Source organism: Betta splendens, chromosome 7, assembly GCF_900634795.4.
Source record: "Betta splendens chromosome 7, fBetSpl5.4, whole genome shotgun sequence".
Classification (NCBI taxonomy): Eukaryota; Metazoa; Chordata; class Actinopteri; order Anabantiformes; family Osphronemidae; genus Betta; species Betta splendens.
The window spans coordinates 11,766,311-11,877,961 of NC_040887.2; the positions used below are offsets into that span (position 1 = coordinate 11,766,311).

A 111,651-nucleotide genomic window follows, 5' to 3' on the forward strand; every position below is an offset into this window, starting at 1 on the left:
ACTGCTCCTTGTGTTGCAACGTAGATGTCGCATCATCATGCCTTTATTTTATGTTTTTTTAACAAATACAGTTGATTTCCCACATGCAATCAAAACTCGGAATAAATGAATAGCAAGAACTGCGATGACTGAACACTGGATGTCTAATAATTAAATCTGCAAAGGTCGAGGACGAGGCGGCGGCGAACAAGCGCGGGGCTGAGCAGAGGTTAAATAGAACAGGTGCGGACTCACGCAGCGTGACGCCGTATAAAAGGCGCATCCTGTGACGCCGGCGTGTGCGCCGTGAATGCTCCGTCATGTCGGACACCTAATACACCAGCTAAACAGCCTCCCAGCAGCCCCAGCGGTTGATGGCCTGTAAATTGTTGATCAGCGCCTTGGCACGGGGAGGGTAAATTGATTCCAGCACAATCCTCCAGGAGCAGAGCCGCCTCAACAAAGGCCAGATGTACAGCCGCGCATGAGAATAAGACAGACGGGGAGAAAAGGGGCGAGAATGTCAGCGCCTCCGCGAGCGTGGGAGGACGAGAGACACGGGTAGAATGGGAGCGGGTGACTGGGCCTGTGTCTGATTTTACCCCCATTACCTGTGAGGAGCGGACCCAGGCCTTTCGGCGGCAGAGCCTTCGCTCAGACCCGCCCTCCAGATCCGCTGCAGTTTACTGTAGCGCCGATGCTGAGCTCTGTCTAAAGGGAGATTCCACACATGCACAGGGGAGATGGAAGAAGATGGGATCTGAGAGCCCCGGCGCTCTCTGAGACATCTGTGCGTCTGATAACGCTTGGGTTCATCTGTCTCTATTAAAAACTGGTTTGTGCTGACAAATCATGGACCCCCGGCTGTAAACGGACCGGTGGAGAGGAGAACGGAGGGACCCTCGGTCCTGCGTCTACAGCCGCAGCAGCACGTGAAGACATATTTGTGCTAAAGCAATGAGACCTGTTGCTGTTTTAGCGGCGAAGGGTTGGTTCTGAGAAATGTATCTGCATTTAGAAGACGACGGAGCAAAGCTGAGAGGGATGGAGATTGCCACCTTCAGTTCTGGGTCCGGGGATAAAGAGGTGGCCCCGCCTCCATTTTACACGGCGGTCCCTGATGAGCTGCTTTAGTCGCTTCTGCTTAGAGGTGGGCCAGCCACAATTACTGGCAATCCACTTAAGTCGTGACAGCTTCCCTAAACGAGATAAATTACACCGGCGGCGCACAAATAACATTCTGAACTTTTGTTTGACAAATTTGGTCTCTGTTTTGTTCCAAACTTTGCGAGGTAATGAGCAAAGTCCCTCAACTCCCAGGGATTTAATTGGTGCGTTTCATTGGGTTTGGTTTTGTAAGAGACAGACCTGTGTGTGTGTGTGTGTGTGTGTGTGTGTGTGTGTGTGTGTGTGTGTGTGTGTGTGTGTGTGTGTGTGTGTGTGTGTGTGTGTGTGTGTGTGTGTGTGTGTGAGCAGGCACTGAGGGCATCAATCTGCTGCGACGTGTGGAGGAGAGAGAACGGGAGCGTGATTTGAAGCCGTGCCGTCAATTTGAATCTCAGTGTTTGTCGGCTTTCGGGAACGCGACGCTGATACCTGACTGCAGCTCTCCAGAGCCATTAGATTCCCCCCATGTCATTACGTCGGCTTCAAGCGCTGATTTGCTTCGTAGCGCTTTGTTCTCGTTCAGAGCCGTTTGTTCGTCAGCGCCTTCGCAGCCAGAATCTCGTGTTTTCCTTCACTTTAAATGCATTCTGTGCGTGTCTGTTTGTGGGTTGGAGTTTGCTGACAGACTTGTACCACGTCCAGGTCTGGGCAGGCTGAGAGAGGAGAAACTGGGTTTGTACCTTTAAATCCATTAAGGCTACATCTTGCAGCTACGGTGGCAGATGGAGTTTGGCTCTCTGTTATGTTCTAAATTATTTCTTGCTCTGAAATCAATAGAAAGAGAGGCATAAATTGGAAAATGATTATAATTTAGGCTTCACATAAACCTCCCAATGCATTTACCACTGAAAAGTAGGTTAGATATGTACATATATAGCCCTGATCACGCTGATAAAGAGAAGTGGTTGACTTTCAGTGGGCCCAATATGGTTTGATTTACTTGTGGCATTTTGAAAGGGGGAGCACAATATTCCCCTTAATGCGAATTGAAAAGCACTGGAGGAGAAAATCATTTCATCACTCTATCTGTGATGGTGTCAGTAGAGGTAGTGAGACCTGGCCAGTGTGTGTGTGTGTGTGTGTGTGTGTGTGTGTGTGTGTGTGTGTGTGTGTGTGTGTGTGTGTGTGTGTGTGTGTAGTTTCAGCGAATTCCAGGTGGATAAAATAAATACCTCTGTTAAGATGGAGCTTTGAGGAGTCTGTGAGATTTGGGTTGAGTGGGACGCAAAGTCAATAATAACTTTGATTTTATTATTTATTGCCAAACTAGAGCTTGCATCATCACACTCTCGGGCAGATGCGGGAGAATTCTTTAGTCTGTCTTATCGCTCCTCTGAAAACGTACCTCGACAGCGACCGCGTCGAAGGGTCAGTGACCAAACAAGATGCTCCGTGTAACTCGCTCTCCAACCAGCGTCACCATAGCAACCCAGTCCCCTGCAGATCGTGAGCACATACCTATATCCCCGTAGTGCTGTGGGTTTTTTACCAGTGTGGAGGAGGAACCACTTCATAAATGCCACTTATTCTGCTCTGTTTTTTGTTAGTGTTGCATCACTGATTCAGTTCACATTAATCACCAGTGCTATTTTAATTTAAATGCTCCATCCACCTTTTTTATTGTTTATTTAACTATTTAAAATGGATTTTGGTACAATGCAAACGCATGTGCGTGTTTCTTCACGCTGGACCTGGTGTCATTGCACATGTTATATTCCAGTTTTAATGGCACTGTTGGCTCGGTTCTGGCGGTGCTGATGGCCCAAGTGTCGTCTATAGAGGGGAATGTAACTGCCATCACGTACCGCTTCAGTTTTAATCCCCTCTTTCATATTATTGCATCAGTATTGTGGCACGAACCGCTTGCTGCAAATTGCATATGAGTGGCTTTAATTATTTAAAAACTCTCTAAAATATCATCTGAGCTTCACGTCACGTAGACACTGTGCTAAGGTGAAGGTGGAGCTGCATGTTTGAGATGACGACTCCATATGTTTTAATGTAGCTTTATATTTTGAACCTGTTGATATTTAATAATACGTATAGTTCACAGCAAACGTGGGGCTTGAGGCCCTGCTGCGGTTCAGTGCAGTGCCCTCAGGCTCATCACCACCTCGCTGGATCGAACGGAGCCACTTCCTCCAATGAGGTTAATGACACGCGGTTAGAGTGACTTGACCTGCACGTGCGGCGCAGGAGATCAACCCCCGCGGCGCTGCATGTTGCTGTGCACATGTGCTGCCCCCGACGCGGCGCCGCCGCCCGTGTCGCCGGCTGCTCAGAGGAGGAGCGGAGGGATGAGCCAAAGAAGCCCATCTCCACGGTGACGGCCATCGGCGTGACCCTGTGTATTGACCTTTGACCTTTTACACAGTAGCAGCATGAGGACGCCGCTGTAGCTCAGCAGCCTGATGTCGTATTTCTCCGATACTGTACATAAATAGAAGCATTTGTTGGCAGGATGCAGTAAAGCAGGCGGGAGCTGAGCTGCTGAGCACAGACAGACCTTGGACAGAGCTGGAGAGAGCACCTACGTAGACCTGTGCTATTTTTAGACGCATTGAGGACGGCAGGGGTTTTCAAGACAAACCACAACCCCCTCGATGCTAACTATGGATTTTAGTAAACTTAATATATTAAATTATTATTAACTTTGAGGCTAGTGACAATTCCTTGAAGGGCTGGATTTATTTATTGAAGGGCTGGAAACTGGAAACTTGAATAAATGGAACTCTAATGAATGTAACAGTTGCCTAATATTGTATTGCTTCATCTTGACTTATCATCGTCTACTGCCTTTTCAGGCTTGTGCTTCTCTTTCCAGCGGTTCTGGAGCCACAGGGATCCTCTCCCCAGAGAGCACCGCACACTCACCTTTCCTCTCGCTGCCATTATACTTGAAGTGTGTCCAAATGTCAACGCGTTTCCGCCAACCGGGCCCCGCCGCCGCCGCCATGTTCTCTTCCTGTCAGTGTACAGCGCGATGCCGGAGCCCCTGCAGCCACGCCGCTGCAGTCCACGCAGGAGCCAGAATTAGGCTCAGGGAGTGTGTTCACGGGTGCGCGGAGGGTTTGGACCGGCACAAAATGTGCAGAGCAGCGACGTTCGCTTCACTGTTCTCTGTTTAAGCGGCCCCATTACTTTAAGGCAGCACAGCATCCAACAGTCTCCGTGCTCCCAACCTTCCTTTGACTCCACCCTCAAAATAAAGTCCTTTAAGGCCACTGCAGCGTTCGCATGAATCTAAAGGCAAAGATCGAACGCTGAACGACATATTTCTAAAGCTAACTTCCAATCTACACAACCTTCCTTTTATCATGTTTTCCCTCTCTCCCTCCTTTGTTTGTTAGTGTATCAACCTCAATTCTCTATGGTATGCTGGCTTTTAGCAGAAAATTAGACTTCATATTTTCTCTCTCGGTCCTATTTGTCTCTCTCCCCCCGTTCTTCCCTCTTTCTGCCTTTCGTGCTAGTATCGAAATGCGTGCAGCGTGAAATTAAAGCCAATGCATTTCTGCCTGTGAAATAAATTTGCCCCTCTGATGAGGTTGGAGTTGGTCCAAGGCCCTGCGATGGAAACACGTTCAACACTTATTTCCCTTCATGGTGGAATTATCCACTGCATATTATTGTTCAGCCTACATGACTCTGTCCTCTGGGACCGCGGCCGCCGCGCTCAAAGGAGCTCGCTGGTTTCCCTCACAATTAGTGTCTCTGGCAGATTTTTTTTTTTCCTCTGCACGTTGGCCGTGAGTTTAACGTAGAATAATAGGCGGATTTTGATTCTTCGCACTAAAGGGGGTGCACGGCGCTTTCAAGTTACTGTGCCATAACTTTCCATATTTCTCCGGCTGCCAAACTGCTGCTGCCGCTGTCTGTTACTCACACATCCCAAAGGCAAAACTATTTAAAAACATTTTGTAACTCTGTAATATTCACATTGTAATGACCTACTTGGACAATTAAAATGGCTTCACATTTATTTTACAGTCTCACCATCGTACCTTTAGCTGCCTGCATGCTAATGTCTTCTCTTCTCTGGACCTCTGTGCCGGGAGCTTAGTTCAGCTAACGGAGTTACAGCAGAGTTCCTCAAGACCGAAAATTATGACGGTAATTGCTCTGTTTCAACCTGATCATCATAATATGTGGTAACAGCAGAGCCGCAGAATAAAATATATCCTTAAATTGGACTATGGTTAATCTAATAGTGCCTAAAGCAGCAGCTCACTGCTAATACATCAGTGTTACTATATTTTTTATAGAATTTAAATGAGAATAGAATTTTAAATGTTAGGTGAATCATTAATATTGATTATCAAAACATATATTAGGCTTCTTGGACATAAAAAACTCAGCCCGTCCTGTTTTAGTGATGGCTTTGCTCCTATCGCCCCCAGAGGTGTGGTTATTGTTGAAGTGGCAAATGGCTGCCACTGCCACGGAACCTTTTTCCTTCTCCACTCATTCATATGAATTGCCCATTGATTATCACCGCGAGAAGCCGTGGCCGCGTTTCAAAATTGAGCTTATTTCCCCTTTTAATGCTCGATGATTATAACTCATGCAGCCGCGCTGCAGCTCTACGCCGGTGATTATTCATCCACCGGCCCATTTCTCTCTTGGCTGAGGTTGCTCCCAGTCCAGTCATATTAATCAACTGCTGCTCTAATTGACTGATTAAGTCATGTCTCCAGAAGCCAAAATGGCTGACTGACTCATTAAACTATGACACATATTCTGCTTGCAAAATGGCTGACTGCAGTCCACGTTCCCTGACTTTTATGGTCACTATAATGGCTTTTTTCTCATTTTATGTTAAGCACTAAAGAAGACAGGTTCTTCTGACCTGTTTGGAAATTCAGACTTGAACTTGGTTTAAATGAAATAACTGGCTACTCTAACAGCTACACACACATAAAAAAGGATGCTTGACCGACAGGCAGGTCACAGTCAGTCTTTTATTCATTCTCACTTAGCTTCTAACATGTGTTGACTGGGTTCACCCACTATTCAAAGCACACCTCACTCCCCCTAAAGACGCCAGATGACACCTTCTGTTTGTGTCATCTCCATAGTTATCATCAAGCAAACTGACTTTTTCTGCAATGCAGTATATAAAACACGCAATCAAATTTAACGACGTATGTGCTTTTATGGGAAAATCAGCTAAATGTTTTATGAGCTCCCAAAATGAGGATGAATTTGTCAGATGGGTCCCTGGAAAGTCGGGCTCGCTTTGGAGAGGAACGGTGCCATCGGTGAGCTGGCGAGCCGGTGCGGGAACCTGCTGGGCCCAATTCATTTATATTAGAAAGCCCTATAGGCAGCGATGCTAAGAGTTTGTCGGGTGGCATCCATCTGCACTGAGCTAATGAGGCAGAGCTTGGCCGGCGAGTATTGGTCATCGTGGACAACACACACTTATTGGAGCCCATGCACACATGAATATATGCAAATAATACAGGAAATCATATAAAGAAGGCCAGAGCACCTCAGTCCTGTTCATGCTCCACCAATGGCTGAACACAAACAGGTGCATTGTGAGATCCTGAAACCTTTACACTGCATCCAGCAACCACAGGTACGCACAATGCATTTCCCCTCAGAGGTAATGAAACCCACACTGATCAATGCTGAAAGCGGACCGCGGTGCAGCCGCTCTGGAGCAGACAAACAGCCCGGCCGACCGAGGCGCCTCCGGCAGCTGTGGGCTGCGTCGCAGAGCGGCGTTAGCTAGCGTTGCTAATGAGCTATTACAGCAGTGACCTTCAGGACAAACTCATTACCAGGCGACAATAGGCGGCGGACAGAAGCTGGCTTCATTATCATAATTATTGGCGCCACCTTCGGCGCAGCTCGCTGGTGATGCTGGTCGAGGCGCGAGCTGGTGTGAGGGTGAGTGAATGGAAAACACAAAGCGCACTACAAATCATTAAAGGCCCATTAGGGCGACGGGAAAAACTGCTTCCAAATTTAATTTGAGACAGCGAGGAGGTCTTTCAAATAAGGTGCGGGTGTCTTTTATTTACCTGTCATAAGTGCTGGCTCTGAGTCTGGCAAATAGAGCCATTACAGATATCCTGTCTCCGTTCGCTCCCGAGCTGGAGGATGGACGGCCACTTCGGGGGCAGTGCAGCTGCTCCATCTGTTGGGTAGAATCCATCAAACGCCTATCCATCAATCCGGCCCACTCGCAGCAGAAAGTTTACAAAGTTCTGCTTCTCAGGCTGCAACACAGAGGGAGGAGCCGCTGAGCAGCGCTTATGATTGATGGTGAGTCTGCTGCTACAGGTAGCCTGATGGAAAAGACGCACAACGTAGCTCATTTGTCCTATGTGGCTTTATTGTTCACATACAGTATCACTATTTGTCAATTCAATCCATTTCATTGTGTTTTTTTATTGCTTGTATATAATAATGTACTGAACCAAATATTGGGGATGCAACTTTTTCATTTTCATATGACAACAGTATAGTTGCACAAGTAGATTACGCCTGAAGTCTGCCTCGACTTAAGCGCTTGCCGCCTGTTTGCACCAAACGTAGGGGAAGTAGTAGGAGAAAGAAAGGTGATGAAAAAGAAGAGGGGGGTGAAAAGAGGGTGTTCAGAAAGGTGATCAAGATTAAGGAGGGGAGCGGTGATAAAGACCAGATGGATGGGAGGGAGGAGAATCAGCGAAGACAAAAGGGAGGCAGGGAGGGGGGAGTGAACGGAGGGGGAGAGGACAGGTTGGATTGAAGACGGAGGAGGGAAGGAAGGGGGGGGGGGGGGGGGGGGGGGGGGGGGGGGGGGGTGTCAAGTGGAAGGAGGGGAAAGATTAAAAGGGGAGGAAGAGTTAGAAAAAGAATGAAGGGAGTAAGGAGGGAAGAAATGTGATCAGCGCTGAGGAGCCAGGAGGGAGGGAGGGAGGGAGGGAGGGAGAGATAAAGGGGGGATGACGAGAGGGAGGCCGTGACGAGGAGCCATTAATAATTTATGATAGCCTCAGCTTCTCAAAGCAGCCCGGCGGTCCCGCTCCCTGCTTTCCCCTGACGTTTAATTTGTCTGAAAATCAGCGAGCGTGGAGTCTGATTATCGTCTCCGTCTGCCAACGCCGCCGCTTCAATCTCCCTGACACCGAGGTGAGAGCGCAAGCTGTTCCGTGCACACGTGTCGGGCCCGCTCTGCGTTCTGCGGGTTCAAGCGGCCCCCGGCGCTACGGGCCCCGTCTCTGTGCGGAGCGTCTCCGAGAGCTGCGTGGGATGAAATGTGCCGAACAAACCTGATCTCTGTACTGTTCCACTTATGGGGTCATTATATCAGCAGGTAAAGAGAGATGCACTAAAGGGCCTTTGTACCAGGTCTCTGTATAGTTTTACTGACTGTCTGATGGGCCTATTTCTGGACAGGCTTGGTGTTTTTTTCCAGTCTTTAGTCTGTTTCACCACCGAGCTATGGATTAAAGTGGGAAGACCCTGATACTCAGCTTCTCTGACATTACCAGCACAATTGCTTGGTCCTGGATTCACTCCATCTTCTTCTCACAGTCCACAGACACGCAGTGGGGGCTGCAGTGACCCTGTGATGGACCTGGTCCTGTCCAGGGTGCGGCCCAGCAGCTGGCTCCAGCGCCACCGCCAGCCTTCCAGCACAGCCAGTCTGGATAATGAGGAGATTGTGTGAATTCATGACAAACACAAACCGTCAAATGCATTGCTGAGGATGAAAGCAGCATTTGGGGTCTGACCCTGTTCAAACGTACCATTTGAGGTCCTTGTCCAGCCTTTGTGCCTGTGGATCAGTGGGGCAGCCAAGTGAAAATCGGTGGGGCTGAACTGTCTCTTCCTTTTGATTCCTAACCAATTAATCGTCTCCCTCGGCTTCACTGTGCTCTGCTATGCTGGCAAATAATGATACAAGCTCTCTCTGCCTGTAGAATCACTGGACCAGGCACGATAGACTACTGAGACGATGCAAGTGTACAAATGACAATAATAACTGGAAGGTTTCAGGAGGACACTACAATGCTGCCACCTGATGGTGTTACTTTGTTATTAAACTGTGCCTCGTGCTGAACAAAGAGATGGAGAGAGAGTAGGTGAGAGCACGACAGGAAGAAAACGAGGGAGTGGGACCACACAGGAATCAAAAGACACAGCAGACATCAGCAGCACAAATTTTAATTTCTCACATATCTGCAAAATCTCTTGTTGTATTAGCTGTGATAAAATGTGTTATTCATTGCAGGTAGCAAAAAAAATAAAAGGATCTTTTTTCCCAGGTCAATGCAATTCTCAAATATCTTACAACATTTACTGTGATTGTTGCACAAACTCATTAATTACTGAAGAAAATCTAAACCTGAATTCAAGGTAAAGAGGGAAAAAACAGGGATCGCTGTGTGAACACAGTCACAGACCAACTCCCACAGCAGTCACACCGCCATCAACATCACAAGGAACGTGTCGTATGCTTCAGCTAACTCTTACAACAACCCAGAGCTCATTCGTCAGGTTCTCAAAGCACAGCGTGTGTTTTCGTCCCAGCCCGGACATAAAAGAAATATGTGTCTGATAATGCTGGAATGTGACCCACAGACAAATATTATCTCTCAAAACCATCTCTGTGGAGCCAAAGGGCCATAAAGATGACGGCTCCTTGTTTTTATGGGACGTCATCCTCGGAGGACTCACCTGGCCCCACGTTCGCTCTGAAACGCCCCAGATCCAGCTCCACTTTACTGAGCCTGATGATGAGGGACACGTGGATCCCTGCACGACAGCCACGGCCAAAGTCAGACGTGAAATGCCTTTCATTATGAAACATTATGCACCTTTGCCTTTTGCTCAACTCACTGAAAGAGACGTTGTGTTGTATCCATAGCAACGTGTTGCTTTACCTCTAGCTTGTGTTGCTTTGATGAGCTCCTGTGTAGGTAGAATGCTGTCCTCAGTCCGTGAGGCAGGGATGCTGTGGTACAGACGAATGAGCGTGACATGCTGGATCCAGGTTAAAGCTCCTCACCTCAGCCAGGCTGGAGAAGTGCACGTCCGCCAAGTACGGGACTAAAACCTGGACCAGTTGAAGCCTTGGAAAACTCAGCTCAGTCAGATTAATCTCATGTTGAGGCCGGAATTTGGCATCAACAGCAGCAAACCACTCACGCGACCAACTGCTGTCTACACCCTGAGGCTCCACATCACAGCATATCTGGGTGCAGTTATGCATCCTTTTGTAGTCCCTCTGAAAAACCAAAGACATTTATATTCAGAGAACGCAAGCCCTCTCATGTTGAAGTGATCACGAGTGAAACCCAGTCCAGTTGCAGTGACTCAACGCTCAGATGTAGAAGGAATGAACTGACCGGGTATGCAGACCTCATGCAGACCTTTCTCTCTGAGATGAACGATGGAGACGATATGAGATGCGCCCGTATACGTTACTGAAAGTAGCACTGAATTCAATGAATACGTGAGTGGAACTGGGATTTCCTCCTTTAGAAGGAGCAGGTCATACAACCGTACACTGCTTCTTGAGATGCTCCCTCTAGCGGCATAAGTGAAAAATGAGCTTCCTGTGTGACACCACTACTATTGTATTATTGATGGAAAACAGAGGAAACAAACAGGTTGATCCAAACACTTAACTTTAATTTTTGAAAGAGTCCGATACAAAAGGCCGTGATGAGGGACACCTGTAAGTCAGTACAAACCTGTGTTGTTTGAAGAATGTACAACAAAAGGATGTTCAGTTACTGAAGAAGCCACAGTTTCCCTTAATGCACAATGCACCGAACCCTAACTTAATTAGGGTTCCATATATCAGACACAGGACATTTTACTGTTAGACAATTTTGGGAACAACACTTGAGCACATGAAAAACACATTTTATTAAAATTCTGATAGTGCTGCATTTACATAGCTCGTTTCAAATGTAATGATTAAATCCTTACACCCATATTTACGAATGCTTTGATTCCTATAAGTCCAAATATCTAGAAACAGACGTTATTTTACGCTTCAACTCAAAGTGACAGGTAAACTTTCAAATGAGCTTCTTCCCAAATGAGATTCCACAAAAAACATACACAGAGTTTTCAAGAGGAAATCTTGATTTCAATAATCTGAATTAATATTAACCTCAACAAGGCACTGCATTCGTCCTGCAGAGAAAGAATATGCTAAATTTCACAGAATGACCAGATCAGATCAGCTGATGATGAAAAGGTAAATGCACAGACAGACAAACCTGATACGTTCTGGGGGTCAGGTAGATGAAGCTTTACCTTTGACTGGGAAAAAGTTTAGAAACATTACAAAAGAACATTAAGGTGACGAACGAACCAGAAAGTGACTGTAGTTACAAAGACGACCAAATATTAAAGGTGCAACCTTGGAAAAGCAATGTCTGCCTCCAACATGGAGAAATGTTTGTTTACACAGTGGTGAGCTCAGCTGAAACAAATCAACTGAATCTCTTTAAAAAATATTTCAACGCTATAATTCTATACTAAAGGTTGCACAAGGAAATATTTCCTACATGGGGGAAAAGGGCAACATCTATTTGTATGTTTCCAATTAAAAACGAATGTCTTCTTGACTAATAAAAAGGAAACATTTACCAAGAAACACCATGCACGTCCCTTCCTGATAAAATTATTGTGTACCTTTCTTCTATTAAACCCATACTTTGTAAAAAATAAATACAAAATTTACCAAAACAAAATATTTTCCACACACAAACCACACACTTTAAACATTAAAACCCCAGACTTCAGATTTGCCAAAACACGTCACCTAAACAAAAATATAAAATGTCTGTGACGTTTTCTAACTATAACATTAGACACCACATCGCAGGACAGGCTTTCATCTCGTACGAGTACATGATGCGAAAACGCTCATTATTGCTGCTTATTTCGACTGGAAACAAACGTGGTTTCTACAAAAACGCAACCACGCCACATAGTAGTGAAGATAAAGTCTGAAGCGAGACGGAAGGTAGAAAACGAGGAGGAAACGCTCCCAGCGAGGCCGAGGCTCCTGCAGTCACTGATTTAAGGCATGAACTCCTTTCACTGCATAAGTGCATGAACATTTAAAGTCTCCTCTGCAAAGGTTCAAAAAAAGCTGAGGTGACTTTAAGGCCGTGTTTGTCTGTGAATGATGTAGAAAAGATGCAAAAGAGCAACTTCAACGGCGTGCCATCAACCCTGCCTCCAAAGAATAATGGCTGCATATTACTAATGTGCAAACACAAATATGTCTTTGTGGGAAGAAACATGACCGCTGGTAAAACTATGTTGACAGCCTGGTTCACAAACACTGAACATACGAGCACATTTTTTTTCCCAGACGACTTTTGTTTCTGCGTTTAGGCACATGAAGCAGATTAAAGATAGAGAAAACAACCAAACGTGTTCATCAAGCCTCAATCACGGGCACAACCTGCAACGCAAAGACCTGCAAAGCTGTGGTGGAACTTCATTTCTAGGAGACAGAGTCGCTGTCAGGAAGTGGGGTCTCATCTGTCAAACCTCCTTCACCTCAACCCTTCACTGAAAAAAATACCTCCTCAGTCTTTCGAGCACTTTCTAATCATAACACTTGTCGACCGTCACCTACAAGACACACCTGAAACTCTCACACTCATGTTTGCATCGAAATAACATTAACTTAAGGCTTTAAACACCTGAGACTATGGCTAAACGCCTAGCTAACTAATAGAGAATACGTTCAGTATTAGTTTTTACCCGCCAGCAAAACTGCAGCAGTCTATCATCGCCTGGTTTCCTACACACCAAGAACCACATCCACTGCTCGGTTTTCCTTCAACCACATTATTTTGTCTGCGTTAAGACTTTCTGAAATGGCTTTTGTGCACCTGCATTAACAAACACCTAAAGGACTAATTACTCTGGCGATGACCCCCTTAGACTGGAGAAGAGTCCGGCTCCCCAAAAGCATCTACGTCCTTAATTATAATAACATCATTTGTGTTTTTTAGCATGTTACTTTTAGTTACAGGGCCGTTTGAGGTCCAGATCCAGTTTTCAGTATTCCAGTGTTTTAGATAAATTATTTAAGCCTTTTACGTTTGTTTCCCCTTGTAGAAAAATACGCAAAGATGCTTCCGAGAAAGCGACTTTTGATTTAGGTGCTGTTAAAGCAGCTCAAACACATCAGACTGAAAAGACCTGTATGAGTTGTAGCACGTACGCGAGTAAGTGTTACGAAGACCAGGCATCCACACTGCAAACACCTAAACGCCCCACTTGGATAAAACATCAACAATAACAAGAACAAAGTCCATATGAAAATAACATTCATATAAATAATTTAAATAGCTGTACTAAAGCTAAAGTCTTGGTCTAAAAGTTTTTAAATGGCCAAAGAGAAGTGCTAATAATGTGCTGTACAATTTTGGGGACTAGTTGATGTGGTACTTTGGACGATAACCACGTCAACATTTTTCCATTATCCACAATTACACAAAGAAATCAGACAAACCAACATTGAAGATAATTAGTTTAACATAATCATCCTTTCATGATTTTTTTTCCATCTAACTGGATCCCAACACCTGAGACAGATCTCCAAAGTCACAATCGAAAAGTTCACTGATGCCTTCATGGTCCTCCAGTCCAAAGTGGTAGTCGTGACTGTGAGGTGGGGACAGGTTGATGAAACCGTCTAACGCGGGGACCTCCCCGTTCAGGAAGTCCGACGAGGAGAGGGGTGAGAAGTTAAAGTCGGCCATGTCGCCCAGGCCGGAGAACGGGTCCCCTTCCAGGAGTGATTCTGTCACAGAAGGTTTGTAATAACACAGAATGATGATCCAGATACATATAATTTTGGTCATGACTCATCTCTGCAGATAACGAACATCCTACCACCGGTTTATCTCTCATGTCCTCAACTAAAAAGTTCCATTTAGGTGCTTTTAGTCATACACGTATAATTACTTCCAACTAAGTGTGAACACTCACCTGCGTCACCACCTAACACCAGAGATGAGGGGTCCTGCTGGGAGGCTGCTGTCACTGTGGACGACGTGGACGCCGGCGATGATAAACCCACATCCGCGGCAGCGACGGGCGTTCTGGGCTGAGGTTGGTCCCTGGGTTGTGTTGGAGACGACACCAGGGGAGAACTGCTGTCGGGTTTAGATGGACTACTTCCAGTCACAGGGCTGCAGACCCCGGGGCTCTCATCTGGGAAGAGGAAGACGTCGATTGCGCCGCGGGTGCTCTTCAGCGACACCTGGTAGCCCTGTGAGATAGAGACAGAGAGCACTGTCCGCTAAGAAGCCCATGACCTCCAATGAGAGAACAGTGAAGGCAGCGTACCTCACTGGGTTCAGACACTTGCATCTGGGTCTCTGGTGGAGCTCTGATCACCATGACCAGCTGGTCAGGATTATCAAATGCCTTCCTCAAGTCCTGGCAGCGCACGAATCCCAGCGTGATGAGAGACACGCTTAAGGAAGACAGCAGGTATCACACTAGAACTGACAGAGACTACACTCTCTGTTCTATTTTCAAATCAATCGATAACTTTACTAGCTGCTACTTTTACTTAACTCTTGTGGGTCAGATGTTTTTTCCCCACGGCCTCCTTGTCTAACGTATGGTGTGTAAATAAGGATGCCTTAAATATCCACCTGCATAAATCCTTGTTTATCCATCCGTTCCACATCCTACAGTCACATCACATGGAAGTCACCCAAAGGATATTTCTTGTTCTGCGGTTCCTCTGTGAGCAGACGGAGCTGCAGGTTGCACTTGGAAATGAGTTCATCCAGCTGCTCCTCAGCTTCTGTGAGGTCACACACCTCCCTCTGCAACTCTTTATGGCGAGCAACCAATGTTGCATCAATTCTGTTACCACTGTGAAACGCAAACACACCCATTAGCTTTACTGCTGCACATAGGTGAAATGTAATACATATGCTGGTTCCTTTACACAATGGTATCTGTCACTTAAAGAATATACTCACAGCCATTGGATGTTGTTCTTGGACTTCTTGGAGATGAGCTGAATTCCCTCAAGGACATTAGTTATGTCATAGATGCGCCTCTTCTGGACATCTAGAACTTGTGAGGCCCAGTTCAGATCCACCACACCATCGGGTGACTGGGACAACAGGTTCAAAAAGCGCTTGGTGGTCAGGTTCAGTGAAGTGTCATAACGAGACTTCTCAGTTGTGGATCGAGGAACTGAATCAAAAGGAAAGTGAACACAGTGATTAAAAAACTACATGCTGACTGGAACTATGCTCTCACATCCCTTTGTCCTTGCTTCCTTTTTGCCACAGGCTCTTGCCAAAATGGAAAAACTCAGCAATAAATAAAGAGTGGTCATGAATGTACCTCTGGGAGGGGCTGGTGTGGAGGATGGGGCTTGGCCTGTTGACAGTCGAGTGGTGCTGACATACTGATGGTCACTATCTAGGTCCAACTTTCTTTTCACCTGAAAAACACAATCGCCGCAAAGAGAAACAGTCACTAACTAAACCAACCACATAAAAGAAAAAAAGAGGAAAGCAACAGGTGGACAGAGGTCATCAGCTTTATTATGAAGGAACAAACATAGGTGAGTACACCCCCCCCCCTCACCGGAGGTCTTCCCAGAGCCGGTCGTCTCTTGTTTTGCTCGCCCGCATCCTCAGGACCCTGCGGGGTGACAAAAAGCAGGACCTCCCCCGTGGTGGTTGGGGCGACAGCCGGGTGGAGCGCCTCATTGCTGGGGCTGGTGATGATCACTATCTGGTGGTCCTCGCCCAGATCAATAGTCCCAGAGTTCAGCAACGTCTCAAAGTCTGCCAACAGATCCTCCGATGTCTGTCCGGTTATAAGAGTCTCTGACATTGCAGGGTCTCTCTGTGTGCCCCTTGACTGGACTTTGTGGGTGATGAGGGGTCACAATATAAGATGCTGTAGTTCCACAAGGTCTCAATATTTACTTGCATTTACTGTCTTGGATTTACTGTACTGCATTGAACGGTGGTGAAACCTCCTGAATGTTTGCTTGCACTGGTTCATAACCAGCTCCAACATTTTCTTGTTAAATATCTACCTTGCCTGTTTAGGTTATGGTTTACAAACAAGCCACAGTGCACATATTCTCCAACAGTATTACTTTATAACTAAGTGATAATTACAGCAAGCAACGGTCCAAAATTATGGCGACACAGGAAGACGGGGTGTTCTACCAAACAGGGAATTTAGCAAGTACAATAACATTGCTACACGAATAACAGCTCTGCGCCTTCAGGCTCAACCACTGGTATTTTAGCAAACGGCGATTAGCCGCGGACGCAATTTATGCTTAAAATTAGCGAGCTAGCAAAGGAGCTGGCTAATCTTTTGTTTTCATCTCTCCTGTTGGTACAGTACAGCCGCGAGGCCTGGCCACACTGTCCTCGAGACAGCTACCGACACTGCTAACGAGTTAGCTTGTGTCCCAACAACAAAGACCGACGCAAGTTACCAAACAACCCCGTGCCGCTGTCAAACTAGCTACACGAAGCTATAAAACAACAGTATGTACCCTTAAGGCTGAAATAGAGCTCGGTTAAAATGGTATAAAAACTTTATCGCGGCTTCCAAGAGTAAGCTATAGAAATAAAATATCTACTGTGCAGAGGGCATCATCATAGTACTAAAGCACGTTTAACCACGCACACATCAAAGCCACAGTTAGTTCAGCAGATAACATATGAATTAGACTGAATATGAAAATATAGGGCAGATTAGCATGCTAGCTGAGTTATTAGCCGTAGTTCTTCAGCCCCCTCGTTTTGTTAGGGCACGCAGGAAGCAGTCCGACAAAACTGGAAACATGAGGAAATAAAGCGGCAAAATACTCGCGCATCCTCTAAAACGACTACTGGTCGTTCGCTTAGTTCCATCGACCGCGGTCCATTTATAATAGCGCCGTCCGGACCCCGTTGTCGACAGTTATTGTTGTTATTGTCCCAGCTGATCTACGTCTAAACAAGGATCCCAGGGTTTTCGCGCGAAATCTTTTTTGCCGCGAAACCGGCACGTGCCTCAAACTAGCAGTTCCCATTGGTCAAAAAGTGTAAGTTTCGGTAGGGTTTGAGGGACGTGTTCTGATTGGTTTAGGCAGATGTCGATCTTTATACCGAGCGCAGTGTGTGTCGATCTGATGGAGCGTTCATGTTCCACGAACAAGAAAATCATTCTACCAATGCTATAATTTTCCCTTCTTACCTTGGGTGCACATAAAGCTTGATATTGCACAGTTATTACATATTAACTACTAGACGCGATATAACGTGATTTTATATGTTCTTGTTTTAACAGTGGAAAGTATTAATTAGAGAATCAAGATCTCGGTTTAAAGTTTTCGCAATAAAGTTGTATTTTCAGATAAAAATTCTAATCTATCGAGTCAGTGTCTCAGTGTGCAGTTAGGCAAACATTAGCCTCCAACCTCTTGGTTTTTTGTGTTTTTATTGTCTTTTGTGATCAGGTGAGTGGAGCGTTCCTGAACAGGCAGCCCCTGCTAATCGAGCGCCTATCGCACAACAGGAGAGCAACAAGATGGCGCAGGCAATATTTGAAGTGCTAGAAGGTAGGAAGAATTTGTTAATACAATGTTATTACAACTACAACAAAACGTAAATAGGTATTTTAAGCAAAATCAATATATCTGCCTCATGCCTTTGCACTGAAGTGACATTATGTAATAATGAAAGTGCGCATACATTTGTGAGAGTAATTAAAACACCACATACCAGGGACTGTAAACAAAAGGAACAGATTGAATATTTAAGCACGAAGGACAGGTTATTACTGCAAATCTCTCTCATCGTAGTGTAGCTATATGTTATATGTTGCAGCAGGCCCTCATGCATGTTAAATAGGAGGAGTACTGTCCCTGTGTTTGTATTCAACCTATAGTAACTGGGTGTTGATAGATTTATGCTTTATTGTTGTGCATATATTTGAAAATGCCCTAAAAGATGAATATTGAATGGCTGTTCAGGCAAGCCTGCTTTTCTCCTTTCCTTCAGGCATGGATAACCAGACAGTGTTGGCAGTCCAGTCCCTGCTGGACGGCCAAGGAGGAGTTCCTGACCCCAACAACCAGAACGTCTCTGGATCACCTAATATTCAGTCTATGGGTAGGTCGAGCAGAAGCTGTGATTATGATCTATGAAGCACACAACTGACAACTATCTGCTTTTTGAAACAGTAACATACTGCCTGTGGGTCTCTCCGTCTTACAGATGACGAGGATGTGTTCCTGTGTGGGAAGTGTAAAAAACAGTTCAATTCTCTGCCAGCCTTCATGACACACAAGAGGGAGCAGTGCCAGTCCAGCGCCCCCTCCCTGTCCACGGTGTCGTTAGCCTCCACCAATGCCTACACACCGGTCCCATCAATCAGCTCTGGGCCACAGGCTCTTGCCAACAGACAGGTGTGAACAGAGAAGATTCTTTTTGATATTTAGATATTGCTAAATTATTTTATTATACCAGTTTTATGCCCAGCTGTTTGTTTTGAGCTGATCTCACCCTTATTGTAATACTCAGATCTTAAATCAATAATAAAGGAGACAACACATTTATTTAGAGAGAAATGAATATGAAGTTAAGTAAGAATCAAAGAACTAAAATATAAATCATGGGATGAGAAAAAAGTTACAAAAAATAAATTGTGGACAGATTTATTTATTGGTTTATTTTCTCCTTGTCCACTAGGTATCCACCTATATCACAGTCCCCCCCTCTCCTCTGACACACACTTTGGTTCAAGGCAACTTGCTGGTCAGTGATGATGTTCTCATGTCAGCTATCTCAGCCTTCACTTCTATTGACCAGCCCATGTCCACTATGCAGACACCTATACAGGTAAAACACCACGCAGTAGATCTTGGCCTATTGTAAACTGTGTTAAGCTTTCATTTTAAAGGCACCATGAAATAAAATCAACAAGACAATACAGATTTGCTGCCCTGTATGAAATTGTTCTGCTTTGTTTCCTGTATTATAGAGTAACCTGAGCATGCACACTGCTGGTGTATCCTACCTTCAGCATCACCATCACCACCATCATCATCAACAACAGCAGCAGTCCTCCCATTCCATGCCTCCCAACCAGCCAGCAGCCCACCCACTACCAGCAGGACAGCCTGCCCAACAGCCACACTCATCACAGGTCCCAGCGAGCCAAAGCAACTCAGTGGTCCAGGTGTATAGCACGCTGCCCCATATGGCCGGAGGTGGTGGTGCAGAAATCCACACCCTGGGTCCACAGCCTTTCCATCCTGTACAAGTGAGCACAGTTTGCTGTTTGGTCACTACCTCAGTATTTCCAATGTCGTCTGTACAGGAGGACCCAAGAAAAATGTGAAATGGCTGACTGATGTATGTAACATAATTTTAATAAAAAACTGACAAAGCGTTAAGCCTGTGTGTCTCCTGCAGGTACCCAGTCAGTGTGTGGAGAGCCAGTCATTCACCACCCCTCCTGTGTACAGCCCTGGGAAGCAGGGCACAAAAACGAAGACCTGCAGCATCACCGGCAGCCTAACGGAGTTGGGAGACTTTGAAAAAGTCATTATTCCCAAACGACCCAGGAGCAGCAAAAAAGGCCCAGACGGCTCAACAGGTATATTTAATACATTCATACATTTAATATCAGTGTTGATGGTGACTGCGCAAACAATATTGTCTCACTAAAATTCATTCCTCAGCAGAGCAACTGAAAAGAAAAGGTTCAAAATTGAAGTGTAACTTCTGTGACAAGATCTTCTCAAAAAACTTTGATCTTCAGCAGCACATTAGAAGGTGGGCCAACGCGATAGAATGTGTCCATCTAAAACAAGCAAACAAAAAAAGACAGAATCACAGCATTTTTTTACTTTTTTTCAGCCATACTGGAGAGAAACCATTTCAGTGCATTGTCTGTGGCAGAGCCTTTGCCCAAAAGTCCAATGTGAAGAAACACATGCAGACACACAAGGTTTCTTCAATAACATCTTCTATTTCTGAATGCACAAAGGATATAATAAAAATACATACACATCATTTATTGCAACATGTTTTAAAACGTATTAATCTGTCATTTTAAATCAGAATTAGATTTCTTCAATTTGCTCAGGCAGTAAACAATATAGTATATCGTTAACGCATGAACTTCTTTAACTTTAAGGTGTGGCCCATGGGTGCAGCTAGCACGGTGTCCAGGTTACCAGTCACAGTGAAGGTGGTGCCGCTGTCATCTAACGAGGAGGAGAGTGGAGGGGAGCAGCAACAGCAACAAGGTGAACAGGAGGAGGAAGTCCCGCAGCAGCAGAGGAGCCAGACGCAGACGGAGGATGAAGCATCTCAAACAGGTGGGGTTTTTGTTATCTCAATGGACTGCAGCTTCCGACTGATGGGTCCAGCTCTGACAGCAAAGTACAACTCTTGATTATAGAATCTGCAGGAGATTTAGAGGAGTGTGTGACGGAGGCTCGGGCCGATCCGGAGTGCAGCCAAGGGGCGGCGACGCAGAACGGCCATTCTCCTGCACAGGTGCAGCCTGAGCAGAGCCAACAGTGCCAAGTTCAGAAACAGATCGTTGTGATAGACAGCTCCTACCAGTGCCAGTTCTGTGCCAGCAAGTTCAAGACCTATTTCCAGCTTAAGTCCCACCTTACACAGCACAAAGCCGAACAGGTGAGTGGTTGCTTGTGAAATTTTTATTTTTTTATTCTTCTTCCATGCTTTAGTTCAAACCCCGCGGCCTCTCTGTAGGTGTATAAGTGTGTCCTGAAGACCTGCTCTCAGACCTTCCAGAAGCTTGATCAGTTTTTAGAGCACATCAGGACCCACCAGGAGCAGCTGACCTACCGCTGCCATCTTTGCAGCAAGGTGTTCCCATCGCTGTTTGAACTGGGAGTTCACCAGTACTCTCACTGTTTCTGCCCGCAGCCGAACGCGCGCAAGGAAACCAGTGTCTACAGGTCTTTTTTGGTGTTTATACTGTAGCATCGCAGACACAAATAATACATCTCTTCGGGCAACAGCTCCTGATTCTTGTTGCTGTACTTCCCATTAGGTGTGTAAAATGTCAAAGCAGATATTCTACTCAGGAAGCACTGGAGCAACATCTACTGACCGCCTCACACAGCTTTCCCTGCCCACACTGTCAGAAGGTACAGTCCTCACACGCGTGAACACCAATCATACCACTTTTATGTTACAGTAGCTCTAAGGCTTCCAATTTATAGTTTACTATTTGAGGTCTGAAGTCCAAGGTCACATTTTCATAATGGTAAGTTGTCTGTTTTGATCTTTTCTCTTTCCTGCCCTCAGGTTTTCCCATGTGAAAGATATTTCAGACGCCACCTTCCCACTCACGGTGTTGGAGGGAGGTTTAAATGTCAGATCTGCAAAAAGGCCTTCAAGACAGAGCACTACCTCAAACTGCACACACGCATTCACTCAGGTTTGAAAGACCAGATGCAGCCCGACAGTTTTTTGAATGACGACAATAATCTGTTGAAATTAAAGATCTCAATTCTATTCTCAGGTGAAAAGCCATATAAATGCTCCCTCTGTGAGGCGATGTTCAACAGGAAGGATAAAGTCAAGCGACACATGCTCATACACGAACCTTTTAAGAAATACAAATGTCCCTTCAGGTAAGTTTACCCAAAGGCGCTTGAATTGTTTTCCTTCTCACAAATCACTTTTTACTGTATTCTTTACTTGTTTTAAATGATTTTATGCTCACTGCTGATTTCTTACTAGGAGTCATGTAGGCTGCACCAAAGAATTCAACAGACCAGACAAACTCAAAGCCCACATTCTGTCACATTCTGGTCAGTAAATACCAATATTTGCTTTTACTTGAGCAGAGATGATGTCATCGTTTAGAGATGCTCTGATAAAGTATAAATTAAAACTTTCCTTCACACCATTCTAATCTACTCCTTTTACTTCCAGGTATCAAACCCTACAAGTGTTTGTTTTGTCAGAAGGCGTTCAGCCGCAGAGCTCACATGCTTGAGCATCAGCAGTCACACACAGATAATTACCGGTTTCGATGCTCCACCTGCAACAAGGGATTTACCAGACAGAGCTATTATAGAGATCACAAGTGCCCTGCAGCAGGAAACGGGACAAGGATTGAAGCAGAGACTGGAGAGACAGAGGGGGGCAAGGGCATTGGAGAGCTGATGCCAGAGGAGAAGGGTCGAGAAGATGCCGGGGGAAGGAGGAGATTGCTGAGAAAAGCAAAGAAACCAGGGTATGGGAGAGATGAGAGAGAGGAGGCAGAGAGCTCAAACTGTAGCCATGAGCACCTGGACACACATGAGGATGAAGAGGAGGAGGATAGAACTGATGAGGGGGTGCAGGATGCAATGGCTGTTCATCCCACTGCAGGAGAAGGATGAAAGAGAGGACGCTGAGGATGGCGGACTAGCAATGGAGCAGAGACCAAAACTGTTTGCAGCAGCCATGCTGGAAATTTTATCATTATTATTTATCATTTCCTCAACTTGGACCAACATGTACAACGTTGGAAAAAAAAAGAAATCTGGGAATCTAGGAAATGCTTTTATTGTTTTAAATTAAAACTTAACTTATGTGGACTCCTATTACTCAGCAGATAAAGAAACCTCACAGGATGTGTTATTTTAAAAGTCTACTGTACAGTGTCACCATGACGACCAGTTGGGTTTAGAGTCATCATTTAGGACTCATTTCTACTTTTAAAAAATTGCAATACAAAACCATGTGCAATACATCTCAGAATAATCTAATGTATTTTGTGACAGTGGGACCTTATGGGTTAAACAGCAAAACACATTCTGCATTCTGAGTAAAGATCCACTTTTAAAACCTTAAACATCATTAATGATCAAGTATTTTTTGTTTTATAAGCTGTTCAAAAAAGGATACCAACCCTCACAGACCAACTCTCACATTTAAACTGAGCTGGCGAGCTTAATAATGAAATCTGCAGGAACTGAAAAGAATATTTACATTTATTCATCCAAGCAAAAACACTCAGTTTTGACTTAATTTATTAAGTTGACAATTTCTATATTACACATCTTTCATGTACATCAGAAATTAAACAGGGAAAAGAAAATATAGCATAACCATAAACCTCTTATTAAAACCTCTCTTTTACAAAAGACAATGTTATTGACATAATTTACAACCAATTCATGTACAGGAGAGTGACAGTGGTATAGTTGACTTCAGTTAAGTCTAGAGAAAGTAAAAAGAGCACTGAATTATGGTATTTACATATTTGCTTAACTATGATCTTATTATTATTGACACTCTGCATTATGGGTAAAATCTGAGGTAAAAATGTAAATAGGCAACTAAACTGGTCAACTTTCATTGTGATACATTTGTTAAACTACACTGAATTTTCCACAGCTGTGTCAGTTGTTGTCTTTTCCAAAGGCTAATGACAAACACCAAAAGCACTTTACAAAGCAAGAGCCTAGAGTTACTAATGCAGACTGGATGATGTCCCCACATGCTGGAAGAAGACCAAGTGGAAGCAGCTTTTTATTAGTAAATAAAAACCTACTTTTATTACTGGACAATTTGTTGTCAGTGATCAGACCCGTCTTTGGGTTTCTTGGGGATTCTCTGAATAAGTTACTACACCCACCAGTGATTAATTCCACGCATATAAATTAGAGTGACATCTGCTGTGATACTGTTGATACCATATAAAATCCAAACCAAGCCAAACCAAACAAGTACTTTCAATTATAGAATATGTGAAGTCAATACTGGTAAAACATTGTTAAGTTTCCTCGTGCACATAATCAGGCTATATAATCAGTTAGTAATCTGTCAAAGCTGATCTTACAATCACCTCCATAATGAACACCATAGTAAGAATCTCTCCCCACAACTGAAATAAATGCATTAACACACACCGATTCTTCTACGTTAGAAAGTAAAAACACTTAAGTTTAAAAATAGAAAGCAATTTCAAATGGTACAAAGATTTCCTTGTCCATCTTGTGGTTTGCTTTAGGGCACTGAAGGAGTTACACATGGATACTGACTGTCTGTTAGCTTCACAGGCTACATGTGTATGAACAGCTACATGAAGTGTCTTCTTAAATTCTGCCTGAACGTCATTTTATTTTGAGAGTCCTGACTTATCCTAAGTACTAAATACATTGAATGATACCTTAAAACAGTTAATTCACCCCTCTTTAGCTTTCTTCAGCATGAATAAGACCCACTCTTTAAAATTAAAAGAAAGAAGGCATCTAAAGTTAACATTGCGTTGAATAACTTAAAATATTCTCCCAGAGTAAATCTCGCAGTACAATCTCCGGCCCTATAAAACTAGGGAAGAATAAAGTTCTCCTGAAGTCTTTCACATATTCCACCACTATAAATAATGGAGGGTACAACACTTTTCACAATCTCAAAGTGGTCTGTAGGTCACTACTATAAAATCTACAGCCCAGCTGGTTCTCTCTTTACTTAACTTACACAGGTTTCCCAAGTGCTATTTAAACCACCATCATTAAGTTAGCATTATTTTTGGTGCCATCATCTGATATTGTCATGTATTTTAATGTTTTGTTTGAACTACTTTAGTCACAAAATGCAGGATAAGAGGGCGAAAAATTTAAAGATGCTCAAAGTGGGTTAAACCCTTTCTAAAGCTAAAGCTATGCATTTCTATTTATGGGACTATGTAACCTCAAGGTCACCTGTTGTCTACTCATTCACAGTCATAGGTTTGGGAAAGAAAAAAACAACTGCGGATGTAAACAGATGTGGCTCGCGGTGAGTTTTCAGGAACCCATGCATAAAATCTGAGCACATTCTGAGAGAGAGGAGCAGCTTCTGCGTTTTGGTTTAGAAGAACAGAAAAAGCATCACATAACAATCAGGCTTTGGAAGATCTGCTGTGAGCAAGGGTGTGCATGGAAGACGCCAGTTCCCAAATCTCACCTCCTTTGCAACAACATGCAGCGTGGGAGATGCACCCGTTCCAAGTATCATACAGGTACATGCATGCATGAGCTCAAACACACAGACGACCTTCCTTTATTTGAAAAGGCTCCCTGATTTCAACACTTGTGATTTTTATAACCTCAGGCACGTCTCCTGGTTTACTCTCACTCCTGCCCAAAGCCTTCCGTCTCCTCGATGGCAAACATCAGCTTCTCTTTTAGCTGCTCGTAGCTCTTATATGGTGGCAAGTCAAGTCTGTTAAAACTGGAAAAGAAAGATGTAGGAGATACAAATATTTCCAGACAAATCTCTGAATGTGAGCACAAGACAAGATTTGGACAGTGAACAGCACTAATGTCAGCAATACCAGACTTAGTTACAGTATAGCCTAGATAGTAAGCTATCAATGTCAACTTACAATACGTGACTGCATAAGAGTTTAGTTACTCACCATGTGTGACTTCTGGGAAGCCAGTTTTCTTTTCCCACCTTCTCAATGCAAAACTTCTGTGGACCATTGCTTCCTGTAAAGTGAAGATCAGGTCATTAGGAGCCACAATTGTTTTGCCATTTTTAAAAGAAAAGACAAAGAGACATATAGGAAACTTTTGATGTCTATCTCTGCAATAACACACTGCTGTGACAGAGCTACAGCCTTAGTAAACTTGCTTTAACTGGAAAACATTTTAAACCAGTCAATATTTTCAGTACAAATTTTCAATATGAATAGAATATTAAAAAAACAATATAAAATACAAGTTACCCATAAGGTCAGCAAAGCCTCCTACAGGCAGGTGACAGGTACCGGTGACAAACTGTAGCAGCCTCATCCTCTTCTCATTGTCCATCTCCTTTATGAGCTGAAAGAAATGGAGACATAATTTTACATTTGTGACGAAAAATTGTAAAAACTCAACAAGTTTATGCTTTTGATTTAAGAAGGATTACATCCTATAAAACAATATTTTGACACTCTCCTCAACCCCACTGAGGTCCTCTGATCATCACCCTGCTGTGACAGACACTGACCTGCCAAAACCAGAAAATCTGCTTGCTGTTTCGAGCATAGTGTCTATAGATTGTGTTTTTCTGCCAGTCTCCAAGGTCAATTTCCTGCATGCCACACAGCATAACCTGCAACAAGACATAGGATATATCTTATCCAAGTGATAGAGATGTTAGGTCTATCATAAAAACATCAGATCCTAGTTTATCTACCTCCAGCTCTTTAGCGTCGAAATACTGCAGGTACTGCTGAGGAAGGACTTCATTGAAGCCTTCAAAGAAAGCATCTGTCTGCTCCTCCACTCCCCTTGACAATCTCCACTCTGCTACAAGCCTGTGGAACGAAAGAAAGAGTCAACCACAAAACAAGAATATTATAATTGGAAGAACAAATGAATCCAGCAAACCCCACCTGATGTACTCCTCTTTGTTCTCCTCAGTGACTTGAAGGTCTCCTCCTCCAGGTTTTAGCTCATGGGTGGTGATTTCTCCCAGGATCTCTTTGTCAACAGAGAAGAACATCTCAAGCCCACACTCCTCAATGTCATTATCCCTGAAGAGCAACAAAGACAAATTACAGCAGATGTCACAGCAGCAGGCCCATCTACTAATCTAATATAATAATAATAATAATAATAATAATAATAATAATAATAATAATAATAATTGTTATTATTATTAATAATAAAGATAATAGTAATAAATAATAGTTCAGTCAGTACTGTTAAACTATTAAAGTAAAAAAAGGATGTCTAACTACCCTTCACATGGTTCTGTGTACTCACTTGATCCACATGAGAGAGTTGTAAAACTCTGGGTCTATTGTCTCCAGGTCTTTGAGGGCCAAAGGTTTGTTTAGGATGCGCTTGTAAAATGGCAGTGAGAATCCAGTGTCGATAAACTTGCCATGAAAAAGAGCCTGTGAAACATTAAGTTAAATCATTAAGTAACCTTTTATTTAGAAGATTATATCCGCTCCTTTTTGGTGACGTTTAAAATGCTAAATGTAGTAATGACTAACCATGGCAATGAAGCGTCCTATAAACTTGAAATACTTGAGGTGATCGGGGTTGATGTAAGAGGCTGGGTTGATCTGGAGACTGTAGTTATCTTTACCAGCATATTCAAACAGGCAGTACATAGGGTTTAAAACCTCGTGAGATAGGAGGAAAAACCACTCCCTGGAGAGGCGGAGACAACACAAATGAGTATTCCGAGAAATTATTTCTTTCCAGCTTTTGATACTCAACAACATATTTACAACCATTTTAGGTACAGCCATTTTCTAACTTACCTGGCAACGCCTCCATAATCAAGGCCTTCTTCACCAGGAAAGATGATCCATAGTCTCCTTCGCAGGTCTTGTGCATTAAAGCTCATTATCTGAAATAACAAATTTATTGACAGATTGGTGGTAGAATCTGTGCATTACACAAGAGTGGTTTAGTTGAGGATTTTTTTTTTTTAATTAGTTTCAACAAACAATGATTGTATTTGTCATTGCCACAAATGACACATCTTCATAATTGGCTAAACTGAAACAAAATAAAATGCCTGAGATACTTTGCATGCGTAACAGAAGACACTAAAATTGTGTTCGCCTAATTTTATACATCTATACAGAAAACACATGACCAATGAGCACAACCAACGTTTTAATCTATCTGCTATGTCTGCTGTTCAGCACAATTTATGCCCACGTAGGTACATTTAAATCCAAATCAACCTGCATTGCTATAAGGGGTGTAACGATAGTTAAGCTGATACTGAAACCACTAAACACACCAATGGTCCACCCGCAATGCATCTACCCACTGGTTTTCCATACATTAAAAGAGTTTATCTGACACCTTAAAATTGATAAAATATTATTGAAAAATAATCTGTCTTAGCACAAAAGGATCTCAAAATCATTATTTTATTTACTTAACATACTGTACATCCTGGAACACTGTGCCTGACTGAACGGGCTGTCTGTAACTGGTTTGCTGCCTTTAGCGATAGAACAGAGTGCAGATCATTCATGTTGTCTGAAGGAACTGTACATGTGTCAGTTTACCTGTTGAAAGGAATCTTCAAACAGGGTTTTTCTGGATACGGTGATCTTGATGTGCTGAGGCAACGCCAGTTGCTAGACAGAAGGGAAAACAGCAGAAACAGTCAGAAGTCAAATGTGCTAAATGAGAGACCATGAACCATGATAGAAATGTGGCGAGGACATCTTTTGCTGATGGTCTGTATTGCCCGCTGATAGAAGACAAGACGCCTTAAGTAAACATTCCTTGGCATAAATGACACTCTCCTTTTGTGAGAGATACCAGTAAATATTTGGTGCTATATACCACTTTTTTTTTATTTACTATAATTCACAGGCATGTATGACATTTTTCCTGGGTGGTAGCAGGTTTACCTAATGATTAACGAATAACAACAGCACATCCAAAAAAACTCTACCTGGCACCAGAATCTGAAGTACTGCACTTTGGCTTTAAAGTCTCGAACATAAGTAATCTCAGGTCCATTTTCCCTGTGGGAGACAAGAAAGACACAATAAGTTCTGATATTTGGAAGCAAACTTTAATTGTAAACATTGACCGGGTTCTCTTGAAGTTTATATAATTTTAAAGAATACTAAAGCACCCAAGTCTTGTAATGGTGCATTATAAATAAGTTAGAGTAAATATGGTGCTAATGCTGTATATTGACCAAACTGGTTTTTCCACCTATGGGACCAAACAAAAGTACCTAAAGCCAGGTTGCTCACAATTCATGATCATGAGTCTACAGAGATATTTCATGTTTGACAGTAATAGAGCAGCCAAAAGAGATTATGCCATCCATTAGTCAGATTGGGGTGAGGTGTCACAACTCTTATAATAGGAAAAAAATTAGACTTGTGTTGCCAAAAATAAAATGCTGAAACAGAACTACTAGATAGGACAGAGCTAGCTGATAAAGCCCTGCACACTGGTCTAAATGTCATATACATAATACACTAACAAAAATTTCCAATTATAAAAGGCATCCATCAGCTTGAAGTAGATATTTTGTCTTTTTACATGCATACTGTACGTGTGAACTTCTCTAGAAACAAGCCAGGATAAAATAAAACATCAGTATTGATCGAAAAGTTATATTCAAGATAAAACTGTAGTTTGTGTGTTTTATATTTTGTCTACCGAGCCCATTCATCATAATAGTTTAGTCTTGCTCTTAGTAAGATAGTGACACATTGTTTTTTTAATAGCCTTTTGTTCATCTTTGCGCTTTCCTCAAACTGGATTTATCTGCTTTGTCCTGTTGTTCCTAATTTCTCAGAATGCCTTTACAAAAACAAGAAACCTGTTTGTTTATAAGCACAAAGGCACTATGAGCAAATATTTGCTGCTTCATGCAAAGGTTGAAGTGCCTTGTTCAGAGGACATAAAGGTTTCTAATATTATGAACAACAATTATCATCATCACATTTCTTTTTAATTAAATCAGAAGGTGAAGTATAATAACAATATGTTGAGGACATACAGTGATGATTTTCCAGTGCGAGGGTCGATGTAGGTGGTGGTTTTCCTGTTGTGGTCTACAAAGTAAGGAATGCCGTCGACAGTGAAGCGCATTTCCCAGCCTTCTGGAAGAGGCTTCTCATTCAACAGTCTAAAGAAGGATGATTACAGTAAATATTGTTATTTAAATTTAGGTCATAAACACCCATAGTGCTTTCACATATTCACCTTCACACTGAAATTGTAGCAGCACAATATACAAATAAGCACACACAAACTAACCCCTGTGTTCGTGGGTCCTCCCACTGTGTTGACCGCGTAGTGTGATGTACAAAATAAACTCTGCCATTACCATCTGTTCTCTTTTCTGAAAGACATAATTCAGCAGATACAACAATGAAATTAGGTACAACTAATGTCCATTTCAAGAATCTCTGGATTTTACTATGTTGTTATAAATTATCAAATAGGTCAACCATAATCAAAGTTGAGGTGCTGATTACACAGGTAAACATTGAAAGTTAAACACCTTGAGCTAACAAAGCTCTTAAGCAAGTGATTTTTGTGAGCCATGCAATGAATGCATACCTGCACAAATTAAGCAATGTCTCAGATTTCTAGTTTGAGTTATATCTTACCCCATCCTGTTGGCAGAGGGCCGAGAGGATCAAACTCCTTATTCTGAACGGCAGCAGGCTGGTCTTGCAGCTAAACATCAGACAATCATAAAGTTCACATTATTAAATGTAACATAAAAGAAAACATTAGCATGAAGCTTTGTGACATTAAAGCAATTTATTAATAAAAAAATATATAAAAACTGTAAACATTAGTATTTTTGTCACGACATCTGTTTGTGTTGTGACTGACAGAGTGGGAGACTTCTACATTTCATATCATTTTATTAAAAACATGTAAGTATAACACTTCTATTTTGTCAAAAGCAGGAAAACATGGAGCAGCCATATTTGTTAATATATTGCAGTATACCATCAACCACATATGACCCACTATCACACGAGAGAGGAAGTCTCACCCCAACTATGAACCTCTGGTTAAACTGCTGCATGGCGCCCTGCAACTGGCTGCGGTGGTTCTGCCACTGCTCGTAGTAACGCATCGTCTCCATTGTGGGGCGTTGCCATGTGGTTGTCCGTGAGATGTGATCAACAAAGTAGACCCGTCCCAACTGGTCAACACGACGCTCCCAGCTAAAATAAATAGATAAGACAATAAACGTTAACCAAGTTATCAATACAATCATTTGCTGGGTTTATTGATTACTGGGTTTTAAATCTACATTTAGTTTGCAGCTCTAAACCGCTGAAAAAAACAGGTCAATCCTGGTAAAACAAGCTTGAATAAGTAAACAGCTTAGCTAAAGAGTCACTGCTACAGTCAAACTACAGTGAGGAGAATAAATCAGTCACAGGACCTAACCCTCTGGTTGGACTCATATTACATATTTACTTATACATGTCTACATACAGTATGTACTTTTAAACATCAAGTCTGCATGACCTATACAAAGCACATCCCCACTCCAAAGAAGGACTTACTGTAAACTGGCAGTGCATCATTATCATTTCTGTGAGTAAACCATGTTGTTGTGATAGTTGCAGAAAATGGACCGGTAATCAGATGAGCTGCTACATCACTTACCAATGAACCAATCTATGTAATAGTAGTTTAAGGTAACCCATAGTTCCCTAGTAAACAAAACTCTGATGACAATGTCGCATGTTGTTTAGGCCTGACAGGAACGCCACCTGATAAAAGGTTTCAAACCACATGCCCTTGATAGGTGCAGTGCCGTATTTCCTGGTTTGTTACCACCAACAACTGTAGAACAATAACATCATTCATGTTGATCTGTGCCTTTGCTGGTAGATGAGACACAAACAAAATGGAAACAGTTCACAGTTGAACTCTAAAGTAGCTACTGCTCAGTAAAGACAAAGATTTTTCATCCTCTTCATGGTGTACAGTATTAGCAAACGCACTTTCCTAGCTACATGAATATATCTTAAACCTTGAAGAAATGTGTAATACACAACTGTTTATCTGAGGAAAAAAATATCCAATGAGAAGGATTTAGTACCCAGGAGGTAGTGGTTCAGGGCGTTCCCACGTTGTTTTCTTTCCTATGTGATCAACAAAATACATCCTGCCATTCTGATCCACCCTCTGCTCCCACCTGGACAAAATAGTGACAATATAGATTAGGATATTTGGCAAGGAAGCACAACTTCAGCCTTTCAGGTTACCTATACATATTATTTAGAGAGCTATGCAAATGGCCAGTAAACATGACACTAAAATAATAGGTCAGAGATGGTGATAAAAGAGTTATGGCAAAGAAAAAGAAATGTCCTCACTGACACACAGATACAATCTGCACTTTCTCTACCAAACAAATATGCCTTTACTAGAAAATAAGAGCTAACCCATGGGGCAGCGGTCCAGCATTAACAGCAGGAACCCTAGAGGTGACGGTGCTGGTTGGCTGTCTGGTTGCTGTGGCTCCAGGGGTTGAAGTCGATGTAGAGCTCCTGTCGGCACCTGCTGATGGACTTGACTCTGGGGCCGATATTTGCATCGGGGTATCAGAACCCGACTCACCACTCCTACCATCAGCTGTTGCAGAGCCATTGCTGGAAGATGCTGATCAAAGAATATGAATTGACAAAGATCTATTTTTTCTATCACTCTTACTACTATTTATAGTGAGTACAGAAAATCAGGATATACCTATACCTATATATATAACTTAAAAGTGTCTAGAATAGTTCAAGAGACCACCGCACGGTAAATGTCTGACCTGGTGAAGAAGTGGGCCTTCGAGGAGTTGGAGGAGGAGGTCTGGATGGTCTGGGTGGGCGGAGAGGCTTCGAGCCCCCTGCTGACATTGAAGGAGAACCCGTAGTTTTTGCCGACCTCTGAATACTGGGAGAAGACCTGTGCTCTACAATTTCCACAGCTGGAGAACTGTCTCGACTGCGCCTTTGTGGAGTATGGGAAGACGCAGATAAACAATGCAGGAAAAGAAAGTGGAAACAAGACACTACTGAAACCTAATTAAAAAATAAATTAAATTAAATTAAATTGATTCTGCACCTTATGGAAGGATCCCCATTTGGCTGCAATTCTCCATTTGATGTGCCTATGCAGAAAGCAACCAAACATAATTAAGACAAAAAAAAAAAAAAAAAATCACAAAATCTTGATAAACAATCTAAAATTAGAAATTTATGTTGACAATGAGTACACCAAAACATTTCACACTCAACAACATACTGAAATCTTATTTAAGGCTGCAAAAACAAATCAATATTACTGATAATAATCAATGATGGAAATTATCAATAATGATTTGGAGTTATTAGTTCATTTTAAGACGCAGCTTGAAAGAAAAAACAACAAAAAAAAAAACAGATCAACCTTTGAGATCCACAGAAAGGTTATGTCCTAATTTCATCATCTAAGCATTAAACAACAACAACATTAACCTATAAGTTATACAAAGCTGAGCTTGTAGCTTGTAAATACTACAGCAATATAAAAGCATGTGAGAAGAAAACACTGTCACGGCTGTAGCAGTGGAATTTTGTTTTATGTGAAAGAGTCAAAATGTAAACATAGTTATAGAAAATCCCTAATAAGGGATTTATTATAAACAAAACATAAAAATTTATTTCTATTTGATTAAAAAAAATAATCGACATATTAATCGATTAACAAAATAATTATTAGTTACAGCCATAATCTAATTTACTTGAAACTTAAAATAATAAATCTGTGTAAATTTTTGTTTTTTAACTCTGGTCAACTAGTGGCTTGTCTGGAACTCACTGTGATGATCTGCCTCAGCTGAGGCAAACATCTCGGGGTCGACACTCATGCCATCCAAGCAGACGCACAGATCTCCGACCACATCTGACTGGTCGCTGTCCGCCCACAGGTGTAAGTTCTGTACAACTTCAGAGACTAAGGAGAGATGGCAAAAATGATAATATTAAATTAAATGATTAGATCAACTGCTATTCAGGATGAATAGTAATTTATTGTGAAGAGATTTTTTGTAAGAAACATTAAACATCATCAAGTCTACAAGCCCCCAAGTTCAGTTCACGAAACCTAATGGACTAGCATGCTTTCTCTGCCGTGACACTGAATGCCAACCGTGTGATTTACAGAGAATTCCATGCAATTATCTGCTTAACAGGGTGAGTGAATGTGGGACTGAATGGAGTCTTTATAACAAACAAAAATCTGTAGTCTTCTCCACAAATGTAGTGGTGTTTCACTAGTCTTCCATACAGGAGGTGACTGTGTTTCAGGCATTCTAACCCACAGTGCTAAGAAAGATCACTCACCAATATTATGATACAGTACAGAAAGAGAGAATTTGTGGGACAGCTGTATGTTTCACACTCACTTATCATGTCATTGGACCTGAGCGTGTCACTGACGTCCAGCGTAGTTGTGCCCAGCAAAATATCTGACTTCAGAGTTTGGTGGCTCCACACACGAAACGCCAGTTTGCTGAATGGGGTCACAATCCTGTTGAAACAAAGTAATGGATATATAGAATGTAAAACTGATCATCAAAAATTACCTCTGTTTTTTAAATGCCCATCAGGACTTTACCAATATTTTATTGATGAAAACTCTAAGCTCCATGGCCTTTTATAAAACAATGGTTGATCTTTTTAGGTTAAAATGTTTTATCCAAATTTTGACAAACTATTTCACACAAAATATCATAAGAACGAATGAACGTAACTAAAAAACGATGAGAAGCTGTTGTCTATCATCCTTATGGGCTTTCTTCACTGGCCGCTAGAATACCCATTTGTGGAAATACAGGCTCAGATCTGGCTACGACTACCTACTACCACTACTACCACTAATAATAATAATAATAATAATAATAATAATAATAATAATAATAATAATAATAAATATTTTGAACAGTTAGCACTAAATGTAACACAGATACAGATGAAGTAATTACTGATTTACTGATTATAGTAAAAACACTTCCAAATGTCATACAGAGCTGACCATCATGACTTTGACTTACACAGTGAGTGGCTGTTTCCATTTGGGGCTGTGGGTGTTGCTACATTTCTCGGTTTTCTTGGACTGCCCGTCAACAGTTACTTCCACATAAGGACTGGGACCAAACCAGTTTTTCTTGTTCTCTTTCAGTTTTGCTGACAGAACTAAAACAGAGGGAAGAGTAAAAATAACCATACATCAGACAATTACTTGGAGTGGTGAGAAATAGGGGGAAACATTAGCAAATACTAGATGTAGCACCAATATTCCAATGAAATCAGAACAGAGGAGTAAGTCTGCAATTAAATCTCTATTTTAGCACCTAAAAGTGTGAAATACAGATGAAGCAAAATCTGTTTATTTTACTTCTTTAAGTGTATTTCAGCTTTTTAAGTGAGGCGGCAACAGATGAACCCCACTACACATCTACACAGTTCCAAACACCGTTCACAACAGGTATTTTGACTCATCACAGCAGGAAAAACGCAGGTGTCTCTTATATCATCGACAATGACTCTGTTCTGTTTGTTCCAAGTGAGACGTGACAAATATGATGACTCAGCGAGCACGATGACGATGAAACACATACCAGTAATTTGCAGCTGTGCCTTTCCAGGGTAACCATTGGAGGTGCTTGACTTGGATACCCCACTGGCCATGACATAGGGAGGAGAGGAAGGCCTGCAGCATAGACACTTCATCAGGTTGTTGGAGTAATTGCATTATACAATGAGTAATGAGAAAGAAAAACATGACACACATAAGGACAACAACCCATGCTGCTACAAAAAATACTTTAGGTCAGGGATATTACACAATTTAACCACAATGACCTTTTAACTCGTCACTCTAGTAACCATCAGTTTTCCCATTACGTGTTAGCAGTAATAGCAGAACTCCCACAACTCTGGCTTTAAAAAAACTCACTCACTCACAACTAAAAGCTAATAAACTTTACAAAGAGCTCCTCGAAAATTATAACCAATACTGTGTAACAATCCTGCATGGTTGCCACCATAATGGCATAGGGTCTTCTATGACCATATATAATATAATGTAAAACAGCCTCTTGCAACCACCTTAAATTATGTCCTTTGCTCATGTCTGTACTCATATTGATAACATTTAACATATGATAAACATTCTCTAATTTTACTATAAGCCTCCAACAGTTTCATTTTGCAACATTATGTAGTTCTTGCATGTATTGATGACTTTCCATTAAGTCAACAACAGATTAACCTTAAAGCCTTACTTGATTGTGTGGCTGTGTAAACTAACCACTGCATTTGCATTACAGTTCTGTTATTTTATGGGTAAAACTGACTCCTTGAAATTTACGTTTGGCAGACAACAATTATTCAAAATAACTAAGCACTGATTTTGGTAACAACTGGCCTTGAGGAGGAACCTTTTAATACCGTCACTCTAAATGTCAGATCAGTTGCACATCACAACACAATGTCAAACTGCCTGGTGCCACCTGTTCATGAGGACCTGCCTGTTCATGAAATGATCATTAGCATGATGTACAGCCCTGCCAGTTCTGCTTGACTTGGTTTTATTCACAAAGATGTCAAAAATAGAGTGTTATAGCTTGAGGTCTGCCATTAGAAGTCAGAAAAATAAAACAACTACTTTCCCAGAGACTTTTGTGGCTGTTTCACAAGTATAGGTTATAATGTCACTCCGTTTCCATGCCATTTGTACAAATTTTAAAATGACCAATACAATTATTTTGCACATTTTATATCATGCTATGGGTCTTTCTGACTCTCCCAACAGAGAGACAGAGAAAGGGAGAGAGTGAGTGTGCGTCCCTTTCTCCTTTGGCCATTACATTTGTCCAGTATGTAACTCAAGTGGAAGAATCACATGCACACAAGAGTTGACCCAAATGTACAATACAGAAGATTCATTACAAATAAAAATGCTCATTGGTATCATTGTGTAGTTTGAAAAATATTCCCAATAGTTTACTTATCAACATTTTTCTGTTGACCAGCAAAGCGCTTAAAGGTAAAACTGTTTTATCAAGTGCATTTAAAACAGCTTTGCACTCACTTTGCTGACAGACATTTATTAGATCTTATATGAATATATGTTTATATTTCATTTTGAAAGACAGTATTTCAGCAATATCTTGAAAGGGTTTACTGTGTTTATAAGCGAATTAATAATTTTACTTAACCTGGTCTCACATGTATGCACACGGTAACCCGTAAATGAGAACAGATTCCAATACTGCTACGCAGCATTGCTGACAAATGCTTCAATCAAACGTAAAGGAAAAAGAAAACAAAAATAGTGACGCAATATGTAGGTTCTGTAATCCTGGAATCTGGTCCGTTAGCTTCATGTTATAAAATATGCATGTTTTTCAGGCTCTCTCTTCTATGCAAATGGCAAGAGAAGGAAAGAGTGAGCAGGTCCTGGCAGACTTTCACTTTGGCAACTGCTTTAGTCTTGGTCAATAATTAATTGTAAATGCTTACTTTGCAGACTTGTGAGCAAGTATAGGTAAGGATTTTCACTAAATAAAATTATTTATTATTACATGTTTTTGTTGTTTAATTTATTGCCTTGGTTTTTTAAGCTATATAACATAATATATAACAAATTATAATAATTCGATTGTGTTTAGTGCATCTTTGAGGCATTTTGAATTGCATTTTGGATCATACTTCCTCCTATATCTTTTTAATGACAAAGGATAAAATGACACTGTTTTTTATGATGCTGTACAGAAATAACACACTAGGGAGTCTGTGTCCATTTCCACTTAATCAATGATAACCTTTAAGTCCAGGAAATAAATAGGTTGTTTCTAGTAATTTTTTCTAGCAATTTTCCAAACAGTATACACATTATGTATGTCATAAATCATGTTTTTTGTTTATCTTGTGGCAGTTAATTCAATTTATTGTGGTGCAATATTTGGATTAATCATTTATAGTCAGAACACTTCAGAATCAGAATCATAAAAAGCATTGTTGCCAGGTCCTGTAGAGTGCATTTTACAGAACTTTGAAGTTGTCTTGGTGTTGGCACACGCAGGCAGCCATTTGCGTCTTTCTAGCAATTTTCCAACAACAATAGACACATTGTGTATGTCATAAACCATGTTTTTTGTTTATCTTGTGGCAGTTAATTCAATTTATTGTGGTGCAATTAATTATTTATAGTCAGGACCTATTATGTCATGTTCTCTTCTTTTTGTATGTATTGAAATATTGAAAATGTAAAAATGTATTTCTGTAGTGTTTCTCCACTACAGTTCAAAACATTTTACACCAAACTCCAAGCTAGTTAGGCAACATGTAACTTGACAGAGTATCACCAGACAATAAATTGTGTTATTAATTAACAACTGGGCAGTATAATAACATGACAATTATCAACTGATTGTTCTGTTTCATATCAAATCCTGAAAAAAATGTATTTTCATCTCTATTTTTATATTATCACTTAACAAAAGTCTTTCTCATTCATCATTTTTAAACACCTTGTTAAGTTTATGTGCAGTTTACCCTGACTGACATTACATAATGGCAGATTATGTCTAACTGTGTAACAAAAACTAAGGAAGGGGACATGATTGAATCTATGACTTTTGTTTAAGTTGTCAACAGTTATTTCCTGCACATAGGACGACATAATTTAGTACAGTGGTTCTTGTGCTTGTAATTAAGTACATTTAAAGCACTTGTATGCATTTAAATTTGACAATTGTAGTGTTAAAGTTCTTCTACCAATTGTTTACTGGACTTAACTTGGAGTACAAAAATCTCCAAATGTAAACGTTTTATTACCTTTTTGCACCTTGATATATGATTTAGGGCCTTGAAACAACAACGACTACATTAGTGTAGTTATTCTAACTATAGCTTAAACAACAAGCTAGGCTTTTGTCTCATACAGTTCGTGACAGAGTGCGAAAACACTTAGCTAGAAAATGGTAAGGGAAGTCTGTCGAAGCGTTGGCGTTTTCTATACACGAAAACAAGCCGCGTTAGCTTTGGGACGGTCGTATGTTACACGGCACGTCCGTAACTTTTTGACTTTTATCCGCTTTCGCTCTGTGGTGATATAAGACAGCGCACGTTGGTACAGATTACATAATTTGACATAACTACTGTTGGAAAGGATAACGAGCTAAGGCTAATGTGGCTATCGGTATAATCGAGGACAGTGTGCCCTCGTTATCTAACAAACTGCCCTGACGTGTCATTTACTGTATATTTAGTGAAGCTGTGCGGTACCAGGAATGCCAACATGGTTTTGAACAGCGGTTGTGACAACCTGCTGCTTTCGGCAGTCGGCTAACTGCTAGCCTACTAGCTCGAGTCCTCATCATGGCTGGCTAGAAACCCCAAAGTCCAAAGGCTATAAAATCAACAACTGTCGTTTATGAGAGGTGCAGTAGCCTGGTGTTGTCACTTACTCGGATGCGAAGGTCAGGCGAGGAACCAAAGCGTAGCCGCTGGAGTGTATTCACAGCCCCGTGCCGTGCGGGATGTTTGGGTCTCAGTCGGGACTTCACTTTAAGGAAGGAGAAACTTCCACCATCTTCGTAAGCTCGAGTCACGTGACCGAAACAAGGCGCGGCGCACGCGACTCTCCCTTTCCCCAGCGATTGGACCAGAGTTGGAGCACGATGGGCCAATGGGCGACAAGTAAACACACTGGCATCTCGAAACATTAAAACGACCACAAATCGACTCGGCCAGGCCAAGACATTAGACTCATACATCTCTCAGTTTCTCACGAATTAGTGTAAAAACTCTTCAAAAATCCAGACGCTGCGGCCTAGAACTACCTAACTTCCATCACTATTTTCTTGCCAACAGACCCTGGATAAAACCCAGTCCAACAGATCTACCATTTATCAGCACCAAAATATAACACCCTAGTTGCTACCACAGCATTAGCATAAGAGCATCTCTGACAGCCTGGTGGGATTTTCTTAAAATTACTGGATCTTTGCTTACTCTTTGCCAAAACACACCTCTGTGCAACAATCTAGACATCATACAAAACAAAAATGCATATCAAAGGCATAACACATCTGAAAGATGTTTTCACAAGAGACAAGTTTACCTCTTTTGAAGGATTCATGTCCCACTAGGAAATCACTAGTGCCAATTTCTTAGTATATCAACAATTAAAGTCAATACTTAATGCAAAAACTAAGAATACTCTTATCCAGATGCAACCACCGCCAGCAATAGAACGATTTATTAATATATCAGGAAAAAAGGACAGTATCAAAAATATATATTTTAATTTCCAATGTAGATCAGACAGTGAGCCTTCCGATCTCTAAATGGGAAGCTGACCTGGGCATCACCACTAATCACACGTTCTTAAATAATATATGTTCTAATTTATTCAGAATGACAAAAAATACAAATTTACAACTAATACAATATAAAAATTTTTCATAGAACACATTATACAGGACAAAGGATCTTCCAAATGACTCTCACAAACTCAGACATTTGCCCTCATTGTACAGAGAACACAGCAGATAGATTCCTACATGCATTCTGGTCATGGTCACCTGTGCAGCAATTTTGACAAAGAGTATGTGAACACCTGTCAACGGTTAAGCTGTCCAATCCCAGCGGCCCCTGCACTTTGTCTTCTAGGAGATCTAAGTAAACTTGACCTAGAGACAAACTCATCACACACACTACTCTCTGCCCTCTGTGTCACAAAGAAAATCATCCTCATGAACTGGAAAACTAAAGCAAATTAAGCATTACTCAGTACTTGAACAGCATGTTAGATAACACCACCGTAGACACATTGTCTGCTTTTTCAAATCAATAACTAAAACTCTACTCTGATTGATTCCATTTTCAGATATAGATGTTTGGTGTTCTACAAGTGAGCTATTATTAGGTAATATGAGATTATGTAAAACAATGCATATTTGTATGTATATAATATATGTATATATTTGTATGAGTATGTGCACATACCTTAACACTATCATTGGTATTAGTATAAATCTCAAAGGTAAACCACAGTACAGCAGTTATTTAGTTATGAATGTGTCAGCCCAAGGTACATCCCTACTGATTGCTTGGTTTCAGCAGCTGGTTGCTGCTGAAAAAGAAACTACCACAAATCAAATCAATAAGCGATTTGATATTGATGATGTTTTAATTTGTTCACTTTTTAAATCAGCTATGCAATTTTATTTCCTTGTTATTTCAGAAAATAGAAAACAGAAAAAGTACACTTTGTGGTATACAGTATGTACACTTTGATGTTTGACTCAGTCGCTAGATTAATTTAGAGATTAAAGTTAGATTAAACCCTACCCATTCCCTATAATAAATTATTATTATTTCTAAATATGTATAAACCTTTCCAGATTTAACTAAATATTATACACAGTGGGTTATGCAGCAACAGCAGATGGCATTGTTGTACTTTAGTTTTTACAGCTCATCAATTTTCACAGGGCTCATTGGCCAAAGATGTTTTATGAGACATGACAACTTAATAATAATCATATCTATCAATAAACCCTTTGCTGTTTCTCTTATAACCAATAAAATAGTTTTATGCATTTATTGTATTAGAATTATGCCATTATATGGAAGGTTCTGGCAAGAAGCTGAATTGCATAGTTGGCATACAGAAAATCTAGTAGGAAAAAAAAGGCAATATTGTTGGTCCAAACTAGAGACAGTCACTGCAATAAGAGTTGCTTGTACTGCCTATAGATTGAAACTGTTCATTCCATTACTTACTGTATTACAACAACATCAAAGCAGGTGTATTATTTTGAAAGTGGTAACAGGAAACTATGTGTTTGCTTCTGCACCCAGCTTGACTGCTGTAGAGTGGTTGGGGTTGGTCAGTGTTGACAGAAGGGCAACATGAGACGCTTCTCTGCCCCGATCATGCAAGCATGGGAATATTTGTTGGAAAAATCAGTTTGACACTTTCACAGAAAAGGTAAGCCAGCATTCTCTCTGCTTCTGAAAACCCTCCAGGCATGACTTATTATTGGGGAGTTTTTCTTAGGGGGGGGCAGTTAAGTGTGACTATGTGAAGCGTGTTCATACAACTCTGCATGTAATATTACTTTATCCTTCTTTAGAATAAAGTACATATCACTGGAGGTGTTTTGCAGTAAAGCATAATAAGGCAGCCTAAGTTAATCACTGATGGGATTACAACACTAACCTATTTCACCAAAATTAAGAGGAACATGAATGTGATACTGTCATGTATAAGGTTGTAAACCATATCAGTCAGGATAACTGCAGGTTAAGGGAAGGTCACAGCCTGGACTCACTTCTCTGCTTCTGCAGTTTAGTCCTTAGCAGCATGTGAATGAAGCCATAGGAGGAAAATAGAAATTAATGATACCGTAATGATCATTTAGTGCAGCTAATAAAGGTCAGCAATGCCAGGATTTAGTCATCAAGTTAGTCTATATTTACCTGACACACAGCAATTAAAGGCAACTGAAGTTACAGGTGAATGTAAACACTTATTATTATCTTATTAGCTTTTACAGTGGACCATAAATTATTATTCCTTAGGAAATAAAAAACATGTAAAAAATAAATTTGGTGGTGAAGTCTGCAACCTTGTCACAGGCTTCATATTTCTCTTACTAAGCAGTTCCACCAAAGGGGGATTCCTGCCTTAATATCTCATAAGTAATTGTTTGTTGAGAATTTCACTAATTGCTTTTTTAGGGATTATTTTAAAGCAGAAGTGATTTTAGAGAATTTGCACGTGTTTGTGAACCAGTGCAGTAACTTAATCCTCATTAATAAACTTAATTTAAAGGCACAACACTTGTGTTGTTTGATAATAAAAATGAGCTAATGAACAAATAGACCCAATTTACATTTTGCATTTGAGAGTTTAACAATATTCATCAAAGTATAGGTATAACCTGTTCCCAGTTGACTGAATGTGCCTGGGTTTTTTCTTTATAATTTGCATTTCTCCACTGGGATTTTCATTTTTTTACATACACATTAGCATTTACCTGTAAACAGCACATACTTTCCGAAGTTGCTCTTTTCAAATAAATTGTTTTTATGTCGCTTGCTGTGCCTGCACCACAAAGAAACACTAATGCACTGTTATATGTACAGTATGTACAGTATACTTGCATCTGTCTAACACTCAGTAATATTACTCCTTGCTCTGTGTTTATTTTGTGTGTTTTGACTATAAATAGCTCAGTTTGTGTGCAGTGTCTTCAGGAATATCTTTTACCCCTCCACTTGAAGCCAAGTTGTAAAGCCAACTCTTATTTTGACTTTCGAAGGGCTCAACATAATTCCGGGAATTGCATTTGCTCGTGGGAAAGATTCCCCCCAACCCACCAGTGTCCCACTGTGTCTTTGACTGGAACAGGCTGCTCTTGCCAGACAGTTATCAGTGTATTTATAGGTTTTTTGGCTTTTGCCCAAGTCCCAACCCCCAACTAACTCTCTAGCCCCCCCCCCCCCCCCCCCCCCCCCCCCCCCATAAAACAAACAAGCTAACAAACCCCCCTCAAGCAGATGAAAAAAAACGTGTGTATTTTAGTCTCAGTGATGGATAGCTGACACGTCAACCTTGTGTTTTTGTTGCTTGGTGGCTCAGTTGGTAGAGCGTTTTCTTGGGGAGTGGAAGGTTGCAGGTTTAATGCCCCACCAGAGCACCAAGTTTGTCCTTGAGTAAGACACTTTGCTGCACTGTGGGTTAAAATGAGAGTAAATTCCCCATTGTGAGATCAATAAAGTTCAATTATTATTATTATTACGAAAATGTTGGAACTGACTGTGTACAATGTGTGTGTAAAAAGGCTCCATCGTTGGTGATTTACCAGCCATGACACCGGATCAGAGTAGAAACTTATTTGGGACTTGATTTAAGGTCACCTCATGGAGGTCCAGTTTAACTCACTGTTCAGAATGTATCGCAAGGAATGTCTCAGGATTTGACTTGAATTAATGTGGTTGTGAGCATGAAGGTTGTTAAGTAAACTCAATGTCTTTTGTTATCTTGTGTAAAAGCGATCTGATCCCACATCCCATTGAGTGCCCCTAATACATGTGGGCTACATGGATAAGACTTTGCCGGATGCATCAAACACAGTTATAACCAATCAGCTTCTTTGCACCGTTAGAGTAGCTGGTCCACCAAATCGTCTTGCAGCGATATGATGTTTTTCCAAAGATATGCAAATGGAGTGTGTGTTCACGCACCATCATTTTTTACAGAACAACACAAATGAACATCCAGGTGCATTTTCAAAAATCTCCCTTTAGGAGACAAGGAGGATTAGATGTCACTTAACTATTGTGTCTAGGGAGCAACTGCAAGTTTTCCACATTCTTTTCTGCCTGTGCTGCAGGGGACACAACATGCAAAGCTGGTCAGAGCTATTTTAAGGTCCAGCTATGGGAAAATAACGGTTTCTGTAAATCCCGGTTCTCGTACTTGATTTATCAGGTCAAACTGTGTAAAGACCCCACTCTGAACAGAACGTAAGGCCCATTCCAGCTCATTTTAACATCGGGGGCAGAGGGTACAATGACATATACAGCGCCAAAATGGCGGAGGTGCCAAAATGCAACACTGTATCTGATGCAGATGTAGACCACGTGTTGGATCACTGTCAGGACTAACGGGGGCATTCGTTTACTGCATTCAAAACATTTGTTCTGTGAGGGGGCTGTGCATCCAGTCTCCGCCTGCACATTTCAGGACCTCGTTTGACCTGTAATTGAACCTGTTGCATAACAGACTTTTGTCTGTTTCTTATGCGCATACGTGCTCTATTTCAAAGCAATAACCTAATTTCTTATAGCAATTACCTGTTTTCTGTCAAGGCTATTGTTAGAGGCTCGAACATGGACAAATGTTTTGTCGCTGCACGTTGGAAGATAAAACGTTGATCATAAAAAGTTGATCTCCTTGCTGCCTGATATTTGATATTTTCTGTTTTCATATTGGCTGTGACCTACTTCACCCTATGAAAGTCTCTCCCACGTCCCTTTGTTTATGTGCAACAATGGGTTATTTTGAACCTGATGGGTTGTTTAAAAGTTTAGAGCAGAGTGATGGAAGGAAGTGTTTGAAAAAAGACAGAGGAAGACAATACTGTCTTTCTAAACCTTCATCCTTCCTCCACGCTCCTTCACTTACTAACAGCTAACTGATGCCTAAATTACAACCAGCGGTGGCTCCTATTGTATGTCCTTCAGTGAAACTCAAAGCCACAGTATGTAACTTTAGCCAGTGCCAAAATAAGTCAGTCCACGGCTGTGCCCAGTCACCTCACTCTGCTGTGGACCACTGCACTCTGCCCAACACATGAGCCAATTGTTGCTATAAAGCTACCTTCTGAAATTCTCTAAATCAGAAGGATGATCGTCAATAAACTCTCTGCTCAGTGAGTCTGAGTCTTTAGAAAACGAAACTGTATCTTTTACAGCAGACAAAAAAACACTACACTGAGGCTAAATGTGTTGTGCCGACAGAAGACCCTGACCTCTAGGTTGGGATCCAGTGCACTAAATTAGCTCACTGTACGCTGTGAAGCAGTAAGCTCTAGTGTCTTAAAGACTATATTGAGTTAGAAGAGTTTTTTTTCTCTTAAAGTTTTCTGTTTACAGAATAGTACAATCTATCACTATGAGCAATAAAGTAATGTACTATTGTAATTACATGTGTAATTATAGTCACAAGGAGAATAAGCACCGCATGTGCATGTAAATGCAGCTTAAGCTCTTATCATTCTTAGGCATTTCACCTGGCTTCACATTTTGCTTCCTTTGGATCCTCTGATATTGTGTTTCTGGAAATCTGTACCGAAAAACAACTGTGTCACAATCAGCCTACTAAACATTTCCCCGCAGATCATATCAAACACTTCTCCACGATAAAAACCTTAAATTTAAAACAATCCCGTGACGTTACTATTGAAGTCATTCTTTTACAGTTGTGCTGCTCGTGGTTCTGGTAATAAGGAGTGCTGGGGTCAGGACTAAATCCTGTTTTACGTCACAGCAGCATCTGCAGCCCATTTCCCAGGGTGCAAGGGCCAATAAACCTAAATCTGTTACAGCAAAACAATATTTGCTTTTCCCATCCTCGATCTGATGACACATGGCCCCGGGAGGGAAGCATCAATCTGGGATCAACAACATGACATGACATGACATGATGTAGCCTTACAGTGATACCAAGATTTTAACTATCAGATAGAAAGAATTCTACTGCAAGATACTGCAGCTCGTGAGGCCACATTTCAATGTGGCCTTAAGTGTCTCTCGCCTTTTGCCCCACTTACGCTAATGTTCTTCCCACCTACACATTTTTAGCTGTGCATCTTGTAATTAGAAATGTCAGCCATCCATCAATTAATAGCTGCATGACAGACCTAAAAGGGTGGAACGCTGCCACAGACAAATTGTGGTTTTGAGTAGAGGTCTCACAGCCAGGCAAAGCGCTTTCTAAATGAGTATGTTATTATTCTCCTGCTGTGTTGCCTGTTGGCAGGTGTGGTCCGCATGTGAGGCTGCATCCTAATGTGTCTCAGGATGAGTTGTTAAGAAATGAAATTCCTGTTTATATCAGTCCAAAATGTTCTGACATTCAGCAAGAACACATTGTTCTAGTAAAAAGAAACCACCCGGAGCCGCTCTACAAGAGAAATGCTTTAAGGTTTAGCGCCTAATCTTGTAAAACCACTGGCATTGTCTCGCCTTGTGATTCTGAAGCTGATACATAGAATATTTGCCTCAAGAAATGCCTGTTTAATTTCCTCAGTCGATGTTTGGCCTGCGTCTTTGTCCCTCCTTAATCAAATTAAACCAGCCAATATTTTGAGTCCTTGTTTTTCTGCTTTCCACTTCCTTGCTATGCGTTTTAGCTCAGTTACACTGGTTTGAAAGCACGATGTGTGTAGAAAAGAGAGAGTCAGATATCGTCATCATTACCTCAGCACGAATGTTTGAGGTTTGGTAGTAAATCGTGTTTCTGGAGGCTCAGAGGAAACCAGCCGATGGTTTTCTTTCTCATTTCCTTATGTGGTCTTGTTTTACGTTCTTGTACATGATGTGCTTCTTGCTTAGTTTTGTCTCTGCAGCTGCTTTCGGACATGTAAACCAAGCAAATCCAGTTTTCCACTGTCTGCCCTCAGATGTCTAAACATCAAACTGCAGAGAGAAACAAGGATTCCTTTACAGGAAAAAGCATCGAGCTATTGGAAGGCGTATCAGCAAACGTGGCAATCAGGAGCTAATAATGCATTATGTGTGTGTCATTGGCTGCGTCCAAGTAGCTTCAGAGAAATGCGGGTGAATCATAAAAATGAATTTTTACAGTATCTATACTTCAAACAGTCAGGGTGTTTCACTTGTGCAATTCCCAGAAAACAAATACCAATGAAAGTGTTTGGCCACAGCTTAAACGTAGATTAAATGTTGGTATCAGTGGCGCACAGCGAGCGTGCCAGGTTATTATAAAATGTGTCCTTGAGTCTACGGTGTCCTGATCACAACCACAGGCACCTACAGCACACAGAAGGAAGGGCATCTGTTGTTCTCTCTGAATTGAAGTCTAATTCCAGATGAATGCCTGTTTTCTGTCTCTGTGTGTCGTTGTTATTTCCATACACAACCTCAAATCACTATAATGGTTTGGAATTTTACCACTGCACTGATGTTAAAGCACTCCCAGATGATCTACCGCCCCTTCATCTCACTGGAGGAACTTCCATTTCAAAAATGTTATTTAATCTACAAATAAATAAGACTCATCCAGCCCCCTAACAGCATCCCGGCATCACCTACTCTGTAGAAGTGCAAATAAAAGCGTTTGTTCTTTTTTTTTCTCTGAAGCTCTTGTTGGCAAACTTGGAGACCTCTGACCTCTAATTTCCCAGTTTTCTCTCCATTTAATGACGAATAACATTGTTATTTGAAAAGCAAAAAACTGAACAAGGAGCAGATTCATCTTAGTTTCTCTCTCTCTCTCTCTCTCTCTCTCTCTCTCTCTCTCTCTCTGTTTTTCTCATATGCGGAACAGTTCTTTGACCCTCGTTTGGTTCATTGGATCAAAACACGAAAGGGAACTTGCTGCTCTTTAAGCAATAATAAACACAGATCTGCTTCTGTGACCCTGAGCGGACAGCGGAGGCCGGTGGCTGCTGCAGAATGAACTTCCTGTGCCAATAGATGAGAAAACACACGCTGCAAACAAACATCCATGAGCATGTTCAGAAAACCACGCACTCACAATCAAAATGTGACCGTTTCATGCGTGTTTCTACAACCCTGTGCTTTTTATTATACGTGAATGCCCCCGGTGTTTAAAGGTCTGCAGTTTCTGAAAAGGTTGCAAACTCATTTTCACATGTATATTAAACATAATCCTTGTTCCTCTTTTGCCTTTTAGAAACATGTGGAGGACTCTGATATTCTCACTGGTGGTTGCGCTGGTGCTGGGAACAAACGTCAGTACTTAAGAGAACACCAATGGTCTCAAATGGAGGAGGGGTTCTCACACATTTAAAAGGCCTCACAGATGTTTGTCAATGACTCCTTGACACAGGTGTCTCAGCCTGAGGACGAGCCCTCTGCAGGGGTCAAGGATGAGCTTCAGGAGAATTTCAACGACATATCCACAATCTGGGGAGCTTCCAGACCGCAGATCCTCGCTGCTCAGTTCGAGTGTTACCTCAAAATCATCCACGAACCACAACATCTAGAAGGTGAGAGAGAGAGAGAGAGAGAGAGAGAGAGAGAGAGAGAGAGGAAGTGAGTCTGAAAGAAAGGAAACGTGCCTTTTGCCTGCTTACTCCCATTTTCTGCCACTGTGCAACCCGGCTTCCTGCTTTCCGTCCATTGTCGACACTAGCTGCGTTCAGACACCGTTTATTTAAGCATCGTGACACAGTTTGAACGCATACATGCATGTAACATGACTCGTTCCGGCTGCCTGGTGTAAAAATGGAGGGGTCCCCGAACCCGGCGATGCTGCGATGAAATGTGAACCGCAGACAAACGCAGTAATAAAACGGGCTGATAAATTCCCGCCGTGTTTCATTGCCGCCCACAGACGCTGTATGTGGGGTTCTCACGTGTCACTGCCCTCTGTAGGGACCTACTGTAACCGTACGTGGGACGGCTGGCTGTGCTGGGGGGACTCGGCTCCAGGGACTAACGTGCAGATGTGCCCGTCATACTATATGGACTTTGACCCCAGTGGTGAGGCCTTGACATGTGTGCACGTGCAGATAAAACTCCATATGCACTGACATGTACTTTACTATGTTTTATTCATCGTTCATCATGCATCAGCTGTAGCATTTGTGTAACGTTCCGTCTTCAACAGAGAAGGTTACCAAGGTGTGTAACCCCGACGGCCAGTGGTTCCACCATCCAGAAAGCAAGCGGATCTGGTCTAACTACACCCAGTGTTCAATCCACACTAATGGAAAATTCAAGGTAGAACAGTGTAGTGAAAGTATTGGGTGTGAGATTATTTCAAGTGGATAATTATGTTTTGTGGATGATTGATTTCAGTCTTTTACTGTCAGCAAAACATGAATCTTAGTCCTTTTAGAAGTTGTGTGATGCATAAATGATAAATGAAAAATCATTAATATTACTGGACACGTCACTAATTTTACAACACTGCTTGATTGACATTAAGTGTAAATAATAGTGTAAATATAAAAAATGCAAAATGCTTCCGCTTTTTTTTGTGGGCTTTAAAAAATGGAATCTGAGCTGACTTCAGGAAATGGCACCAGAGGGGTTTAGAACAGATGTTGACACACGATAGTGAGAGGTTGCACTTGCTCGGACAGCTGAGCGCGATAACATGACCCGCGGCTCACTGGAAACCGTGAACTACGGCTAACAAGCTGAGCACATCGTGCAGAACCAACAGTCCAGTCTGACTGGAACCCGATTTTTTGTAACTTTGGATGTTGTCCCACAGTTTGCCATCAGTCTCTACTACCTGGCCATGGTGGGTAATGGCCTTTCTATTGTTTCCCTGATCATCTGTCTGATCATCTTCTCCTACTTTAAGTAAGGAAGACTTTTTTTAAACACATATCATAAATGTATGTATGTGTATTTTTCTTTCTGGCATCAGAGAATAAGCTCCGATGTTCATTTTCACTTAGCGCTGCCTGTGTTCCGGTCTTTTAGGAGTCTTAGCTGCCAGCGAATCTCTCTGCACAAGAACATGTTCCTCTCCTTCATACTGAACTCCATTGTCACTATAATGTGGCTCTCGCTTACAGTGGATCGCACCGGCGCCGTGAACACCAGCAACCCTGTGAGCATTGCATGATTCCTTGTCTTAGAAATGTCCTATTTGCTTATACAGTCATACACTGTAGTCCACAGCTTTGTGTATTAACCAAACTGTGGGTGGTTCTCCCTGGTTTTCATGGGTTTGAGTCATGACACACTGCTTTGGCAGGTGAGCTGTAAATTCCTGGTTGTGCTGAATCAGTATACGTCTGCCTCCAATTATTTCTGGATGCTATGCGAAGGCATATACCTCCACACACTCATCATAGTGGCCGTCTTTGTTGGGGAACAGCAGCTCTTCTGGTACTACGTCCTCGGATGGGGTGAGTCGCCCAACAGAATATGCATCAACTTAAAGATATTTAAGATGTCGGTCAGTTTGTCTTTCTGTTTTGTACTCGTAGGGTTTCCCATAGTCCCTGCTGTCATTTACGCTGTGGCTCGAGGGCTCTTCTACAATGACATGTAAGATGCTGCTGCCCATTACTGTCTATTGTACTGGGACTGGTTTCCTGTAACCTACGGTAGCTGAGGTTTCTCCCCTTCACTTGCTTTTCTTTTTGTTTCTGCAGGTGCTGGGTCAGTTCAAACACCCATTTGCTTTACATCATCCATGGGCCCATTCAAGCTGCACTGCTTGTGAGTACTTATTGATAGCGTAATACATGCATCCCATGTAATACACTAAACCTTCTGTTGTTGAACTGTCAGGCCCAGGAGTGCAACCTTTTAAATGTATCTGCCCAGGTGAACCTCTTCTTTCTCCTCAACATCGTCCGAGTCCTGGTCACCAAGCTGAGGGAGACCCACTGCGCCGAGTCCCTGGCCTACATGAAAGCAGTGAGAGCCACCCTCATCCTCATCCCTCTGCTGGGAATCCAGTACATCCTCTTCCCCTGGATGCCCCAGGAGCGCATTAGCCGTTGCATTTACGAATTCTTTATGAACATCTTCTCCCATTTTCAGGTAACCTGAACAGCAAAACTGCAGCTACCGTAGCATTCAGAAGCTGGAAACTCCCAAGGAGACCCATACTATAACACTCACTGCATTTACATTTAATGACTTAATTTCTTCTGTTGCTCTGCAGGGCCTCCTGGTGGCTATTATATTCTGTTTCTGCAATGCTGAGGTATAAAGGAGCTCTCCTACTCTAAACTATGTTGAACTAAAAGCTAGAATCCATAATGTCAGCGTTAAACTATTGCTACCTAGACTAAACTAAACTAAATCAAATTAAAGCTAGCCTATAATCACATTGTGTCATTTAAATCCACTCGACTGTTGCTGTCCAGGCCCAAACAGCCCTGAAGAGGAAGTGGGCTCAGTGGGAATCTGCGTGGGGTAAAACTGGCTTGGGACAAACCCCCGTCTCCAACAACCACTTCAACTATCACAACAACTCCTCCATCACCGAAAGCAGCCGCGCCACCATCAGCTTGGAGCATCCTGCTTCGCCTGCTGCGCCTCCCGGACACAGTGAAAACTGCTTCTTCCCGACTAAGCACTGCAAAGAGAACGGGGAGCAGAACAACGGCAACGTGCGCAGCAACGGAGAGGTGGACAACAACATGGAGGCCACCGACATCTGACCGCGCAGCGATGGGGGCGGTGGTGACAGAGCAGAGGGTGCAGCTGAGCGTTCTGGGGCAGTGCATCTGGACTCACGTGGACTGATGATAAGAAATATTTATACTGTATAAAAGTTTCATCCTGTAACCAGACTGTACTGTGGTACTGGCCTTTGTCTACATGCTTTCTTTTTCTGGAATCAAACCGGCTTCTGTATTTCATTTAATGTTTGTTTTTCCGTTGGTGAAGAACGTTGAGAATCCCAAAACTCCCACCTTTTTTTGTGTTTGTGCATTTTGTTGACTTATAAAGTCTCTGGGTTATAAAGTTTATACTGGCTCCTTATACAGATTTATTTTATAAGTCTGTTTTAAGTCATTAGTTTAAGGCAAATCAAGTGCTCTCAGTGAAATAGAGAATTATCTATGTGATAAGGGCTCCTGACGTTCATGCTTCATAAACACAGCTCGCGCTCAGCAGAAAATATAGCAGGTCCAGTCTGTGTGGGACGTAATTCAACCCAGTGCACTTCTTGGAACTGTATTATGTCTGGCACATTATCGATCACGCCTCTTCCAATTCAGACTGCGAGCTGTAAGTGCTGAAGGCCGGGACATCATAGTCAAGTAATGATTTCACTCTCGTAGACGTAAGCAGTAAACACTCATATAAGGATAAGGAAACAGTGAACAGTACTGTACTGTGAGTGAACAAAGTACTTAGGGTGTGTAAACATGTGCTTGTGTTTTATGACATAACCCTAATTTTTAATGAAGCTTAAATAAAGCACAGGGCAATGTAACACCATAGGGAAATGCTTCAGCAGACATCACTGTACTAAAATTGTGTAAAAATCATCTACAATTTGCTGGTAGTAGAGATTTAAATTCTGCTATTGCTTTGCTAAGAATGTACACTACAACACTATTATTGTTGTTTGCTTGTAAACTTTTATATTAATATTAATCAAGCTTTTGAATTTTGTTTTGCTGTATTATTGTTGCCAGATTCCTTTCATCTAATGCAATTTATCTAATTTAATACAACTTCACCTACATGTGTACCATCCTTTATTCATACTGACAGGCTCCAGCATCTGTATTTATTCTACAAGTCTTATGCTTCGAGCTTCAGCCAGCGTTAAGAACACATCAGGAGTCCTTGTGTTCCAGTGTGGATACAGCCAGGCTCACGCATGGGAAGTCATCTACACCTGTAGAAGGTGGGGACTGCTTTTGTCCAGAGGTCTAGTCTAGTCCTGCACGTTAATCACAATGGGCACATTCTCAGAACACTTGAGGAACATTCCAATAATACTAATAAAGACATGTTCAATTGACGCGTATTATTGTATATACATCTTTTTTTTTAAGCTGCCCAATTTGCATGGAAAGAAAGCTGCTTAGAGTTCATTACAGACAGAGCTAATGAATAACATACTAAGAGCATTATTTGTAGTTCAGTCACATGTATGTTTATTGCTCTGCTCTTTTACATTTTTCTTTAGTGGATTTTTTATGTATAAAAAAGATACACATAAAGAAGAGGTTCCAATGAGATTATGGTGCTAACCATTACATAATGAACCCACATGGAAAGCATCAGCTCTGTTACAAAATTGATAAGGTATACGTTTATAGCAAATAAACTTTATCAAAGGCACACAATTCGTACATTTATACACAGTAACAGAAGTAGTTATGTTAATTGAAACGCCCCCTGGTGGCGGATATCTATCTATACATCTACTGTGCATCTGTATTGGCTATATAGAGATAAATATCTCTAAAAGTATTTCTATTGGTTATTGAGAAGAATATAAATAATTTTGAATGTGCCACTTTTTTGTTGAAATGTTAATCCTGCTTAATATTATTTTTTTCCAGTGATGCCTTTTGTAAATCTTGTCTTTTGGAGGAAGCCTGTGTCATTTCCGGTCCAAAAACAACTTGCTGGTTGAATAAAAGTATTCATTTTCAGACATTACTATGTGTGTGTGCATGTCTGTGAGTAACAGAATAAATGTACAGCAAAAATCATAGTATACTGTATATACACAATAGTATCAAGAGCATAGGTCATAATTACATTCATTTACATAATTTCATCCACTTTATTCGGGTCTGTTGTCCAGTCAAGAGTTTATTTGTACATTCATTAGCATTATGAACAGTATAAAGTTTTATGGACATGCATCTTTGAGTGTGAATCTTAATTATGTTATATGCAATTATTACGGTATTTACAATGCCATAAAATAGCTGAACATAATACAAATATTGCATGCAGCATGCATTAAAGAACAAAATTAAACAGTGCCTTTTCACGATGCATGAAAAAGTCATTCATCACTAGCCAGCAGTGTCTCCCATTCATTACACTGCTAACCAACCGACTTTCCTCTGTACTCTTACAGTTCCCTCTGTGCTCTACCAGCCTTTACGTATTCCAGTGGGGGAGAGGATTTTGAAATATACAGACGACCAATCCTTCATAACAAAAACGTAAAAACCTTGACAAGTGGCATCAGTAGCAGTTAACAAATTCTGAAAACAGCTTCATAATACCTTAATATGCTGCATAGAACGTGGCAGGACCTCCCGCACACACCCTTTCACCCCAGGCAAGAGATTTCAAATATATCCAATAGCAGCAAAAACGTCAAAACATGTCTGTGACTTAAGGTTTTGCATGTGAAATACCCTTTTTGACCTGAGATCAAATTTCTTTGTTAAGAGCAGAACACGAGTGAGACTAAGTGGCACTTCTGAAAGCTTAAAGCACTGATTAATGCTGACTTACGAGTAACACAGTGTGACTGAGACTGATATAGACACTGGACAAACGTGTATAGGGCTTCTTCAGTATCATAGTATTCTAAATTAAACAACTTGGAACTAGGAACAGCATTATGTTGCAGTCAGAAGATTAAGGTTTGATACCAGCACAGCATGTTTTTGACTTGTCCAAAAGCAGCTACGATGATGATGATGATTGCTTAAACACAATCACTGTGCACAGTGTAAGGCATTTACAAAACTAGGTCTGAGTTTAAATAAATTGGCCATTTTGTCTCATTAAGTCACGTCAAAAAGATATAAAGGCAACAAAGTCGCAAGAGATGCCTCAGCCACCGCTGCTGGGTCAGTCTAACCAGTGTTAAAGACCGTACCACATGCATTATCATCTCCTGACCTTAATTTGTATGAAATACTAATTAAATAAGGGTTTTAAATATTTTTTTCAAAAGCTTGATAACAGATGAAATTCAGTATTTTAAAGCATTTGTCTGAGAACTGGTGCTTAGATTGGAAGATTATTTAAGCTTAATGCTATTTTCTAACTAGTGTTTGGTAGGTAGTAAAGCAGTCAGAGGTTCCTGAATCCAGCACATTATGACACCACCAGAAAAAAAATGGATTCTACAAACAAAGTGTTTGTTACTTGTTAATATGTCACCAGTAAAAACTGTAACATCTGGTAAAAGCTGAACTGAATCACTCCGAAAACTGTGCCATCAGCCAGCTGAATATTTTATTAGGTGTTCCCATTTCAGAAGAGGTGTTCCCACTTCTTCTGAAATGGAAATAAAAGAGTGTAACAACATTACCATTAAAAACCGGAACTAGTACCATTCCGAGACAATTAAATAAAAAAAAAAATGAAAAAAAGAACTGTGCAAATCTACATAAAAGTGTCCACCCATCTCTCGAGTGGAGAAAAAGGCAAATCTGTTACAATTCCTGAACATTTTTAATGGGACATTTAAATCGGTGAAGCAAGTAGAAATAGTGCAAGTGTTAATTATTAATGCGCACTTCATGTAAGATCAGACCTCTCTCCAGTTGATGTGCAACATGAATGTGAGGCTAATTCAATGGAAGCTGAAAAAGACGACAAAAAACTAAAAAATATGACACAAACATATAAACATAACAGACCGCGTGTTGATGCTGCGCAACATACTGTAAATAGTAATAAACGTGATATAGTGGGTTTAACACAGGGGCAGCAACCTCATTTAGATATGAAAGTCATTTCAACAAGCATCCACATTGATTTCTTGTTGCCTATTCTCACACGGAGCTACAGTATGTCACTGTTTAACCCACACACTGTGTCACTGGGCACCCGTAGACACATGTACCGTACTGTAAGTGTGAACTGTGTGTGTGAGTGTGTGCATCAACACCAGGGCTCACGCTGGGCTCTGCCTCGGGCCAAACTGTCTGCCCTCTGCCAGGCACTCTTCATCAGGGAGAGAGCCTCGCCACAACGCTTCTGCACCGCTGGATCGACCATGTCTCTGTGGGGAAGGTCCACCTGTGCAGCGAGGAGGAGGAGGGGGTTTAATTAGATGGGCAGCCACGCCAGTAGTTGGTACTGCCAGCACTCAACCACATAGTTTTTAAAGACAATAGCAATCTAAATTGTCTACAAACCTGGAAAAAATCTCTCCAAGCAGCGTCTAGAGCCGCCAGCAGTCGATCTCTCTCTTCACAGCAGCTGAAATACAAAACCCACGAAGGGAGGAACTGGGGCCGATCGGCTGAAAACTCCTATACACAGAACAGAGGAGGATGGGCAAGAGACAACAACAACAAGTCAAGTCATGTTTGCCTTTGGAGACAAATTAGAACTTATGTGGAAAAGATAATAATAATTTCCTGTTGTTAAAAATGATGCAACAGATTTTGTTGGTTTATCAGATGATTGCTTACAATAACACAGTACTCTTTGTCGGCCTCCAGGCTGACAGAGGTCACATCGTGAATATCAACACTGCCCAGTGAACGGAAGAAGCTCGTCTGACAGTCCTGATGGCAGGTTAGCAGCTTCTTGTCTGTCAGCACTAGGCAACATGGGATACATGGGGTTGGGGTCACACCCTGAGGGATAATCTGAAAATAAGAGATTAAATCATTTAGAAGATGTTTTTACAGACTCTGAACTTGTGTGTATTTATGGAACAGACAACAAAACTGAAAGATGCAGACACTGTCCAAGACTCCCACCCCTTTGGAGACGGACTGGCAGAGGAGCTGCATCCAGTCGGCCATCTCTTGTTCATTGTTGGCGCTGAGCTCCAGTGGAGGCCGCTCTGTCAGGATGACTTGGAAGGCATGGGGACGCTCTGTGCTGTTTGAGCGACGGCAACCACCACAGTCCTCTCCTCTGAAACACATTAGTGAAAACACTTTCATTTGCCTTGGTTTCTTTGTCCTTACTGTTATATAGTAGTGACCTTTTGGGAGAAAGAGCAAAACGAGATCAATACAATTTTTATTAGACATCATCGTGCTCCTTTTTAGCCGGAGCTCACCCCATAGTAACTGACATCAGAGGAGTCACGTCTGTTCTTTCTGAATACAGGTACAGTATTCCATTGCTGTAAGACAGAAAAAGAAAGTAATTTATATATGTAACAATATGTGACTTTATTTTCTGAAATATATAACAGAATCTTAAGACAAATAAAGATCCCTAATTCAGATCATTTCCATCTGGACATAAAGATGATTTCAAAATTATGCAAAGCACTGACAAACAGGTCTCATTTGGGATTCTACATTATACTGCACACATAGTGTCTGATCAGGCTGAGAGGGAAACTGCTGACCTGACAATATCAATATCGAGATGAGAAGTCAAAATGAATGTCCCTCTAATATGTTTTGACACTAAAAAAGGATATTTTCTAACAGTGTCAAGAAGTGAATGTAACATGTACAGTACTTAGATTCATTGTACTCTAACTGGAACATATTAATATGAATAGAAAGCCAAATTATGTGCAGGATTGTCTGTTACCTAAGAACAAGGTAGCAGCTTTTCCACAGCTCTTTGCCCAGGTAGGTGGTTCCAGCCCGATACTGTAGACACCCTTCCTTGGTGCTGGAGGACATTACAGAGTTTGGTGGGGCCCCTTTGGGCGATAAAGTCATGTCCATAGGATCCTCCCAGTGGACCAGTGAATAAAGCTTGATAGACACTTCATACACCTGAAATAACAAAGAAACCTTTTTTTATCTTTGGTTTTAAGGTCAGGCACAGGAGGAACAACTTAACCTTTTCAAAGTATTGAATATAGCTACTACAGTATATGCATGTAAGCTGACATATGTTTACCTCACAGTGACACTCCTGGGAAACGAACTTAGTAAGAGCTAGTTTTTCCATGGTAGCGTCAGTCAGAACACAGGGGTACGGAGGCTCACGACAGCCCTTCACCATGGTTGACTTGAGAACAGACAGGAACCATCTAATGTAACAAAGAGGATCAATATGATGAGAATTGTGCTCTGGATCGCTTTATAAAATCAACAGAAATACTTTAAAAAGTTTAATTCATGGCTAAATCTATATGTGCAGAGACATGTTAATGGCAGGCAAAATTCATATTTGATGCTTCCTATAAAATATAAGAATACACTCACAAAGTCAGTGACACATCAGCCGTGTCTAGAAGGAATTTTCTCCGTCTGTTGGTGCAAACCACTGTCACAGTCTGCTGGTCCAGGCCCACCTAAAGGAACACAAAGTTAAAGCTGCTATATGAGACACATAAACCCAGCTGTCAAGTTATGTGAGTCTTCAAGGTTCATGCAGAGGACGCTTACTGAAAGATAGTCCAACTCATTGTAAGACACGGCGTCTTCTACGGTGTACGGTTTTTCTGCTGCCCCTGGAGAAAACGCACACATTATTTGTTCAAACGTTGTGGATTATTGTGTAGGTCTTAAAACCTGCCTTGACCCAAACCATAGTGTGTTATTACCAGACAAAGCTTATGAGTGTGCTTTTTAGCCACTTACCCTTTCTTAGCAGGTACATGTAACAGTCAGTCAGTAGTAGGTACAGAGGCTGCAAGTCCCCCTCCATATGGCCTGTACTCATCCTCAACATCTGGAAACATGAGAACAAGAGACTGATTAGATGGTAAAACAAATTAGCTACTACAAATACAGCAGACAGCTGCAGGGTTTAGCACAAATCTATAAAGTAGGTTTCACCACTACATTAGTCAAAAGTGAATTATGAAGTTTCAGAGGCAAATGCTACATTATAATTGGTGCTAAAGCAGCTTGTTGTTCTTCTACAGTGCAGGGCAGGTCTTAGGTAAGAACAGGGTGTCAGGCAAACTAAACATTGCAACACTTTCACTGAGCAAGAATCTACAACCTCTTATTAAACAAAGATTGCAGTCACCTTAAAGAGCTGCTCCTCGTTCTCTCTGAATACATGAATCATGAGAAGAAGCAAGTGATTGTTGTCCACCCTTAAAAATGAAAGGAAATAAAGATTAGGCACAAATTAAACAATGTGAGAGCAACAAGTCCTTCCTTTGGATCTCATACTTAAACTCTGCAGGGTGAGAACTTTCTGAGGGACTAAGCTTCTCCTCATCTCCTTCTTGTGCTTCTTCATTAACTGTGCTCCTCTCTGTTTGGTCTCCTTGTCCATCTTCCCCCGTCTTCACGTCGTGCTCCTGTCCTGCTGCCGTTTTTGTTTTTCCCTCATCTTCAAGGCCACCTGTAAAAGCCTGCGACTGGCTAAGCCCTGTAGGGTCATAGCAGCCACTACCCGTGGGAGAAGATTCTGGACTGTTGGAGGTAAAGCAGTGCAAGTCTGTAGCCGAGGGAGAGCCCTGTAGGAAGACATCTGTGTCCACAGAGGAGCAAGGGATGTCTCTCTGGACTGGGTCAGGTGGCTTGCCCCCCGAGTCCTCTCGAAAGGGCTGCTGTGCAGGAGGCTCAGGGGCCTGGTTATAGCTGTCGCTGTTTTTCCTATCCTCCGGGTGCTCCCAGGGGTCCTCCCTATCTAAAGCGTTGTTGAGCTTCTCCACAACTTCACGCAGTGGTTGTCCTACATTGTCCATGGATGTGTCTGTCATCTCTGGCAGCCGTAAGAGGCTTTCGACCCCATCTTCATCTCTTTCCTGTGCAACCTCTGATCCCACCCTGCTTCTCCTCAACAGTTCTTCACCATCCACCTGAATTACAGTGCAATTTAAGGAATCTGGATCCTCACAAGCAAAAAGGCTGTTTTCTATGTCCATGTGATCAGAAGAGAGTGAGTTCTGAATGCTGCTGCTGGAATCTGTGGAGCCTTTGCCACGTCGTTTTTTGGCTGGTTTTCTTCTTCTGGCCACCCTGAAAGAGCAGTGGTTAGCTGTGCTTTCTGTTTTTGTCATTGTAAATTAACCCGAGACCTTACAAAACTACTGACACTACTGTACCTGATGACCTCTAGCTCATTACTGGTGGTCTCTGCGTCGTCTCCATTGGTGGTACTATTGTGGTAGTTGGCCACGTGAACTGGTGTGACATCGGCTGAAGTGTTGGTGGTGTTGGTGTCCGAGTCCTCATTGAAGGGGTTATGTCTGGAGGTAGGGCTGTGCGGCGAATGATGGGTTGCTACCTTCACCTTGACTGTTCCAGCAGTAAGGACCACTGCTTCACTGATGACTGTTTGCGGATCAGAGCCACTGGATCGCGGGCAGCTGGCTTGATCAGTCAGGTCCCCCTCTGCCATAATAATCCACAAGAAGATATTATATTAATGCAAAAGCAGCAGTTGTCCACATGTCCTTTTGTGTAGTGAGGCAATACACTTTGTTTTGGGCTTTGTCTGGACAGGAGAGTTCTTTCTATTCATTGTGTTCTAGAGGCCTTCGTCCATTTATTACCATTGATAGTCAAGATAAACCTGAGAGACAGTTTCACCAAAACTTTGTGTATTCCTTCATCAGCATTGCACAATAAATGTTAGGGGCTGCAGTTTTCTCTGGCAGAGAGACACCAAACAATGCGTAAGACATCAGGTAGGCACAAGGCAGTAGCTTTCTTTACAGTGGCACAGATCTAGGTTAAATAACACTACAGTGGTGTTCAAACTGCACAGTTAACATGGTGTTTATCTTAAATTCTCTAACGTTATGCAGCCAGAAAATATGACCTGATAATTTAGATCACAGTGAAATGCCAGAGGTTTTAAGCTCTGAATCAATTTAGAAAAACGGCTTAATGAGTTAAACCTAGACTGGTGCCACATACAGTACAGTATCAGGAAGTAAGGGCATCCCGATAAGGAAAGACAAAACACAGCACACCAGACATTACACACAGTACTGAAGACACACTGGACAAGGTGAGTACCGGTTATGTCAGGCATTTATCTCGCTGTAGAAAATAACAAAGCAGAGTAAGTGTAAGGATCATACCCAGAATAAGTAGCACATGCAGAACAATTCCAATCCCTGGCAACTTAAACTTACCAGTCAACATATAGTGGATAATGAAGTCTTTTTGCTTAATCCCTTATTTAAACTCATCCAAATGTGTTATCTAAAACCACATAGCCTGTCACACTGCAGCTACTATGTGTGACAAAATATTTTAAGTTACAATTCAATTAGAGAAAAATTATTTTTATTTTTTTTTATTTTAAAAGGGCAGCATATTGGGTGGTTCATACCATAATAAACTACTGTCCCCTATTTAACCATCCACTCCAGTAAACATAACAATTAATACACATTTACATATAAACATGTTTAAGTGCTGACTGAAGCACCTTGCATGCAATAAATATAAATAATAACAGTAGAGTGGTCATGCCAGATATAAGAAATGCAAAGAAAGAGGCATAGAAGGGACAAAGGGGTGGGGGAGGGGTTGTTTGACCAATGTCCCACCTTCCCAGTCTGCACTTGGCAATGACTGCAACACGGGGAAGATGTCACCGAAATCATAATCTAAAAAAGGGAGGGATAACATTCAATATTAGAGAAATGGAATGAAGACAGTAGAGAGGAGATTGAAATAAAGACACACAACAAAAACATGACTTTGGTATATGACACAACTGAACTGATGGGGACAAAAAAAAAAATGACTGGGAAGTAAAAGAGGGGAACTTGACTCGTGTGGGCCAACAATGAATATAGTGGCCGAGTGGTGCAACCACCCAAAGGGGAACATTCTGTAATCACCAGCCGCTGCACAACAAACCAAACTTTTAACAAAATGCATTTTGGTGGAAGTGAGTCAAAGTCTGACATCTGCTTCAACGTGCCAGTACAATAACAACATTGTATGAATACTAAAGCATGAGCGTGTACTACTCCAACAGGGTCAGATTACATCCAACAATAGAACATTCCCTGCATAGTTGTTCACCAGGAAATTAACATTATAAAATATTATATACAGCCAGAATGGACGCAAGAGACCATCAACAAAGGGCTCTCTTAAAGCTAACAAGGTAATTCAGCAGAGAATATGGGACAGAGATGTGACTTTGCAGCAAAAGCAAAATACAGTATAGGGGTTAGAGAAGAAGAGGTCAGCCTACCTTCACTAGAGGGGGCTATAGCACTGTCATCCCACTCCAGGTTGGTGGAGTAGATGGAGGTAAAGGAGTGCAGGGACAAACTGTCTGAACTGGGGAGCCTTTCCTCAAAGTCCAGGAGATTCTGAGGTTTGTAGTATTCTGGCATGTAGGGAGCCACGTCTAGGTAGGGCACATCCTAAACCAGCAGGACACAACAACAACAACAACATTACAGACATGATACTAACATTTCAGAGCTGAATTTCTGTTGATATTGGAAGATAACAATATGCTAACCAGCTCCAGATCAAAGCGAATAAACTCTAGGCCGGACACCAATGTGAGGAAGAGTGTGAGGTGGTCATGGCTGCAAACAAGTGCATTCCTAGAAGAAGAAAAGAACTGTTAACCCTGTGATATTTAAGATAAATTTTCTACAGGACCAATAAAGGATAAAAACAAAATGCAGCATTTTCTTATATTTAATGCTTTATTTGAGCACCTAAGCAAGATTAGTATAACACAATGACTTACTTGAAATAATATTTCTGCAGAAGACCTTGGTTCTCCTGGAAAAGGCGGAGGTAGCTCTCTAAAGAGCTCTCGCTCAATGCCAGGTATAACCATGCACGACCTACAAACACCAGAAGAGTTTCTTGTTCATACATCCCACTGAACGGTGACAGATGCTTTGCTACTCAGGTTTTGTATTTGTAAGGGGAAATAGATTTAATTTGTACGAATCATGTCTCACTTCGACCAAGGTTGGTTGCTATATGCTGAAGCTCATCTATCTGGCGCACAGCCTCTCTCCTGGTGAAGTGAAGGACTAGGACCCAATAGCCGGAAGAAATGTCCTGCAGCCTACAATGTATGAAACAGTTGATAGAACCACAAGCATGTGATAACACTAGAACTACCTTATTGCATTTGAATAGTAATAATCGAGAAAATATCACATAATTATTATCTGATTAGTCAATTTAAGGTTAAACACTATTAAACTGCTGAAGAAGTGTGTAGGATTTATAAAACAAACCAGATTCACATCTGAGCTATTCTATTTTCACTGTGGACCATTCACTAAGCCTCTTACCCGTAAAGCAAAGCATGGTCAAGGTGTTCACAAAGGCGTTGTAAAACGCGGTCATGATTCCTAATAGCCGGAGTCTCATCTTCACAGGCTGCAAAGTAACTCTGCAACTGCAAAGGCATAATTTCTCTGTCACTATGAAGTAAAGACATCAGACTGAAGATGCTATCTGAATACATAGAAAAAACTTGAAGAAGAAAGAAAGAAAAAAGAAGGACAGTTACCATAACTTCTAGATGAGAGGAAACAAATGTAAAATAACATTCATTAAATAATTCACTTTCCAAACAATGTGGCTGAACTCTTGATTTAGCAGCTTACAGTTGTGGATCTGCAAAGGAATGTTACTTTTTTCAACCCGATACCCAAGAATAAGATTTAAAATGTAAGTGGAAGTGGAATTTTGTCTGTTTGTGCAGACTGCATGGTGTTGCGGTTATCTCTATATGGACCTTATCCTCAGCCACAGCCTTCCTCTCAAAGGAAGTTATTTAAGAGCTTTGAGAGATATAGAAATCATCTTGGCAAATTGATGATGAATTTATTGCATTATTTTGTAATTTGACTATCAGCAAATGGAGAGCTCCTTTCAAATCCAATGTGCTCTGCTGTAAAAATTCACTAGACTACTAAACTACACTGCAGTGTATAGAAAACCCTTATTATACCTGCGAAAAAGAAAATCTCAACATTTAGAGAGGTTTGGAAAATCATGACACACCAGCAGAGGAGTGAGATGCAATGCTGTCTGTCAGGTTATGAGAAGTAGTTTGACAACAGCAAACATACCGATCTAAAATCAAAATAAAAATAAAACTTAAATGGAAAGCAGGAGCTGAGATATATTAGTTACCCATGTGGCACAAACGTGTAAGTGATGGTTACAGGTGTGTTTACAACACAGACACAGGGGTCTAGGTGCTACTACTGATCACCATCTAAAACGGAAAGCAGAACGTGACCGCAGGGAAACCAGAGCTGCAAAATACACATCCGACTTGGCAAACAGTAGGTTTTCGGTTGTACGTTCAGGCAGGGCCCTTTCTTTATACTGAGCCGTGTTGTCCCTCGACTTGAAAGTTGCCCTTTGTGGCGGTACAGAAATAATCTAACAGTAGTTACAACACATGAAAACACGTTAGTTCTGCTATTATGTTTAAATGTGCCGACCCATCGATGAGCGCTTACCTTCTTGACAGACATAGAGATGTTTTCTAAGATGCGATCCTTTACTTTGAGCTGATCCATCCCTGGTCTGTTGGCAGCCTACAGCAGCCTGTCAGCTGACTCCAGAAGCACCGCTCTTGTTTTGCTAACGCTAGTGCCGCTCGCCTTTAGCCGCTTAGCTGCTTAACATCGCCCTATGCCGTTGGCCGACAGTAGTGCTGACCGCTGTAAACACTGAATTGTTCAGCAATGCTAACACCTAGCCGCCATAACGCCACCAGTCAATCAGCCCAAATTTTTAGCCTCGGACAACGGGCGCAGTTAACGCTAACGCTAAGCAAAGCTTAGCTAGCCTCTCATTAGCACGTAGCCGGCGGACTCTTTTGACGTTACTCATCCGGGAGGAGGAGGACATGCGGCACCGGTTAACAACTTCTATCCCAATGATACCATTTTGAAACCATTTACCGCAGCGTAGTTTCACCACTTTGCAGTTAGTTTAAAAATATCTTCCCAATTTACCGGAATGGTTATTTAAAATAGTTACAAGCAAAAAGGTTGACAGCTCTAAGTCGGAACCGCCCCTTTAGAGTTACGTCATCGACAGCCTCGATACTCAACCCAGTGTATGTAAATAAGATTAATAAGTAATGTACTCAACTCCTGCACCTAAGGCCTATAAATTACACCGTGTTATTTCAATCAGACACAGGACGGCTAGAAGGTTACAAAACAAAGAAATGAAAAAAGAACTCAAAGATGTGCTTTCACTTGTGAACTGACACAATCATTCTAATCTGATCATGTAAAGTACCGTGGCTCTGCAAAACTATGCAGTTGGGTTAATTGGAGGCTGGAGTTAATTTCTGTGCGTTGGCCCTGCACGTCTGAAATGTTTAGTCTTCATGTTACATTCTGTACTTCCCAAACATACCACCTCTCATACACTAGAGTATCAGCATCTACTTGGCATCTTTTGTTTACATCGCTTACTAGACTGCTTTATTAATGTGTGTGTGTGTGTGTGTGTGTGTGTGTGTGTAATGTATTTAGTCAAGAAATCATACTATGAAAAAATGAATACAGATTTCTGTTTAGTGGAATGTCAACAATTTATTGTCGAGATGACAAGTTACTCAAAACACAATAAAAGTCAACAGCTGGCATGTTCAGTGCATGTAATTACCTCATTCCTTTCCTGAATGAAAAAAATAATAATTGCAGAACGTAAATTATTTTTCTCATGTTTGAAGGCAGGTGCTGTGCTAAATCAACTTTATACAAAACACCGACAGTACATATCCAGATCTAAGAAAAGCCCAATCACTGAACTGCATTATAAGAAAGTCAGCACCTCTTTGGCCACCAGATGTAGATTACTTGACGCTCCACTATCCAAACAGAAACTGTATTTTTTACACAGGACTGCAGTTCCACATCCCTATCGGAGGGTTAAAAACATTCAATTGCAAACTTCCACATCATATGTTCCATTTTATAATCTTGTTCCCCCCTTCATTATCTTTCGTTTGCATTAGTCCGACTTCTCCTTTTCTTTCATGTGCAGGAAGACAATGCTGAAGACAAAGAGTCCGGCCATCATAGAGAATACGCTGGCATAGTATGGAAAGGCTGAGGGAATGAAGCGCTCATACTGAGTGTGCTGCAGCGGACGCACTGATACCTGTGGTAAAGAATTATCATTGGAAGTTATACATTTATATAAACAATTACATACCATTGAATTTATGCAATCCTTTTCCTTTGACATTTTACAAACTGTAAGCACACTGTTGACTTGGGTATACCCATTTACTTACCTGAGTGGTGGAGTAGAGATGTGTGTACCCCAGTCGGTTGTAGTCGACCTTGAACTGGAAGACTCCATAAACATCAGGCAGTTTGAACTGGACACTGTATTTACCTCCTGTTAGAGATAATGCGGGTAAAGCTTACAAGAGCTGGCAACTGAAATTCCCCCAATTCATACAAATCTTGTTGTAGTAATGTTTATTTTTTATTGATTTAACACAGCAACATACCATTTTTCTTAAGATACGTTCGGATGAAAGGATCAATCCTTACAAACTCAAGTTGAATATCATCTCCGTCAAAAGGGACCCAGCGGCCCTCAGACAACATCTCTATGACAATGCTATACTCCTGCATGGGCAAATTTATAACAATTAAGACTTACAAATACAGATGCACAGCTCTACATCTAGGGCAAAACTATGATTTTTGTCAATGAACTAAACTAAAAAACTCACCACAAGGTCAGTGATGGTGTATGCTGCTGGAGGAGTGGTTTCTCCCACAGGGTGATGGGTCACAGCTCCAACTCTGAGGACTCCAGCCTCTTTGAACACCCACCGAGACAAAGACTCAGCCAGCTCCTTGTTACCTGTCTGCTCATACCTGACATAACAAAATAAGGAAACAGGGCTTCAATCGCAATAAATTCAGACTGTCAGCATGCAAATGATTAAATATTGCTTATGTCGAGATAGTCATGGACAGACATTAATTAGCATTTTGTTTACAATGTCTGTATTACAGAAGTATTACAGTTTTTAGGTCGCCATGACTTGTTAACATAAAAATGTCACCAATGATTCTGATTTTGCACCAGTTAATAATAGAATCTGACAGTTTCTAAGCGCACAGATATGAACATTGAGGCCCACCTCTGGGACCCAGGTGTGGCCTTTTGCACGGCAGAGTTGAAGAATGCATCGCTGAAGAAATCAAGTGAGCCACTGAAAACGACTCTAGCGTTGTTTCTGGCTTGAAGGCCAGCGATCAGCAACGTATTTTTGCCAACAGCATGAGGATACTTGAAGAGTAAAAGAAAGCAATTAGTAAGAAAAAAAATTTCTTCTAATTTCACACTTGCATATTTTTTTCAATCAATTTGTTCTAAATTTACAATATATTACTAGGCTAATATGTATGTGATGCTACCTGAGAGATTGGTCTGTCAGGGAAAAAGGAGTAGGAAGTGGAAGAGCCAGTAAGGATGTCCAGGACAAGAGGGTTTTCTGGGTCTGCCACCATGCTGGAAGAACAAGACATGGCATGACTTTGTCAAATAGTTTATAGCCAACAACAAACAACTAAAAACTACATTCTCTTAAATTCAGTACATAATTTAGTGTTTTATATAAAAAGAGGGACTATTATCTCTTTCAATACAAGACTTGGTCCTCACCCAACTCCCTTAAATAAAACAGGTTTGTTTGTGGGTTTTCCAACAATTGTGGGAGCTTTCAGCAGGTTCTCTAGGCCAGCCACAATCAGGGTGTGCTGGAAAAAGAAATGCCATGTCCAAAGATTAGATTTCTAAAACGTAAAAGGGTTCTGGGTCTTTATCAGAACACTGGTTACCTCTCCAGGATCAGACACATCATAATTATGATGGTCAATAACAGCAGTCTTCTCCTCATCAAACTCAATGCCACACTCGCTGCCCAACTCCCTCAGAGGGTCACCTGTGCAGGTGAAAGAAAACAGGCATGAATTTATGAACACAAATATTTTAAGCAAATAAGTTTGATTTTAAAAAAGAAATCAGCTGACCAATATCTGAATTGGCAGCGACCAGGACATTGCCTCCACCATCAATGAAGGATGTAATAGTCTCCACATTGATATTTCCTCCAAAATCTGCAAATAACCCAATTTTTTTCTTTTGTTGAACATTTATTTGGCAACCAGATGAAATACAATATGTTAAAACATTCACAATAATTCTATTGTGAACTACACAACTCACCTTCAACAGATGGTGAAAAGATGATTAAATGGTCATAAAGAAATTGGCCATATTTGATCAGCGATAAAGAGGGGTCATCAGCGGTCTTAAATGTCAGATCAAAACCACGATCTAAAAAAACAAAAAACGAATACATCATCAGTTTGTGTACACATTGTACTGTTGCGGACACCTTAAAGTGTTATGGAAATTTGTACTAATTATTGATTGTCCTAATACAAGTGTAATACACACACACACACACACACACACACACACACACACACACACACACACACACATATATATATATATATATATATATATATATATATATATATATATATATATATATATATAATATGCTTATAATATGCTAGGCTAGCGTTAGCTAGCTGTACAACCTTAAATTCTACAAGCTCAAGTCCCAAGTGTTCTGCCAGCGAGCTGTTTGCAATACAACAGATATTTATAAATGTTATTATAATAATGTAATACAAAGTGCGAGTTTGGGCTTACCCGCAAGACTGCGGAAGAACATTGAATGGGTGTCTCTGATGTTGAGGTTGTCCAGTAGAACCAACGTCTTACCGTCAGCCAGGGCACAATGCAACATTGAGGCTAGCAACACGAGTAAAAACACACTACAGTCCATAAGTTGGAACCTTTTGTGGGTCCTCATTTTGTTCGCTGATGGAGAATTCGACCGGCTCATCTGCACAACTGCTGTCAACGCCGCCATTTCTGTGCAGAAGTCGACGTCAGCGTTAGCAGCTAGCTTTAACTTTGACCCCGAGGTTCCAGCCAATCGTGGAGAAGAACGCGCCGCTGACTGATGTCTCCACCAATAGGATGACAGCTTCATTAAAAGTCAGAGAATCCCGGAAGCTTATGGAGCGTGGAAGCAATTCTACTGTACTTTCTGGTATAGACAATCGTTTCATGGTTTTGTAATAACTTTAGGATTTTAAACATCGCATGTTGGAATAAATTAATTATTAAATATTCTTATGTGCCTGATGTGCACTAGCCCACATTTAATTATTATTAGGTGTTGACCAAGTAAAACTTTAGTAAGAGGTAACAGAATATTGTTTTTATAAAAAAGATACCACAATGCATTGGTATGACTGCAATGATTCTTTATTAATTTGATGATGACACCCACGTAGGTGTTACCACCATTAATAGGGAGCAGATGTTCATATATACAAACTAAAAAGAAACCATTGGTTACAGACTTATGACTTATCAAGGTAAATCTGAGAAATATTTATCGCAGATTTATCTGAAGAAGACTTTTGCCTAAACAATTAAATATTAAACATGAACAGCACTTGTAACGTATGCCTGAACATATAACACATATGACATCCTAGTTTTTTTTAAAAGGTAATAATTACCCATATTTACAGGATTACTACTCTTTGAAGTTGATGTGAATATGTATATAAACATATGTGTATATACATATACATATGTAATGCACTGTACATGAAAATAATCAAGTACAATAATATATCTTAACTTTAAGAATGTACATATAGCATCTTTTAGCAAATTGGAAAAAACAAACAGAGCTTTTTAAATTAAGAGAAGTGTGATCTAACTGTTTTACACGATCCAGCATTCAAGTCTAAAAATAAACTACGCAAAAAATAGTATAACTCTCTCAGAAATAATATTTACTAAATGACCATATCTTACCAGAATTAGAACTGTAAAAAATATAATTTGTTGACGTATATATATATATATATATATATATTTTTTTAATCAAGTCATTATCTCAGATTACTTTTAAAATTTTGGGATGATAAAACTCTGAGGCCTTATTAACTTACTTTTCCGTATGTCTCTTTCCTGCACACACTGATTTCTGTTCACAAGTCTCTCTAAACAAATCTGCCCCTCTATGCCTGACTCTGACATACTACCTTGCCATCTTTTTCCTCTTCTATCTCTGCTGTAGGTTCATTGTTTTCTTCTGCCTGCAGCTGAATGTGAGTTGCCACCTCCCCACTTTCTTCCCCGCCTTCATGAATCACCACTCCTGCTCCTTGTCCCTGTTCTTCTGTCTCTTCCACTATCCCTTCTTCTGCTTCTCCTTCCCCATCATGAGCACGGAAGATCAGCTCCCCTTCTTGGATGACTTGTTCTGCTGTGGGCTGCCATGTTGTGGCAGTTTCCCCCTCACTGGTGGTGGCTGTGGTGTACTGGTAGAAGTCAGAATCTGCCTGAAACATGACCAAGGCCTGTGCTGTGTGGATGCGTACGTGCTGAGCTAAGGAGCTTGCATCCAAGAATTTATCTCCACATGAATCGCATGCATACAAGATCTGTGTGTTAGGGTCTGGGAACAGAAAGCAAATTGATAAAGTTATTCATGTTTCTCAAGGTGTGTTGCTTTTACAGTCTTGACATTATGTACTTGCAATATACTTGTATGCTTTTGGAGTTTTAAGTGCAATCATACCTGCTTCCTGCACTTTCTCCACTGCCTTGGTGATTTCAGCTTTCAAAGCTTCTGTTTCATCTGCAGAAACTGAAGCAGCCACTGGAACGACTGTAAATGGACACACAATAGAAGATCAAAAAAATAGTTGTTATAGTCTATACCATTTTAATACAAACGCATCTTTTATTATTAGCAGGGGGGACAAGGTGATGCTGAATTATCCCCCTAAGAACACTAGACGAGATGTCAATCACTTTGTCTGACCTGTGAGTTGCGCTACAGCACTTGCTGCTAGGGTGACGATGTCTTCCGTGCTGACGGTAACTATATTAATCTCACTGTCAGAGGTGGCTGTCCCTGCACATGCATCAGAGCCCTCATCTGTGCTGCCGCCTGCAAACACCAGCCGCTTCATACCGGCTTTGCCATGGTGGACGGTTTTCACGTGGGATCGCAGATTGTCCACCCGGTTGAATCCTCTACCACATTTATCACACAAGAAAGGCTTCTCCCCTGAGAGGGTGGGGAAGAAAAGCAAAGATGAAAGCCATTGGTTTTAGGTGGATATACAGCAGCAAATGATACTCGGCTCGTCAGGTGAAAGTCCAGTAATTTCATTACACTGATGTTCTCTATTCACTTCAAAAAACCTTTATTTTACCTGTGTGAATAATTATGTGCTTCGATAGGTCTCCAACATTGACAAATGCCTTGTTGCACATATGACACTTGTGTGGACGGACATTGTCATGATGCCGAATGTGATTGGCCAGTTGACTGGACTGTACAAACCTGTCAATAGAAACAGAAACACGTGAATATTGTCTTTCTATTGTCTGCCTAGATTTACCTCTATTTATGTTATACTCCCCAGGTGCTAAGCTAACCTTTTGCCGCAACGATCACACACATAGGGTTTCTCTCCAGTGTGCTGTCGGACATGAGCAATGAGGGAGCTGGCCTGGGTGAAAGCTTTGCTACAGATAGGACAGATACAAGGCTTCTCTCCTGTAATGTGGAATGAACATAATATTCATTGATACCAAATAATGAGAATTATGCGTATATCTTTTACGTTCCAGCCGAGTGAGTACCTGTGTGGATGCGTTCATGCCGCTGCAGAGCTCCAGGGTCGCTGAAAGCTCTCTGACAGTGCACACAGACATATGGTTTCTCGCCACTGTGAACCCTCAAGTGTCTTTTCAGATTTCCTTGAAAGTACATTTACAAAGAACAAATGACCCAAAGAAAAAACGGCTCGCAAGGCAGCTTCATTTAGATATTATGCTGACTTAGTGAAATATACTGGAAGTGCTAAATCTCAAATCATCAGTTATTACACAGTATGAAACCACTGCTCGTTTTGTGTCATTCTTCTGAAGTCTCTAGTTACAAAGATGAACAGTAACACAGGAGCTAAAAAAGTCTTTTTTACCTGAAGTAGTAAACTGTTTGCCACATTCTTTGCACTTGAGAGGCCCATCTGTGATATGGATTTTTAAGTGAGCTTTAAGATTTCCCACCTAAAAATACATTAAACACATTCAAATACCTTTTTGTTAGGACTAAAATAATTTTAGTTTTTGTTTAGTTTGTAGTAGTGCTGTAGAAAGGAAGTGTGTGTTTTACAAGGAAAGCATGTGATATCGGCTGTTACCTGGTTGAAGCGTTTGTCGCAATGTGGGCATTTGTTGCCTTTCTCTGTGTCATGTGTCTCCAGATGTCTCATCTTGGCGGTAGGGTCAGAGAAGGCCTTGTCACAGTAGTCACAGTGATAAGGCTTTTCACCACTGTGCACCAACTGGTGTCGCTTTAGATTACCAGATGTGGTGAAGAGCTTGCTGCACATGTCACAGCTGTAGCGTGCTTCACCCGTGTGGCGTTTGCGGTGCAGGTTAAGGAGGCTGATCTGACGGTAGCTCTTTCCACAAGTAGAGCAGCAGTATGGTTTGAGAGGGCTAGAAAACATTGGGAAAACAATTTGAAACACAAACGTGGAAAAGTTATCAGTTGACTAAGTTAATTAACATTCAAATATTTACCTGTGTGTTTTTTCGTGGGCTTTACAGGCTGCAGGGTCAGAGAAAGCCTTGTTGCAGTCCCGACAGCTAAATGGTTTCTCTCCGGTGTGAATCCGCATGTGTCGTTTGAAATTACCAGTGTGTGTAAATTTTTTCCCACAGTCCTGGGCAACAGAAAAAAACATTTATTGCCCAGATTGTATTGACATTAAACAGGGAATTAGAAAAACTATATTTCAGAGGTCTGGGACAGCTGTGTACTATGGTGATATGTTCCACATTTATTTCACACACTGAATAAAAACTGAAAAATACAAAAGTGTTAGTGGATTGCAAAGCATATTGGAAGGTCAAGGGTCCTGACGAATTGTCAGCAATATTGTTCACCTATGCTACAAATCAGTGTATAAAGAATAAGACTTGAATGTCCTCATGCAAATTAATTTTCAATACATTAGCTGTACGAGACCAACCAGTTTAGTCTGCCATGAATTATTGCATACTATACATATCACTTAACTAGCCTCAAGCAACCCAACTATGCAAAGAAGACAGTGAAGAGCCAGCAGTGATATTTCACACCTCAAAGATAATTAATATTGCCATTGATCCACTAGCTAAAAGCAAGTCTAGCATCCTAAAACCACATAAGAACCACTTCATTCTCCCTTTTGTAGACAGACAGATTACTCACCTCACATTTGTGTGTCACAGAGCTGTAAGACTTTGACTCAGATCGGCTGCTCATAGACGCTGAGTGACATTTCCCATCTCTCTCATCGCTTGAATCAATGTGTTCCTCCTCTTGGCTGATCTCACCATCTTCATTTTCATCCCCATCTTCATCATCAGCTTCCCCATTACCAGCCTCCCCAGAGTCATCTTCCTGTTCTTCAGCCACCTTCATTGGCTCAGCATCCTTCTTCTGAATCTTTGTCTTTGATGGACCTTCATCTTCCGAGTCATTGTCTTTGGAGAGACAATAGAACACTTGAGAAATTACATACAGTGTTGAGTTTTCACTGGAAAAGTAACAGCTAAGCAACAAGACTAGGCTTATGGACACTGCTCCTCGGATTTAGTCAAATTTTGAGAGTTACTGCTGTGGATACACCTACAAGATTCATAAAGAAATCAGTCTGATTGGAATACTAAATTTAACATCTTTATGGTTGGACATGACGAAACATATAGGACAGATAAATGAACTCAAACCAGACTTAGCTGATAAAAATGCTGGCAGGGTTTCAAATAAATTGAATCATTTTTTTAATCAAATAATGATGGAAACACATTTCTCAACAACAGGAGAAAACACCTACTCACCAGGTGGGAAGTTCCGTCGTGGAGGTTTTCTTATTCTTCTACCTCGAGAGCTCACGTAGGATGAGCTACCAGCAGATTTTAAAGGTGACTCTGTACATAGACACAAATGTCTTAATTTGTTTGTCAAAAATTCTGATCATAACTCATTAACGACATGGTAAGGAATCACTGAGTTTTAACACATTATAGCACACATGCCAAGATTTTTTCAAATAAACACTTACTGGGTGTATAGTCCGCATCAGAAGGGTCATCCTGAAATTCAGGGGCATCTTGTGCCGCATTATCTTTTTCCTTCTTTAAATTCATTTTCTTTGGAGCAGTGCTGGGGGTGGTTTTGTGTGTACGTCCTCTGCCAGACAAGGTTCTGGTGGAGCATGGCTGGGAAATCGTCTGCTCTGTTTCAGTAGAGATCTCCTCCTTTGAACTGTCCTGGATTTCTTTGGGCTCTTTATTTTCTGCGGGACTGGTGGGAGGATTTGCCTCTGCTTGACATGCCACATCAGCCAGTTCATTCTCCAGTTCCTCCCCCTGCTCTCTGTCACTATGCTTTTCGTCTGAATGGATGAGAAAGAACATGAGAAAAATTTTCTGCCATATATTAAATATCTGGCTCAATTTTGGTTGACATCTTAACATACATAACTGCTTTTTAATTAGTCACTTGAAATTAATTAGTCACCAGAAATCAAGCCAAAGACAGATAAAAAAAAACAATGTGATTGCACTTACCAACAGCAAAATCCAGTGTTATAAGGGAGGGAACTGGATTTGCCATTGACTGATATGCAGAGCAAGCATTTACAATCTCCTGCATTTGTAGAAAGTTAGCCACAGCCAACACATCTTCTATGTTCTGTGGACTTAAACTTAGTTTGCCTGTGTACATAAACTCCAGCACCTGACCTAATCCTGGGGTCACAATGAAAAACAGAAGTGATCAGGTTAGATAAATGGTTAACTGACGTTTAAAAAAAAATATTGTGATGGCATTGAACATGAGAGCAGTACAACTAGAAAAACTAATACTATCAAAGATAGAAGATGCAAACTGTTGTCAGCAACAAATCTGGAGTCTACCTGACGCGTTGCTGATGTCCAGATGAACAACATCTTTCTGGTCCAGGAAGAGGGTGCGGAAGTAGACACTACAGGCTGCCAGAACAGCCTTATGGGCTTTAAAGTCCACACCATCCACAACAAAGGTGCAGTCACACAGCAGGCCCTGTTTCCGTTGCCGGTTAAGTTGTTCCAGAACCTTCCCACTGTGCCATGGGAAGTCCATCATTCTGAGGGCTGTGGGAAAAGACTGGATGGCCAACACGCTCTAAGAATAAATGTCACATTAGGAAAGATTCAAATGGTCATTATAATCCACAAAATGCTGTTATTTAAATGGAATTGAATGTGCTTGTTTCATGGCATATCAAACTGTGTTGTATATATTGAGGCATGTCTTGCTTTGTAGTCTTCCTGATTTGTGTGTTGTTTGTGGATAAGAGTGGTGTCTGTTCTCACTAGATTGCACATAATACAGGGTACTGGATTTCAACCCAAATCTGTGCTTTACTAGTAGAAAATAACCATTAAATAATGGCGTACTAGCTAAATGAAGTACATGGCGCCACATGCAGGCAAGACACCAACAACCGGGTGTTAAACAGCGGTTAGGATGTTGGATGTGAAAGTGTTTTTAAGTTAACGCTTGTTTGTCTGAACGTTTGACAGCTCGGTTTGACGGTGCAATAGATCGATTACATTTCCTTCATCCTTGCAGCTTTGTTATCAGGGATTAATTTAGCGTGCCTTGACATGATTGTAGCGAAGAGACAAGATGGCGGAGCGAGGAGTCGGACCCGTCGTTGTTTTCACAGCTAGCGCGCCGTTATAATGTACTACAAGCGCCATTTTAACAAAAACAAACTTCTTTTTTTACCTGCTTAATGTCGCTTATTTATCCGGGATTCACGCTGCTGGATCGAGTGGCGTTAGGAAGTGTTGGGCTCAGTTAGGAAAAATAAGCCCAATCGAGTTTTTCGGTGATCGATCCAACAACGCTAACTCCGTCCACCACCATCTTCCTCTCTCTGATCGATTGATACGGACCAGCCAGCCGGATGTGTCACATGAGCACGCGCAGTGCGGACACGCGCTGTGGTGGGCACGGCCGCGTGGGGGCGCATTTGGAGCGCGCTGAGCTAAATGTTTTATTGACGGGCGCTAGAACTGTTTATGAAATGGAAATCTACAAACTACTGAAAAACAGCCAACGTGATTTGTTTCCAAACCTCCGTCTTAGGTTAAAGTGTACTTTCCAATAGAAAAGCACAGCAAAAGCAAATGTCACATAACAAAGACCTATAAACTGTGCTATGCTCTTTCTTTATGGTCTTTCTCACTTTTACATTTACCTTATTTTTTGGTTGTTAAACAGAATATACACAGATTCAACCATGCATCACAAAGACCAGCATGTTTATTGTCAAAGAAGAAATAACTTTATTCACACAAATAATATCATACATTAAATTATAATTAATGAGCAGCTGGTGAAGTTAGACTTTTAGAACTGTCAGAACATCAGAACAAGTGACACAGTGAACAGATTAGTCAACTGCAGTGTGTGTGTGTGTGTGTGTGTGTGTGTGTGTGTGTGTGTGTGTGTGTGTGTGTGTGTGTGTGTGTGTGTGTGTGTGTGTGTGTGTGTGTGTAAATACTGTACTGTATATATCCATGCCTCCATATGTGCAGGTATGACCTACTGCTGCAGTGTTGTGGAGTAACTCAGGCTACAAATACAGTAGGCAAAAACAGACTCATTTGCAGTCATGGCGGGTTTTTAGAGCTTGGTGGCGTCTCTCTGCTTGTTACACGTAGCGATGTCAGGATGTAATAGGGAGTAGCAATAAGAAACAAAGGCACTGAATGGTTTCTTTCTAAAATGGTGTTTTTTTTCTAGATTTTGATCTCAGTGCGGAAGGTCTGTACATGCTCATGTTTGGGAGGCTGCCGCCGTGCCCTGACTGTCAGGGTCCCCTCAGCGCCCAGGGAGGATGTAACAGAGGTGGGGTCCACGTCGTCGGGTAGCTGGCATTTGTGGGTGAATGTGTTCATCACCGAACCATCTTGAGCCAACTGTTCAAAACAAAATTACAATGTGACTACAGCTGTAATTTTTTGATTGATGATCTGATGATTTCAAGAGAACGTACAAGACAAAGAGTATGACTGCTCACCTTTTCTGCACGAACTTCTATTTGGTTGTTGGATGTGGTGACGATCACATCTTCAGGGGAGAAATCTCGCACGTCCACTGTGAACTGGTAGGAATCCCCAAGAGTTTTGACTTTTCCAGGGCCACCTGGAAAATAGTAATAGAATCGATGTCTTTAAATAAAAATAGAAAGACGGGTCAATCAAGCTATAGGCAAAAACAGACTCATGATTAATTAGATAGAACACAGTGGGAGTGGTGTACGAATATGAACATTCTGTAATAATTCTTTATTATAATACTTGAATGTAAGAAATAAAAGTCTATGTAAAGATATTTATTACAAACAATGATTGAAATGTGATGTCAGGGACTGGATAAGTCTAACTTCTTCCTGCTCCGTTCAAGCATGTACTAGGCAAATTGAAAGTTAATTAACATTTTCTTGTATATGTTGTATGTGTAACATTAGGTGTGTTGGTATATAAACTGCTTTTACATGTTTGAATAAATAAAATAGATAAACATAAAGCACCACAGAGTGTGGAAAATGTTATACTACAAGAAGAAAACAAGATCTCTGCCTCACAACTATGAAAAATTCATATTGTGAGAGCAGAGCTTGGGTAATGTAAAACCATGAAGTAACTCAAAGGGACTAAAAAGCAGTTATTGTTGAGAGAAACTGCAGAGATGAAGAGGGTTTTAACTCTGTTCATGCAGGTGATTGTTCCTACACGTGGGAATGGCGTGTTTGGGTTTGCCTCGCTCGTGTCTGTCCTCCTTCAAGGACGTCATGGTGGAAAGGAGGTCATGTTTCCCACTGCCTGTCTATCCATCTATTAGTGGGACCTAAAGTGTATTAAATATGTCCTTCTTTATATTTAGGTTTCCATGTTTTTGCAATCAAAAGATCTTGCTTTAATGGTTACACAGGGCATCTACTGTCTATTCTGGAAGAGGAACATGTCCTCATTTGCTCTTCCTGAGGTTTATTATTTTCCATTTACTTTCTTTTTATTTGATTTGAAGGACAGAGAGTGTTATGTGCTGAACGGATTGCGAAATGTCTAGAGACAGAAATGTGATTTGTTCAGTGAGGTGTATAAATACATTTCTTTAGTCCAGTCCATTGTCTGGCCAGTGACAACTGCCTGTCCCCAGTGACTCAGAGCTGTGAAACATCACTCACATACACCACCGGACTGAAACAACTGTCTGTAAGTGATATTAGCTCTGACTTCACATAAGCAGATTAGTTTAATGTGACATCATTCCGTGTGTGTATGTGTGTGTGTGTGTGTGTGTGTGTGTGTGTGTGTGTGTGTGTGTGTGTGTGTGTGTGTGTGTGTGTGTGTGTGTGTGTGTGTGTTACTGGGCAACTGGTCATTCCTTATGCAGGCGTCATCCCAGATAGACGGTGTGTGAGGTCACACTGCTGGCAGTGAGTGCAGCATTCTCTGGCCTGTGTTTGTATGCGTTTGCCTTGTTTTTTTTCCCCTAAGCTGCAACAACTCAGGCTCCAAAGCGTCACCTGTAGGATCGCAGCACCCACCCCGAAACGATTCTGATCCGCCCTGCACACATGGACCCCATAAAACCTAAGTCTCTGTAAAGTTAGCACCTTTACACGTCCTTGTGCACCAACATTGAATTCATGCTGTTCCAAACGTTACTGAGCCACAAAAAACTAACTGAAACACACAATCCGGAAAAAGCACAGGCACTTGCAGCTCAGATTTTAAAACATCTCCTTTCTGTATTTGTTTTTTTTACATCCGTCAGCTGCATGGCTACACTCAAATGTATATTTCCACACACCAAACCACACCAAAGTCCTTTTTCCTTTTAGACTAAACACAAACTAAACTATTGTCTCCGTCTGCTGAAGTTGACATATTGTACAAACACAAAAGCACAGACATACATTTACTGTCTAACCTGCCACTTTAACTTGCTCCTGTTCCTATTATTATTCTGCTTTTGTCGACAAAACACATTACAATGACCAATTATTGCTCTCAACTTACTGGAAAATCCCAAGGCGTCGCTCCCAGGCCTCATGAAGGAGCCAAAGTCCTCTGCGAAGAGTCCCCGGCTTTTCTCCATGTATGGGTTCGCAGAGGACGAAGAGGAGGATGAGGTCTGGTGGAAGCTACGCTCCGATCGATAGGCAGAGGAGTTGGTCACACTCATGGATGTGAGTGTTGGGTGAAGCGGAGGAGGAGAGTAGAGGGAGAGATGGAGTAGGCGGAGAGGGTTGGTTCTTCCAGCAGCTGCTGCAGAGGTTGAAATCTGCAACTTATGCACAGATTCTCTTCTGTTTTCTGTTTTTTTTTTTAATTATTGGTTTGTTTCAGCTAAAATAACTTACTATAACTTTTTTTTTTCCGCGCTGCAACGACTCGCCCACGGCCCTTATATACAACCCGGTCCCCATGCGACGGTGGTAGGTGTGCACGTGTGTCACAGCTCATTTAAAAGGGTAATAGTGTTCTATATTTATCGAGGGACGCACAGCGCGATAGAGAGAGGGGCCTGTGGTTGGAAAAGTTCTGGGCATTGAAGGGCCCTGAGGTTAAAAGCGGGAGAGGGAGCAGGATTTGACGGAGAGAGGCAGAGAAAGAGCAGGGGGGAGGTGGGGACAGTTGTCATTCCACACACACGCCCAATCCCTGAAATAGCTTTCCTCCACACTCTGCTCTCCATCACTTTATCTGCCTGTTTTCTTCTGCTTTCTCAATATTCGCCACTACGTCGTTGTCCTACAATTGATTCCCCACACGGTTCTGCTAATAAATGACACAGTGTCCAGGGTTTCCTCCCACACGAGGTGGTTTTAAACTCCCTTTCCAATTAAAATGTTGATTCAAGTCAATGATTTTCATCTCGCAACGTTAAGACCAAACCATTTGCTGGAAATGATTGTTTTCTATCGCTGCGCTGGTACAAGACTGGAAGGTGAACTTCAATGCTGCACGAAGCCTCTTTTCCCAGAGAATAAGTAAGGAAACAAAACAAAGATGGAAAGAATGTGCTTGAAAACAAAGCCGTCACGGGGAGAAGGGGACTTAGTGGCATTGCTTTGTGGCTATTAATATCTGCATGATATGAAAACACTGTCCTTTCTAGTTAGCACCACTTACAGCTACAGTAATACTGGACCATGCGTGGGTCCATTTACAGATTTTATTAGGTATTCTTCCTTCATGAAGCAAGATTTATCTATAATTCACCTTTGATGACACATGAGACTCATGACTCATTGACTAAAACTACAACCTTGGTCTTAAAGCTCAAGCCTCTGCCATTGCAGCCACACTGAATTTGAAGTTCAAGGCAGTCTAGCTGAAATAAATACATTTTGGTTTTGAAGCCAGGTCTCAAAGGTTAACCAGCTTTATAAATGACAGCGCACAGTGGTATAATGTTATTCCAGTCTTATCAGTAAAGACCTCAGAGCCCCCCACTGAAGGTCTAAATCCAGCCCAGCAACTCACGGCCGCTCTGCCAGGCACCACTCAGCGCCCCCTCCCCTTCCTGCTAGCAGCTGTAATGCTATTGGATCAAAGTGGCCTTTTATTCATAATGAGATATTGACCAGACAGTATTTTGCACCTCTGATGTCAACAAGAGCAAAGCTGATTGAAATTAGCTGTCAAATGTCAGTGATGCTCGTTTTGTTTATTAATTTCTCAATTATATTTATGGTCTTAAGGAAGGTCAACCTGGACTCAACTGCTGTTCCAGGAATTAAATAATATAGGATGCCATCCTTATTTTTAATAATGCAGGAAACAAAGGTCAGTCACATGCACACTGGGGAAGAACATACTTAATTACTGACAAGTTGTTTATTATTATGGTAATTTATTGTTGTTTTAGTTCCTCTACAACAAAATGGAACAACCTAGAAGTAACTGAGCGACCCTTGACAAAGCAACATCTACAGTAATTACTGGCATCAGCTTTATGCAATTTAATTAAAAAAATAAAAAATAAACTAAAATGCAGGGACGCTCCAGGGGTACGGACGCTGACTGCATCAGCGATGAAATGAGAGCTGATGACAAGAGGATGTCACACACTCACAAAGAGAAATGCAAAGGACAAACTTTGTTGAACGAGTCATAACCAGTAAAGTGACACTCTCTCCTCTCTGAGTGTTTGCATTCCTCTGTCGCCCACTTGACCACCGTCCTCTTCAGCTGCTCTGTGTTATATAATGAGGAACGAATCCCTCAGTGCAAGACTGAGGTGGAAGGTCGGCCCAGTGCAGCTCGCTTACTTTCATTATTAAACGGTCAGTTTGACACCAGCCTCTTGCCAGGTTCCTGAAACATGTTGGCTTGAAACTCTTACATAACAGTGAACGACTGATTTTGTTAATTACCAGAGGGGAAACTTCTCAGTTAGTTCGTCAACAACAGTTGCTTATGAGAAAGAACTAGCCTGTTTGGCTCTGTAGAGGCCCCAGTGTGGCGTTCCCATGGAAACAAGTTTTTACGTTTTTACACCGTGAAGATCTGACTGTGTGTGTGTGTGTGTGTGTGTGTGTGTGTGTGTGTGTGTGTGTGTGTGTGTGTGTGTGTGTGTGTGTGTGTGTGTGTGATGCTGACAGCATACAGATCTCCCTAAAACTTCAACGTTAACTGAAAGCTTACTGTAGCAGGGAGAAGGTAGAGCAAGGGAATGGAAAACATTAACCAAAATGAACAATGATCAGCTCAACCTTGAGCAGGTCGCTGGGATCCGGAGAGTGACGTGTGGAGAAGTGTCTGATCCTTAGGCTCTTTTCAGATGAGACCGTGTGAAGCTCACTGATATAAGGAAGGTCACATCAGCACACAACAGAGTTATCACCAGGCATCAATGGCGCTGAGTAGCGCTGCCATGGCAAATAATCATTACATCATAATATATTCTTCCACAGATGTGTTATATTTGTGGCCTGTTTGAGCATCTGTGACTCGTGATCAAGACTACAGCTTTGATTTCGTATCAAAAGTATGTTTACTTATGTTATTTATGTTTTTTTCGTTCACTCTTTTTCATAATACGACTAATGTGGCAGGACGGGCGACTGCTTCTATGCTATTACATCATAGGAGCAAGCATTTGCACACAGCTGGGCTAAATCACCATGCTATTAGAATAATATGAGTAGGATAAGGTAAAATGGGGTGAGTGGAATTAAAACATTGTCAACTTTCTGTCCAGTGGGATGTTGGGCATGTGTTCCTCCAAACAGTTAATATTAGCTAACCTTTCAACCGTGACTCCATCACCTCGATGCTAATGACCAAAACAGCAGAGGTCAGTTGTGCTGCCAATTCACCTTCACATTAAGCTACACGGACAGACTTAAGGTGAGACCCTGTGTGTTTAGCACTGGATACAGCAGTAACTTCTTCTTCCTGCTTCTGAGGATTCATAATACTTCACCTTTCTTACCAGGGACTGTTTGGGGCTGTGAACACTTAGACGCAATGAACAGTGTGGAGCCTGGGAGGGAGATATTTGTAAAGAACCTCGATCCAGAAGGAGGAAGAGATGTGGAGACACCCTGCAAGAGTCCGCTTCTTTCTGAGGCGTGGAGGCCGTACCAGCGGCCGCGTGCAATTACCAAAGGTGAAGTGGATAATACTTACAGCGTGCTGGTCAGAGCAGCACTATCGTAAAACATATGACTGTGTTTGCAGATGTAAGTCTGCTCTAGCAACAGGTGCAGGTGTCGGTTTATGCTAAATATGCTACATTTTCATTAATATTCATTGTTGACATTTAACTCTGCTTGTACTTTTTTATTTTGCACAATCTTTGCCTCATATTACGTTTTTACATATTGTCTGTGTCTTAACATCATTTGCATCTGGACGTCTGCTTCCTTTGTGCTCGTTGAACAACCCTGGGGCATCGCATGACCTTCATTTTGCTTTGCGTTTCCACTGTGTATTAGAAACCATGTTTAAAAGAAGCAGACTTGTTTTTATGTACTGTTTGGTCTTTAAGTAAAATTACCACATTTATTTTGGGGGTGTATTATTAGCCAGTACTTGTGTCATAAGTGTTTTTTTTTTATTTTAGTTAATCGGATTGAATCTGATCTACAGTAGAAATAACTCGTTTGGGGTTGAACAGCTGTCTAAGACTCCAATCAGGATCTAAGACGTCACATCCACATGTTTGCGTCTACAGAATGGCTGCTGAAGCTGAGGAGTTGCTTTGGAGCGGTGTGTGGGATGGAGTGGTACGGCTACGCTGCTTTAGGCGTTTTAACCGCCTTCCTCAGTTTCCTCATGGACCTCAGTGTGGCCAAGCTGCTAAACGGTACCCACAAACACATGCATCTCTCCACACAAACAGTACGCAAATGTTAAAACCTCTCTCTCCATTGCTTTGCAGCTCATCAGTGGCTCTACATGAAGCTGGAAGGCAACAGCCTGCTGCAGTTCTTCTGCTGGACTCTTTACCCAGCGTGCCTCTGTGCTGTCGGCTCAACGTTCTCCCACGACATCTGCCCCTTCTCCACAGGTGCGCCCATTAACTCATGCATGGACGGATGCACAGCTCCAGTGCAAGTGATTTGCCTCCTTTCTCCTCAGGCTCGGGCATCCCGGAGGTCAGAACCATGCTGGTCGGCTTCGAAATGCCGCACTACTTGTCCGTCACGCATTTGTTCACCAAGTACGTGGGCCTCATCTGCACGCTGGCAGCTGGCAGCACTGTTTTCCTGGGCAAAGTGGTCAGTGGCGCCTCAGCCGATCCGAACATGCACACAGTACGTAGCCCATTCCTCAGCACGGCTACCGCTTTGTTTCCCAATGTCAGGGTCCATTCGTGCATCTCTCTACCATGGTGGGGGCCTACCTGAGCAACCTCTGCACTCTAGTACAAGTGGATAAGAAGGTCAAAGCAAAATGAAAAATAATTACAGCCTTTTGCACATCGTAGAGGACCAAAACCATTACGGGTTCCTTCTGTTTTAGGAAAACGCCCTTAGAGAAATGCTGGTGGTGGCGGCCGGAGTCGGGGTGGCCAGCTGCTTCGGAGCGCCCGTCAGTGGTGAGAGAGGCAGGCTGAAAGGCTCAGCATTAGCAAAATGACATGTTATATTATATATATTATATATATTATATATATATATTTCTTGCCGCCAACATGTTCACAGATAAATAAATGAGATGAATTCATGCATGCATTGGTAGGGGTGCTGTTCAGTGTGGAGGTGATGTCTTCGCACTTCGCCCTGAAGCAGTACGTCCCGTGTTTCTTCTCGGCCGCCTGCGGAGCGCTGACCTTCCGCCTCTTCGCCGTGTGGAGTGGAGATGGAGGTAATTAAGGGCCCGATCGGCGCTCGCTCCCTCGCGGTAAACAAGGAGAAAAGCTAAATAAACCATTTCCAGTCGTCTGGCGTCGTATTAAGGAAGAACGTTGTCTAGACAGGCTTCAGCCAAAACTGTGTGAAAAGCACTGGCCGAGACCTTTGGTGCCTGTTTGACCACGTCGCTTCAGTAATGGAAGCTGTTTCAGCATCACAATGCCAATATGGTTGAACCCTAGAAGTGTGGGAAACACACATATTCTTAGTTTGATTCAATGTCCACTAATAATTACAGTTAACCTTAGGTGATATTTTACAATCAACAGTCAGTTTTAATCATTTTAAGCATGTCTGAAAGAATGATGTGGTTTGTGTATATGCTTTACTGTCAGAGGAGGAGCTGGAGGGATGAATTTAATGTGTTTGCGTTCACAGAGACTCTTCAGGCGCTGTTTAAAACTGATTTCCCTGCCGCCTTACCTTTCTACCCACTGGAAATTCTGCTGTTTGCTTTCCTGGGGTAAGTTCATTTTTTATTTTGCCTGCTTGTCCCCATCCTGCAAAATGACATTCTGTAGTCATAGTGATGCTAGTCTCGATTAAAAACCATGGACCGATAAAGTTTTGTTATTCTTTTGTTCTAATTAGCACGTTTCCTTAACCTTATTGTCTGGCCTCCTCCTCCTCCTCCTCCAACTCCAGTCTAATGACTTCCGATTGTCTACTGCTGCCTGGGTTAAAATAAGCCCGTCGTTCTCCATTGTTCTATGTGGGAACAGGCTGGTGTGTGGAGCTGTGAGCTGCTGCTACCTCTTCTGCCACCGACGGATGCTGAAATTCACCAAAACGAACTCGGTCCTCGCCAAACTGCTGACCACAGAGTGAGCGCTTAGTCACTGCGTGTTACAGTGTTAGTGTTAGCGGCGATGGGTAAACCCTGGTCATTTAACAATCTGCCTGCAGGAAGGGCCTGTACGCGGGCACCGTGGCCTTCCTCCTGGCGTGTGTGACCTTCCCCCACTTCTTTGGTCGATACATGGCTTCTAAGGTGAGAATCAGCAGCGCCTACGCTTCTGTAGATGCACCCGCTGCACCCTGTGAGCAAGTCATTGGGTTCTGCATTGATTCTCCGTTCTAACGTTAATCATGTCTGAGGTAAACAAAACTTTAACAGCATAATCCACAATCGATTCCCATCCAGTGACTGTGTAACAACAGGTTGCTGCATCTGCACACAGAACAGGGGCCTCGCTCTCATCCTGACCTTTTGTACTGTTGACTAGTTCTCCTGTGTCTTAAAGAGTCCTTTGATGACAACAATTTTCCCTGCAGTTCACCATGAAGCAGCTCCTCACCTCCTTAATGGACAGCAGTCAGTGGGGCTCTCAGACCCATAATGCCTCTGTGTCCGAGCCGCTGTCGAAGTGGAGCTCACCTGAAAGTCCTTTCTACTTCTCTCTGACGTTCTTTCTGCTCATGAAGGTACAAACCCCAAATTAAGGAATGCTTTCTCTCCCTCGGCTTCGCTGACAACAAAGGCGAATCGGTGGCCTCTTCTCTCCTGTTCCCTCAGGACACGGTGACCCTTAATTGACATACAGTAATTGACATTTTCACAATAGAGTAAGCGAGCTAACAACTGTTTAACCTTTGAGGATGAAACGTCCTGTGATAGCACATGCTCCCTCAGAGGTTGAGGGACGGATTTTACTATTGTTACAGCGCAGTCAAGTCAATGGTGGAGTCATTTGTATTCATCCCATCAGCCCCACACATTTATTATCTTTTCTTCCTCCAAACTGAGTAAAAGACTTTAAAAAGCACTGAATGCAGCCCTGAAAATGGGCATCGAGCTCTGTGAAATGCTCACGCAGGCTCTTTCCTCCATGCGTCGCGTGTGCTGCTGAATGTGTGTCTGTGCTGCTGCTGCAGATGTGGCTGTTGGTGGTCGCCTGTTCTTTGCCCGTGCCCGCTGGGTACTTCATGCCGGTCTTCCTGTACGGTCAGTGAAAGGCGTGATTAGACCTGAGTAGGAGGAATTAGTTCCACTGCATTCATAAAGAAAGCTAAATAATAATAATGTATTTCTTTGCTTTTCCAGGAGCAGCGTTGGGTCGTTTGGTTGGAGAGGGAGCAGCTTACGTGTTTTCCTGGACTTCTATAAATCCCGGGGGCTATGCATTAGCTGGTAAAAACAAGAGATCATCAAATAAGTACAGAAATACTCATTTACTGCAAGATCTGACACCCTGCGCCCTGTGAAGGTGCGGCAGCCTACTCCGGGGCGGTGACACACACCCTGTCTCCAGCGCTGTTGGCTGTGGAGGTCACAGGTCAGTTCAGCCACGCCGTACCCGCCCTGGTCGCGGCGCTGCTGGCCAACGCCGTGGCCCGGTCCCGGCGCCGCCCGTCTTTCTACGACGCCCTCTCTATTGGAAAAAGGCTCCCGCATCTGCCGTCGCTGAAGAAGGTTTGCCCTCAGTGAGTAGGAGGAAAGCGACCTGGGCTGATTAAAGGAATAACAACTGCCTCAGCAACCAGCTTCATTGTAGCCGAATCACTGGGATTGATCTAGACGAGCATTAAATAAATCACAGTGCTATTATTTTCTCTTTGTTGTCTGAGGCAGCAAAGCATGAACGCTGCAAAAGCAGGTAGACAGAAAAAAACACCTGGAGTTTGAATCATTTTAAGGCTTTAAACCCTGGGAAAATGAGTTTTCTGCTTTTTTCCATTACCAAATGCAAATGTGATTTTAATCAGGCCCCAGCGCCATGAAGGTCTCTGCCTTTTCCGCTCACATCTACACTAAACCCGTGGCTATGTGTTTAGGTGGAATTCAAGATGCGATTCTGTGCAGCAGCAGAGAGCAGCGGGGCGTAGACGAGGCAAAGTCAGACCCCTCTGTTGTGTGTGCCACGCACCTGCAGCTGCTTGAGAAGGCTTCTGAAAAAGCAAAAGGCTCCAGTGGCGGCGGGAAACTCTCAGACCTGAAGTTTACATTATAGCGAATAGGATTGCAGCTCAAATTTTACAGCCTATAAATAGATTCAAGTGGCAGAAATGACAAAAAAATGGCTTTTTCAAAAAGAATCATTTCCATTTGCAGCCCTTTCTCCATGAATCTAATTGTGCCTCCTTTTGCTGCAGGTGTGAAATGATTCATCTTTTTTGCAGGCTTCCTTCCACACCAGTGGGACAGGTTTTGGGAGTGAAATCAGTTCAGCTCCAGAAAGCAGCTGGTCCAGCAGAGGTTGAGGACGTTGTTCACAGCAGCACCGAAACCCAAATCCCAGTGGTGGACTCACATGGTGAGCCAGTACCGTGGCCCACTTTAATGACCAGTGACTATTATTCAGACTACTAACATTAAAAGAGCAAATGTGAGAAAGTAGACAAGCTTTTAATTCTTGTTTGCAACTGGCTGCTCTCAGCCAATCAGAGCGCAGATTCTGTATCACTGACTGTGACAAAGGAAACCGATTCCCTCGTCTCTCTTCTGTTAAAGAGTCGCAGATTTTACTGGGCTTTGTCCTGCGATCCGAGCTGCTGTTGTTCCTGCATCACTCTAAGACTGAGGTAAAAGGACTCAGACACACATCCGAAGAGGCAGAGGGCGAGCTGTTTGATGCTGTTTAAAAGGCAGGACGTGCCTTCGACGCTCCTAGAATGTGAAACAGCTCCTAAAAAGAGAGCGGAATGTGCCGGCGGCTGCTGGCTGACGTAAACGCTCGTTTATGACAGCACACACTCACTTCCCAGCATCCGTCACTGTGGAGCAAACTAAACACACACACACACACACACACACACACACACACACACACACACACACACACACACACACACACACACACACACACACACAAAATCACGTCTAATGTAACCAAATATGTCTTTTGTGCCGTTTTTCAGACTCTGGAGAAACATCTGGATGAGGTCTGCTGTATTCACCCGATCTCAGCCCTGATATCGCCGCACAACAGCATTCAAGAGGTGACAAGGGGTTCAAGATTGCTTCTCGTTGTGGCTTTCTTCAAGACTTCGATAAGAATTCCTATCTGAGCAGTGAGCGTGGAGCTGGTGCTGCAAAGCTTAGTTCAGACTAGATAAAGATGGAAGAGTCACTAAAATCACTGCCATCCAGGCATAAACCTCCTTATAATTTATTATAAAGACATATATCCATAAGTTATAATATGTTAGTGTTAAATGTTTCATGGCTCAACAAATCAGCTACTGCGGCTTTAACGAGTCTGAGCGTCCTCTTCTAGTGGAAACGTGGAAAGAAGATACGAAATCATTTTGTAAGGAGTTCTCTTGTGTTCCTTCAGGCCTACAGCATCCTGAGTCTAATTGGAGCCCAGACGTTGTTTGTCACCGACAGAGGGCGGCTGGTCGGACTCATCACGTGGCCAGAGGTAACGAGTTTTGGCATATTACGTTCTCACACTTACCAAGCCTCGCAAATTTAATCTCGGATATTGACTTAATGACACATGCAGCATGATTTGGTGATATTCCTGTGCCATCGTTCGTCCCTCTATGGATTTGTTAACATTATGCAGGGTGAAAATGGCTAATCAGGAATTCAAAGCAGTCTCTCTCTCCCTCTCCTTGCCTCTTTCTGTTCTGTTCTCCCTTCCAGATGAAGGGCATATTGGAGAATTTGACTAAAGAAATCTAAGCAACAGTACAAAAACCCAAGCACAGCCAATCTATTCTTCTGATGAGCTGGTAACGCAGGCCTGGCTCTAATAATGAGATCAGCTCCTCATTGCCCAAGCGTGACAACGCTTCCCTACAAACAACACCACCATTAGCCTGGAAGCTCCGGTGATCATCATTTATCAGGGCTTATTGTTTCCCCCTTTATTGTGATCAGCAGGATCGGGACCACTGAGCAGATACCACTCACCTCCCTCTGTTTACCACACTTTTTAAGACTGTGATAGTAAAACTATATCTGGAACCAGCAAAGATCAACACAAAAGTTTAGTTCACCACCACTAAATGGAGAGGTAGATAATGTGTTTAAAGCAAACTATGACAGTGTTTTTAAATTGGGTTTTAAATGGTTTCATTTAGTTCCACCTGCTGTGGCACAATAATTAAAATAAGTGATTCAGAGTCCATCACTGTGAGAGAATAGTCTTCTCCATTCAGTGGTTGAATGCCTGATGGACTGAAACAAAATGTCAAATGCAGGAAGAGGAGATGCCGTGTGTTAATACTCCTCCACCACATCATCAAGTCCAGTCAAACTGGGCCTGGACCACATCCAGTAAAGGGTTTCCAGTACAGGCCGGCACCAAAAAGAGAAATACACCAGAGTTTGATAGGAATTATGATAGATAGGTAGAAAAACCCAGATGAGCGATAGGTTTGAAAGCAGCACATATCGGTCACAGTGTCATCAGCGTGTTGTGACTACTTGAAGTAGTGTCCTCCAAAAACAAGAAATGCTTATTATTAAAGCTGGTTTGAATTAGATCGGCGCTTTCTGATTTTGCTGCCCCCCAGTGGTAGCAAAGAAACGCCTCCATCCAACCTTTAACCCGGTTAGTGTCATCAGAATAATATGTTGGTGAATGAAAGAAAACTGGCTTTAAGGTCGGATCCGAAACTTAACAAGCGTTGCCTTGGTAACAAGGTTCCTTCCTTACTTAATTAAATCATGATTGTATTGTAAATTAGTGTTGATGTGTTGTTGGTGGTGCGCTAATTAAAATCAAGATCAATTTCAAGTTTAAAAAAAAAGTGTTCAAAATCATTTCTTGTGTTCATTATCCTCCAACAAGAAAGCAGCTTAATCTGAGATGATGGTAAGCTTCCATATTAAATCTCGTTTTTTTAAACATCACAGTTTGTAAATGGTTGTTTGAGACTTACAGACATATTAAAAGACCTTGTTTTTGTAGTATCAGCCACTTGTAGTAAACTATATGGAATTATTCAAAATAATAAATCAACCAGCTCCTTTAGATAGCAATAACAGTATTATCCCATTTTCATGAAATAGCACTAGTTAGTCTTGAAGTAAGTCTGTCTGTTTCATGATGCGTTTGGTTATTTCAGCCGTGCACAACAGTTTGTCCCGTCTCGTCCACGTTGAGAAAACAGCCTCATTTTGTGTAAACCTGCACTGAAATAGCAACATTGTTCAGTGGTCTCCTCCTCCCCCCGCTCTGTTTTCCTACACGCTGCTCACCTGCTGGCGTCAAAAGCCTGAATCAAGGCTGCTGCAGCCGTCTGCTTTGTTGTAGCCTGAAAGCTGAGACACGCGTTCGGTCATGCAGTTATACTTGTGAGCCTTCACCACATTTAAATGTTATATCTGTTAAAAAAAAGAACGGAGCAGCCTCATACAGCACGTACAATAAATTTAAATGAGATTTTATAACAAGATATTTACAGCACTTGAGTTCTACATATGAAAGTTTTCCATGTTCATTGATTTAAAAATTTTAATATAACAGTGGAACTATGTACATTCAGAAAGGGGGGAAATAATACAGTTCAAGTCTTGGATCTGAAGATCAGGTCCTTAAATCCAGTTCAGGAGTCACCTGTTTTTCCTCATAGACGCCAGTGTGTGTGTGTGTGTTTGGGAATCAGTCGTTGCTGGTGGTCGAGACCTCTCAGACAGCGAGGCTCGTTTCAGACACTGCGCCATCACTCCCGTCAGCACTAGTTGTAAAAGACGTCGTCCTCGGACAGCGAGCTGCTGTCCACGTGGCGCACGGCCGCCTCTGACGTCACGGCGCCCCCCTCCTCGAAGCGGAGCCCCTCCCCCCGCTGAGCCTGCGTCTGGGCGTGGACGCTGAACAGGTGCTGCGGGACGCCGACGCTGCCGCCGTCCAGCAGGAACTGGGACAGGAAGTGGCCCTGCGCTGCGGAGGAGCATGAAGAAGAATGGAACCTCATAGAATGTGACAGAATGAAAGCGTCAGCGGCGTGTCGTACCTTGGAGGCTGGTGGAGGGCTGCTCTAAGCCGTCGTGCATGGACCACACGTTCATGGCAGCCTCGGCCAGCGCGAACTGCTCTGCTACACCTGCGAAGGGAAAGGATCTTGAGGTCGACCCCCGCTTCCCAGCAAGCGGAGTCCCTCTGATAGATTTGACATGGCCGCCGTGGGAGAACGATGAGGGTTATTGATTTGGGGCGACGCCCACAGGGGGCCGCGCGGGCTCCGCCCGTCTCACCTGCGGCGAAGCGCGCCTCCTTGATCTCGTCCGTCATCTGGGAGTAGAACTGCTCGTCCTCCTGCAGCTCGGCGCCCCCCCAGCTGCCGCCCCCTTTGCTCCAGGCCCCGCTCCATGCGCGGCCCTGCCGAGCGGCCTCCCCCCCGCCGCCCCAGCCCTTCCACTCGATCAGGTGAGCCACGCGCCCCTGGGCCATCGCTGTTGGCTTGGTGATGTGCTCCTTTATCGTGGCCACCAGGCCTAAAGGCAGAAGGGACGCAGCGTTACACAGTGGATTGGACTTATAGAGGAAAAGGACACAGCAGAACACTGGGGATGTACAGAACACAGAGTGTGTGAAGAGGAAGGAAGGAGAAATGCTGATAAAAAAAAAAACCCCGAAAAGGGACAAGCGTGAAATGGTGTTAAATAGGTGAAAGGATGAAATATATATTAAAAATCGTTGTGTGTGGAATGTGGAAATAGATAGTGAGACGTCAGAGAGATAAAAATCTAAAGAACCTCCTCCTGTTCGTGTAACAGCAATAATGCAGTGCTCCATGAGGAGAGAAGATTGAAAAAGGAGAGTGTAATAACCACAAAGGTGACGTAGGTCACAGCTTACGATCTCCTGGTTATTACTTACTGGATAGAAAAGACAACAAGAACAGGCTAGTGTGAACTTATTGTGGCTTTAATAGTGGGGGGAGGTGTTTTAGAGTCAACTCACACCAGAGCTCAGATTAGTGATCATATTCATTTGATTTTTTTTCATTTATTGGAGTTGCTGGCGCTCTCTTCTGATAGTAATATGTTATTCATGACCCGTAGAATCCTTGGACAAAGCGAGAGAAGCCATCGCTTCTTTAATCTCAAGAGACGAGGTTAGAAAGGTCTCCCAAAATGAATACCGGACAGGAAAATTAATCTATGCAGACGGACCAGAACCAAAGGTTACGACGGCAAAAAGGTGGAAAAACAGAACCGCTATTAAAGGTTAAGGTGAGAAATTACAGGAGGAAAGTTGATAAATGTCAGGACAGGATGACAGCAGAACATGGCAGGAGATGAGATAAACAGGGAACGGACGCAAAGGGGAGATTATGTCCAAGTGAGAAACAGAAGCAGCTAAACGGAGGAGAGCTGACAGCCAGAAAAAAAAAAAAAAACAGAAAAACATCACGACGCGGTATTTTCATCAGAGACGGCGTGTTTGCACGCTGCGACGCCCACTGACGTCTCGGTTGCAGCTCCTGATGCCAGCGAGGCCGTGTTTACGTGCATCACGCTGCATGCGCGCACAGCAGCAAGCGTCGGTTTCCAAACAGAATGTCTGAGGTTTACTGCTCACGGTGCGAAGGAGCGGCACATTAGCTTTTGCAGCACCCAGCGGGTCAATAGAGTGTTTATTGTTGCTGGTGTACAGTATGTAAAGGCTATTTGCAGCTCCAGGGGCTGCTGCACACTGGACTCGTCATCTTTTTATGTAAACCTAACAGAGTGGGAAACTTCACTGATGATTGTTTGCAATTAAGAAGGCTTGAACTCGTTAGCAGAAATGCTAACATTCCGGTTACCGTAAGGAGCAGTGCAGGTGACAATGCGCTCGAAAAAGTCATTTACTGGGTGGTTCTGGAGAAAAGTGGGTCAGCGACACATTAAACACTCGCGCCTGAGAGCAATTTCAACGGTCCGACTAACCTGACTGCGTGTCTTTGGACCGAGAGAGGAGCCTGGAGAAGCCCAGACAGAGGCCACACATGCAAAACCGCCTGGAGCGAAGCGTTTTCTGTAAACCTGGCAGCCACAAACCAAACAAATGCAACAAACGCGCATTCTCATCAACAACTGTGCAAATGGTTCCCAGTGTCCTGCCTCATTCACGCTGAATGCCTACCTGAATGCCTCCTAATCCAACCAAGGTGAGCTGCCATCACAACACCAAGCACTTTCAAGGCAACTTTTTAATCAAGATGATGTGAAACTTAAGCAGACGCCGTAAATCCATTTCATTTAATGACCATTATTTGCCTGAAACCCATCTTCATCTCATTTGCGGAATCGAATGAACACCTCATTCTCTAGGAGCAGTGGTTCCGCTGTTGATAAAAGCGTATCACGCTGACATATCAAGCATTACATCACAATATTACAAACATAAAGGTAGTAATGTCTCCACCATATCCTTCTAACTCAGTTATATTTACCCATGAGTTTGCACACTGTGATTTGGAAGCAGTTGCGGCACAGAGTCCACAGCCAATTAAAATGGTGTCTGACAAGTGATTAAATCATTTCATTTTCTTAATAGACCAATTATGTCACTGCCAAAGCAGGTGTCAGCTTCTCAGACGTCTGCGTAAACGTCTATATTTGTCTAACACATTCACGAGGCTTTCCTGGCCTTCATAATTGTACTGTGAGGGTAATAAAGGCGCCTTTAGTGGGGAAGGTTCAGCAAGGCAGAACACACTGGCTCAGATAATTATCCCCCTGCACAGAGCGAGAGGGGGAAGCAGGCGAGATGAGGCAGACAGGCGCAGGATGGAGGGAAGGAGATGATAAAAGAGGAGGAAGAGCAGAGGAAGCCACAGTCAGACATGTTCCTCATTATTAACTTGTGTCTGTGTCTGGGCTCATCCATGTCTTACCATGGATGAGGGACAGCGGGGTTTCAATAAATGGCATTAGAGCCATGGGGGGTTCACAACATGATCGCAGCTTCCTTTTTGCAAATGTGTGTGTGTGTGTGTGTGTGTGTGTGTGTGTGTGTGTGTGTGTGTGTGTGTGTGTGTGTGTGTGTGTGTGTCCAGTCTCACCTATCAAGGAGGAGGTGGCCAGCTCAGCGATGTCATAGCGACTGCTCTTATCTGCTACGCTGCCGTTGGATGGAGTCTGACTTTCCTGCACAGAGAAGAGAGGAAAACTGGTGAACACTGATGGTGAAGCTGTGGAACAGTGGAGCCAAATTACCCGAATCAGCTATAACACAGATATAGACACACAGTCCAGCGGTTTTCTTCTGCTGCCGGTGGACCGGACCATGTGGTTGTGGCTGATCTGTATGGAAGGAGAAGCGGCACTGCACAGAAGTGATAGTCTGAAACCTTCAAGCGTTTCAGGGAAATGGGATCGCAGGTACATTCTCACACATCAGTGGCGCACGGTTCAAAGTCAAACTGCTGGAAATGATTTGAAATGAACTTTTACAAACGATAATATTCTGCAATAAAACCACTAGAGTGTAAAATTACCTAAGAGCAAAAACAAAAACACATCAGGAGGTTTATTAATATTATTACACTCTCTGTTGTCACAGACAAGACACTTCACTGATACGAAATAGCATCAATATTTAAGAAGTTCCTATTGTAACTCCACATCTTTGAACTGAAGCTTTGCGTTTGTGATCCAGGTGAGTTTAAACACAGCGTCCTACAATAAATACACAAAAATACTGCAATGGCCGTTACTCATCCTTTCACTCATTTCATTAGTGCAGCTGCACAACATTCACTTCTTGGTTTTGTCTGTGTTTTTTTAGCTGCTCCATATGAAGAGCTTGTAATCATGTTGATTAAAGACGGGAAATTTCTCCCCAGAAGTCTGCATGGAAAGTGTGATGGCGCCTGGATGAGCATGTTATGTGTGAAGGAGATATTAACCAGCACATGGAGCCTCTCTTTCCGTCTACGCTTGCTAATAAAAGTATCACAGACAGAACAGCTCATTTGCCGTTCTAACAGCTTTATTAGAATATCTCTATCTTGTAGCTGGAAACTTGTTCTGCTCAAACAAGTGTTTTTTTTTTTTTTATTCTGCCTGCTCTTCTGGAGCCAAAACCTCTCCAGGTGACGTCACCTTGTTACATTTGGGAAGGAAGCTGTCATATTTTAATATGAGGCAGAGGGAAATTAAAAACCCATTAAAATGTTCCCCAAGCAGAATCTAGAGTGCAGGTTGAAAACCAGCGAAGTCTCACTTGAAGCATGCAGGCAGGTCAGAGTTAGAATACAAGGGCTCTTGAGGACAAAAACTCTTTCCACGGACGTTCAGAGCAGCGTTCACTAACCTTGACAGAGGACGGCTGACCCTCCTCAGTCTGGTCCTGCAGGACTGTCATGGGAAGATGGAGCTCTGTGGGGAATCACACATCTGTAGGTGAATAGCCAGAGTACGTGCGTGTCTATAAAGCCCCCCCCCTCTAACGGCCAGGGGTCCGACGAGGCTCATGGATGAAATGGATGAAAGCACAGAGTACAGGGAGCAGGTCAAAGCTGGAGCCTTGGACTCTCCCCGGTGGCTTTAAACACGATGGCGACGGCGCTCGTGTGAATGACAACAGCAGATAAAGTGCAGGTCAGAGCGATGGAGGACCGACGTCATTAGAAAGGTCAGTCTCACACACACACGCAGAAACACAAACACGCCTAGGGTTTCCCCCGGGAGTGGTTGTCAAGACAATGGGCCGTCGCTATGGAAACGCCACAGCAACGCCACAGCAACAGGAGGCGAGTGATAGCTTTTCATTTACTTAAGTCACAGTCAGCAGCGCGTGCACACACACAAATGTGAGTCATGAGATCATATTAGTGTGTCGAGAAACCGTATCATCTGTCCTGAGCACAGCCTCAGGTCCTCCCGGGGTTAGATCGCTCTGACTCTAGTCCACACACACACACACACACACACACACACACACACACACACACACACACACTCTCAGACAAACACAGATGTCTTCCTTCTTTACCCACAGCTTGAGACCTCCGCTCCTCCTTCCGGCAGAAAACCACGCAACGCATTGTCTGGCAAAACGTGTCACAGACTGATGCTGGAGGTGGAGGTTCAGAACGGGATGTTGTCCGAAACATCCTGCGCCGACCACTTTGCAAGTTGTTTGCAAATTAAAAAAAAAGCTGATGACTCAAGTTAACTTGTTTTTGCGCAGGACCCCTCACTTTCCTCCACTCCTAGGAGGCCCTCCAGCTGAGGCGTACAGCAGGTATTTAACCCAAACACCTCTGTAGACAGTGACGGAGCACGTGCATGAGACAGAAAACTGCAACCAGAATCACATGCTCAAGTCACGACAAACTGCAGAAGAGCTTTTAAAGGATGAGCGATATCCTGAAGCCACTGCTGTCCCCCACAATCCTCCCATCTCTCCCATCAACCTGTCGCTCTCAAGACTCGCCTGTTCACCAAAATGACTTTCTGACTGAACACGTTCACGATTCAAAGTCACCCTAAGCAGTGGGTTTGTGCCGTTTTACTCCTACAGGTTGATGCAGCCTTCAAACGGACACACGCGCACGCATTAACAGACAGGCGGACTTAGGCACTGACCTGTGTGACCTTTGCAGAGGCAGGCACCCATGGTCTCAGGACGGCCGGGCAGCTATCTGTTCACCATGGTGTGGCGAGGATGAGGAGGATGAGCACCAAGGTGACGGACACAGAGTCTGCAGAAGGAGCAAAGGAAAGTAGGGAACTGAGGACGGGGGGGAAGAGAGACTGGGTGGCAGATGAGCTGCAAGCTGACTTCTCTGTGCAGGAGAGGAGAGGTGAGAGAGCGACACAGACAAGGAGTGAGGAGGGGGGACAGAGAGGGAGAAAGCATGAATGCCTGTTTGCTGACGACTCCCAATCTCCTCCCCTTCGCTTGTCCTGTTCTCCTCCTCCTCTAGTCTCTCACCATCCTGGATGGAGGAAACTCTCCCTGTGGGCTTCATGACGGAGATGCATGTCAGAAGTCTGGCTCTAAAACACAGATAACGGCTGCATCTACAGCAGTATGCATCAAGCAAAGGACAGGAGTTCCCTCTGCTACTTAGGTCTGGTCTGTAATGTTTCTCCTTAGACGTATAAACTTGATAACACACATTACGCACATCATCAGGCGTCTCCTGTGACCTTGTTAACGCTGCCTCCTGCACTTCAGACACAGCGTCTGCCTCGGATTCCTCGTGGCACTATGGAGTAATGTAAACGGGGCATCGCTGACATCATCCGTGACAACAGCGCCCTTGCCTCCATCGTGGGGGGAAATCTTGTTGCCATGGCAACCAAGCCGCTCGATGCTCCCGGAGGTTTTACTTTTTTTTTTTTTTTTCTTCACGCCGAGATGGAGAAAGGAAAGGAAACATGGCACAGGTAAACTTAGCAGATCCCACCATTCAAAGAGAGCTCAGCTGAGGTGAGAGCTGCGCTGGTGCGATGACGTTGCGCTATCTGGCACATTTCTCTTCTTTTATGTGGTACCCTCGTTGAGAAGTTATCAGAGGAACCTCGCTGAACAACATGGCTAGCTTGAAGTGTCAGAGGACTCCCTTTGTGGGCTGCAAAGATGACAGCAACATGCAGCTTTTCATTTTAAATACCTCGTGATTCAGTCTAAATGTTGGCACATTGAAAAAACACATCAACCAACCATGAACCTCAAGCAAATGTTCAGTAAACACAGCGAGGATCCGAGGAGGAAGACAAAAGGCAAGATCACACACTTAACACTTTACGCTTAAATATTCTGAAGCTCCTTATAGTGAAGCCCTCTGAACTATTTGGAGAGACTCCGGCCTATAAAGAGACACACTGTTCCTTGTTAGGAGCAGACTGCCCTCTAGTGGCAGATGAGGGGAACGCTCTGCTCTGTGACGTGCACCATGATGTCAGTTCTTGACTGTTTCCACGTGTTGTAGAAAAGCCAATTAATCACATTTCAACCATAACTACGCCTCCGTGGTGTTTGTTGTGCTGCCGCCTTCGTACAGATGTTATACGCTCCATACAACTCGCTTTATTACTCACATCCTTCTGTGACCAAATCTTTGGTCTGTTCAAAGCCTCTCCTCAGCAACATGATTTTGATTAGATGTGAATCTGTGATTTTGGCCAGTAGATGAGGAAGGGGGGGTCATACAAGCATGCATTACAATAATTCCCCTTGCTGAGACACCACAGACATTCAGCAACATTCATTTCTGTGGTCCATTGAGGCAGAGTGGGATTTGGATGCCTGTCAGTAACGGATGATTCCCACAGGCTCCACATACTGCAGCTTGTATGCAAATTACACGTGAAATTGTGCTTTTTGTTTATGCTGCCAAGTCGTGATGTTTGGTTTGGTGCTTGCGTTGCAGGCGCGTAGCCTAAATAGCTGTGCTTCTAAAGCAACTAAATCGTTTTGAGTTGGGTTCCTTTTTGAAATGATTTATCGCTCCTGTGTCTTCATGTCTTGTTTTTCCATTGTTTCTCGTCACCTGCATCCACTCAGAGAAGCCCAGCCTTGGTATCATCACAGAAAGGAGGACGGGAAGCAGAGCCCAGCGGTATGTGGGAGTTCATCTGATTATCAGCCAAGCTTTATTACTGTATACTGCGAGTCAAAACTGAAAAATGTTCGGGATTCTGCAAAGAGAAACGCTCAGTGCAGCAGTTTTAAAGCAGCTGAATGATTAAAGTCTGTAAAAGCACTTCATTTATAATCAGTGAAGTTCCACCAGGACAGTATGTTTGTACATATACAGTCAGAAATTAGATGTTAGGAGTCTATTTGACCAGTACCTGTGTTTGGTGTCAGTGAACAGAGATAAGGCCAACATCTATTGTACTCGCCGGCTGTTCTGTAATGGTGTCGGTGCAATCAGTGGATGTGCTCCGTTCCATCCATCGTATGATAGGGCTTATTATCAAGGTGTGTGTCAAAATGCTCCAAAACATCAACACTGGGCTGTCATAGGAGCACCTCACCCATTATCTAGTAACATTAAATATACATTTTTCACTGTGCAGGAAAAGAAACTAGACCAAAACCTCAACATGGGATTTTTTTAATTTTTGAGGAAAAAGAAATATTCCATTATATTGTCTAGAGCAAATGAAGTTGTTTTTTTTTTACTGAGAGCCATTCAACTTTTTGTATTTATATTATCTTAATAGCAGTTGTTTAAAAACTCACCTTGATCCCATAAGCCTGTCATGATCAATGCATCCACTAGAGGTCACTGTAACTCGGGTTGTAACATGGATTTTTGTTCTTTCTGTCTTTTTTTCAGTGTTTTCTTCAGGTTATATTTCATTCCTTTAACATGGTCACACTGACAGACCATGACTTTTATAGACCCATGCAGCTTCATATTTTCTCACTTGGACCCAACCAGTAAAGTCCTTCACTGCTGGTCAGCGGGCGCCGAGTAAAAATGCACATCCTTAAGAATCACGTCTCATGTTTAATATCAGAACTCAGCGTGGTTTGGCTGCACTCCCTGAGGTTATAGATGCAAGAGCAGAAATCCACCCTGTTAGAATGTGGTGCCAAAGTCCAGAGTGACCACTTGAGTGCACAGTTGCGATACTGTAATTTAAATCATAACTCTTTATGGATAATGTAAACTGAAAGCAAAACGCTGACTTGAACCACAAGTACCATATTCAAGTTATTCCAAATTAGTCAAGTTCTGATCTAAGTACGAACCCCAGGTCAGGGTGGAAATTTTAAACTTGAACATTGTGCTGCTGGTATTTTGGTCAGAGAAGATGCAGACAATCTGAGCGATTCAGTTCAGGAGCAGCTCACGGCTGAACATGTTCAAACAGAGCTTTAATTACACAGATAATTGATGAAACAGCTGTGTTACTGCATAATTACTAAAACGTTTGATGGAGATGACTCATTGATGGAGATGACTCATAATCACCTCTTTACAATTTTCCTGCCAACACACTTAGTCTATTTATAATTGATGGGACAAATATTTGCTCACTTGGAATAAGTAACTGTATTTATAATAATAAAGTCAATATATTAAGTATTAGTCTAATTACGCTCTAACCTTAGATTAAAAATGGTATTTTCTCTGTTAAAAATCAATTTAATGGCTTCTTCTTCCATTAAAGACAAATAAATTTAATAAACTCTGAATTGCAGAACTTCGTCACCAACAAGTCACAAAACTGAACAGCAAAACAATGAATTATACCACAAATTAGCACCTAAATTTAACTGTAAATTAAAATGTATTTATGATTTTTATATATTATAATTTACATTAAATTTAAAATGACTTTTTGACTGAGAGAAGAAAACACGTGGGACTGTGGGCTCTCCCATGCATCAGTTAGACCAGTTACTCCAGGCGCGCCATCCCAGTCCTAGTTTTTGATTGCGTCCATAATCCAGTTAAAATTGACTGATTATTGTGCACACAACCATCAAACCCTGAAATGAAGTAAGTTTGAGGCAAATCAGACAAACTACATGGTCCAAAAACTGCTCCTCTCTTGTGCAAAAAAGTTAATATGAACAATCTGTTGACGTGGCAGACTCATGCTTCAGCGCATCCAAGCAGAGATCAGACAGCACATAACCCATGGTAACGACAACTACAGTACAACTACTGTCAGCAATATGCTTTATAATCCAACCAACAACATCAGTTGTTACACAATCAACACAACAGGTGTCGGCATGGAAAACATTTACAGTGGCTACAGTCAAGAAGCGTTAGAAGATACAGCTTCCTGCTGACACTGTGTCACGGAACGGCAGATGAACGGACCCACATGCACAGCGAGGACTCGGTAGACAGTGGATATAGTTAAGAAAGTCTTTAATGACAGAATCCAGGTCACAAAACGGTCCAGGTCATTCACGGAGTAGCAACACCATAGGGCTTAGGCAAAATCGGGTCCGAGGACAGGCGGGAGTCAAAACCAGAAAGGGCTCAGATCACGGGAACAGAATCGGCGGGCGTAGACAGGTCCAGAAACGAGCAGAGTCCAGTAACAGAGTGACTTACGAGGGTGGTCAGGATCAGACGAGAAGCAAAGATCAAAAACGTAACAGGTTCGATAACGGGGTAAGCTGAACAAGACGAATGCTGGAGCGTGAGAACAATGACTCAGTAAACAGCGATCTGGCAGAGAACCAATGTGACAGGTGGTGGTTAAATACACGGAAAAGATCACTGATACAAAACAGGTGAGTGTAATGAGGACCGGGAGTGAAGCGGGAACGGCTGTGGTGTGATGGGAAACGGAAGTGTTTACAAAATAAAACCGGAAACTGGGATCAAAAACAGAAGAGTCCTTTCAAAATAAAACCAAGAACGAAAACCTGACACACTGGTCCAATAGTGGAGAACCAGTAAGTGTTAGGGTGTGTGTAAACTGGGAGACGTGATACAAACTGGTTCTGAGGGGTCCACATGACAGAAAATCTAAGCAAACCCTATTGTGGTTCTAGTGGGACTTACAGTTCATAGATCTATGAGCTTAACAACGGTTTTTTCCATAGCACAAGGCTTGTGACATTGTAAAAGTGATTCACCAGAGTGAAATACAAGCTTAAAAGAAATTAGTTTTTTTACAATACAATGTACAGGACCCACAGATGAAGGTTCAGAGGCGTCCAACAGCAGTGACAGACGATGGTGGAGGAGGATTACAGAACCTCAGTTACAGAGTTCAGCCTGTAAATGCCTCATGTTCTAATGGTAGCTCACCACAGCTAAATAAAAAAAGGCCAAAGATGATCATGATGCTGAGGCTACATCAGCTCAAATGATTTATTAGTCTGTTAGTTCCCATAGATAAAAACAGTCAAAGTAGACAAATTCAATACATTTCCGCCCGTCTGTTTTACTCTCGTTGTAAAAGTGCATGGAAACTTCAGGCGAGTCTCCTTTGTACAAGCTGCCAGTTTGTTCCGTCTGGCTGCTCAGCAAACAAGGTATATTTATTTCAAAACATTTGTGGGGAATACATTTAGTTAATCGTCAGATTGGCGTTTTGAAGTGGTGCGATTTGAATTCGTTGGTGAATTACGAGTTAATTTTATGCAGATGTGGAGCAAATGCGGCCTTGACAGTCGTCCTAGTCCAGCAGCACTGAAACCATTTTCTGTACTTTGAGCAGTTTTTGTAGACTATTCAATAATGTTTGTGTGTGTTAAACACATAACTTCAGTTTCTACCCGGGCCCTACACACTTAATAACATAATAACATAATTTAATATAAACACACATTACTCACCTTTTCTGAGCTGTTTCTCTCAGTTTCTTCAGTTCGTACCTGCTATAAAATCAGCATGAAATTTTTTTTTTGTTTTTGCTTTTTTGTATCTGTGAAAAATCTGTAAAAGGAGGAGAGGGCGTTTAGCGACATCTAGTGGTCAAAGTGCATAAAGCAACTTCATAAGCAGATCCACAGCTTTAAAATGAGAAATTGTCTGAAATGACATAAAATAACAATAAAGAGACAAAAATACCTTCTTCAAAATACAAACAAAACGGTTTACAAAAACATTTAATAATTATGAATTCATACTGAGACAACATATATGATTCTATTTACTTTAGTATTTACTGATGACTTTATTTTATTCTATGTTTTATTTATGTTCATTTATTATTTTATTTTGAAACATCTGTGTCCAGTGCTGAACTAAAAGTTCAGTGTTCATCGTGATCTTATCTCACGGTTCGGTACAGTATGTTTTTCTTTATATGTGTGCTTTGGAGTGAGTACAAGATCTACACTTCACTTTTTCATGTCATTCATAACCCAACACGGAAACCTGTATGGAGTTCCTTGTTCTTTACTGGCTTTCACTTTTGCTTTCCTTGCCGAGTTCAGAGACGCACGTGCCAAAAACAACACAGAGAATGCTGGGAAATACTTAAATGAAACAAAGAAGGACAGATTGTTGTCCGAGCACGAAAGAGCATGCGAGGAAGTGCGAGTGACTTCCTGTGGCTCGTCTGCACGTGTGGACGGTGGTTGGAGGTTTCAGGTCCGATTCTTTCAGTAACGAAGCAATGGGCGCGTGTTGGAGCCTCATCCGAGCAGAACTCCCACTGTGTAAAGCACAATGAAACCATAATATTAGCTCTAGAATCACATGATGGGCTGAGTATGCTGAAAACCACTGTCTGCAGATCGACCGCTCCTCCCTCCCTTTCCTGCCACTTCTGATCTCTACTTGTCTTTTGCTGCGCTTTGCCACAGAACACCAAAATAGCTTTGAGGAAAACATATTTCGATGACACCAACATAAAAAACGATGTGAAAATGTGGAGGACTTCTGCTGCCTAATGGTTCTGGTTACTTGGCCTGCAGCACAGTTGGCGAGGTCTCTCAAGGCTACACCAACAGGAAATTGCATTAATCCCGCGCTGGGCTGAAGTAATTCACTCCCTTCTTTATTTAAAGCTTCGCCAGGGTTTTGAGCAGACCACCTTGGCCGTCCTGGTGGAGGAGCACAGGAGTGGGAGGCCTCGGGGCTTGACTGAAACCTTCCTTCCATGTGCTCCCTAATTGGTTTAATGACCGTAATTATCTACTGGGGTGCATGTTGTGTAGGGGACGATTAATGGCCTCCAAAACATATGCAGACAGGCGGACATTAAAAAGAGGGGGGGGGGGGGTCCTGCAGGAAGGAAAAGAGCCATGAAGTTGTAAGGAGAGATGCATCCTGGTGTGTGGATGAAACAGGACAATGACACGGCGCTTTAGTGTGTTTCTTCCTGATGCAACTGCTGTTAAAATGATGGGCTTTGGTTTTCAGCTCAAGCAGCCGTCCTCCACAGACTCTACCGCCCATGCAGTTAAAAAGGAAAATGTTAATGATGCTCCAGAAAGCATCCATTCACAAGCAACAACCCCACTGGTAGAAAGCTGCACAATTGAAGCTGCAGCAGCGCTAACATTCTCTAGACGCTGATCTAAGGAGTGTCTGGTTTTAATTCAGATTTTTTTTATCAAATGAAAGACTGAAACAGTTTTTTAACCAGGATCATCTAAGATGACTTTTTTTGTGTTGGTGTATGTTAAGAGGTACTAACACTCAAACGTAACTGTCCTAATGGGCTCCCTCTCTTTTAAACAATAATGATTAGTTCATTATTTCACATAACTATCATAGAATGGTGTAAAAATGCCTACGACTTATAACGTAGCTGCTCTTGTCACATTTGTACTTTTTTCACTTTTAAGTGCTGCATAAGAGCACATATTGACGTATTTATGTAACCCACCATGTCTAAACAAAAGTTAAACAAAATTAAATTCAATTGACCTCTCCGCATGTGCCTCAGAGACCTCAGAGGAATGGAACAAACTGAAACGCGAGCCACGTGACCTTTTTCGTAGCTACTGGCGCCAGCGGTGCCCCTGAAGTCAGGTTCAGTTTGGAACAGTTCTAGCAAAGCACTTAAAGGGAATAAAACAGAGTTGGTTCAATGAGTCCCTCCTCAACCCAAGCCCCCATTCAACCTGCGCCATGCTGAAAAGCACCTAGCAGATGTTTATAGACGCTGGGAGAGACAGATTTCTTTATGTGTTGAGTGACATCAGCGGCGTCATTAGAAGAAGAAATGTGGAGTGAATTAGGCTGGCGTTTCAAAATATACAGAGTCTGCAGAAAGACGGGTCTTACGTCAACAGAGGATTGTGTTTCTGCACTCCACCCCTCCTCGTTTCTCCCGCGCCGACATCAAACGCATCTCAACAGCACAGTTGGGGAAATCTGGGAATTTACTCATCACTGTCCTCTCAAATGCGTTAGTGAGGCATTTAGTCCCAGCAGCTTTGTTTGAACAAGGGGATAATCTGAGCAGATCCTAGGATTCAGACGCTTGCAGGCTTTCCCCTTTCAGAATGCAGTAAAAATAGGAAAGTGGAGGGGCCTGGCTGAGACGCAAGGAGCACAGTAATCTGCAAAAGCCCCGGAGTGCTGCTAAGAGAAACTGCAACGGAAAGACGCAGGCCGACCAATATAGACAGAAATTGGAGGATGTGTTTTCTGGTCAGGAACCCATGGCTAAAATTAGCGAGGATGTAAATTCCTGAGCGCCGCCGTTTTTTTTCGAGTCGGCGCGCGACACCGGGAGCTGCCAGGAGAACACAGGAGGGAAGGAGGAGAAAATGAAGGGACGGAGGGCGTCGGCGGAGGGTGCTGGCGTTTTTCCTCCTCCTTTCGTTTTAAATTGACCTTCGCCCCGAGAACAAAGACATGTGACGGGCCACAAGAAGGAGGGATAAGGCTCTGGAAACGAGAGCGGGGGGGGGGGGGGGGGGGGGCCGGATACCAAGCCTTCAACACAATCACCACACATGCTATTGTGGCCTGCAGTAAAGCCCTGGTATGGCTCAACTCTCCACCCCCCCCCCCCTCCACCCCCCACGCTCTTTCTCTTTCTCCGCATGCATCCCTGTCATTTACAGTCCTAATGACAAGACACAAACTTCCACACATTCAGCCCCCGCGGAGCGCGGATAATCACATTACGGCTGACGACGGGGACACAAACCGAACTTGTCCGGCAGTCAGTCAGACGTGGATTTACATAAATGCAAACGGTGCAACCGGCGGCTGAACGGTGCGGCGCCGCTCCCCTTTTTTCCGTCGCCGAGGGGACGGATGGATGGAGATGGAAAATGGTGGAAGACTTTCTCGGTTTACCGTCGCCACGCAAAGCCGGGGTTATTTCTAGGCATCCCATTGGCTTAAGTCACAGCCAGCTGGAAGTCAAGGACAAAGACTCATGAGGGACTTAGAGGCCGATTCAAGTTCCCATGCTCCGTCAGCGCTGGGATTTTTCCTGCTACTTCTCTGTTGACCAGCGGATTAATTCAATAGCTAAATGTTGACATTCCTCCTTCTAGTCTGTGGGTCTTATCTCAGTAATGCATTTATAGCTTTGTCGCCTGCATCAATCAGCCCAAACTGATAATTTCCCAAACGCGAGGCGCCCGGGACTTAACCCGCCGCTGCAAGGTCGAACCGGCGATGATAAGGAAGCGTGAATCAGTCAAGGTGAAGAGCGCGTTCACGTCTGGACTTGTTGAGCTCTCTTACACAATCACACATTATTCTGCTGTTCGTCCCCAGCAGGTGGGAGTCATGAAATCAGAGATGCTAACCGTTGCTAACCGATGCTAACGCCGCATGTGGCGCTGACATTTAGCCGCCCGCCGCTATGCAGACACGGTTTCCCCATAAAAAGTGACACCACGGCCAAGGTATGTGCTAAGTGACCTCTGGTGACACGGCAGCAGAAAGAACGTGCACGTTCAACCGTCCGAAAGCAGTTCAATTTGAGCTTATTCCACAGTAAGAGGACAATGAGGAGGACGAATGGCTCAACAAAACTTTAAGCCTTAATGTCACATTTCAGGGCGTAGTTCAACTATGATCACTTTGTAACCTTTACCACGTGTGGGCTCACGTTTCACCAGTGTGTCATGTCTCCTGCTGCTGTAGTGCTGCTATTACTGGTCCTTCAAGGAGGGATAAACGCTTGGGGGACTTGTTGGCAACGCCGCATTCCTTTGGAAGTTCCCCAGTAGAACTTAAAATGGGGGAAAGAAACGTTCACAAATCCAGATAATGACAGAACGAGGCATTGCATCATGGGTATTTACAGGTTCATGGTGGTTAACGTTGGAGATCTGGACTGGGCTGGCTGCTGACAGAAACCATGCTCTAGTGGAATGGGATTTTAAGGAAATGGCTTGGGTCTTATCCTGGGACTACGGAACTGTTTCTATCAGTACCCACCAAAATGAATTCTATCATATGGGAAAGGGGTGACATCACTACAACAAAGGTGAACAGGATAAGAAGCAGACCAACTTAACTTTAATTAGTGGGAGAGCTGAACAGCTCTCACACTATTGTTATCTTCGGTCTTTATTAGTGGGAGAGCTGAACAGCTCTCACACTATTGTTATCTTCGGTCTTTATTAGTGGGAGAGCTGAACAGCTCTCACACTATTGTTATCTTCGGTCTTTATTATTATTATTATTCTTCTTCTACTTATTCCGCCCTTTTTTTGATTGCTATCTACTTTTTAACGCTTCATCGTAGAATCGTCGTTCAACTTTCTAAACGTGTGTCATCTTTAGGAGATGTGGGCTATTACTTTTTATGTTTTCAGCTTTTCAACTTTTAACGTTATTCAACTTTTTTCATCGTTTTTTTATAATGGTCGTCTATGGGAATCATCGTTAAACTTTTTGTCAACTTCCCTCTTTTCATCAGCGTCTATCATTGTCATACTTTGGCGTAGAAACGTCATTTCAACTTCAAAAGCGTCCATCATTGCTCAACTTTCTCCTCGTAAATCAGCGTTGTCGTATCTTCTATACTTTTCGACTAGTGAGCGTTTAAATATGGTGTGGTTTTTGTTAAATTTTCAGCTTTTCCATTAGTGTGTATTGGGTCATTTAGAGTGCGTGATGTCACAGCTACAGTGAGAAGGTGCGCTTTTTTAAGACAGAACTTCTGTCTCTAACTCGTCACTACAGCCACAATTTTTACTCTATGAACGTAATTATTTCACTAAATCGTAGTCATACTTGTCTTCTTTCTAATGATGTGTCTGGCTTTACCCTCAGACTTATACTTTAGTCGCTATCGACCTCAAAGCACAGAGAGATCCTGAAATTCTCCCATAGACTCTAATGATAATTTTTGGCAGACGTCTGGAGAAAAACAAGGAGGAGAAGTATTTTGAAATTGCGACTGCGGCTACAAACGTTTGTCCTCAAACATAAAATTCACACCATTTGCTCATTGAAGCCTTGGGACTCGAAAAATGAAATAATCTTTGTGATAACTATTATGGTTTAGCTGGAACAAGCCTGTTTATACAGGGTGAAACTCTGCTTTTACAGAGCAGAGTGAGCCTGATTTTCCCGCCTTTTGTCTCCATGGCGACGGCGCAGCTGCAGATTTGACTGACAGGTCAAACTGCTGATGCTCAGTGTAGACAGCAGTTACATGCTTATTACTGATTACTCAACTACACTATTGGATTGTGTAGTAATTAAGCACACACTTCCTCTAAATCCTTTCAAAATAAAAGCACCAAGCCAAATAATTAGCTTTAATACCAACATTTCTGCTTTTAGATGGGTAATTATGACTATTTAAAGATAGATTAACAGTTTAGTAATTACCCACACGTGCTTCCTCTACATCCTTTCAAAATAAAAGCACCAATGCCAATTATTAGCTTTAATGGCACCGTTTTTGCCTTTGAATGGTTAATTATGATTATTTAAAGACTAATTGACAGTTACGCTATTACCCCCACACATTTCCTCTAAATCCTTTCAAAATAAAAGCACCCATTACAATTTATTACCTTTAATGGCAAGATTGATTAGAAAATTTGTGGTTCTGAATACTTACCAATCGTTAATGGGACTACTTTAGAGTTCAGTAAATAGCCACTCAAACTTATTAGGGTGCTTTTATTCTGAAAGGGCTAAATCTAAATCTTTTGCTTTAATAGGGCTATTCTTGCTATTGAATGATAAATTATGACTATCTAATGACTATTTTATAGTTTAGTAATCGCCCACACACAACCTCTAAATCCTTTCAAAATAAAAGCACCAATGTAATTCATTACCTTAAATGGCAATTTTTTTTTCTGACTGGTAAATTTCTACTAGTTATTAAACTATTACACGGTTAGGTAATTATTTACAAATACTTTCTTCAAATCAAAAAGATAGTCATCTTATTTATGATTGTCAACAATGCACCTTGGTCAACTTTTTAATCTTTGACATCTTTTAACCTTGGTCAACTTTTGAATCATTGTCATCTCTTCAATATTGTCATAGTATGACCTTGGTCATCTTTTTAATCATCATCTTTTTAATCGCCATCTTTTGTCATCGTTTTAATCTTTGTCAACGTTTTCTCGTTTTCATCGTTTTGCCGTAGTCAACTTTTTGACGTCAGCAGCTTAATCAGCGTTTGTCATCGTTGCGGCAGCAGATCAGCTCTCCCACGTAATTTCTCGAGAAATTACTTTTTCTAGTTAGTGGGAGAGCTGAACAGCTCTCACACTATTGTTATCTTCGGTCTTTATTATTATTATTCTTCTTCTACTTATTCCGCCCTTTTTTTGATTGCTATCTACTTTTTAACGCTTCATCGTAGAATCGTCGTTCAACTTTCTAAACGTGTGTCATCTTTAGGAGATGTGGGCTATTACTTTTTATGTTTTCAGCTTTTCAACTTTTAACGTTATTCAACTTTTTTCATCGTTTTTTTATAATGGTCGTCTATGGGAATCATCGTTCAACTTTCTGTCAACTTCCCTCTTTTCATCAGCGTCTATCATCGTCATACTTTGGCGTAGAAACGTCATTTCAACGTCAAAAGCGTCTATCATCTTTCAACGTTCTCCGTGTAAATCAGCGTCCTCGTATCTTTTATAGTTTTCGACTTGTGAGCGTTTAAATATCGTGTGGTTTTTGTTAAATTTTCAGCTTTTCCATTAGTGTGTATTGGGTCAATTAGAGTGTGTGATGTCACAGCTACAGTGAGAAGGTGCGCTTTTTTAAGACAGAACTTCTGTCTCTAACTCGTCACTACAGCCACAATTTTTACTCTATCAACATAATTACTTCACTAAATCGTAGTCATACTTGTCTTCTTTCTAATGATGTGTCTGGATATACCCTCAGACCTATACTTTAGTCGCTATCAACCTCAAAGCGCAGAGAGATCCCGAAATTCTCCCATTGACTCTAATGATAATTTTCGGCAGACGTCTGGGGAAAAAAACAGAGGAGACATATTTTGAAATTGCGACTGTGGCTACAAGCTTTTGTCCTTAAACATAAAATTCACACCATTTGCTCATTGAAGCCTTGGGACTCGTAAAATGAAATAATTTTTGTGATAACTATCATGGTTTAGCTGGAACAAGCCTGTTTATACAGGGTAAAACTCTGCTTTTACAGAGCAGAGTGAGCCTGATTTTCCCGCCTTTCGTCTCCATGGCGACGGCGCAGCTGCAGATTTGACTGACAGGTCAAACTGCTGATGCTCAGTGTAGACAGCAGTTCCATGCTTATTACTGATTACTCAACTACACTATTGGATTGTGTATTAATTAAGCACACACTTCCTCTAAATCCTTTCAAAATAAAAGCACCAAGCCAAATAATTAGCTTTAATAGCATTATTTCAACTTTTAGATGGGTAATTATGACTATTTAAAGATAGATTAACAGTTTAGTAATTACCCACACGTGCTTCCTCTACATCCTTTCAAAATAAAAGCACCAATGCCAATTATTAGCTTTAACTGCACTGTTTTTGCCTTTGAATGGGTAATTAAAGACTAATTGACAGTTACGCTATTACCCCCACACATTTCCTCTAAATCCTTTCAAAATAAAAGCACCAATTACAATTTATTACCTTTAATGGCAAGATTGATTAAAAAATTTGTGGTTCTGAATACTTACCAATCGTTAATGGGACTACTTTAGAGTTCAGTAAATAGCCACTCAAACTTATTAGGGTGCTTTTATTCTGAAAGGGCTAAATCTAAATCTTTTGCTTTAATAGGGCTATTCTTGCTATTGAATGATAAATTATGACTATCTAATGACTATTTTATAATTTAGTAATTGCCCACACACAACCTCTAAATCCTTTCAAAATAAAAGCACCAATGTAATTTATTACCTTAAATGGCAAGATTTTTGTTTCTGACTGGTAAATTTCTACTAGTTATTAAAATATTACACAGTTAGGTAATTATTTACAAATACTTTCTTCAAATCAAAAAGATAGTCAGCTTATTTATGATTGTCAACAATGCCCCTTGGTCAACTTTTTAATCTTTGACATCTTTTAACCGTGGTCAACTTTTGAATCATTGTCATCTCTTTAATATTGTCATAGTATGACCTTGGTCATATTTTTAATCATCATTTTTTTAATCGCCATCTTTTGTCATCGTTTTAATCTTTGTCAACGTTTTCTCGTTTTCATCGTTTTCATCGTTTTGCCGTAGTCAACTTTTTGACGTCAGCAGCTTAATCAGCGTTTGTCATCGTTGCGGCAGCAGATCAGCTCTCCCACGTAATTTCTCGAGAAATTACTTTTTCTAGTTATTATTATTCTTCTTCTACTTATTCCGCCCTTTTTTTGATTGCTATCTACTTTTTAACGCTTCATCGTAGAATCGTCGTTCAACTTTCTAAACGTGTGTCATCTTTAGGAGATGTGGGCTATTACTTTTTATGTTTTCAGCTTTTCAACTTTTAACGTTATTCAACTTTTTTCATCGTTTTTTTATAATGGTCGTCTATGGGAATCATCGTTTAACTTTTTGTCAACTTCCCTCTTTTCATCAGCGTCTATCATTGTCATACTTTGGCGTAGAAACGTCATT

The 111,651-nt window shown here is 42.2% G+C and overlaps 10 protein-coding genes across 15 annotated transcripts; 3 read left to right on the forward strand and 7 right to left on the reverse strand.

Moving 5' to 3' along the window:
* Positions 1-10,758: 10,758 nt before the first annotated feature.
* Positions 10,759-17,166, reverse strand: e2f1 (E2F transcription factor 1). The gene is made up of 7 exons (XM_029157239.3): positions 15,748-17,166; positions 15,502-15,601; positions 15,129-15,348; positions 14,866-15,018; positions 14,479-14,593; positions 14,119-14,401; positions 10,759-13,930 (listed from the first exon to the last, which is right to left on the reverse strand). Exons 1-7 carry the CDS (start codon positions 15,997-15,999, stop codon positions 13,695-13,697), a joined length of 1,359 nt encoding a protein of 452 aa, XP_029013072.1. The 5' UTR covers positions 16,000-17,166; the 3' UTR covers positions 10,759-13,694.
* A 411-nt stretch (positions 17,167-17,577) lies between these two features.
* znf341 (zinc finger protein 341) lies at positions 17,578-23,544 on the forward strand. Of its 2 annotated transcripts, none has more exons than XM_029156489.3 (16): positions 17,578-17,731; positions 18,174-18,284; positions 18,390-18,580; positions 18,864-19,013; positions 19,156-19,437; positions 19,590-19,773; positions 19,859-19,952; positions 20,037-20,127; positions 20,317-20,500; positions 20,584-20,825; positions 20,904-21,112; positions 21,208-21,304; positions 21,465-21,597; positions 21,682-21,793; positions 21,903-21,973; positions 22,098-23,544. In XM_029156489.3, exons 1-16 carry the CDS (start codon positions 17,701-17,703, stop codon positions 22,547-22,549), a joined length of 2,634 nt encoding a protein of 877 aa, XP_029012322.1. In that variant the 5' UTR covers positions 17,578-17,700; the 3' UTR covers positions 22,550-23,544. The 2 variants fall into 2 exon arrangements, with proteins under 2 accessions (XP_029012322.1, XP_029012323.1); XM_029156490.3 differs by having other exon boundaries at positions 19,862-19,952.
* LOC114858841 (E3 ubiquitin-protein ligase Itchy) lies at positions 23,166-39,278 on the reverse strand. 2 transcript variants are annotated; one of them, XM_029156488.2, is made up of 24 exons: positions 39,120-39,278; positions 35,265-35,356; positions 34,698-34,839; positions 34,050-34,174; positions 33,464-33,598; positions 32,729-32,774; positions 32,433-32,608; positions 32,059-32,275; positions 31,713-31,808; positions 30,648-30,822; positions 30,250-30,319; positions 29,894-29,978; positions 29,634-29,762; positions 28,566-28,638; positions 28,171-28,242; positions 27,406-27,494; positions 27,133-27,292; positions 26,897-27,030; positions 26,524-26,664; positions 26,325-26,445; positions 26,136-26,240; positions 25,870-25,966; positions 25,558-25,630; positions 23,166-25,370 (listed from the first exon to the last, which is right to left on the reverse strand). In XM_029156488.2, the coding sequence occupies exons 2-24, from the start codon at positions 35,332-35,334 to the stop codon at positions 25,271-25,273; spliced, it is 2,631 nt and encodes an 876-aa protein (XP_029012321.1). In that variant the 5' UTR covers positions 35,335-35,356; positions 39,120-39,278; the 3' UTR covers positions 23,166-25,270. The 2 variants fall into 2 exon arrangements, with proteins under 2 accessions (XP_029012321.1, XP_029012320.1); XM_029156487.2 differs by having other exon boundaries at positions 32,433-32,614.
* A 2,220-nt stretch (positions 39,279-41,498) lies between these two features.
* calcrl2 (calcitonin receptor-like 2) lies at positions 41,499-53,541 on the forward strand. 2 transcript variants are annotated; one of them, XM_029156291.3, is made up of 13 exons: positions 41,499-41,650; positions 48,110-48,167; positions 48,266-48,425; positions 48,814-48,921; positions 49,049-49,161; positions 49,661-49,752; positions 49,876-50,005; positions 50,153-50,306; positions 50,388-50,448; positions 50,556-50,622; positions 50,731-50,949; positions 51,074-51,115; positions 51,279-53,541. In XM_029156291.3, the coding sequence occupies exons 1-13, from the start codon at positions 41,604-41,606 to the stop codon at positions 51,573-51,575; spliced, it is 1,548 nt and encodes a 515-aa protein (XP_029012124.1). In that variant the 5' UTR covers positions 41,499-41,603; the 3' UTR covers positions 51,576-53,541. The 2 variants fall into 2 exon arrangements, with proteins under 2 accessions (XP_029012124.1, XP_055366107.1); XM_055510132.1 differs by lacking the exons at positions 41,499-41,650; positions 48,110-48,167 and having other exon boundaries at positions 48,289-48,425; positions 48,773-48,921.
* Positions 53,542-53,677: 136 nt separating this feature from the next.
* Positions 53,678-64,729, reverse strand: plekhm2 (pleckstrin homology domain containing, family M (with RUN domain) member 2). Of its 2 annotated transcripts, XM_029156288.3 has the most exons (20): positions 64,172-64,729; positions 62,987-63,093; positions 62,645-62,754; positions 62,425-62,524; positions 62,188-62,275; positions 61,912-62,086; positions 61,253-61,312; positions 59,795-60,083; positions 58,914-59,708; positions 58,765-58,834; positions 58,371-58,461; positions 58,176-58,240; positions 57,993-58,081; positions 57,685-57,817; positions 57,367-57,557; positions 56,879-56,944; positions 56,571-56,730; positions 56,277-56,456; positions 55,998-56,114; positions 53,678-55,878 (listed from the first exon to the last, which is right to left on the reverse strand). In XM_029156288.3, the coding sequence occupies exons 1-20, from the start codon at positions 64,229-64,231 to the stop codon at positions 55,741-55,743; spliced, it is 3,084 nt and encodes a 1,027-aa protein (XP_029012121.1). In that variant the 5' UTR covers positions 64,232-64,729; the 3' UTR covers positions 53,678-55,740. The 2 variants fall into 2 exon arrangements, with proteins under 2 accessions (XP_029012121.1, XP_029012123.1); XM_029156290.3 differs by lacking the exon at positions 61,253-61,312.
* Positions 64,730-65,237: 508 nt separating this feature from the next.
* ddost (dolichyl-diphosphooligosaccharide--protein glycosyltransferase subunit (non-catalytic)) lies at positions 65,238-68,678 on the reverse strand. The gene is made up of 11 exons (XM_029157388.3): positions 68,424-68,678; positions 67,926-68,036; positions 67,730-67,816; positions 67,538-67,641; positions 67,362-67,456; positions 67,115-67,208; positions 66,838-66,986; positions 66,421-66,568; positions 66,193-66,313; positions 65,971-66,077; positions 65,238-65,834 (listed from the first exon to the last, which is right to left on the reverse strand). Exons 1-11 carry the CDS (start codon positions 68,644-68,646, stop codon positions 65,685-65,687), a joined length of 1,389 nt encoding a protein of 462 aa, XP_029013221.1. The 5' UTR covers positions 68,647-68,678; the 3' UTR covers positions 65,238-65,684.
* Positions 68,679-69,029: 351 nt separating this feature from the next.
* Positions 69,030-75,927, reverse strand: zbtb17 (zinc finger and BTB domain containing 17). 2 transcript variants are annotated; one of them, XM_029156938.3, is made up of 15 exons: positions 75,646-75,927; positions 74,790-75,005; positions 74,442-74,621; positions 73,934-74,266; positions 73,710-73,799; positions 73,078-73,352; positions 72,405-72,547; positions 72,020-72,320; positions 71,798-71,885; positions 71,457-71,573; positions 71,250-71,370; positions 71,024-71,154; positions 70,627-70,875; positions 70,381-70,470; positions 69,030-70,257 (listed from the first exon to the last, which is right to left on the reverse strand). In XM_029156938.3, the coding sequence occupies exons 2-15, from the start codon at positions 74,995-74,997 to the stop codon at positions 69,818-69,820; spliced, it is 2,766 nt and encodes a 921-aa protein (XP_029012771.1). In that variant the 5' UTR covers positions 74,998-75,005; positions 75,646-75,927; the 3' UTR covers positions 69,030-69,817. The 2 variants fall into 2 exon arrangements, with proteins under 2 accessions (XP_029012771.1, XP_029012770.1); XM_029156937.3 differs by having other exon boundaries at positions 74,790-75,036.
* Positions 75,928-76,162: 235 nt separating this feature from the next.
* hspb7 (heat shock protein family, member 7 (cardiovascular)) lies at positions 76,163-79,414 on the reverse strand. Its single transcript, XM_029156939.3, has 3 exons — positions 78,954-79,414; positions 76,946-77,070; positions 76,163-76,844 (listed from the first exon to the last, which is right to left on the reverse strand). Exons 1-3 carry the CDS (start codon positions 79,117-79,119, stop codon positions 76,665-76,667), a joined length of 471 nt encoding a protein of 156 aa, XP_029012772.1. The 5' UTR covers positions 79,120-79,414; the 3' UTR covers positions 76,163-76,664.
* Positions 79,415-81,548: 2,134 nt separating this feature from the next.
* Positions 81,549-90,060, forward strand: clcnk (chloride channel K). The gene is made up of 20 exons (XM_029157585.3): positions 81,549-82,292; positions 82,381-82,554; positions 83,122-83,253; positions 83,329-83,457; positions 83,529-83,668; positions 83,755-83,832; positions 83,913-83,988; positions 84,132-84,257; positions 84,683-84,767; positions 85,027-85,128; positions 85,211-85,295; positions 85,580-85,729; positions 86,180-86,249; positions 86,349-86,435; positions 86,512-86,728; positions 87,425-87,558; positions 87,756-87,826; positions 88,163-88,243; positions 88,582-88,668; positions 88,896-90,060. Exons 2-20 carry the CDS (start codon positions 82,413-82,415, stop codon positions 88,932-88,934), a joined length of 2,031 nt encoding a protein of 676 aa, XP_029013418.1. The 5' UTR covers positions 81,549-82,292; positions 82,381-82,412; the 3' UTR covers positions 88,935-90,060.
* A 553-nt stretch (positions 90,061-90,613) lies between these two features.
* Positions 90,614-97,056, reverse strand: fam131c (family with sequence similarity 131 member C). Its single transcript, XM_029157394.3, has 6 exons — positions 96,783-97,056; positions 95,506-95,570; positions 94,253-94,337; positions 91,455-91,694; positions 91,214-91,303; positions 90,614-91,140 (listed from the first exon to the last, which is right to left on the reverse strand). Exons 1-6 carry the CDS (start codon positions 96,811-96,813, stop codon positions 90,938-90,940), a joined length of 714 nt encoding a protein of 237 aa, XP_029013227.1. The 5' UTR covers positions 96,814-97,056; the 3' UTR covers positions 90,614-90,937.
* Positions 97,057-111,651: the final 14,595 nt, after the last annotated feature.

What these genes read in the sequence shown, in the direction of transcription:
- LOC114858841 (XM_029156487.2), bottom strand. Translation starts at nt 35,334, where the DNA reads ATGGCCAGTGGGGTATCCAAGTCAAGCACCTCCAATGGTTACCCTGGA. An exon ending in TTGAAGATTCCTTTCAACAG is followed by an intron (nt 27,495 to 28,170) that starts GTAAACTGACAC and finishes TTGTTATTTCAG; the next exon opens with ATAATGAGCTTTAATGCACA. An exon ending in TCGACGCTAAAGAGCTGGAG is followed by an intron (nt 26,241 to 26,324) that starts GTAGATAAACTA and finishes GTCTTGTTGCAG; the next exon opens with GTTATGCTGTGTGGCATGCA.
- plekhm2 (XM_029156288.3), bottom strand. Translation starts at nt 64,231, where the DNA reads ATGGATCAGCTCAAAGTAAAGGATCGCATCTTAGAAAACATCTCTATG. An exon ending in TTCGCTTTGATCTGGAGCTG is followed by an intron (nt 62,087 to 62,187) that starts GTTAGCATATTG and finishes CTGCTGGTTTAG; the next exon opens with GATGTGCCCTACCTAGACGT. An exon ending in CCCAGGAGTGTCACTGTGAG is followed by an intron (nt 57,558 to 57,684) that starts GTAAACATATGT and finishes TTGTTATTTCAG; the next exon opens with GTGTATGAAGTGTCTATCAA.
- calcrl2 (XM_029156291.3), top strand. Translation starts at nt 41,604, where the DNA reads ATGGGAATATTTGTTGGAAAAATCAGTTTGACACTTTCACAGAAAAG. An exon ending in TATGGACTTTGACCCCAGTG is followed by an intron (nt 48,922 to 49,048) that starts GTGAGGCCTTGA and finishes CGTCTTCAACAG; the next exon opens with AGAAGGTTACCAAGGTGTGT. An exon ending in CCGTGAACACCAGCAACCCT is followed by an intron (nt 50,006 to 50,152) that starts GTGAGCATTGCA and finishes CTGCTTTGGCAG; the next exon opens with GTGAGCTGTAAATTCCTGGT.
- e2f1 (XM_029157239.3), bottom strand. Translation starts at nt 15,999, where the DNA reads ATGTCAGAGACTCTTATAACCGGACAGACATCGGAGGATCTGTTGGCA. An exon ending in AAGAACAACATCCAATGGCT is followed by an intron (nt 15,019 to 15,128) that starts GTGAGTATATTC and finishes TGCGTTTCACAG; the next exon opens with TGGTAACAGAATTGATGCAA. An exon ending in GGTGTTAGGTGGTGACGCAG is followed by an intron (nt 13,931 to 14,118) that starts GTGAGTGTTCAC and finishes CTTCTGTGACAG; the next exon opens with AATCACTCCTGGAAGGGGAC.
- fam131c (XM_029157394.3), bottom strand. Translation starts at nt 96,813, where the DNA reads ATGGGTGCCTGCCTCTGCAAAGGTCACACAG. An exon ending in CCTCTGCAAAGGTCACACAG is followed by an intron (nt 95,571 to 96,782) that starts GTCAGTGCCTAA and finishes GATTCCCCACAG; the next exon opens with AGCTCCATCTTCCCATGACA. An exon ending in GCCCTCCACCAGCCTCCAAG is followed by an intron (nt 91,141 to 91,213) that starts GTACGACACGCC and finishes GCTCCTCCGCAG; the next exon opens with CGCAGGGCCACTTCCTGTCC.
- zbtb17 (XM_029156938.3), bottom strand. Translation starts at nt 74,997, where the DNA reads ATGATGGACTTCCCATGGCACAGTGGGAAGGTTCTGGAACAACTTAAC. An exon ending in ACGACGGAACTTCCCACCTG is followed by an intron (nt 73,353 to 73,709) that starts GTGAGTAGGTGT and finishes GTCTCTCCAAAG; the next exon opens with ACAATGACTCGGAAGATGAA. An exon ending in CTGTGACACACAAATGTGAG is followed by an intron (nt 72,548 to 73,077) that starts GTGAGTAATCTG and finishes TCTGTTGCCCAG; the next exon opens with GACTGTGGGAAAAAATTTAC.
- hspb7 (XM_029156939.3), bottom strand. Translation starts at nt 79,119, where the DNA reads ATGAGTGTGACCAACTCCTCTGCCTATCGATCGGAGCGTAGCTTCCAC. An exon ending in CGACGCCTTGGGATTTTCCA is followed by an intron (nt 77,071 to 78,953) that starts GTAAGTTGAGAG and finishes ACTATTTTCCAG; the next exon opens with GTGGCCCTGGAAAAGTCAAA. An exon ending in TAGAAGTTCGTGCAGAAAAG is followed by an intron (nt 76,845 to 76,945) that starts GTGAGCAGTCAT and finishes TGTTTTGAACAG; the next exon opens with TTGGCTCAAGATGGTTCGGT.
- clcnk (XM_029157585.3), top strand. Translation starts at nt 82,413, where the DNA reads ATGAACAGTGTGGAGCCTGGGAGGGAGATATTTGTAAAGAACCTCGAT. An exon ending in GCCAAACTGCTGACCACAGA is followed by an intron (nt 85,129 to 85,210) that starts GTGAGCGCTTAG and finishes ATCTGCCTGCAG; the next exon opens with GAAGGGCCTGTACGCGGGCA. An exon ending in TGCATCACTCTAAGACTGAG is followed by an intron (nt 87,827 to 88,162) that starts GTAAAAGGACTC and finishes GCCGTTTTTCAG; the next exon opens with ACTCTGGAGAAACATCTGGA.
- ddost (XM_029157388.3), bottom strand. Translation starts at nt 68,646, where the DNA reads ATGGCGGCGTTGACAGCAGTTGTGCAGATGAGCCGGTCGAATTCTCCA. An exon ending in GTTCTTCCGCAGTCTTGCGG is followed by an intron (nt 68,037 to 68,423) that starts GTAAGCCCAAAC and finishes TTGTTTTTTTAG; the next exon opens with ATCGTGGTTTTGATCTGACA. An exon ending in ATGTGTCTGATCCTGGAGAG is followed by an intron (nt 67,457 to 67,537) that starts GTAACCAGTGTT and finishes TTCTTTTTCCAG; the next exon opens with CACACCCTGATTGTGGCTGG.
- znf341 (XM_029156489.3), top strand. Translation starts at nt 17,701, where the DNA reads ATGGCGCAGGCAATATTTGAAGTGCTAGAAG. An exon ending in AGCCTTTCCATCCTGTACAA is followed by an intron (nt 19,438 to 19,589) that starts GTGAGCACAGTT and finishes TGTCTCCTGCAG; the next exon opens with GTACCCAGTCAGTGTGTGGA. An exon ending in AACACATGCAGACACACAAG is followed by an intron (nt 20,128 to 20,316) that starts GTTTCTTCAATA and finishes TTTAACTTTAAG; the next exon opens with GTGTGGCCCATGGGTGCAGC.